Source organism: Urocitellus parryii, chromosome 3, assembly GCF_045843805.1.
Source record: "Urocitellus parryii isolate mUroPar1 chromosome 3, mUroPar1.hap1, whole genome shotgun sequence".
NCBI lineage: Eukaryota > Metazoa > Chordata > Mammalia > Rodentia > Sciuridae > Urocitellus > Urocitellus parryii.
This window is the reverse complement of record NC_135533.1, coordinates 61,576,517-61,720,695: the sequence shown is the minus strand read 5'-3', so window position 1 is coordinate 61,720,695 and position 144,179 is coordinate 61,576,517. Positions and strand designations below refer to the sequence as shown.

At 33.7% G+C, this 144,179-nt stretch overlaps 1 protein-coding gene across 1 annotated transcript; it reads left to right on the top strand.

Annotated features, from left to right (window-relative positions):
• The first annotated feature begins 25,061 nt into the window (after positions 1-25,061).
• Gnat3 (G protein subunit alpha transducin 3) lies at positions 25,062-63,013 on the top strand. The gene is made up of 8 exons (XM_026384972.2): positions 25,062-25,246; positions 35,045-35,087; positions 38,292-38,433; positions 45,171-45,328; positions 48,499-48,627; positions 59,251-59,380; positions 59,571-59,724; positions 62,823-63,013. The coding sequence occupies exons 1-8, from the start codon at positions 25,129-25,131 to the stop codon at positions 63,011-63,013; spliced, it is 1,065 nt and encodes a 354-aa protein (XP_026240757.1). The 5' UTR covers positions 25,062-25,128.
• Positions 63,014-144,179: the final 81,166 nt, after the last annotated feature.

Genomic DNA, 144,179 nt, shown 5'->3' with positions numbered 1-144,179 from the left:
ATTTCTGTGATTTAAATTGGACTTTATTTTCCTTTAATTCACTATTCTATATATATATCTGTAAGGTACATATTATTATTAATTGTGCTGAGGGCCATTGCCAAGTAGGAATGACGCATGGAAATTTCCTTACCAGCGTACCCCATGTTAAATGGACTTGCCTTGGAAATCTGCCGTGACCTTGCATGTGTGTTTGAGAAAAGTGTCCCTGCTCAAGGAGGAGGGTGGATCCAGGTTTAAGGTGTATCCTGCAGGTTTGAGGAAGTATCCCGCTCCTTGGGTTTAGGACGTTCCCGGTTTAAGACAAGTTTAAGGCGTTCCCTATTTAAGACAATGTGGTTTTAGGGAAGTTCCAGGTTTAAGTTTATTGCTGCTGGGAATAGGGCGTTCCTGCTGCCTGAGTTCCCGTTGAGTTCTCGTGGAATTCAGAAAGTATTTGGGACGTGAATTGTGCGGGCATTTTTTTAGATTTCCCCTGAACGTGTGTGGAGGCCGGTGTGAGTTCGGGAATAAAGAATTGCTGTTTGAATCTACAAAGTTGTGAGTGGCTCGTGATTCTGTGCCCAGCCAAGACTGCGGCAAATTGTATGTTTTAATTCTGCAGAATATTTACTTAGCATGTGTTTGAATGATGAGAGGCATATTAAGGTCACCCAATATTATTACGTCCTGTTTTATTTGATTCTAAATATTGAGAAGGGTTTCTTTGATAAAAATAGATACTTCATTGTTTAGGGGCATAAATATTTATGACTATTATCTTATTGATATATGATTTCCTTTAACAGTATGAAGCAGCCTTCTTTGTCTCTACTGATTAATCTTGGTTTTAAGTCCACTTTATCTGATATGGGAATAGCAACCCCTGTTTGTTTATGAGTCCCATGTGAATGTTTCATTTTCTTCAATCCTTTCCTCTTCAGTCTGTGGATGTCTTTGCCTATAAGGTGAGTCTCTTGTAGACAACCTACTGTTGGATCTTGTTTTTTAATCCATTATGCCAACCTATGTCTTTTGATTGAAGAGTTTAGACTGTTTATATTCAATGTTATTATTGAGAGATAATGTTTTAGTCAGCTTTTTTACTGCCGTGACTAAAAAGACTTGACCAGAAAAATTTTAGGGGAGGAAAAGTTTATTTGGGGGCTCACTGTTTTAGAGGTCTCAGTCCATGGAAACCAGCTCCATTCCTAATGGCTCAAGGTGAGGCAAAACATCATAGTGGAAGAGTGTGGTAGAGGGAAGCAGCTCACATAATGATCAGAGGCAGAGAGAAACTCTACTAGTCAGATACCAGATATATACCTCAACGACTCACCCCTAACACTCCACCTCCTTCAGCCACAACCTACCAGCCTACCACCCACACCCTACCACCCACCAGGGGATTCATTCACTGATAGGGTTACGACTCTTATAACCCAATAATTTCTTCTGCATTGTCTCACAAATGAGCTTTTGGGGGACACCTCACATCTAAACCATAACATATAATTTGTATTTCCTGACATTTTGATTTTTTTCTGTGGCTTAAATTGGATTTGATTCTCCTCTAATTGACTATTCTTTTAGTGTAATGCATCTCTATGCTGGTTTTCGTTTCTTCTTCATAAAATATTTTATTAAACTAAACAAAAAAGAATTTCCTCAACATAGTTCTTTTTTATATTTTTCTTGCCATTGGCATTCATGTGTTATAGGAGTTTTGCTTTTTGACCTACTTTCTTCCATTCCTTTATATCACTAGAGTTCTTTGGAAGCTGGCCAGAGAGACATTTTCATGAAATGTTTGTCTTTTCCTGTCCAAATTGAACACTCTCAAGTACAATTTTACAATCCCATTTTATAATATTATTTTTGATTAACATGTAATAATTGTACACATTTATGGGTATAGTGCAATCGCTCAATATACATGCACAGAATACACTGATAAAATTAGGGTACTCAATTAATATGGTCATTAAGCTCCTCTCTTCTCAGTGTTTCATAAATACAAAACAGGTTATTGTGAACCATGATCACCTCAATGTACTGTGGAACACTAAACTTACTCTTCTTTCTGATTTGGAATCCTTATCCAACATTCCTCAGGCTGCTTTCCCCTGCACACTTCCCAGTTGGAAGCAATCACTGTTCTGCATTCAGATAGACTTTTACCTTCTGCACATCAAAGAGAACATCCAGTATTTGTCTTGCTGTGCCTTACATGTTTATGTTCCAGTTCAGGATGTTCTCGTCCCCATACCCACTCATTTTTGTTGCAAATTACAGAACTTCATTATTTTTGATTGCTCAATAATATGCCATTGTGCATATATACTACATTTTATGTATGCAGTCATCCATAAACAAGCACGTTGGTTGACTCCATGTCTTGCATATTGTGAATAGTGATGCAGTAAACATAGGCAGACAGGTATCTCTTGGATATTCTGTCCTTTGGATATATAACAAGAACTGGTACAGCTGGATCATATGGCAATTCTATTTTTATTTTTTTGAGAAAACAATAAACTACACTTCATAATGACTGTACAAATTTCCATTCTCACCAACAGCGTATAAATGCCATTTTTCCACATCATTGTCAGTGTTTATTTTTTATCATTTTGATATTAGCCATTCTAACTGGGTAGTATTTTCATTGCATTTTTTATTTGTATTTCCTTGAAGAATAACTAGGTTGAGTTGTTGTTTTTTTTTTTTTTTTGTATTTATTGGCCATTTGTGTTTCTTCTTTTGGAAAGTGCATACTCAGATCATTTGCCCAATTATACTGGATGTTTTTGTTGTTGAAGTTCATATTTTTGTTGTTGTCATTTTTTAAGTCTTCTATGTATTCTAAAGATTAATCTTTTGTCAAATAAATAGTTTCCACCTATTTTCTCTCATTCTGTAGAATGGCTCTTGACTTTGTTGATTGTTTCCTTTCCTGGACAGAAATTTCATTTGCTCTAATCCTATTTGTCTTTTTATTATGCTTCTTAGTTCTTATACCAAAAAAAAAAAAAAATATATTGTCCATACCATGTCTTGAAGTGTTTCTCCTCTGTTTTCTTCTTGTAGTTTCATGTCTTGCATTTTCATCTTTGATCCATTTTGAATTGACTTGTATACAGAGTGAAAGAGAGAAATTGACTTCAAATTTTGTGTACATGAACATCTAGTTTTCGCAGCATCATTTATTGGAGAGGATGTTGTTTCTCCAATATGATTTTGGTGCCTTTGTCAAGAATTAGTTGATTGTACATTCGTAAGGAGACACAATTTTTACATAGAGCCTGTTGAAACATTCCAACTTCTACAATTCTAATAACCCTTACCATGTTTATGTTCCAATCTAAGAAGTTCTCTTCCCTATCCCCAGACCATCTTACCCTCTTCTATGGAAAAGGCTTTGGAGTCTTCAGCAAGAGCTAAGGGACCCAATCATTCTTCACTTTGAATGATCTGTGTGACAACTGCCTCAGACAAGTTCTGGTCAAAATTTCTCATTGTTTTCTCTGCCTTCTGCCTTTTAAACTTTTCTCCAAATGGTAGTAAAGGTAAGAAACTTATTTAGGATTCTTTAATGTTGGGGATCAAGCAGGGCCTCCTTTTGCTCCACTTAACCTTCCATACTGTTGTATTAGAACTTTTTTAACCCCATCAATTTCCAATTTGTCCATCATATTTCCTAATAGCCATAAAAACATTTCCACTTTGCTGGGGTGAGTGCCATGACTCTTCTTTTCCTTTTAACTCTTAGTTTCCTCACTGCAAATGTTTTATTTACTTACCTTGTTTCTTAATAGACTTTCAAAAATACCTATCTTTTTTGGATAAGCCCTATGACTTTTACCAATCTTTTTTTAAATTAACCTAATGTTTTTACTAACATTCATAAGACCCATGAGGGGAAGTTGAAAATTTAACAAGGCTTTTCTGTTAATTCTTCATCCATAAGGTTACGTGGGCTGCTCACGGAGAAGGAGCCTCCTTACCCCAGCATTTACCATAACCTGAGTCGGGGATATATTCATGGGTATATCCTGATCATCAAAAATTCAGGCCAACATGGCTCACACAGAAAGCATGTCAGGTTCCTCATTTGGTTCATTCTTTTGGCATTTATAGGGAAAACCAATTCATCTTTCCAGGGTTAATAGACCTTACAATGGCCTTTATCCAGTTTGCCAGGTGAATAACCTTCTATGTATATGTATTACAAATAACCCATGTGCTTGTTTTATGATGGGTTGTGGGTCTTCCAACAATCAAGAATTTTCTTTAACTCCACTGCATTTAAATAGAAGACGTTGCTACTAAATTAGTTACTCTAATAATCGATTTTAGTAAAAGTTCCTCAGGAAGCTGATTATACCGATCTATAAAAGGAGATAACTTCTTCACATTATACCCTCTAGTTTTGATGATTTCTTGGTTTTCTTCTTCTCCCACATTAACCTCCTTCTTTGCCGCAGTCTGGCTGGGCACAATTCAGGAGCCACTTGTCAAAAGAAACAAACTTTATTTTTAGAACACACGCCAAACCACACAGCTCTTCAGGAAAACCTTCAGAGCCCAACTGCCACCACTGGCTTCCCACAAGCTTCTCAACCTCCCCTACTCCTCCTGTTCTAGAGGCCGATTGGCTGGGTCACATGGGTGGAGCCAAAAAAAGTCCCCCAATGAGCAGCTCTGTGGTCTGAAAGGGTGGGGAAACAGCCCAATGAGCATCAATGCAGAGGCGCCAATCAGTTGGCAGCTAGAAGTTTGCTGGGGCCGCTGTGAGCCAATCATCAGCTGGCAGCTGGAAGTTTGCTGAGGCCCCTTCTGCTGTGGCTCTCAACACTTCTTGATGACCACAGATCATAGAGGTACTAAGGGGGCATAATTTTCCGCCTAAGAGGAGTAATGGCCTGAATTTGGACAGACCACTATCTGAGTTTGTCTAACCTCTAGGCCTGACATAATGCTCTATTTTACCTTTATTTTAGCTATTACAGATAGCAATAACAAAGGAACTATATGTTATGCTATTTTCTTATTGGTTTTCTTTTATTATGTATTCAGTGAACCAACTCTCCAGAAGTTGGATCCATCTTAAATTTCATTGGTAACTTTTACCTTTAATAATAGGTAATTTTGGAGCAGCTGCCACTCCATAACATGGGTGACCACATGGTCATGAAGAATCACAGTTCATCTGTCATCCTTTTATCCTTTCTCTTTTCAAAAACCATGTTTCTGTTTTCCAGGGATGTTCTAGTGAATGGCATTTCTAACACCTAATGTGTTAAGAAAAATCAATTTCAAAATCAAACTTAGGCATTTTCCCTTGCTACATACTCACATAGATCACTGCTAATACCAGAGGGAATGGGGTCTCCACACCCAACAAGCAAGCAATTCTGCAGTGGTGGACATTAGCTGATGTCTTCTAACTCAATTCAGTTCTGACAATTTCTCCCTAGAAAAAGCATCAGATCCCACAGGACAAGGGCTCAGTTCCTAAGATTGCTATGTTGGGTTTGGTTCCAGTTGAATGCCATAGTATAGTCTTCCTATAAGTCATCTTTCACTACAAACAGTGGCTTTGGGTACAGTGGGGTGAATAAAAAACCCTCTGTCTCTGAGAGCCATGTGGGGAGAAGGTACTCTAGTGGCCCAAATGAGTATAGTACAGATAACAGTAGACAGGGAACACCCACTCATGACTATTTTGACAGTGTGGAATGCAGTAGATGTTTTCTTAGCAATGACAGCAGGGGAGAGGGGTATTGTGTGTACCATTGGGCCAAGTGGGGAAAAGCCATGGGTGGCTTAACTAAGGAAAACTTGGTTTTAGATTGGCTGATTTATTTGAGAAAATTAAGAGTGTTTGGGTATATCTCAGTGGTAGAATATACTATACAAGGCCCTAGGTCCAATCCCCAGCACTGGAAACAAAAAAAATCATAAAAAAAGAGAAAATTATCTAGATCCAGAATATAAAACATTTTAACACATACTTTTATACAGTCTATAAATATCACGTAGCCATAAAATTTCAAGCTTTTGACTTTTTCCAGATTTAATACATTACCATGTTTTTCTCAAATATTTATGAAATATTATAGTTAATGCCATATCTAATTTTATAGTATGCTTTATTTGCCATTTTGCTCATTCTTCTTTAGTAAGAAATTCATTACATTTTTTACTTTTATTTTCTGGTTATGCCTCTAAGAAAATATTATTATTATTATTATTATTATTATTCAAAAAAGTTGTAAAATGTCTTCTGTTTCATATGAATTTTATAACTCAGTTTTCAATTGCTCGACTTTCTTAAGGATAACAGTTTCCTGACATTGCTTTCTGAAAGTCTTATAGGATAAGGTAGAGAATCACAAGAAAATTGATATGTTTCCCTCTGAAAAATAATACAACAACCTGAAGAATGTGCTTTCCTTGGGCCTAATATTTTCAATATGCAAAAGAAAGAGGGGAAAAAAGAGAAAGAAAACAATGTTGATTTCAAAGAATTATAAGGACACCCAAGATCTATATACCTAATAAAACTAAATTTAAGACATTAATATAGTATTAGTCCTTAAGCCAAAATAATCTTAAGAATTTTTTTAAAATTCTAACTACAGGGGCCGGGGATGTGGCTCAAGCGGTAGCGCGCTCGCCTGGCATGCGTGCGGCCCGGGTTCGATCCTCCAGCACCACATACAAACAAAGATGTTGTGTCCGCCAATAACTAATAAATAAATATTAAAAAAAATAAAATAAAATTCTAACTAAACTGAAGAATAAGCAAATAGCCAATCATACTTGTCCTCTTCAGGTAACTTGAAAGAATAAGGGGAGGGCAAGGTGACAGATTTTCTGTTACAAGAGCTATGTCTGTTCATCACTATTTTTTCATTGATGTGTACATTTAGTCAGTGATACAGAATGTGAATATGTATATTTTAAGGGTCTTTTGTGCTTCAGGGACTCTTAGAAAGTCTAAAATAAAAAATATAAATGCAACATGTTTCTGCTCTGAAGGATCTTCTAGCTGAGTTTCCTCATTTCTATGGTTTTCTCAGGAAGGAAGAGGATGTTGGAAAGCTGCTCCAAGACAGGAATGGAATTCTAGCAGAAATTAGAGCGTTAGGAAGATGTAGCAGATTTTGAATAGAGAGCCTACAGAATGGGAGCAAATTTTTATCACAAGCACATCAGATAGAGCACTAATCTCTAAGATATATACACAACTCAAAAATCTTAACACCAGAAAAGCAAATAACCCAATCAATAAATGGACCAAGGAACTGAATAGACACTTCTCAGAAAATGATATATACTCAATCAACAAATATATGAAAAAATGTTAATCATCTCTAGCAAGTAGAGCAATGAAAATCAAAACCACTGTAAGATTTCATCTCACTCCAGTCAGCATGGCAGCTATTAAGAATACAAGCAACAATAAGTGTTGGCGAGGATGTGGGGGAAAAGACACACTTATACATTGTTGGTGGGACTGTAAATTGGTGCAGCCAATATAGAAATCGGTATGGAGATTCTTTGGAAAACTAGGAATGGAACCACAATTTGACCCAGCTATCCCATTCCTCAGTTCATATCCCAAAGACTTAAAAACAGCGCACAGGGACACAGCCACATCAATGTTTACAGCAACACAATTCACAATAACTAAATTGTGGAACCAACCTAGATGCCCTTCAGTAGATGAATGGATAAAGAAAATGTGGTTTATATACATAATGAAATATTACTCAGCATTAAAAGAGATTAAAATCATAGCATTTGCAGGTAAATGGATGGAGTTGGGGAATATAATGCTAAGTGAAATAAGCCAATCCCCAATCCCCAAAACCCAAATGCCAAATGTTTTTTTCTGATATAAGGATGCTGATTTGTAATGGGGATCCTGAAGAGCAGCATGGGAGAAATAGAGAAACTTTAGATAGAGTAAGGGAGGAAGGGGAAAGGAGGGAGGATGTGGGTAGAAAAGATGTTGGAATGAGACACACATCATTACCATTAGTAGATGTATGAAAACATGAATGATCTGACTCTACTTTGTATATAACCAGAGACATGAAAAATTGTGCTCTGTTTGTGTAATATAAATTGAATTGCATTCTGCTGTCATATATAACAAATAAGAATACAAAAAAGTTAAAAACAAACTCATTTTTTTCTACTACAAAAATTTTGAAAGGTGGGAATTTTAGCAATACTACTACTACTAATATTATTAATGGTAATAATAGTATAACTTTGTACTTGGAAAGATTTTTCAAGGAATGTAGAAACTAAAGAGTGTACTTTTTCATTTTGTGTTTACCTTGAATCATTTTGCTAGTTATGAACATGAGTCAATGCGCAAAACCTGTAAAGCAATCAGCCTAGAGGCAAATTGCTGATGTAGTCAAAGACAAAAGTATTTTAGAGATTCTGATAAGTCCTCTGATGGCCAAGTGTCATCCTCTGCATTTATATTGTTTAATAAGAACAAATTCAAGAAGTTTATTTTATAGAACATCAAAAAGATTTAAATGAACAACTTAGGATTTCATTGTAAGCCTTTCAATCTACTTATATTAATTTAAAATACCATAGCCAAAAATTATAGCAAAAATCAAAACATTCATTCTCATTTGTCTGTAATACCTTATTTAATAATGAATAAATGAGCAATTAAATGTAAATTTGAATAAGGCTTTGGAATCCTTTGATTTCCTAAATAGAATTCTGAAATTTTAATTTAATATTTTCAGTTGATTCCTTTGCTTTTCTCTCAGACCCTGATACCATTCTTCCATAATAAAGGTTACATTCTTTTAAAGAAAAGCAATAGATCATGTTCATAAATATATGTTTGTATTTGTTTTAAAATGTTTAATGGCCTTGGGAGATAATGAATCTAGGCCAATTAAGACCAAATACAGTCATACTAAAGAAGCAACTGATCTAAGAAATAAATGCAGGTTAAATAGCATAGCAAAGTGATCCATAAAAGTAGAAAATCCAACTTGAATTCAGAGAAGTAATTGGTGATTATACTCTGAGGGATACTCTGATATTCTGTCAAAGTTAACCTTCATACCCAGGAACTTTTCATAATACTGCAATTAATCACTCCATCCAGCTGATATTTGGTACTCCAATTATTGATTTCTGTATATAGTTTTATTTATGGAACTGTTTAGAAGATTATCCATTCTTTAAAATTAACATATCATGAGTTATTCATCAAAAGAAACTTGGGAAATATTTTTTAAGGTAGCCCATTCACTGATCACTTTGTGTATTCCATGGAGGGATACTTGACCTACATTTTAAAATTATATGTAAACTATAATGACTTATTATGTATTTATTATTATTCATTACTTTATTTATTACTCATCACAATTCTGAATTCACTTATTTTGAGTTAGTGTTCATTGGAAAATATATTTTAAGTCTTCATTAAAACTACTCAGAAGAATAGATTTTCTAGGTTTTTCTTCCAAAAATCTTTTTAATAACTGAATAATGTTGTAAAGTATAACTACTACTTAATTTTTTATTTTGTTACTCAAATAGTATTTATTAAAGACCTTATATATATGATACTATGAAAATTAAAAATAAAAGAAAAAAAAGAAGGAAGAAGAAAAATAGAATCACTTCAGTCATTAAGTCCTCAGTGTACTTTGGGTGCCATATTATCTTACCCAAGTAGTGTGGCAATAATTAATAATGGAATTGGGGGTTTAGCTATGATTACATTTCAACTTGATTAGAGATATGAACTATTGGAAGATTTTGAAATAAGTTAATAAAACCTCAATTGAAAAAGAGAAAAACATACACGCACATCCTTCATCATAGATCAAAAGTTATAATTCCAAGTCATGGGAAGAAAAGTAGTTTTCCTTGACCCTCTCTGTTCAACACTGGAGAATAAATTACTATGGAATAAGAAAGGAAGTGATTGATTTCAGCCTCTCACCAGTGACTAAAGCCTTTCTCTTTCTTTCTACTGACTGTTTTGAAATAACCACAATTTTATAGTATTCTTTAAAACTATGAGAAATGAAATGTGAAAATAGGGAACAACATAGGGAAACATACAAACAAACATATGGGAGTGAGGAAAGTGGAGGGGATATAGGGTTGGAAAAGATAGTGAAATGAGATGGACATCATTACCCTAAGTATATATACATGATTGCAGTAATGGTGTAATGATACATTGTGTACTACTAAAGAAATGAAAAAATGGCTCTATTTGTGTACAATGAATTGAAATGCAGTCTGCTGATGTGTATAACTAATTAAAACAAATAAAACAAACAAAAAATATATAAATATATCAAAAGAGCTGCCTTTTTAAAAGTGTGGACAATATGGGAATTTGAGATACTCATTCTGGTTTGTGAAGAAATTTAAAACCATTCGAATTACATCATACATTTAAGTATACACAGACTCATTAACAGTATTAGTCCTGCTTTGAGAATACTGCCTACAGAAGGAGAAAGTCAGTGGCATAAGAAGAAAGTTATGCAATAGTAGGAATTGATATATACTGAACAAACTGCCACACTCTACAGTCTCAGTAGCAAAATGCACTAAAAATTAAAATTCTGAAAACAAGTCATCCTCTCTACTTGTGACAAATAAGCTAGAAAATGTTAGTACATCAGTTAGGAATACAATTCCATGAATACCTGGAATAATTTCTAATAACCAAAGATTAAGATAACATATTAAATGGAAAGAAACATAGACACTTGCAAACAAATTGCAAGCTCTCATTGAAGCTTTCTGTGAGAAAGTTTTCCATTTTCACTAGTTCATGTATGCAAAAAAGAAAACATGCTTTCTTTTTTCTAGATTATTAATTGGAGTCTTAAAAAGCTAGTAAGTTGTCTTTTAGAAAAGTATGTCACATAATTCAAAAGATAAATGCCTCTCTTACATAGGAAAATTTCATTCATAGCAATTTTTTACATATCTAAATACTCTCAAATGCCTCACTATTATTGTTCTCACATGTGTACATAAGTACATTTCTGGGCATGGAAACTGACATAAATGTTTCTCATCATGGAATGTGCTAGAATGCATAAAATCTCTCTTCTTTATTTTGCTTATTAAATATATATTTTTATATATCTCAGTACTCTATCTTCCAGTTTCTGTTCTCATTACAGGAATACTCTTATAACCACAAATAGTAAAAGTGTCTCAGTTCATTAGGATTGCCATAATAAAGTGCCCTAAACTGGATGGCTTATAAACAGCAAAATTTATTTCTACCAGTTCTGGAAGCTGGGAAGTACAAGGTCAACTGGTACATTCAATACCTGGTCTGCTTCCTCATAGGCAGGGCCTTCAGCCTGTGAACCTGCATGGTAGAGGGGCAAGGAATCTTTCTGAAGTCCCTCTCAAAAGGACACTAATCCCATCACAAGGCTCTTCTCTAATCATCTAGTTGTCTCTCAATACCTTACTTTCATGTACCCTCACATTGGGATTTAGGTTGTAACATATGAATTGGGTGAGAGAAGATGGTAATAGTGAGCAAGGAAAATGGAAAAACAACAACAACAAAAACTATTATTTCAAGTTACTGAAATTGTGACATTGTTTGTTAACACAATTTGACTTATTCTATTTAACTGAGGCACAGCCCTACATTTCTATTAGCATTAATTCAAGAAAAAAGAAAAACTCCAAAAATAATGTCCACAGCTTAGAACTTTGTCTAACTGCATTCAAAGCCACAATATTCTACCAAGTTAAACAAAGAAAACTCATTTACATGCAGAAATCACTCATTCTTTCAACAAATTGTGAATGCCTAACACAGGTCAGACCAAAATTATAAATAATTTTTAGTGATGTACCTAGTTTTTTTGGAGCCTGGATTTGAGAAATTTAAATTAAATAACTCATTTTCATGTATCAGTAAATACTATCAGCAAGGTAAGTCAAAATCATAGGGGGGGAAACATACGAAAATACTCAACCTATTCTAGCATAGTAAAGAGTTTTCTTTCATTTAGCTTTAAGGTAAGACATCAACATTAACACTTGACAGATTAGGGAGAGTTGTGCAAATTGGGGGGAGTGAGGCAATAACAAAATTCAGGAGAGGGAGCAGTTTGTGCAAAGTCTTGAAGTCGTGTGTGGCTAAAATGCTTAGGACTCAAGTGGGGCTGTCATGAGGTGTGGCAAAAGGAAAAGATGCTGGGAGTTGAGCAAGAGCTGGGTTGTGCAAGATCTGTACACTATAACAAGGTCAGCCACTGCTTGTTGAACTGATTAGCCAAGTCAAGCACGCCTCCCCACCACCCCGCAGCTGAGTGAAGATGCTTGTGTGTGTGCACAAAGGTGCATACATGAGTTCTTTCCCAGAGTAACATATGTTTGAACACTTACTTGGGATAACTGTTACCCCGGGCAAAATCGTGAGTATATTATTCTCAAAAACTACTCAAGGAATGTCATAGGTGAAGAAGGATGATAAGACTGATCATGATAAATCAGGTCAATTAAGTTTAGGAGCAAGTGGTCTATGGGAAGGCAACTCCTCAGCAAAATGGAAATGTACTGTTATCATTTGTGACCCCAGTTACTTACTCTGTCCAATTTCTCCCACTGAATGTGGTCCTTTCCCCGTTCTTCTCAGTCTTCTAAATTCTCATGGCCCTTTGCTTAAATTCCTAGTGAGATCTAGTTCTAGGAAGTGGTCTTCAGCTCACTGACTGCAAAGCAGAAAGAGCAGTAACACCTCAAATGACTTCGGCTTCTGGCAATGCAACATTCTAACATATCTCTCTGAAGTTATATTAAAGTGTATATATTTAGAGAAATAACCAGATATTAAAGAATACTTTATAGGAATCTATAATAATAAATTTTACCCGTATTGAAGAGGAACCACAAAAAAAAAAAAATGACACCAGTTCATATACTGTTACAATAAACCAGGGAAGAAATAAATGTCTGAACACAAGCAGTGTAAGTATGAATGGAAAAGAGTTCGAGTGTTGGAGGAAAACTACAGAATGAAAAACTAAAAGACTGCTTCCTTGGATGCGGAAATGAAGTGAGAGTGAATGTCTGGGACACCTTGGGCCATTGAGTCAAGCTGGCACTGTTTGGCACAGAGAAGGCTGTGTGAAGAACAGGCTTGCAGACAGAGATGATGATGATGGGCAGTTTGGGACATCATTGCCCTGGAGCATATTACTGGTGTGGTGGGAAAATGACTCTGAAACAGACGAGTGTGAAGGCAGCTTTTTAGGGAGTGCTCTCAGATCATCTGTGGGGAAAAATAAAGCAGCAGGATTAAGCAGAGAAGGGACTTGGGCTGCAGTCCGGGATGGCAGTGTAGTAATTGTGAGGTCTGAGCCAACCTCATAGGAAGCCCTGAGGTTGGGATAGGCCTTCAGATTTATCTTAGTTTGGAGAACGAATCACTGCACACAGAATATTTCCAAGAGAGGGTAAAATAAATATTTTCAAGCTGAGGGAAATTTCTGGGGCAAACTAAGAGCTCTCAGCTACCAGGCAACAGAATTCTAGAAACGAGTTGAGTAAGTTTTCCAATGTTAGGTGGCTTGGCCCAGCACACACAATAGAATATTTATGGGAAATTTTGGTAAATACATCCATTAAGACACTCAGGAATTATGTTGGGGACATAATCAGCATGGGATATTAAGGTGAGTACTATCAGAACAAATCTTTTTGGCACAGGACAAGGAATAATGCTATATTGGAAGAAATACCTTTTGCTAGTTGCTGAGCTAACATTCTCTCATAGGTTAGTTCATTCTCTTGTGACAATAGATATTGATATCTTTATTTTTAGGTAAGAGACTTAAACTCAGTGAGTTCTTCTTGACTTTTCCATTACCCCATGTTTCTTGCTAAGAAAGTTTTAATAGGGTTGAGCTTCAGAGGAATACAATAGTTCTGAATTGCAGTATTCTGTTGAGTGGGAGGATTTGGGTAAAAGGTGATATTTGGAAAATGGGAAGTGCTTGGAAACCTCTGAGCTGTTAAAGAAGAATGTACAGGGAAGGGGGAACACAAAGGAGGAGAAGGAAGAAGAGGAGAGGAAAAACTGTCAAGAGGGAGATAAGATAGTGCTAATAATGACTCAGTACACAAGATGATAACTGTCTCTTTAAGGGGATTAGTTGCAGATCAAATAAAATAAAACCAATGATTATGCAGTGATGTCCATGCCCATTCCAAGCACACACTACACAGGATAACAGAGGACATTCTCTACATTCTGCCAAGGGTTTATTACTACTGCTCATAACCCACATTGTTTGAGTCAACCCATAACCTGATACAAATCTAATACCCTGACTGCTGGTTCTGTGCTTGCCTTGAAAAAAAGTTTTGATTTACACAACATATATTTTCAATTTTAAAATGAATATACCCTGATATCCTGAACATGTGTGAGATGTATTGAGATATTTCACCTTCTAAGGTAAAGATTTTATTTTGAGGAACTCTGTAAAGTCCCTGGGGAAATTTTGCCTGGTACAGCAAAGAAATTAAGGCAATGTGATAAGATATGAGACTAGAGGGATATATTGGAGCCACATAGCAGAGAAATTAAAATGTCAAACCTCCAAAATCAATGGAGGTTTCAGAAGGGAAAGTTTAAATTTCATGTTCCTCTTTTCCATAAAGTATCTTTTATCTTTTTGTTGATATTGTTTCTGGTATTTGTACATTATTTTAAAATTACTTTCCCACATTCATTCCCTAATTCTCATTTCTGTTTCTAATATTATAATTATGATACTAGCACCTTGATTTGCTTCTCTGTTTCTGTTCTGCTTTCTTGCAGCATGGCACTGGAGATTTCTATTCTGAAAATATGTCTTTTATTTAGCTTACTCAAAAATATTTGTTAGCACCTTCAAATATATATAATAACTTCTAACCTTGAACTCAATGATCTCCACAATCCTATTTAAATCTACTTTTCCACATTGGTCTACTATTGCTCCCACAATTCTAAAACCAGTTATGTGTTTATGGGAGCTCACTGTACTGTCTCTCAATCTCCTTTGTGACTGTGGGAATTCCTGATTCCCGGTATCAGGATGTGCAATTTCCTTCATCTGTTAAAGTCATAAGTGCTGGTTATGTTGATCTTCCAGGCCCCTTGCTTAGAGTTTTACAGACATTATTTCTCACCTACAAAAGAAATGCCTAAGTGTCTCATTTTACAAAGAGGGAAAATAAGTCAATAGATATTATGAGATTTATATAAGATCATGAGAACAGTATGTCTGCCTTGTAGATAGCCTAAAATTCTATGACCTTCTAGTATTCTATACCATGTTTTGAATCCATATCTTTTTATCTTCTTGAAATTGGAATTTGTAATTCAAGCCTAGCTGAAATAACAACTTCTTTATATATCGGAAGCACCATTTAAAGGTAATAAATCTGTCCTTTGATCTCCTTGAATGGTGTGTGTATGTGAGTGTGTGTGTGTGTGTGTGTCTGTGTGTACATGTGACTCTTTTGATATTTACCATAACAGTACTCTCTAATCATGTATCTACATCTATGTATTGGCCTAAATAATCTTTAGGAGAATCATTCTATAGAAAGATTATAGCTCAAAAGTTCATTAGATGTATGAGTAGGGTTAAATAGCAAGATAAATCATTTGAAGATCTAGTGGAGAAAAGATGGCTCAACAGAAATATCAAATCATTCTTTTGCTAGCACCAGAAAGGAAAAGAAAGATGCAGTCACTGAAACAGATTAATTTCTCTTCCTGACATCTTCAAGAAGGTGGTATCTGTGAACATGGAGAAAAGCCTCAAAAGACATAAAACCTGACAACACCTTGATCTTGATTTCAGCCTTCAGAACTGGGAGAAAATAAATTTTTATTGTTTAAGGAACCCAGTGTATTATATTTTGTTATGATAGACCAAGGAAACTTACATATTTATATAACTACATTTATTTCTGTAGGTTAGATTCTTATTATTAATTAAGAGGGACAAATTAAATTTACCAAAACTGTCCTCGATTTAGATTTCTAGCAGAGATTTTAAGAGCTCTCATTGGTTCCTATTGTAAATAATAATTGAGCTTCTTAATGATACTTGTTTTGCAATGTTCTACCACTGAGCCACATCCCCAGCCCTCTTCTCATGTTTTTACCTAGAAATATTCATGAAAGGGTAACACATAAATGATGTATGGTATATCTTAGTCCATTTGTGCTGCTATAACACAAACTGCTTAGTTTGGGTAACTACTGAAGAGCAGAAATTTATTTTCTCACAGTTCTAGAGACTTGGAAATTCAAAGTCATGGTGCCAGAGGGTTTAGTTGACTGATGAGGGATGTGTCCTTGAAAAGGGAAGAATGCTGTGTCATCACATGGCAGAAGGTGAAAGGGCAAGTCAGCAAATACTGTAAGAAGTCTCTTTTATAAGGGCCTTAATCCTATTCACACCAGAGGAGCTCTGATGGACTAATTACTTCTTTAAACCCCACCTTTAAATACCATCACAGTGGCAATACCTGGTGTCATGATTCATAGAGTCACTTACAAGTAATGATGAAATTAGTATATTAATTCAGATTTCCCCCATTGTAAAGTCTGCATCTTATCAATAGTATAGGTAGTAAATTAGACATATGAATACTTTAAATAAATTGCAATAAGTTCTTAAAGAGAGTTATTGTAGGATATTGACTCACGCCATTATGGAGACTGAGAAAGCCCATCATTTGTTGTCTGCAAGATGAGCTGTAGACCCAGGAAAGACAGTGATATAGTTTAAAGTTCTGATAGAGAGCTGATGATATAAATTCCAATGTGAGTCTGGAAGTCCAAGAAACAGGATCACTAAGGGCAGGAAAAGACTGATGCCCAGCTCAAACAGTACTCATAGAGCACTCCTTCTCCTCCAACTGTGAACTCTGTGAGTTTCCATGGCAGAGCTGTTGCACAGGAAAGCTTTGCCCAAGCTCTGTTAAAATCCTTACAAACAACTGCTTTCAGAAAAGTGTCTGTGAGGCTAATGGGGGCAAGCTTTTTACCAGTTCACATTTCACTATAGAACTCAAAGAGTCGGAGGGTACTAAATTTGAACATGACCTTTGGCAGAATTATGAAGTTACTTTCTTTTTTAAGAAAGAGGAAAGAACATATTTCAGGAATAGTCCATTAACTTGATTGAAAACATAAGTATTTAGACATGTCTTACATGTCCCTCAAATGATATTTTGGTCCTGAAAATATTAAATGTAAACCTAATGGGATTCAATGATTAAATATCAAAATAATTTTTATTTGACTAATTGGCAGAATGTGACAGAGTGGATCTCTCCCTCTTCTTAAAATGGTTTCTATCTTTTCTGACTTTGAGGAAAATATATTATTTTTAACTTCCACATTAGAAATAACTTTTGTGAGTATATGGTACCAGTGATTGAACTCAGGGGCATTGTACCACAGAGCTACATCTCCAGCTACATATTTTTATTTTTTATTTTGAGTCAAGGTCTTGCTAAGTGGCCCAGGGTGGCATAAGATGTGTAATCTTCCTGCCTCAGCCTCTTGAGTAGCCAGGATTACAAGTATGCACCACTGCACCCAGCTGGAAATAACGTTTTAAGTTCTTTCAACGGATCTTAGACACAGATCCAAGATTGTGTTTGGACTTCTCTTTTCTATCTTCACATATTGACTATCTCATCTACTTTTGTAGCTTTAATGGTCATGTTGATGACTCCTAAATTATATTCAAGTTATGTATGACTCTAGTTTATATTCATGCATTAGAATCATGTGTATGAGTCTGCTTGAAATTTAATTTAGCTGTCTAATACTTAAGCATGTCATATTAAAAATTTAACATTTGGTTTTTCTCTTCCACATGACTCACTTCACAGCTTTTCCTTCCTCAATTACCTTGAACTCTTTGTCAGGTCATTCATAAATCTCTTCATAATGGCTGCCATTCTCACTGGAGTGAGATGGTATCTTAGAGTGGTTTTAATTTGCATTTCTCTGATTGCTAGAGATGGTGAGCATTTTTTCGTGTACTTGTTGATTGATTGCATGTCCTTCTCTGAGAAGTGTCTGTTCAGATCCTTGGCCCATTTGTTGATTGGGTTATTTGTTTTCTTATTTTTAAATTTTTTAAGTTCTTTGTATACTCTGGATATTAGGGCTCTATCTGAAGTGTGAGGAGTAAAAATTTGTTCCCAGGATGTAGGCTCCCTATTTACCTCTCTGATTGTTTCTCTTGCTGAGAAAAAAACTTTTTAGTTTGAATACGTCCCATTTGTTGATTCTTGATTTTAACTCTTGTGCTATAGGTGTCCTATTAAGGAATTTGGAGCCTGAACCCACGAGATGGAGATTAGAGCCAACTTTTTATTCTATCAGACGCAGAGTTTCTGGTTTGATGCCCAGCTCCTTGATCCATTTTGAGTTAACTTTTGTACATGGCTAGAGAAAGGGATTCAGTTTCATTTTGTTGCATATGGATTTCCAGTTTTCCCAGAACCATTTGTTGAAGATGCTGTCCTTTCTCCATTGCATGCTTTTAGCACCTTTGTCTAATATAAGGTAGTTGTAATTTTTTGGATTGGTCTCTGTGTCCTCTATTCTGTACCATTGGTCTACCCACCTGTTTTGGTACCAGTACCATGCTGTTTTTGTCACTATTGCTCTGTAGTATAGTTTAAAGTCTGGTATTGCTATACCCCCTGTTTCACTCTTCCAAACAAAAGTTGAATAAAGAAACTATAGAACTCAATAACACAATTAATAACCTAGACTTAACCGACATATATAGAATATATCAACCATTATCAAGCGGATATACTTTTTTCTCAGCAGCACATGGATCCTTCTCAAAGATAGACCATATATTATGCCATAGGGCAACTCTTAGTAAATATAAAGGTGTGGAGTTAATACCATGCATCTTATCTGATCATAATGGAATGAAACTGGAAATCAATGATAAAAGAAGGAAGGAAAAATCCTACATTACTCAGAGAATGAACAACATGTTACTGAATGATCAATGGATTACAGAAGACATAAAGGAGGAAATCAAAAAATTCTTAGAGATAAATGAAAACACAGACACAAGATATCGGTGTCTATGGGACACAATGAAAGCAGATCTAAGAGGGAAATTCATTGCTTGGAGTTCATTCCTCAAAAAAAGAAAAAAACAACAAATAAATGAGCTCATTCTTCATCTCAAAGCCCTAGAAAAAGAAGAGCAAAACTAAGACTTATTTAATTACTGCCTCTGCCAGATTTTCTTACCAAAAATTAACTAACTCCCTACATAGTGCATCCCTTCAAAGGGCCAATCAGCTGTTAGGAAATTGATTACGTAGACTATCTCCACCCTAGAAGAAACCCATTCACAATGATCATAGTCGACACACATCCTAAGTATGGATTTATCTTTTCATCACATCACACTTCTTCTTGCCAAGAGACCAGCAGGCAAGGAAAGTAATCACCAAGGGAGAAACAATTGACTCTGATCACTGGGAGCAGGTATGACTACTGTCATTCAATAAAACAGGGCAATGACACACTTGCAGGCAAGTGATCTGATGGGATATTCATTGACTCACCTGCTCAACTTTATTAATAAATAGCAAGGACAACCAATTACGGACTAAGAAAGGGATGAAGACCAGGTGCTAAGAACTCTCTGTGATATGAGTCATCATCATCCAACAGACAAGCAAAGGTAACACAAGTATAAATGTTAGGAATATGAGCAACTCATCTGTTTTCCATGGCTTTCCCAATTTTATCACTAAAAATCTCACATCCCAAGAAACTCCATAATGCTAAGAAAACTTGTTTGCTTGCCCAACACTGTCTCCGTTTTAAAAGTAAATTATTTAAATCCCAGAAACACCTTCAGCCCTGGAAAAACCTGGATTCACCCAGATTCTAACCTAGGGTAGGGGAAACTGGAATGGGTAGCAGAACAGGGAGATGATGAATAACAGCTACAGTTTTGAGTTAATCACCAGAAATGCAGACTATAGTTTGTTTCACTAAACTTCTTCTTATAATTTCCTAAGCAAAAAATAAAGGATCCAAATCATGGGACACATCCAGACATAGTGAGTACACTAAGAATATTTTCTATTCGAGTGGTATGAGAGGTGTACTTTAATGAAAGCTCAGGTTCATTGCCTAGATTCCTTCTTTGAGATGATGAAACCGTTCCCCTGAAAGGTCATAGCTTGATCCTTTTTCAGAAATTAACCTCAGTTCTAATATCCATCTTACTCAAAATAATGCCTCTCCCACTAATACACATGCAATATTTGGGGATTTTTTGGTTTGGTTTTATTTTTGGGGGTGGTGCTGGGGATTGAACCCAGGGCCTTGTGCATGTGAGGCAAACACCAACTACCAACTAAGCTACATATCCAACCCCCAACAATTGGTTCTTAAAAGGCATACAATAGCCCAGAATTCTTGACTCATTTTAGTATAAACCTGACAAAACCTCTCAGCTTCAGATCTCTCCACAGAATGAGTTCTCTGTAGCAACCACAGTGCAATCCTGCCTCTTTCTCTACCAGTATTCCCTTATTCACTGGCACAAGTTGATCCAAAGAGGAACACTTTCCAATTAAATTCTTGCATTTAATTTTTTCTTGCATTGTTTTTCATATCAAAATTGATTACCAGAGAATATAAGGAAAATAATTCTACATTTCTAGATGAAGCAAAAAAAAAAAAAAAGCTGTCAGATGCTATATTGACCACACATAGTTCACTAATTATTTCAATAAACAAGACTTTCTTCTATGCATTATCAGTTTAGAGCTTGTAAATGGAAGAGAACTAGCAGGCATGGCCACTAGAAAGTGTCCTGTGGAGTTATTGAGAAAGAACAAACCCACTGGCAGCAGATGCCTCTCAGAAATTTGAGAACCAGCACCCAACAGGTGGTAGTGGATGTGAAGCCCAGTGGAGAGCATGTTTACAAATTTCTTTCCTGAAGAATGGGTAGCATGGGGCAGGGGGAAAGACATCTGAGGAGGAGAAAGATATTCTTAGTGAGGGAAAATATCATGAATGAAAATGAAGATGGGATGCCTCATTAGGAAAGAGAGAAAAGCCGAGCTACAATAGAGAATGTGTTATGTGAATTACTGAGAAATATATTTGGAGAGTTGGATTGTGCTATCTAAATTGCTGAGTGTATGGCAGCAGGAATAAGGTAGAGAGAGGTGATAAATAGGAAGCCATTTTTTTTCCCAGGAAGGAAAGAATAATAATGAATCTTGGGGTTGAAGGGATTTAGCCTGGCACAATTGAATAGGCTAGACGGGGATAAATCAGAGCCTAGAATTAGGAAACTTAATGATGAGGATGTTGCAATAAACCAAACTGAAGTTACTAAGGAAATAGATGCACATGTGATTGAGACACATTTAAAAAAATCTTAGAATTTAGGAAACAATTTTGATACTCATTCAGTAATGTTTATGCCTAATCATATGCTACTCTGTAAAGGAGTATATGTAGAATAAGCAAAGGTAGGAATCAATTGCAATGAGTTAAAAAAATTATCTTTGTATTGTTCATTAAGACATGCAGCTTAATGTAGGCAACATAAACTTATACCATTGGGATGTACTAACTTGAAACAGCAAGTTTTGCCCAATTCCCTCAAGATGTAAAGATTGCTCTTAGGAACCCCCAAGAGGCATGGATTCTCTAGAGGAAATGCTGTGCTCAGGCTCCCAGAAGCATGCATTTGAGTACCATCAGCAAAGGAGGGATGGTTTGCCTCAAATATCATGGGAATATACAAGTGTAAAGGTCATTGCTAAGGCAGCCAGGACTCAAATCACTAAGGGACCCAATGCCTGAAATCAACACCTCTTTTAAAATATGTGAACAAAAGAAAGAATAGCACAGATGACAGCCTGCTTGGTAACTTCAAGCAGGAATTGAGCCACTGAAGCCACAGGCTGGACAGTCACATGTAACAACCCAAGGGATATCCAGCTTGTTGACTGTAGAAACCCAGGTTATTAATCTTGACAAAAAGACAGATGCCTTTGTGTCTGAAACATGGATTAAAATCAGGTTATTAAAAGCAGGTCACCTCAGGTAAATGCTGTACTCAAAATATAATTCAAAAGAGTGATCACTCAAATTTTCTCAACACCAATATCCACTTCAGAAGATTCCACAGATAACCTAACCAAAAATATCAAGAGAAAAATTATTCATACTACTGAGATTTGAGGTATTTCACTGGCTTTTAGAGCTTCAGGGTTTATTCTTTGTATTCAACCTGGAGTCATTTTTTTTTTCCCTCACAAGCTAATGCCAAAGGATGATATCCCCATTTGGGCAAATGCTTTGATGTAAAATAAATAAATAAATAAGTTATTGTCAATGATGATTACATTCTTGCTTTTTGTGTGTACATATGGGTTTGTGCATGCACATGTGTGTGTGTTATTTGTTTCTCCTAGTAGTCAATTAATAACAACTCTAACATGATTTTGTTTTGAAAGTTTTAATCTTCTATTTTCAAGAACAAAGATAATTTCTATATATAGCATCCAATTAGGTTTATTTTTTCTGTTAGCATTCTTTATCAATTTTCCCTCAGTGGGTAGGAGTGTTTACTAATTTTTAATAACTGAAGTGAAACACGGAGCTATTATTTTTAAGGCTGGGGGGGAAAGTATGTATATTGGACTAAAAGTTGAAATTGGATATATTGAGGCTCTTTAGGAATAAAATTGGGATTTTTTAATTGATACTTTTTAGTCTCTCTGAAACTTCTAGTGTGCTGAGATTAACCAACCATGACACTGATCCTGGAGAGAAAGCCTACTCACACTGTCACTGAGCACAGGAAAGGAAAAGGCTTCCATTTTCTATTAATTTGTCAGCATGAAATAATTTTCCAACACTTCTTATGGCAAGTCCTGTGACAAATACTGTAGAAAATATTCAAGCTGATAGGATACTATTTAATTCTAGTAAATATTTATTTTTATTTTCACCATTTATTTAGATACAGAAATCTATATCCCTACATGAAAGCAATACAAACTAAAAGCTGTATTAATAATTCCTACTCATTGCTGATGCTTGGGGAGAGGGCTAAAAGGACCCTACTTCTTCTTTGGCTTGCCCCAGCCTCCCTCCTCATAATACAATAGATCCAAAATTCTATCTCAGGACTGAGAGAGCCACTGATAGAAAAATAATAATAATCTCACAAAGTTGACAACATATCGGAAAAATGGAAGCTCTTTTATTCAATGAAGAAATTTTATGTTTTTTCTCCAAGAAGAGTTGGTCAGTTTTGGTTAGTAATCCAACTAGGAAGCCTTAATAAACATACACATACCTACTCAAAACCAAGGTACATGTTGTATATATTTACATTTGAATGCAATTTGTATAATGTATCCTGTCAGTTTACTGGCTGCTATAGAACATTCCAGAATCCTGAATATTTGTGTATTCAATTTCTATATAAAAGTAATGGGCAAAAAAAATGATCTCATTCATGTACTATTTTGCCTTTAGAGTGGGTCTGTCTCCAAGAATAAGCATAAATTAAAGTAGGTAGCACAAGTCTCATCCTTCAGGATAGGCCCTTTGCATTGTAAAAGCAATACCATGATTTGCAAAAATCTTTGCATTTGTACCTTTCCAAGTGTTTATAATATCAATTAAATGACTTTGGAGGCATAAAATCCAGAATGTTTTGACTATGTTTATGTATTATTGGCCCAATATTTTTAATATTTTACTTTAAAAAGTAAACAAAGTAAGAATATATATTTAATCTGGTAGCCTATTTGTTTGTGGTATGCATATTCAAAAACACACCTGTTCAAACTGTACACAGCGCTAAAAGGCTGATGAACTAACCACACTCTAGCATTTCTGGTTAAATGTATTCAGCAATCTGAAAATATTTCTTGAAATACATACCTGCTGCCTTACACAAACAAATATATTTTTAAGGAAAATATTGATTGACTACTACTAAATGTTTTATGCTTGATATAAATCAAAAACTGTGCAATATTTTCTCGGTCCTGGATCCTGCAGGTTTTCAAGAAGTACCTGATATCTGTTGGGTGGTAAAAAGATAGGAACAAATTTATGTGTATTAACTGTTTTTACTTTTCAGGAAGAACGAAAGCACTACTGTTTCAAAGAACATTGGTTTTTATTCCCTTGGTACCAAGTCAATAAAAAGCTCTTCCAGCACAGCAGCTGTTGCTTAATGGCCCTAAAGAGTTAATATACGGCCTAAATTGAACACAAGTCAGTGTCTACACTAAGTAGGCCCTCAATTAGTGTTGATGGATTGACTTTCCCAAAAGCACAATTCATAGAGATGGAGTCTATACAATTAAAATCAATAACTTTAAGAAAATTGTTTCTTGAATTCTATGCTTTTAGCAATAGAATATGCATAAACTTAGGAACTACATCTACTTGTTTTTCGAGTTTACTTACATATTTAGAGAGTTCTAATAACTATGCCAATCCAAGCATAGGCATTAGGATAAGATAAATTAGGATAAGATAATTACTCTCATTGTGACACAGGAGCAATTATGACAAATTTTGAGAAAACAAGTATCTGAAGATAAGATGCAAACATTGACAGTAATAATTTTTAATGTCAGTAATAAAGATAGTCTATCGATGAGAAACATTCCCTCTGAATTGCACATCACATAGCAGATCACACTGAATGTAGAGACTTTGATAACTATATTATTTTAAGCTACTCTGATGACCTGTTTTTGCAGGTGGGCCAGAAGTGATCATTGCATTTGAAAGCATAATGAATTTCCTCTTTGGCTTTCATCAAAGGTGCATGGTTTTACCCCTTGATCAGGTGACAGATCAGAAAGCATCTGCGTAGGCAAAGCAGGATCCTAGAGTGTGAGGGAATGGGCTGCTGTCAACTTGTGCGAGCACTGCTCCTAAATCATATGTCCAACCCAGAGCTGTATTCTCCACTTGAAAAAGTTTGAGCACACAAACTGACAAGCATCTAACAGCACAAGATGGGAAGCGGAATTAGTTCAGAGAGCAAGGAGTCGGCCAAAAGGTCCAAAGAGCTGGAGAAAAAGCTTCAGGAAGATGCTGAGCGGGAAGCAAGAACTGTAAAGTTGCTGCTGTTAGGTAATATTTTTTACCCATTGCTCTCAAAAACTGACTTGTCTTCAACCATGATATGTTTACATTTTTCCAACTTTAAGTGTATTACCCTATGAGGAATTTATTATGAAAATGTTTGGAAACACATTTGTATTCACTGTAAATATTTCATAATTTATTATGTTTAGTATTTAAGTACATATTTTTGTTAAAAAGGTAAATATTTATTACATGTTTCAATTTGTCAATTTGCTATGCTAAAAAAACTCTTATGCATTTATTATTTTATATCATCCTAGTTATTTCCCAATGTCAGCTTTTTAATACTGAAAACATTCTTCAATTAAAAGTTATAAATAGCTATATTATTTTGTTTGAAGAGAAATGTGTTGAGTGGTTTGAAACCAAAATTAATATATTTATTTAATTGTGCTATTAAAATCAACTAGTCAAGTAATTTAGAGAGTAATGACAAGGTACTTCAAATTATATCAAAATATTATTTAGATTACTGAATATTACCTGTGTTATTACCTGTCCACTTAAAAAAATACTGCATTTGATTCCTTTTAGAACATGTGTGTGTGTGAGTGTGTGTGTTCATTTAGTTCAAGAATTATGTTTGTTCTATGTTTTTTATTCATTTTAAATGGAGAACAATATTTCAAGACAATTTTAAGTTCAATAAACATTTATTTAAATGAAAGAATTAACTAATATGTATCCTACACATTTTTCATACACTGTGAAATATTTAACATACACTTATCTCTGAGACAAAACAACAGGAATTGGGGGCTGATTGCATATGAATGGTAAGTGAGAGGAGGAAATAGGATAGAGCCAGGAACAGTGATTATTTAATTCAGCAGTATGTGAAATTCAGGACAAGTTTGAGGCTGGGGAAGAAAGGAATGGAGTCACTATTTAGGATAAATCCATGATTATTTTTAGTACATCAAAAATGGAAATATCTATTAAGTCAATATATGGGTCTTGAAATTAGGAGGGATAACTCAAGAAGGAGTTATGTATTTTATATATTTAGCCTCTATTTTTTTTCCTAAATGTTTTTCCTTTTCCCAATATCCAGTCAACACAGACAACTTAGTAATTAATTGTGGCTTTTTAAATTTAAATATTAATTTATAATAAAAGTTGTATTCATGATTATTCCCCAAAATTATGAACACTTAGACAATAGCTATTTAGTAATCTAAAATAGTCCTGCACTGGAAAAACAAATCATAAATTCTTTATTTTAATGTCTGTATTTTCTGGCCTAAAGATCATATTATATAAGAAAAATAATATATTTTCAAAAAATAATGTTATCAAAATCCAAGAAAGCTTATATGGCACTTAAAAATGTATGTATGATTTACATACAAAAAGTTGTATGTATTTAATGTATATAACCTGATGAGTTTGGAGATAAGTATAATACCACAGCAATCTATACCATTCACATATTTATCATTTCTAAAAGTTTTTACCACCCTCTTCATTACTATTATTATTTTATGATAAGATAAAAATATCTAGAAAATAGCAAATGTTTAATTATACAACACAGTATTATTCATTATAAGTTGTAATGGGTACTATGAATATTATCACCAATTTTTTAAAATCATTAAATCAGAAGGTGGACTATTCAAATAAAAGATAACTTTAAAAGATAGAACACAAGAGATTTCACTATAAATAAAACATTTAAATAGTTTGGCTGATAAGGAATATTATAAATTGATGTTGCTTATGATTGCTATATTACAAAAACAGGCACTCAATATACAAATACCACACAATTACTTATGTGATGCACTGAAATACCACAGCGTTACTTATGTGTTATCTATGCTAAAATATTTACATTGAATCTAACCAGACACAATATATGTGAAAATAGTCCCATACCTTAGGAAAATGCTAACATCAGGAAAAAAGTGACAATATAACAAGAGAATATTTTCTAAATTAAGAGTTTAAATAACATAACAACAAAGGAAAAGTATAAGCTATGATTGGATCTTGAATGCAAGAAATACAAAAAGCACAAAACATTTTTGGTGACAATCAGTTAAATTTGAATATGTAGTGTTTCTTAAGTACCTTCTTGGATCAATATAAATTTTCTTACAGTAAGCATGAAAATAGTATTTTATTCTATAGAAAAAAAATGGCCTTATTCTTAGAAGAGACATTCTTATGCATCTTTTGGTTAAATTGTTTGCTTTCAAAAGATCAGCAAAAAAGGATATAAAAATGTATACAGAAGTGTGTATATGTATATATGCCTATTAATGAGAAAGCAAATAGGCAAACCATTCATAATTGGTAAAGTCAACATAAAATGCAGCTTTCAAAGTACTGTGTTTTCAAACTTCTATGGGTTTTAAAGTTATCACAACTAAAAGTTTGGAAAAAATAAAGATTGTTTTATTCTTTATTTCTGTCAAAGAAAATGCACAAATTTATCTGAAAATGTATTAATCTTGTTTTAGAAGTAAATTGTACAAAACAGTCCATGGACATATCATCTCAACACTATAAAACTTTTTAAAGAAATTATTCTTAGTTCATTATTTGATAACTTGATGACAAAAATCTGACAAAGACAAGGGCTGGTATTCATTCTCACAGATAGAGATACACAAGCCAAGTCAAAGTACTAGTTAACTGGTGTCAATGATGTATAGAATGTAAGGGGAAAAAAGGAACCAAGGAAGGGTGCAGGTTGAAATACTATCAAAACATGAGTTAATATTATTTACCATATTATCATATCAAAGGAGATAGTCACCATAATTATATCAGGAGATGTGAAAAAAAATAATAGCATTCTTCACTCATCCCTAATAACACTTTTCAAACAGGGAAGAGAAGGGAATTCCCTTAACCAGATAAACAGTATGTACAGAAGTCTTCTATGCTCATCATACTTAATGACGCATATTTAACGTTGTTGACTACATATCTTGAACAAGGACTTACAATGATTAATGGGTTTCCTGTACACAAAATAGTCTGTTATGAGAGCTTCCTGCCCTTGACCATTTCCTCTTCAACACTCTTATCTGGGATTTGGGTGAAGGTGGATAAGACATGCATTTCAAACTCAAGTAAGATTTAGTGGGAAGGATATAGTAATAGACTAAGTCAAAATTCTAAATGTTCTATATGAGCAAAGAATTGCATATTTTCATTTGTAAGAAAATAAATAATAACCCAATGTTGTTTATTTTTCCCCAAACTTTTATTTTAATTTTATTATTATTGTTTTTGCTACTGGGATTAAACCTGGGGTCCTTTATCACTGAGCTATGTCCCCAGCTTTTTTTAATTTCTTTTTTTTTAAACAGGTTCTCACTAATTTGCTTAGGGCCTCCCTAAATTGCTGAGGCTGAACTCAAAATCATGATTTTCCTGCTTTAGTCCCTTTATTCCAAAATTTTACCATTGTAAAACCTACAGAATTTTGAGAAAATTGAAGCCTAGAAACCTGTATCAAAAAGCTGATTAATATATATATTTCATATACACACAGTTTGTGGAATAAGCTATATAGAATGAATTGATGTGAAAAAAATAGAAACATTTTAATTAGAGCCTCTATGTAGGTGAAAAATGTGATAACAACAAAAGGCCCAGGGAAGGGAGCAAACAAATCATAGTCTCTATTATGAAGAATATTTTATTAAAAAACAAGCATCAGGTGAGGCAGACTTAGTTTGCACTCCTATCCTACTATATTAGGATGGCAATACTCTTTGTAAATATTGTATCTTCAGCACAATTTTCACTCTTGACATTCCAGAAGAATGTTGGTTCTTGCATGGAATGTAGTTCAGAGGGTAAGAGGTCTAACAGTAATGCTCCAATGAAAGAATTAAAAGAATGGAAGACACTGTACTTGGGAAATCTCTTTATAAAGATGGTAGCACATTCTTCAAATGTGAGAAAATATTGAGATCTCACTCTATGTTACACTATGTTCTAGGTCATTTATATCCATAATTTAATCCTCACAATCCCTAAACTTTTAAAAAAGAGGAAGCTGACTCTCACAGACATTATATTTAATGAAGACAACAAGTTATAGTCAGAAATGAGTGTAAGCCTGTATTTAATCCCCAAACCATAAGGATGCCTATGCCATGTTTCTTCTCTGAGTCCAGTCTATCTGAAGGGCTGTCACTTAAAAGAGACAGAAATTTTTGATGTTGCTAAATTAGAAGGAGGGATAATGAGTAGAGCAAAATCATTGTTTCAAAAAAGACTCCTCAAAACATTTTTAGTGTCAACAGATGACAGCCAACACTGCAATACAATTGTCTATAAAATCACACTTTTCACATTAACTTAAAATGGGAGCAAAAAGATTTATAAAGTAAGTATTGAAACACTTTTAACACTGATTTTATCAGTGCATACCTAAAAAGAATGTGACATGACAGCACATTAATGTGGGAGTCAGGATAGTTTCTCTGTTTTGAGGAGATGACGAACATTGAATGACTACTTTAATCTCTACTGGACAATTTCTCTCATGTGCATAATAAAACTATATACATAGCTGGATAATTTCTAAAGTCTCTACTCTATAATTATATGATTTTTAAGACCATCTACAAAAAAACTTACATATGGGCTGAAGTTGTGTTTTAGCAGTAGAGCGTTAGCCTAGCATTGATACTGTCCAGCTTTAATTTTTTTTTATATTTGCACATAAAATATGGAATAAAAATCCCTAATTTATTATATTTATAATAAAATTGAGTATTAAATTAAAATAATTGAGAAGAATAAATTTAAATATTTAGTTATTTGAAACATTATCTGTTTCAGAGGAACAAATGCATATCTTATTAAAATTCCCTTGGTACCCCTTGACCTAGAAAATAATGTTAGTGATGACCACAATTTGAAGGGAAGAGATTATTTCAGGACACTCTCAGCATATGTGAACATGCTGTTATGGTGTCTATATTTGACTCTGTAACATGATCTAATCCTGCAAGAATGGAATGGTGATTGTGAACTAAACCCGACAATCAATGTGAGAGTGGGACTGAGCACTTACTTCATTTCTAAAATAACTTCTCAATGAAGTTTTAAATAATCAAAGAGATTTTAGATAGAATTTTTTTTCTTTAGGATTTTTCATACTAATATTATAGTTGATTATATTGGACCTTCATATAGAATAATGAAGTCACTACATAGAGCAAGGAGGGTCCAGAAACCTTTTGAAAAGTATTCTAAGGGAAAAGTATTAATTTTTAATATGAAGCTTCATTAAAAGCCACAAGTCATTTTTTTCTACCTAACTTAGATACATTAAGAATTGCCAGCTAAATTACAAACAACTGGTATGTAAAAATATACCTTCTAGCCTCAGGAATAATTTTAGAAATCCAGGTCTTAGTGTCATTATTAAGATTACCAACTGACTATTCAGTTGCCCTTGGCATTCATTGGCTCAACATGTATGCATTCTAACAACCAAGGATCAAAAATACTCAATAAGAAATTGCAGTTGTACTAACCATGTTTAAATTTTTTCTTGTCATTATTACCTAAGCAATATAGTATAAAATTAGTAGGAGGGATAATGTTAGCCATTATAAGTAATCTAGGGAAGATTTTAAATGTGGATAGAATGTGCATAGATTATGAGCCAATATGTCATTTAATAAACCTGAGCTTCCAAAGACTTTAGTATCTGCAAGGGCTATTGGAGTCAAACTGCTATGGCACTCAGGAATGACAGGAACTAGTCTGTAACAATAGGCATAAAATGAAATTTATTTGTGATTAAATTTATCTGACCAACAGTAGTTTTTAATGCAATATTTGTTCATGATACACATGCTCATATAGTTTTGGAAAATTCCTTTTTTTTTCTTTTTGTGGTGCTGGGAATTGAACGCAGGACCTCATGTATGCTACATACACACTCTACTATTGAGCTACAACTCCAGTCTCAATTCTGGAAAATTCTTACAAACTTTCTCTCAAGGTAGCTATTTCATTTAAGATAAAACATCTAAATAGTTTTTACGTCATTGTGGGAATCATAGACAATATTGAATTATTTAAGGTAACTCAATTGACATTTAGCAACAAGATCTTCTTTACTCAATCTCTTAAAAACTCTATCAAGGGCAGTTTTATAATTTTATTGGATAATTTTCCATTCAATGTGATATATATCTTATAGCAAAATAGCAAATTTTCTAAAATCAGCAAACAAGAATATTGTGCAAATTTCATTGTTTGGGGCTCTTGCTACTCTCCCAAACAAAAACTCTTAGGGATGCATAATAATATAGACATTTTTCTTCCAAAAATGTGCAAGGTGATATATAATCTGATTTTATTTTATTTCTAGATATTTCATTCTTAGGCATTACTGATTCCACTAAAAGAAATGGTCATACCCAATCTGTCAATTTGTGTTTAGTTATGTTAGGTAAAGTCAATGAAGAAATATTAGCAAATTACTTTGGTTGATTTTTATATTCATCAACTTTGTTGTTAACTTTCACTACCCGTGGTATAGAGCTCACTGACACAAAAGCATAAAAAGAACTCTGGAGGTTTATCCAGCAGAAAGAATCTGTATATCATCACCAGACAATGGAACATTATTACTATAGTTTCACCATTGTTATTTCCTCAGTATCATATAAGGTAGGCCTTGATTTAGACAACTGCACAAAATAGCTATATTTAGATAGGCCAGGGACAAGATAAAAATGCTGTGAAACAGAATTAAATTTAGGTGTAGCTACATCTGTTCATCAAAGCTTAATAAAACATTTTAATCCTACCAAGTAAAAGTTACATATAGTACAAAGGACAGAATCTTACTTTTTAAAATTTTTCTTATATGTAGTGTTGAGAATTGAACCCAGTGCCTCACACATGTAAGGCAAGCATTCTGCCACTGAGCCACAACCCCAGCCTCAGAATCTTATTTTTGAAGTATGAGTTTAAATAATTTGCTTCATTGATAATCTATCGAGTTAGGTACCAAATGCTTTGGATATCTTCATGAACAAAACAAAGATCCTGACAGAAAACCGACAGGAAAAATGATTAAGCATGTAGAAGAGGATATAGGTTAGCAAAAAAGTAAAGATAGAGTAGGTAAAGAATGATAGAGTGGTTGAGGGTTGGTGTAAAAGTCTAAATTAGGGTGGATACCCATGTTAGTATAATTTGGATAAAACTGAGATTTGGGATTATCAATTGTCATGCTACCTTTGCTTACATATAAATCATGCTACTTTTGGTAAAAACAGGGCAGTTGACTACCATGCTGTTAAAAAGATAATATCTATGTCTATTTGTTATCCTGAATTTTCAGAAATCTGAAAATTGCCCTAGTTGCACAAGTTTGAAATCTGTACAAAGAAAGAAGGTACATTTAGACTTCAAAAATGTCCTAGGACCCAATTTCTGAAACTGGTTCTAATATATGAAGCCATTTGCTTCTCCTAGAGATACAGAAATTAGAATCAACAGTGTAAAACTCTACTTTAACATTTTAGATCATGCTTTTGGCTCTTGTGATTCAATATCATAGTTTTGTTGATAAATGAAACTCTGAGACACATTTAAGATATGATATTGTGTTAATTATAAAATTCTGGGTTTTCTTCAACAACACTTTATACATACATAATACATAAAAATTTCATGATCTAATTTATGTTGCTACACTTAACTCCTTTTTGGTGACTTCCTACTTTTATCTGTAAAATCAGAAAAGTTTAAACTCTGAGAAGTTGCCTGAATTTACTTCTTTCCACCCCTACCCCCAGCATGTCTAAGATTCATAGATAAGTAACTTAGTACATTTTCTGTTGCTAATAACACAATACCAAGACCTGGTAAGCTATAAAGAAAAAAAAATGGTTTATTTTTGCCAATGTTTCTAGTCCACCATAAAAGGCCCTGGTGATGGCCTTCTTGTTGGCAGAGTCCCAACACAGTGCAGGGCTTCACATGGTGAGAGACAGGGTGTGTGAGAAGCCTAGCCAAAGTGGCTTTTATAGCAGATTCTCTCTTGATACAACCCATTAACCCTAAACTTCATAAATGGATTAATTGATTCCTGAGGTTTGTCCAGCAGAGCCTTAATCAACCTTTAAGGATTCCATCTGACTTCATCTCCTAATATCCCATCATGGGGACTGAATTTCAACCCGAGTTTCTGAGAGAAGAAATCATTTGCTAACTGTGGCAATAATTAAATATTTTCATCAAATGCTCTCATTTTCATTGTCATTCTCAGTATCTTTACTTCTGTGTTCCTGCCCTCTTAAACATCCTTCATGTTAATATCCCTGAGCTCCACTGCATGTACACCAATGGATACCTGCCTATATCTGATACATACATGAGTGTTTCTCTTGGTCAGTGGCTTGTGCCTTTTTTTGTTTGTTTTTGAATCCAATTTGTCCTTTTTTGTTTGTTTTTACTTTTTGTTTCTGCATCAATTTATAAACTTATCCAAGAAAATCTGGCTACTTCAAGATTGTGAGAATTTATTCTTCCATGAATTTCTCTCAGACTTTTATAAATATGGGGTTTATATATGTTTATCAATGATTTCAAATTAATTTTTAGTACATAGGGATGTGAGTCAATGTTCTTTTTATATACAGCTATCCAGTTGCTCCAGCTTTACTTGCTAAGCACATGGAGGTATCCGCAATAGGATATTATATTGTTCTATGAATCATTGCAGAGTTTTTAGATCCTTGGATCCCCAGATAACATTGCTTTACGTGTATATTTACACTGTAAGTGTGTGAAGAATTCATGCTTATTATAAGAGTTCTCTAGTGCTCTTGGGAGGTAATTATTCTCAGTTTGTAAGTGAGAAAATTAAAGGATTGAAGTATTTACTGAAGATATAACACAAAACACAAAGAGATGGAAGCAAACCTCAAACCTTGTTCATCACATTCTACTTTAGTGTTTCTTAGTTTTCATTTCCCAAATAAATACTTGTTAATGACAAACAAGATTCAAGAGATATCCTCCAAAGACCCTGCGATGTAACCAGGAGCAACCAACTCCTTTCATCTGGGGTTCGTGTTTTATCTTATAGAAGTCATGAGTGATTTTTATTCCTCTATAGGATGCTTGATACAAAAACTAAAGTTTTATATTGTATATCATCAATTAAAGTACACATTCCAGATAAATGCAATATATTTCTCTAAAGAACTACTACTGGTTTCTTACTTGCAATCCCCCACACCATCCTCCTAGGCTGCACCTAGGAATGCATAAGGCATTTTGTGACATTCTCACATGAATCCTCACCCCATGGGCTCCTTAGGCTTGCTTTCTATTATTAGAAACTTTTCTTTGTTCAAATACAAGAGATTGTACCAATGTCCCAAGGTAAATAAGATACTGGAGAGAAGAGTCCATCCTTTAGTTATAATAGACTTTGAACAGATCTGGAAATAAAAAAGTTATTGCCTAGTTCTTGTTATTTCTTCTTGCCTTTTATTAAAATAAGATGTATGAGGAAACATTTTGGGAGAGCAAGAGTGACTTAGAGACTGAGGAAATTTTGGACTATTTCCTTGGGTTGCAAAGCCAGGAGGTATTAGCTTCTCAAATTGTTCAATCGCAATGATACAATTCCGTTCTGGCACTATACAACCCCTGCTTTAGGAGATATTATTAAGTGAGGCAACTGTTAAAATTTACACATGAGAAAGTGACAGGTTTTAATATTTATACCAATTTTGCATATTGCTTGATAACAGTCCCTTCTTTTTGTTGCAGGAGCAGGTGAATCTGGAAAAAGTACAATCGTTAAACAAATGAAGTAGGTATAGAACTATGTAAAATGTTTAATATTTCATGTCAGTCCATGTAGTTGACCATTCTTATAGTAAATGCTTTGAGAAATGTGGATTGGTAATCTCATCTACTTCATATCACTACTAGAGCAGGTAGTAGTGATAGAGTTATCCTAGTTCTTAGTCAAATATTCCCTCGCTTCTTCAAGAGAAAGCCTAACAGAGAAGTAATACTTGCTATTACCATTTTTCTTTTAAATTTTGCTTCTCAACAGGATAAATACTAAAAGCAGCCATGATTTAATTATTTTAATCTGGGAATGATCTAGAGGCCCTATTACTGTAGGCAAAAGCAAAAAAAACATTTTAAAATATGTCAGTTATCCATTTGAGGAAACAATATTTTTTAATCCTTGGCATTTTGCCTATGTGGAAATGAAATGCATACTTAAATTACTGCTATAATGGATTTCAATTTATTTTGCTTTTGTTTTCTATACTTTTTTGTCCTTTATAATTAAATAACTAGATCTATATTTCTTAATGAAAAATAAGGGGCAAAAAAGTGCTAAAAATAAAATGGCAAGGTGTAAAATGAATAAAGTAGTGATAGAAAAATTAAGGTAAATGAGTGAAACTTTAACTCTGACCCTGCTAAAAAATTTTAAGGGACAATTGTCACTGTATTAAAAAGGGGGAGGAAGGGGAAGGGGAATACTTTTTTAGAATATTTTTAAATGTTAAAAAGCCTTATTCTTTCAGATATATTAAATTAGGGAATGACCCCAGTCAGTGATGAAACTATTGGGTTACAATATAAATTACTGCTTGTTTCATTTCTTTTCTTCTATTTCAATAACAATTTGAAGCATGCAAAAGTAAAAATAAAATAATTTAAATATCCAAATTTTGAAAATGTGTGTATAAGGAGATTTATGTCATTAATTAATAAAATATGAGGTAGAATAAAGTACCATGAATTAAGAGAAAACACAGCCAAATAGGTTATAAAATTATGGATCTATTCATCCTTCAATTGTAATATTATGCAGCCATTACGTACGTATGTGAGAGTTTCACTTACCACAGTGCTTAATATATATTGAAAGCTTGGTAATTGAAATTATCTGTATGTTCATACAGATCCTTCTTCCTAGAATCATCTATAAATAACTACCATCTAGAAATGACAATTTGACCATTTGACCATGTAGGAATAACTACTTATACCTGAATAATCAGCTACTCATCACCGTCCCTGGAAAATCTTTCCTGCCACCATCCATATACCCACTCTTTATAGAGTTCATAATTCTCTTTCTTTTATAATGCTTCTCATCACATGCAGATGTTGCTATAAATGTCCACATTACACACACATACACACAAAAAAACCACCCTGTTTGTATTCCCTTCTTTTCTGTAACATAGTATTCTCCAACAGAACATTGCTGATGATATCTATGCTCTCCAAAATGATAGCTTCTAGCCACATGTGGCTTTAATAACTACTTGAAATCCAGCCAGTATGATTGAGCAATTAATTTTTTTATTTTCAATTTTAAATAATACAGCTATTGTATACAGTATTTTATAGTAGGGCTCTAGTGTATATATTTTGGGGGAGGAGAGACTAGTATGATTGACTCATTCTTTTTAGTAAATAATGCAGTATGTAGCAGAAAATATCCAATAAAGCTTACTCATTTGAACAGAGATAGAAGGAACCAACTTAGAGAGCTCTGTATTATGGAAATCAATGTATGCAACTCCTGAAAAAAAATGTTTCTTAAAGACCCACTTCAACTGGATATTTTTAATTTTGCTTTTATCATTTTTCTTAACATTTCTTTGCCTTCTGATAAAAAGAGTCATCAGAATTTGTTCCACCAGGAAAACATAAATGTTCCAACTTTGTTCATAACTACTATTTTAATTTAACATTTAAAATATTTTCCAGTTTTATTTTTAATCAGGATTTCTTTAATGAACTTGTTCTTGATCTATTCATAAAGACATATCACCTTTTTATTCTATAATTTCTGAGCATTTTGTTTATCGAAGTTATTTAATTGTTAAATGCAGCAAGATGATCATGTACCTACTTAGAAATGTGGCATTTATTGGTAATCAAATGGAAAGGAAGGAAAAAAGGAAGAAGGAAGGAAGGAAGCAAGGAAGGAAGGAAGGAAGGAAGGAAGGAAGGAAGGAAGGAAGGAAGGAAGGAAGGAAGGAAATAAGGAAAGAGGGAGTCAGCCAGCCAGCTGGCCAAGCTCAATAATCACTCTTTCTAGTTGCAGATTCCTGTAGTTGATGGTTTTAATTTCTTCAAAGCTAGCAGAGGCATTTGTACACATTTTATTTCCTATGCTAAAGTTTTTATGTCTTCGGATACAGTAAAAATATTTAGAAATAAGACAGCCAAAAATGAATATATAGCACTCCAAAATCAATAAGAAAAAAAAAAAACAGAAAGGAACAAGACAAACTATGCAATCGAAATGAAAAAAAAAAAAAAAAAAGTCCAGTAAGCACGAGCAAAACTACTTTAAGTTATTATTCCAAAACTATTAGTAAAACCTTGTCTTGTGACTCAATGAGTGGAAGGAAGATAAGAGTTCAGCCAAATAAAGTGTCTGGCTATTTCAACTCGAAGGCTCTGTGGCACGTACACAGAACAGAGTGACAGGAATTAAGAGAGGGCAATTACCTGCATTTTTAAAAAAGTAGGTAAAAATTTTTAAAAAGAAATGCCTTTGTTAAAGCTATAAATAGAAAGTAGGCACTCCTATTTTCCAGGGTGTCTTAAGTGATAGGAAAAGACATGAATGTCTTACTAAATGATTTTACTTCCTCTAATATTATGCTGTAAACACTACACCAGGTTTCAGTATCCTGATATATCTTTATCCTGGAAATACGGAAAATTTTCTCCAGTAAAAGAAATCCACAGTCTAAGTAAAATCATAATTTAGCCATTTTAGAAGTAGTTTTACCTAGAAAAATATTCTATATACTCTTTGTATTTAGCATGGGTAGCCCAGAAAGAAAATATTGTATTAAAGAATAATGATAATAAAAATTCAAAACCATAAAGTCACTGGGGCTTAGCCTATACATATTTTTAATGAATATATACAGTTATTTAATTCTAGGAATTTATTGTGTCTGTGCTTTAGTGTTACAACAATTTTGCAACTCACAAAAACCTTTTCTTGTTTAAATTATAGGATCATCCACAAGAATGGTTATAGTGAGCAAGAATGCATGGAGTTCAAAGCAGTAATTTACAGTAACACATTGCAATCCATCCTAGCCATTGTGAAAGCCATGACCACCCTTGGGATTGATTATGGAAATCCCAGAAGTGCTGTAAGTACAGAAATAATGACAATTAAGGTCGTTCAATGGAGTTTGAGCCATAAGATGTTAGGAATTAAAATGTTTGAGGTTCTAATCAATATCAAAAATTTAAGAACATGAAATCATAATTTTTGAAACATTAGATCTATTCAGATTTAAATTTCTTATTTTCCTATAAATAAAATTTCTCTTTTATACAGTGTGGTATAAAATTTATTCAACATTAACTGTTTTCCTAAGGATCAAATCTAATATAGAATATTGCACTATAATGAAGAAAAATATTTTTAAGGATTAAAAAAGAATTTATTTATATAAAAGGATTTATTGCATAAAATTCAATGTGCAATATCCCTACACTTTTTTTAGTTTAAAAGTGAGAGGTCTCGAGGAGAATTTTTTAAGGTTTTTAATATTAACACCACAATTATTATTAATGTTCAATGACAATTACAAAGCTTATGTAGCAAAAGGGAAACTCTTATTTTACAATGTAACATTTTAGAAAAGAATTCAAAATTGCAGAAATAAATAAAATACTTGCATTTAATATACTCCAGTAATCATAGTTTTGTTTTTAAGGTAACAATAAATAATTTAATTGTTAAATGCAGCAAGATGATCATGTACCTACTTAGAAATTATATTGTATAATTACCTCACATTACAATAAATATAAATTCACTTACTTTAAAAGTTTATATGAAAACATATAAGGCCATTCTAGTTGGCAAATTAAACATATACTATTACTGGAAGACCAATTGTTGATGCCCCTCATAAAAAGAGTAATTGACTATAATCCATAAGAATAGCTCATCCATGTCCATATGGTCCCTCCAGGAGCATCTGGTTACCTCCAGGGGATATCAACTGAACTGTTCCAATGTAATTCTTAGATATCTTGTTATAGGAAGAATAAAAATATAAGAACAGTATAGTAAGGATAAGGAAGAAAGCCACATGACCCTATAAGTCATTAGGATGAAAAGAAAAAGGTCTTTTCTGTATTGTTAATTTTAAATGGAAAGACAAATCCCCTTTCTTCTGTCATTTTTTCTCCATAAAAGGAGGAAATGCTAAGGATGCTCTACCCATGGATAGTTTGTAAGGCCTAGACCAGGGGTCTCCGGACTTCCATGTCTATCTTTCCCTATAGCTAACACCACTAAGTTACCTTCTTTTCAGTATCCACTTTCCTTCTCACCTGGGTAAAGAGAACTTGGAGGAGCTGAACTCCAAGATCCTATTATTCTTTATCATTCTGAAACTTAGTGACTATGTTCTATCTAAGGGTAGTTCACCTATCTCTCACCTTGAATTTTCCTAGGGTCCTAAGATTTTAAACTGGCCTTTAAGAGATAACCTAATATGGCTTCCTTGATTTAAAGATGAGAAAGATAAGCTCCAAAGATGATTAATTGGCTTGCCTCAAATAGCTCAAGTTTAGGGTTAAAAACCACTTCTGGTTTCTACTACAGTGCTTTCCCTTATAAAGAGATTGTTTTGTTGTTGTTGTTGTTGTTGTTCATATGCTTGTTATAATAAGGAATATTTTCCCCCAGCAATAATAGTTACTGAATTACCTGTACCCTCCAAATTCCTTTGACAGTGATTTAATGATGTTTGAATTTGCATGTCACAACCTTGCCTTTTGATACTTTTTTCTTTCGTTTTTTGGTACTAGGAATTGAACCCAGGGACACTTAGCCACTGAACCATATCCCCAGCCAATTTATTTTTTTATTTTGAGACAGGGTCTCACTAAGTTGCTCAGGGCCTTGCTAAATTGCTGAAGCTGGCTCGGAACTTGTCATCCACCTGCATCAGCCTCCTGAGCCACTGGGATTATAGGCATGCACCACCATGCCCAGCTCTGTTGCTACTTTTCTTAAATATGTGTGCTTCATATGGCCCAGTGTTCCCTAAATCAGATAAGCCAGATCTCACTAAATGTTTGGAATCTGTTGGTTAAGAGTCTTAATGATTTGACATACAAGTGGAATGAAAATAAGATTCTCTACATTGCTGCCATTATGCAGCAAATAAAGAGTACAATTCATTCAAACTGTACTTTGGTACAAACAATGCAAGTTAAGCAACCATAAGAAATTGTCATGACTTCCCAGAAATACTTATATCCTCAAATATCAAAACATCACTGATGTCAAGCATTACCTAGCTCATATTTTCATTTCAACTGATGTAAACACTTGCAGTTTCAATCACTACCGTTAGTGTTTAATTGTAGGATTAATACATTCTCTACCTGACTGAAACTGTTTACTCAACAGATTAATTGCTGAACACTATATGCATTACTTTCAGAGTTCTGATTAGCTTTTGATTTGTTTATTTATACAAGTGAATGTATTTTTCCATAACCATGTGCATTATTGCATGGATTGCCATTTGAAGAAACTCCTGATAAAAAATTTACATAAACTGTATTAGTAAACTGGTTCTCTAAGAAAGGAAAAGTTACTTTCCAGTTTTTAGTTTCTTCATACAGAAAATGTTAGTGATTTTCTCTTTAAATCAAAATGACTGTTAAAACAGGAAACAGAAACATAAATAATCTACTTATTCAAAATACAACATAATGTAAGTTCTTAGTAAATATTAGATCTTGTTATTTTTCAAAAATCATTTTGAAAATGTAATATAATGTAAAATTTTAAAATTTATGTATTGAAATCTATACATCAGACATTATTTGAAAAATATTATTTTTAATTAAATAATTATTTTGTGGCCCACATTCTGTTCAATATTGGAAATACACCGAGCACTCAAGCAATAATTGAGATGGTAATAATATTTGTCCTCAGGAGAGGAAAGCTTGATATCTAACAAGTAATTACAAAGCATCTGCTATTTCATGAGGGCAGCACAGATGAATTGGAGCTCTAGATCCTTATTTGCAGAATTATTAAAAATGGAAACATTAAGTAGTCATGGTTTTTAGAACTATTGCATTGGTACATTCTATGAAATGGTCACATATGTAAGGAATTGCAAATGTGAAGTTGAAGCTCAAAGGAGGAATTTTGGTGCTTAGAATGAGAAGGAAATTATATTGAGGAGAATAAAACCTAGATAATAGTGTTTAAATGAAAAAGTCCTCCAACATTTTCTAGTCACTTGAGAGGAATAGGAAACTTCAAATGAGAGGGTGAAATAATTAACAGAAATGGAAAATCAGCTACATGGAATCACAGAGAAGTGTTCCCAGTGGAGGTTATTCAAGTGGAAATGTCTTGAGAGGAGTTCAAGAAGGAAGCATATTATAAAGGATCGACTGGATTTAGCAATATGGTGTCACCGGGAATTATTGAGAAGGTGTAGAAGAATGGTAGACTTAGAATCCAATGAAGTGTGTTGAGGAAATGAGAACAGTAAAAAGACACCATTTTTAGAAACTGGAGCCGAGGAGGAGAAGAGGGATGAGATGTGTGGTTGGAGGAAGGGCAACTAAAGAGGTTTGTTTTTCATTGTTTTGGCTTAGCATTTGATAGATCAACTTTATTAGTATAGAATGTTTAAGGAGCATACAAATAAAGAACCAGGAAACTAGAAATAATAAAGACACTTAGTTAATTTCTACTTAATCCTTTCTGAATATTCTTATTGTATATTTTAGGCCATCTAAAACAGTCACTGGACTGACAAAATTATAACAATTTTCCTATGTGGTTTGGATATTGTTTGACTGTCTTTGATGTAGCACTTTACAAAGTGAACCTATAATACGAATCAATGAACATTGATTCCTCAGTATTCTACAATCATGGTTTTATGGTTAAAGAAATTTGGAATATACACATACTATAACTTAGACATTTACAACCCTTATTAGTACTCAAAGACTGGAAATCCACTAGTTGACCAAATCTGGTATTTTTAATATAGCATTTCTCAAAATTATTAGGCTATGTATGTATTCTTTCCTTTCTTTGATATGATTTTGGGGAATATGACTCCAGGGTTGAGAGTGAATTTCATGATGACTTAAAACCACCGGAGATGAGTAATATTGATAAAGAAGTCCTGCGTACAGTATAAAAATGCGTATTACATTTTGTACACAATGTAACTCCAGAATGTTTAAGGAGCAGACAGCTAAAGAACCAGAGTTACACCACCTGGAGAGTAAAAGCCATTTCAGAGTCACCATAATTCCTGAGTTTCTTTACATATGTGATAAGGAAATAGATTATCTTCTTCAGATGTCATTCCAACCCTCAAGGCACTATTGGAAAAATATGGCAGATTATTGGAGATCTCTTAACATTTCTTTAAACCTGAGCTCAGGGCTAATGAGCATATTTATCATTTGGACTCATTCATTCAACAACGTTTTAGGGACATGTACTATGTTAGGTTCTGTTCTCCATCTTAAGAATGTGGAAATAAACCAAATAATTTCTGCCTTCATGTGCTTCCAGTCAAATACAAAAGACAAAATGAAGAATAATGTGCTATATATAGTACTAAGCTCTGTGAAGAAAAATAAGAAAGGGTAAGGGGATAGAAAATGATAGAAGGAAGAGTGGTAGGATAAGTCTTCCTTGAGGAGCCTTGAACAAAAGCACTGAGGGACAGGCATCCAAATCCTCTGCAAAGGAGCTGGTGGAGTTCAAGGAACAGCAAGAGGCCCAGGGTTTCTTGAGGCTTGAAGAGAGTGAGGAGATAGAAGAGACAGGAGAGCAGGAAATAAGGTTGGAAAAGAAGATGTATATCAAAACATGTAGAGCCTTGTGAGCCATAGAAGAGGATATGGATTATTTTTTTAGATTGGTGGGAAATTACTGGAGTTTCTAAAATGCAGGAGTCAAATAATCTGAAATAATTCAAAATAAATATGAATTTTGGTTTTATATATTTTTAAAATGCAAATTTTGATTGGTAGATGCAAATCTTTAAAAATATAAATTTTGATTCCTTAAGTAGTGCTTCAATGTGTACACAAGCACATCAAGAACTGAGATGTACTTTGTTCAATTAAATGCTATTTATGGTTTAAAAAAACAGTGATACCTATACAAATAAAATGTATTTAAATTGAAAATGGAATATTTTGAAAGAAAGGGAAGAGTGTACTTGTTTGGTTTCTAAAGGAATGCTGACAAGGCATGTAATTTGTTCCCTTTAGGGATAAAACTGTGTGAGCAGCTGTTTCATTGCATCATTTGTCCTAAAAGGCACTTTAATAGTGGAAGGAGCCACAGAGGTTGCTGCCAGCAAAAGTGACCGGATCATATTTCACTGGATTTGCAGTTCTCTCATGTCTCACTAATAGGAAGGGTTTTTCAAATTTATCCTGAGTTGATGCAAGAAAATGGTGTCAAGTCCTGTTTGGGGCCACTTAACAATTGGCCCAATGATCATCTAATCAATTTGGTTATAATAATAAAACCTGATTATGAAGAAAGATGAAATAAGGCTTTTTAGTCTTAATAGTCATTAAGAGACATATCCTTGATTTTTACACAAAGAGAGCTTTTTTTATAAAAATGATTTGTTTTACCTAATAGGTTTTTTTTTTACCTATAATAAATTTAGAATAAAAATAAATTGAATCATATCAGCAGAGCAGCAGATTCTTAATTCATTCATAGCAACCTGACGTTATACAAAATGTGTTTGAGTTTGACTCCTCTTCTGATACTTATTGTGTTTGTTGGTTTGGCAAACTAAGTTTTGAGAGTTTTCAATCCTCACATGTAAATGGAGAAAACAGAGCATCTGTCTCATTGTTATTGTTTAGATTATGGAAAAGAGTTTATGTAATCTTTAATATTGTGATAATATTCAGCAGAAAGATTACAAGCCCAAGCCGGATGGAATGGGAGTTTGGAGGCTAACAGCCAGGATTTGAGCCCAGACTCCTCCTTCATTTGCCTGAGCTATTGTTATGACTCTGAAACTCAAATTCCTAATCTTTAAAATAAATATTTTTGTCACTAAAGAGTATTAATTATTAGTTTAAATAAATTGTAGGGTACTGTAAATTGAGCTCTTTTACTCAGTAAACTTCTATTTCCTTCTTCCCTTGAAACTTCTAAATATCATAGTAAGAAGGCTAACACAATACTTGCTTTTCTTTTATTTCTTAATCAGTTCTCACCTCTGCTCTATTGACTTGCTCCAAAGACATGTACTCAAAACACCTCTGGGAATTTTCAAAAACTTTTTTGTAGATCTAAGTGTTTATCATTGCTTACTTATAAGATTACAAAGAGGTTTCTGATGGCAACTAATATCATATATTAATTTTAAAATATATACAAATTTAAAATATTGAATTTATCTTCTGTTCTTACTATAATTCTTTCTTGGCATGTTTTTTTTTTCCTTGAAAAAAAAAAGTATGATTATAATCTAAGGAAGACAAAATGCCAGTTTAGTTGTATTATTCTTTTAGCTAGTATTCTCATACCTGATAACTAAATATATACCAAGAGTTATCATTTTTATATCATCTTCAGAAGTCAGTAATGTATACCAAAATACAGCAATTTCTCCATAGAACATTTTATAAATTTGCAGAGGAATACTTTACTGGACTTCCACCAACCATTATAAGGAACTTCAGTTCTGTAGATCTTAATACATTTTAAAAAGACATTCAGTAGAATCATTATCCAAAGGATTAAAATAAAAATCATAAAATTTCTATTAGAGAGCAAAATGCGATTGCAAATTTACACATTTTTATCCTTCCAACCAAATCATTTCTCTAGGAAGACCAGCAACAACTTTTTACAATGGCTAATACCCTGGAAGATGGCACCATGACATCTCAACTGGCTGAGATAATAAAACGACTCTGGGAAGATCCAGGAATTCAAGCTTGCTTTGAAAGGGCATCTGAATACCAGCTCAATGACTCAGCAGCTTAGTAAGTGAACTCACCTGGACAGAAATTTCAGTTGAAACACTTACAATTTTATTATTCTGTGTACTGTATATTTGTGTTTACAAGTGAAGAAAGTAAATGACTTTACATATTATCAAAGTAAAATACAAAGCAATTAAAGAGAAAGAAAAAATAACAAAATAGCATAAATTAGATGTAAAAATAACCAATTTTGAAGCTATTTGCCCAAATATATATATATATATATATATATATATATGTGTGTGTGTGTGTGTGTGTGTGTGTGTGTGTGTGTGTATGATATATCTTCTCTTAATTAAAAAGAATAAACAATTATACATCCTGCTCAAAATTAGCAGAGACTGGTGACATGCATACTGAGGTTCTGGGCTATTCAATCAATGTTACTGAAATCATCTCCTAGGATGATTTTATTGTTGACGCATGCTCTGGTTCATTGGATTAATGAGAAAAATAGAGAATTCTAGAAGAAAATAATGTAATGATTTCCAAAACATTTGTATACTGTGGGATTCTTTTGGAGTCTCAGAATGATGATATGATTTTCTCATCTACTATTATCCAGTAAGCAGAGCTCATGTATAATGGCATAATTTGGCATGAACATATTCTATATACAGAGTTACGAAAAATTGTGTATGAATGTATAATTATGAATGTAATGCACTCCACTATTGTCATGTATGTAAGAAATAAATAAAAAATAAATTAAATTAGTTGAAGTGAAAAAAAAAAGAAATTTAGGCAGTTTTAACACTATTTACAATTTCATTGTCAACATGAGTTCAAATTTCCCTTTTAGCAAATGGTTCTTAACCTATCTAACCATTATGTTTCCAAGAATGTGTGCACATGTATGTAAATATTATCTAATTTCCCATTTTATATTTCTTAAATGCATAAGAATATATAAACAGAACATGCTAACAGCACTTAATAAAGTGAACAAGAAACAAAAGTAATGCAAAGTGAAATAAATAAAAGATCATTTGAGGACAGAATAATGAACCTTGCATGACACTTCAGATTTTTATTCACTGATGAACAGAATGATTATGGAGAAAAAAGAACCATATAAATTCCAAGACTGGGTGTAGTCTTTAGTAATTGCCCATTCGTCATTACTATAGACCCTAAATTCCAGTGGGCACATTGCTTTTGGAGAAAAGTGCTGTTCTTATTTCTCTGGTGAAGGTCAGCATGGATGCCACTTTGTGATTACATCAACTGGTTAACTCCTTGCATAAGTGTTTCAGCATCTACCACTTTTAAATAGTAAAAGGGATCCCTGCAGTAAAGTAAAACATTGCTTACTTCTAATCATTGGTAAAGGCAGTTAAAATATGTTAGGAGCTAACTTATCTAATATTCCCATAAAATGTTGTTTGGTCAAGATTGGTATGGGTAAACTATAATTAATACATTTGAACCACATGTTTTAAGGACCTCTGTTTGGTTTAAGCTTTAAACTGTGGGCTAGAGCACGCAAATGCTGCATTTGTTTATTAAAGTTAGCATTTTAAATGCAAATTGTTCAGTCTGCTAAGGCCTCTGCTTTTCCTGAAATCATTTATACACACAAACAGAAGTGCATTAAAATGTGTCTTTACTAAAGTTTTTATTTAGCTATCACTAAAACAAATCCAATTTATACTTTGATAGGTATGCTTGTTTAGTTAAGTTTTTACTCAGGCATGAACCAAACAATCAACAGTATACCTACTGCATATGCAGACTAAGCCAATAGGAAAATCCCTTAAGAGATTTGCTTCTCCAAATAGAAAATAAATAAACAACTAGCAGAATCTGTCAGTGCTTTCTTGGATACACTTATATCTCAATTTATCATTTTTTTAAAGAAAAGAATCTTTATTAGAATTAAAAAATGGTGATTTATTTTCACACTATACAGTTTCTGAGATGTGATTTTCTTTTTGCACCTGACCAAGATCCCTTTGGTATACCTTCTTATTCTGTTTGTTTCTGCTTAAAAGTGAAAGATCCTCCAGAAATAAATTGCCTATATTACTTTAAGTATATATTTTAATTATAAAATAAAGTTATAAGTCATTGGTCTAGATGCTAAGAGCTCCTCAATTTAAACCCTGAACAAATTCAGTTTTTTAACAATAACTAACATTTGGCTGAATCCCATTTCTCAAACTCAGTCTCAATGGCAGTGCACTAATTTTAACCTTTCTTTGGGTGATATTATGCAAACTTGGTTCAATGTGATGGTCTCATTTGCCATAAAAACATTACCATCTATCACTATTTGTGTTTTAAATGTCCATAGTCTTTCTGTGAACATATCAGTAAGCAGCCTTAGTGTCAAAAGTCTAGAATACTGGCTTAAAAAACAATTAAGCAATAAAACACTTTTAACCCACAGATATAATCCAGTTTCAAGGGTGAAGAGGAAATAGCAGTTTTCTTCCTATAATCTAACAGACTCATAGAAAACAGAGCTTAATCAGATTTATTCCTACTCATCACCACCCCAAGATCCTGTGAGGAAAAAAAAAAAAATACAGCATTCAGTTTAAAAGCAGGAATCTTTAGCATGTCTTTTTGAAGTGTTCAGTGCCCAACAACACACTGACAGAGGGTAATGGGAGTGGGTATGATAGCATTGGGTTTTCTGATCCCAGTAGTGTTATCAGGGGTAGGTCAGTAAGTTCATGAGTTAGTTCCAGTATGTGCCAGAAAGCCAAAACCAGGTACTTCCTTCATTGAACTATCTGGATATCATCATGGCACTTAATGGAAATAGATGAGTCCTAAAGGGGGCAACCCACACAAAAATAACAAGCAGGCTTCCATTTATGATACTTAAACCTATTCCTCTCTTAAAATCTAAAGTGCCTAAAATCAAACTGCAGAATTTTGAGGAATGACTAGCAACTATCATTACAAGCATTACAAGCCAACCAATTCAATATACATATATACATGTATATATATTTGAATATATATATTTCAAACCCTGTAAAGAAAAATTTTCTTTTATACTCCTATTTGCATAGGAGCAAATTTATCATGCAAGCCTCTTAAAATACAGGCTAAGAGGTATTTATTAGGTTTCCTTTAGAAGAGGCCCCATGGGGGCAGTTGTGTGCCACACTCAAAGTTAAATGTATATAAATGCTGTCTCCCTTTGTTTTTATTAGCTACCTTAATGATTTAGATAGAATAACAGCTCCTGGGTATGTGCCAAATGAGCAAGATGTTCTGCATTCACGAGTGAAAACTACTGGCATCATTGAAACTCAATTCTCCTTTAAAGACCTGAACTTCAGGTATGATCAAATATCTTTTCTAAGTGTGGACAGGTGTGTGTATCAGGTTAGATCTTCATGAAGAAAATCTCTAACTCACAGTCAGGTGCATTGAATCCTTGGTGTACTCACTAGGCCTGATAACTTTCAGTAACAGGACCCTTTATTCCTGTGATCTTTCACCCCAGCCTCATCACATGCCTAGTGTCCCCAACCCAGTCTAAAGTGCTTCTGTCATAAGCAGGTGAAAGCTAGATTTTATTTTTTCCATATTTGAAATTGATATTTTACTTTGGGTTTATAAAAGGAAATACACTTAGATAACATTTAAGCAACAAGTGCAAGGAATCCTATATCCTTTGCCTTCTTATTTTCCAATTTGCTTGAAATATTTGTATTAAATCTGTTTCCTTGTCTTAAAAATGCAAATAATTAAGACTTATTTGAATATGATGCTGTTTACTACAATTACAAGGCATATTTTATAGCATGTTTTGGATATGAAAATGAATCACTATTTTTATTGCTGTGGATTATTGAGTTTTTCCTAGCAATTCTACTGCAAAATCACTGACTACACCAGAAATGAAAACCGCCAACATAGTATTAGAAGATATCCCTTGATACTTAACACTTTTATCTTGTGAGCAAAATAGAACATGGATTATGGGCGAGGTAGAACATTAAACATTAGCATCAAGTTCTAGCTGTATGTTTTAGTAATGAAAACAAATCAATACAATATAATTAATAAGGTGATTCATGAAAACATTTCTACAGAGTCAAAAGAACTAGAGAAAAACTGGCATGAATCATTTGTATCGACCCACTTGTGTCAAAAAGTAAGCAAATGGTAATTAGTATCATAATATTTGACTCAGTGAGATAAGTGTTGTTAATTTTAAGTATGCACAGTAGTTATAAAATCTAATTAGAACAGCTATTTTGTAGATAAGATATTTTCAATCAATATGAATGAAATCTTTTTGAAATTCACATGAAATGTCAGGCCCACAAACAGTTAATTTTCTGAAAGATGAGCCAAAGATCATGTAGGGCAGAGGGACCTCACAAATTGAAATCAACATCCTCTCTGGGCAAGTGTAAAAAAAAGTTTGCGTCAGTCCTGGCTCCACTATTGTGTCATCCCTCTTTGGCAAATACTTTCTTCAGACTGCTGACCTTTGGTCCAGTTTCTGGACTTTTCCTTGGAAAACCCGAGTCCAATTTATTCTCCCTTATGCTATCTTAACGCTGACTATTTTCAATGCACTCTGCTTTCTGTCTTATTCATCTTTCTCTTCTCCAAATTCCTAACTAAAACTAGTACATTAGACTGTGTGTGGGCCCTGAGTCAGTGAGTCCAAAGTTCTAATCCCAGGTTCTTTGATAAACAGCAACAGGAGTTAAGGAAAACTTGCCTATTGGGTTTGTTCTAAAGATTAGATCAAGTGAGTCTTAGCAGAGAGTTATATAACTGGATGTAGCTGATGTTACATAAGTTAATGGGATTTTCTAGGTTCCAGATTATCTGGATGGCAAACCAGTTTTTAGAATTAATGTTATCTATTGAGAGATTATCTAACAGTTAACAAACCTGGTCACTCCCTAACATACTGACCAATTTAGTACCTTCTCATAAATAGTCACTGATAAATTATCTTGTTTTCTTTTCTACCTTTCCAAGCTTTGTGTTTACTGTTGTTTTTACCTAAGGGCAGGGCCCCCCTGGATTTTGGCAAGGACTATCCCCTTATCCTGAGGATTACAAATCAAATGCCATGTCCTCTTGGATCCTTAATCATTCTATCTATTTACAATCCCTGCATCTGCCACCATTACATCTAGAAATGTGCTGGCAAACATTTAAGAGCAGGCTTTCTGAGGCAGTGGGTTGAGTTAATGAGGGAGGAAGGGTGGGAAGGGCCCAATTTGTACCCTCGAAAATTTCTCTGGAGTAAACATCCCCACCATAGCCAATTTTAACCTACCAATGTAATGTCACTGAATGTGACTAAATGTAGAGTTGGGGGGAAAAATGTAAATAAACAGCTGTCATGAGCCATGCCAGTATTATATATATACCTCCATTACAATATTGATATGTCATACTATTTTCCTTTTTTTAAAAAAAAACCAATATATGAAATTGTTTTGTTTTTTTTATTCATTTTCTCTTTCTGTTGATGTTTCTCCCTCATACACCCTGAACTCCAGGAGGTCAGGGGCATGTTTGCTGATAGCTCTATCTTCCATACTTATCACAGTGACTAGCACAAAGTAAGCATATAGTCAATTATTACTGAATGAATAAATGTACTGTATCAATCACTCTATGTATACAATCTCTACCCTTTCAGGGAACCAAAGTTGGGCAGTAGTGTCCTTGTGTAGGTAAAGAATTAAGAAATGTTAAAAGGAGGGCAAAGATTTACCCAAGGTTTTACATAGAAGTACAAAGGATCAAGTACAAAGTACAAAAATGCCCATCTTTCTGTCACTGGTGGGTTGTTGGATAAGTTGTGGTGGAAATCATTTTTTTTTTCTGCAGAGTCAATGCTTCTTCCAATGCTATTGGTCATTTACAATTATATTCTGGGAGAAGGAGGAAGGAGGATGCTTATTAGGGAGATATAAAGTAGTTTTTAATGATTATTTTTCTTATGGAATCATTTTAAATTATTTATAAACATTTTTTAGTCACAATACTTGATGTATATAAAACGTTTTTAAAAATCTTTTTTAGATATACTTGCAGTAGAGTGTATTTTGACATATTATATATACATGGAGCATAACTTATCTCACAGTTGAATCACTTTTTTTCACATGCTGAACAAAAGTCCAAATGTACACAGCCTTGTGTAGTGTAAAATTTTATATTTCAAGATGGGAAGTATAAGAATAATGTACCTTCCAACTTCATTTCAGCAATTGCCCAGGTGTTAAAATATATTACATTAGCATTGATTTGTATTCATATGGTGCAGATCATCCTTTTGACTATTTAAAACTAAAGACTTCATTTACATTTTAAATAAGAGAACTTTGAATTTTAAATAGGAATACCAAAATGAAAAATTATCTCTGCCAAAGTAGTGTACAATGTTCATGTATTATCTAATTTAATGGAAATTACCTTAGAATTCTCCTCAAACCAGAGTTCCAACTATCAAACTGTAATTATTCTTACAGATGTTTAAAGTACTATGTAAGTGGAAAATTCCATGCAAGTACAAGCCCTTCTACTGGTATAGAATAACTCCTTAGAAACAGATCTACTATGGTTTATCAAACAATTATAGAGAAGTCAATTTCTTCCTAAACATCCCATGATTTAAAAACTAGAATTGAAAGTACATTACATAGGAACCAAAGAAAAGAGGTCAGCAACTATGACAATGGAGCTTTAAATTTTGTAAATTTAACATAACTGCTTTCAAGAATATTTGAGTAGATCTGTGATACATGATAAATGGCAGTTTTCCTGAAATATGAAGCTAAGTCATTTTACTATTTATTTGTGTGGGGCGTGAGTCACTTCAGCTTATTGGTAAGCTTTGTTATTGTCTATTAGATCTCATAGAACATTAACTCGTGCATATTATGTTTGTTTCAGTTATGTTCCTGATTAATATTACCAAAAGAGTATGTGGTGTAATAAGATGTCTAATTTATTCAAGTGACAGAATTTGTTTTAATGACTTTATGGAATCAATTATATAATAATCAGAGAATTATCTAGTGGGCATTTGAAGTTGCAAATACATAGACACACATGCTCTGTACCCACATGGTGAAGTAGCATTGACAATTACGGAGACTCTAGTTCCTTTATAGTTGTAAGTGCTTTCAATTCTGTTTTTAATCAGGAGGCACTAAGGGGTTCAGAATGACCTCTGTGAACATCTTTGATTCCTATAATTATCTCCCCTTCTCTATTTTCAGAAATTGGATAAGGGAAATATTTAATTGAAGTATCTTGCTACAGTTGTGTAATAGTGGCACAGACTCACTGGTTGACCCTCATATGCAGTTGTCTTAGGAAGCTGTCCCAACTCTGATAGAGCCAAACATCTTAAATAAACCCCATTCAACAGAAGAGTTTAAAATAAATTCATACTCAGATTAGATCTTAATTTTATGTGGTCAAGTATATAGAAGAAGATATTAGAAATGTTGATATTTTTTCAAATAGTCATATGCTTATTGGAAGAACAAAGGCATCTAACATAAATTAGTAGTAGAAATATTATTGATTTTTTTAGCTATTCTAGATCATGCAATAATTATTCAGGAACTATAAAGGGAAGATTATTTCATAATAATTTATTCTAATATGAAAACTGAATAATCTTTTGTGGTCAGATATTTAGCCAACTGTTTAACATAAACCCTTAAAACTCAAGAGGTTTTCTGTTGTCTAAAACAGAACTATAAAAATCAACTGTTTAGTCAACTGTGTAATACAGTCTTACAGCACTAATGACTTACCCTATATTAATACCATGGATGATTTAACACATAATTAATATACAGTGGTCACTTAAAAGACAGGTCTGTTAATTTTTAGCTATCTCATAATCAGTCATTTAAAAATCTCCTTTAAACATTGAAAGAATCCTAACTTAAAAAATCAGACTTAATAAGTAACTATCCCCCCCAAAAAAAATGAATAAATAAAACAAAAAATGTGCACAAAATTGGCACTGTAAGTTCCATTCAATATTCTTAAAGGTTCTATTTTACAAAGGGAAGTAAGGATATTCAAGCATGTCCATTCTATTAATTAATTGTTCATTATATTTCATCAACCTAAACATTCAGGCAGCAAGTATCTATGTTTTTCTTTGATTTTAGTTTTGTTTTTCCACAGACTGATCATAATGGAGTTGTTTTGTCTTTGCTTTTCTATATATATAAATTGGAGAATATCTCTACAGTCAAATATATAAGTGAATATTCCACTTAGAAATCTCCAAATTATTTTAATAGATTGTAATACTTTACATCTCTAAAAAAAATAGGCCTAGATTAAAATTTAGAAGAAAAGCTAAGATGAAGCAGAAATTCTTGAAAAATAAATTCCTACAATGATATTGAAACAAAGTCTAACTCGTTTTTTAGAGCTTGCATGCTTTCCAGGAGGATCAATTCAAAAGCAAAACTCTGGTCCTTGGTCTGAATTGCTAATAAGCATTTCAGTTCAATAATAGCAGATGGCATTAGAGAGATGTTCAATGCTCCCTGGACCTACATCAATCTGTGCAGAAAAAAAAAAATTCTTTATCAAGTGAGTCATAAATGAGATTATAAACATTTGCTCTCAGACTTTCTGAAGCCATTTTATTAATAACAATAAAGAATGACTAATCTTTGTCCTCCCTTGCTTGAGAAAGAACGAAGCCTATTAAACCTAGAAGCTGCATAATTTGCTGAAAGAACACTGGGTTAAGGGTCATACTGCACAAGTTCCAGCCCTTACTATTTGTGAGTTTGAAAACAAACCATTTGTTTTTCAGATACTCAGTCTCATCACCTTTAATGTGGGTATAGTACTATATTCCCTTCTGACACAAAGGCAAGAAAAAGTAGATATGAATTTTCTTTTTAGGAAGATCACACAATTCCTATAAATATTTTATACCACAAAGTATTATTCTCACTGTTCTTATTTGTCATATTTGTGTACATTTACCTAGAGAGAAAAACAGCTACCTTTTATGCCTGGTGTTAATGTGTCACTAGTAAGCTGCAAAGAAGTCAAATCTTAAGAGAATGTCTGGAAACACACAGTGAGATTGCTGGGCCCACTTTCAATTTCATTTTTATCTCAGTTTTCTTACATGTTTCAATTTCGGGGAAAGTCATTCAAGGCTATTATGTTGTAGAAAATAAATATGTAGGAAGGATATGAAGTTTATTTTTCCAGGTTCTGTGCAATTTATGTGCTTCATAGAATCCATAAATTAGAATTGACTTAACTTGGTAATTCTTATTATTGTTTTTATTTATTAGAGACCACCTGACAAACACAAAACAAAATAAAACCATTAACATGAGAAAAATATTCTTTTTCTCTGAAGTAAAACATTTGGTCATCCCCATGCATGGAATTTAAGCAATTATTCAAACTAACTTTGAAAAGAGGATTTTCTCAAACTTCCGAGATTTGAATATGAGTGATTAAAAGAGTATCAATCAAAATAGAGGGAAATGGATAGTTGGGCATAAAATAAGCTGAGAAAAGGAGATTCAAAAATAAATGCTAACAGGGCAGATTCAAGTTCTATTTAGTGGATAAAACTTAATCAAGGTGTCCTAGAATTTAATTCTTATAACACAGACATTCCTACTGTGGAAACTAACCATTGGGCTCTCCTGGCACAGATATTCCACTCATCCAATCACCTTCATCCTTGTTCCATGATGAATTGGTTTTGCCTCTAGCAAACCCTGCAGAGGGATAGAAGTTGAAGATAAACCATGGAGGTTCTTAAAATCTAGTGGATGGGACTAAGAGTGGCGGTTTGAGTTTGAAAAACCCACCATAAATTTAAATCTAGTGATATAGATTGCTTTCACCTCACCAGAATCCACAAGCTAATACTAATCTTTGTTCAATCAAAGTATCACATTATCGCCAATAAATAAAAATGATACCTAATATAATCAAATAGAGAGTATGTAGAAAGCCTGGAATCCAGAAGATCTATACAATGCTCATTAAAATGATGGGAGGAAAAAAAAAAAACTTCTCAGAAGGAAGGAGTTTGACATTTTTGCCCAATGACTTTTTTGGCAACATAGAACTATTCTCTGGGTTGGTAAAAGAAGGGTAATGTTCAAAGTGAAGATGATGCCAGTCCACTAGTAAGGGTGTGGGAGCTGTGGGGATCTCTGGTCTAAATTTAAAAAAAAATAACTTACACAGGATGACAACCATATCTACATAACCTATCATGGTTCCTAGAAAACATTAGCCTCAGCAAATATTAATTGAATGAATAAATCCTGAGCAAGTTGTGAAACAGCTCATGTGAAAAATAAAAAAAAAATAATTGTGTTGACGTTGTAAGTTCATGATGAGGTTTAAATGAGTTAGTTGCTACACAATGATTACATGTCTGGCAAATAGTAAACTCTTACTAAGTGAGTTAAATTAAGACCAATGTATTACAATTTGTGACATGGGAATTTGAGGAGTAAAGAGGAGTCAAGATCTGAACTGTTTCCATTTCCCCCATACTTACCTCATAGGTAATTTCAATAAAGGCATAGATTAGTCTCTATTTTTGCAAAATTTCAACAACAACACAAAATCCCAAAATTGCTTTTATGATTTAATAAAATATTTGAATATATATTTAAATGTCTGAATATATACATATTATCCTTGCTTCCTTAGAGAATGTTGACTAATTATTAGAAATTAAACTATTGGGTAACCTTCACATAAATACAAACTTAAAGTCAAATTTCACTTCCCCTTCTTAATTTATTTACATGTTTGAAACTGTAGAGGGTTTGATATATGATATTTTTTATAGACACAGATTTTAAATTTCTAATCCACATAACTTTTAACCATTATAATCAATATTATGAGCTTCTACTTAATCTACTACTGATCATGTAATTGTGCTATAAAGTAAAAATTCTGGAGACCATGAGAACCTGAAATAAAAGGATTGATTGAAACAACAAATTTCTTAAGTCACAAGCAGCATAGCTGGGTAGCAGCTGAAAAAAATGTTCACTGGGTCTAAGAAGCCAACATATTTTATAATGAAAAATTGGGTAAAATAAGGCATGCATTGATTATACTGAACCTGCATTGACCAGAGATAACAGTGGAGACAATGTGAATTGGGCACAGTTTTAGGTTAGGAGGAGAGTTTGCAAAGAGAAACACCTGTCTCTTGGCTGGTTGGGGCTATAAGTAAATGAGAATGACACCTTGATGGTACTCCTGGAGTTCTGAATCAAAGGTTTCAGTATATGCATAGGGAGTTGCCATAGATTTTTGTTTTTATTTTTATTCTTTTTCTCTCTTTTTGATTGACACAAAGCCACTAGCTGAATTGCTTCTCTTATCCCCTCCTCTCCTGTATCCTCTAACCTGTAACTAAATTTAGAACATCTCAAGTTTTCCCCCTTTTATCAGTAAATATATACATGTGTGTGAGTATGTATTTTTGGTATTCTATATATCTATTCTCTACTTGGTTTCTATGGGAAATGTGATGTATAATGTATAGTTCTTTTGATTATCTCTAGTAAGTCAGCTGGTTGGTATTTATTATCACAAGTAGAGTTATTTTCTTTGAAGATGGTATATCTTAGATGCTTTCCAGTAATTATTAATTTGATTTTAACCTGGCACAACATCCCTGTAACTTATTTGTTTGCCCCTGGTCTCTTCTTCATCAAATTGATCTTCTGTATTCAGTTCAAAGTGATAACAACACACACACACAAGGCAAATTTCATATCTAAGACCTCCCACAGTCCCCTACTGATGATGATATAAAATCCAAATTCTCATGTAACATGAAGGTGCAGTTAAACTATTGGTAGCCAAATGTGTCCAGCATACTCCTCTTTCCTCAAATTCTTTGCTCTTGCTCTTTTCTTCTGCTGCCTTTGCATGGAACATTCTTCCCCAGACATCTGATGAGCCTAATCCTTCATCTCCTATTTGGTTTCTCCACATCTGTCACCTTCCATACTTAATGGTCACTCCATTTCTAGTAAGAGCCCTACCCTCTCTATCGTATGGGAATATTTTAAGTTCGTTTCCAAACACAAGAACAACCATCACCGTCTCCACAGGATTAGGAACTTCCTGTAGCTAAACCTTTGGTGCCTGACATATAATAAGTGCCCTATAAGTATTTTTTAATGAATGAGTAAATGATAATTATCTCAATGTTTTTACTTTGATCTTTTTCTAAATATATAAACTACTTTTGACCCCCAAACATGATAAATTCTCTCATGCTTTGATGACATGCATGTGTTTTGTGTAAAAATTTCTGCCTCCATTCCATTAACATGGATTCTATTAATTTATTTAGAAGGAATTTATTGCATGTCTGTATGTATCAGGCATGGTGCCAAGGCACTGAAAATAAAGCAGTTTTATATCATAGTGGTCCCTTCCATTGTGGGGCTGCTATTCTATTAGGGAAATGACAGATATCAAATGTGAAAAAATTATTTTACAAAGTTAATTATTGATTATGATGACTATTATAAAGGAAAGAGAGTAAGGCCATATATAGCAAATAGATAGGGGGGTGAAGAGAGATACAATTTGCATGGCCTTTCAGAAAGCCTACTTTATGGAGGAAACAGACTAAGGCCTGAAAGTTGTGAAAGAAAGGGTCACATAAGAAGAAAGAAATCCCTGTGACAGGAAGAAGAGACAAACCATGCAAAAGCTCAAAGACAGCAAAAACAGCCCCGTGATTAGACAGTATTAAGGACAAGAAAGTGAAAGGAAATAGGCTTGGAAAGGAGAGCAGGAACCAGAACAACTGAAGTCAATCATCACAAGTTCGTGATTTGTTCCAAGGGAAAGAAACCCATTGAAAGATTTTAAGTGGAAAACTGGTATGATAAGGAATTTGTTAAATTCCCTAAAATATCAAATTAGATACACTGAAACAAAATTCTGGGTGCTGTGGGAACCAGTTTGAGGGCCATAAGAGTGGAAACAGAGACCAGTTAGACACTTTGAAGGGGTCCTGGTGAGAAATGTTGTTGACTTGCACCAGAAGAGAGGAGTTGGAAAGAAATGGATGAATTAGGTAGTGTATTTTGGATATGTAGTATTTGGGGGAAAGGGAGTAATTTAAGGGTAATTACTGTTGCATTTCCCTGTCTATGATGCTGCCTTTTACCAAAATGTAGAAGTACAGGGAAGATAAAATTTTCAAACTCCTTCTGTAAGTTTAATGATCCCTCAAGCTGACTTAACTCTTCCTCAGTGCTGACATGTTCCCAAGTATTGAATATTTATTACATAATATTATAACAACTTGCTTACTTTTCCCTCTGTGAGATGGCAAATTCTTTGAATATAGTGACAACTTCTGTTCATATTTGTGTAAGCAGATGTAGCACAGTGTCTAGTCCATAGGATGCAAATAATTGCTTGTAGGAAGGACTAAGAAATCAGGCAAGAATCATGGCAACAACACTATAGAGGCGCCCTATCTTTCTGCACTTTCTGTTCTTTCTAGAGAAAAAAAAAAAAAAAAAAAAAAATATATATATATATATATATATATATATATATATATATAAAAGTTTGGCCAAGTCTTCTAAAACTAGTACTTTTTTTTCATTAAAACTAAACTGCCTTTAAATTTTCCACTTACTCAGTGTCGAAATTATTTTACTCTACTCTGTATAGAGATAGAAGACAACAACAAGAAAAAAAAGATGAACTTTTACTTTTTTTGCTGTCCTTGAGTTGCAAGTAGACCAAATAAGATACATATTATAATCCATAAAAATCAAAAGAATACATTTCAAGACTGTAGGAGCATCCATTTATAACTATGTTAACCTTTTGCAAATTTTGGAAGATCTTTGCAAGATTCAATATTCATTTGATTTTTTTTTTTAAAAAAGAATGTTTGATGTAGGTGGACAGAGATCAGAGAGAAAGAAATGGATTCACTGCTTTGAAGGAGTTACGTGCATTATATTTTGTGCTGCTCTCAGTGCCTATGACATGGTCCTAGTAGAAGATGAAGAAGTGGTAAGTCTGAAAGGAAAAAAAGACCAAGGTAAATAACAAAGCCTTTCCTTGTTCAATAGTGCTATGGCATTTCCCAACTCAATGAAGGCCTTCCAAGATAAATATCACTTCTAGATCCTTGTTTAGGATGCCCAATTGTCACATTTTGCAAATAATAATGCTACACATTCTTGTCTTTCATACCTAACAGAACAGAATGCATGAAAGTCTTCACTTGTTCAACAGTATCTGTAATCACAAGTACTTTGCAACCACCTCCATTGTCCTCTTTCTCAATAAAAAAGACCTCTTTCAAGAAAAGGTCAACAAGGTGCATCTTAGCATTTGCTTTCCAGAATATACTGGTAAGATTTTTTTCCTTTTGATCCATAGCTATAAGTTGTTATATAGATGTATATTTTCCTGTCCGAATCTTGACATTTAATATTTATGAGGATGAAACTGATCATTGTAATTTAGTCATGTCTATGATCCAAACTGAAAAGAATCTTACAAATAAAAAGTCATCTTCTCATGAAATTATGACATTTGCTGGTAAATGGATGGAACTAGAAAATATCATGCTAAGTGAAATAAGCCAATCCCCCAAAATGAAAAGCCTAATGTTTTCATTGATAAGTAGATGCTGATCCATAGTGGGGTGGAGGGATAGGGGAGAATGAAGAAACTTTGGTTTGTATAGAAAGGAGAGGGAGAGGAGGGATAGTAGAGATCTGAAAGAAGGTAGAATGAGACAGACATTATTATCCTATATACATGTATGTTTATACTACTGGAATGACTCTGCACCATGTACAGTCAGAGGAATGAGAAGTTGTGCTCTATTTGTGTACAATATATCAAAATGCATTCTACTGTAAAATAAATAAATAAATGGATGTTAAAAGAAACAGATTGTTGGTCAATGAAAAGACCATTTAAGGAGAAAAAAGTCATCTTTTCCATACTATTTAAAATATATACCCACTGAACAAACTGGAAAATTTTAGATGAGAGTCACATTTAGTACATCAATGACACTTCAAACTTTTATCTTCAACATAATGGGAATGCAAATTTTATTTCAGATGGGCATTTTAAACATACATACTAATGAAAACAAGTAATGCTATGTTAGATCATAGTGACTCTTCAATGTCTGAATTGTTCCAGGCAAATAGCATCAATGAATTTGAAAATAGAGGCATCTTTGCCTTTTCTGGTTTCTGTAGGTTCCAGAATTCTAGAATCAATCTTGTTAGTCAGTGACTATAAAGATCAAGTTCCATAAAAGTGTTTTTTCAAATTCAAATGCAACTTCCTGCTTTGTAAACAGATGAATGCCTTGTTGATGCCTTGACTGATGGATGATTGATATGGATACATTATTATCTAAAGTCCAAAGTTTAATCAGGGTTCACTCTTTGTGGTGTTCTATGGTCTATGTGTTTTGCCACATGCATACCATATATCTATCTCGGTTAGTACGCATTCTGTTACTATAGCAAATGTCTGAGTTCAATCAACTTAGGAAAAAAATTATTTATTTTATTTTATGGTTTTAAGATTTCAATTCTTGGTTGGTTAGCCTGTTGCTTTTGATGAAGCAGTAAATCATGGTGATAATGTGTGGCAGAAGAAGCCTGTTCACCTCATCATGGCTGAGAAGGAAGAAAGGTCCCACAATCCCCTTTGAGGGCACACCTTCACTGACTAGAATGTCCCCCAAAGACCTCAACTCTTAGAATTTCCGCCACCTCTCATTTATGCCAAGCTGGGTACAAAGGCTTTAACATAGGCCTCTGGGGGACATTGTTGATCCAAACCAGAACATGATTATCATATTACACACAACAGTTTTGGTGGCAAAAAATCTCCTGGGTCCCACCTATTTATGCCATCCTCCTGCCCTTCAACTGGTAGAAACCACTGATCTTTTTACTCTTTTATAGTTTCACTTTTTCCAGAATATCATAAACCTCAAGTCACATGGTATGTAGAATTTTTTGACTGGCTTATTTGCCTTAGCAATATGCAGGTGAGTTTTCTCCAAGTTTTATTTTATTGACAGAGAGTTCTTTTTTTAAATTCCCAAATAATATTGCAATCCATAAACAAACCACAATTTGCTTATCCTTTCACTTATTAATGAATAATTTGGTTGCTTTCAAGTTTTAGCAATTATGAAAAATTTGTGATAAACATCCATGTGAAGGATTTTATGCGGACATATTTTTAGGAAGCCCCATAGAAGCACAAAGAAATTGCCAACTGCCCTCCATAATGACTATACCATTTTGCATTCCCACCAGCAGTGAATGAAGTTTCCTGTGATTATACATGTTCATCAGCTTTGATTCTGCCAGTGTTTGGGATTTTAGCCATGTTTTATGGCTTTGTTTTCATATCCTATCTTCATACAAATCTTTATTTTTTCTTCAGGACTGGGGATCAAACCCAGGGCCTTACTCATGCTAGGTATGCACTCTACCACTGAGCTACTCCCCGACCCAGCCATGTTATTTGGTTTTAAAGATTGTCTCTCATAAATTTTTGCTCCAGGTAACAAAGACAGGGAGGACTAAACCTTATGTCCTTGGGAAATTATTATGATCCTTCCTATGTCAAGTCTTCTCAAAGCACATTTGGTTTATAAAACCAATTAATATGCCACTTTATGCTGACCTGTATTGTCTGCTAACCTATTTTATTTCTCATTTTCTCAAGTGACCTATGGTATGTCCTAATAGTAAGGTTTCTCATGCACAGTTTTCCTCATGTTATTGCTCAGTGAAAACATCAGTCCAGAGACTTCTTTATAACCTTCCATGTTCTCATCTTGGTTTGATTAGAAACAGCCTATGATCTGGCCTATATCATCTATTCAACTTGATTACTTCAATTCCTCCACAATAGTCATTTGCTTCTTCAACTCTTAATTCATTTCCTAACTCTACCCTCAAGGCTAGAGGTACAGGCACTCTCACTTGCACTGTTCAGTTTCATTCATACTTTTCTCTTCTCCCTTCTAAACTCTCTGTCAAGGTCCAACTCAAGTAGGACCTCCTTTTTCAGCCTCATCATCTAACATTTCCATTCACTTTTTTAGTTTGTATTAAAACACATGCACATCCACAGGAACACCAACTCACAGCATTTGATGTATATACAGGTTTGCTTTGCTCACTTGCTTTGTAAATATGTTGGTATTTCTACTGTATTGTGAGCTTTTTCGTACAGATTCTATTTTTATCCTCTGGATTTCCCCCTGTGGGAAGCACAGTTATAGCACCAAGTACAAGTTGCACAAATCTCTGGTGATTTACCCTTCCTATTTTAATTTTTCAATACATGGTATATCAAATAGCAGCATGCAAAGTAAAAACCTAATAGGTACTAGTATTATTTACATTTTATCCTTTGTGACATACAATTAATACTTACTTGCTTTTTGTTTAACTAGGGCCAAATACATTTGAAGATGCAGGGAACTACATCAAGAATCAGTTTCTAGACCTGAATTTAAAAAAAGAAGATAAGGAAATTTATTCCCACATGACCTGTGCTACTGATACCCAGAATGTCAAGTTTGTGTTTGATGCAGTGACAGATATAATAATCAAAGAGAATCTGAAAGACTGTGGGCTTTTCTAATCAATCCTTTTTTTCACTACTTTTGCTATGTACTCTTTTCAAGACATATGTGTATAAAAGGTGCTATGTGATTACTTTGAATAGATATTAGCTTATCTAGAAATATAGCTAGAATTATAAAGCTAACATTTTTCATGCATAAAAATTGAATGCATCATCACCTATACTTGGTAAGTTTCAATTTCTCTGTAACATGGAGAATAGAAATTCTGATCCACAGGTCTAAAAAATGACATATTTGGTGACTATAACAGTACATATTAGTCACACTGAATTTTCTTAGAAATAAACTTCTGAAAATGGCCTATTTTAAAATAGAGTAATAAAAAATGCAGAGTATTTCATAACATTTCCATTGGCCAGATTTTTAAAGGCATTCACTCTTTTTGATAATATAACTGGGCCAATAATACAGAGACTGTTCAAAAATGGTACAAAGTATTTTGTTCGTTAATTGTACCTCAGTTTAGCAGCTGCAGATGAAGCATTCACTATACATATTCTTGTTGATGGGCAATTATATATGAAGAATAATTAAGTACAATTATATCTGCTATCTTTTTCCTTAAAAATCACTATTGCCCAATTATGTTTAGACTTGAAAATTTCAATAATGTCTATTTACATAGTTCTGGTTAAGAGAGGGAAAAATATATAATTAAACATACAATGTAAGCTTTGTAGCCTAAAGGTCTTCAGTAGAGTACCCATTCCTCAAATCTTATTACAAAATGGCATGGAACATCTTTACAGTTGATGACCACATGAGGTTTGGGATAACAATACTAAACCACAAGAGAAAATGGAAAAAAAAAAGTTATCAGCCTAGTGTATTTTGAGTTTTGTGAATATGAGTAGCAAGAAGGAACAAACAGAAGATTTTTAAAAGAAATGCTGACTTTCTCTATTAGATCTAAACGGTACACTCTAAATAGTATATTGTATCCTAATGGTCAAACTCTACTTTCTCAAAGCTAAATTGGTGTCTTACAAACTAAATTACTTTATTTGTGAAGAAAAAAATGGTGAATTTCTTTTATTTTTAAAAGTGTCTACCACATCATTTATCCTACAATTGTAAAAAGTAATATTAAGTTAGACTATTAAGTCAAGCATAAGATTTATAATGTTTCTTTAAAGAGAAGTAATTAGATTTTTAAAAGGTGAGATTCAGGGAACATAAATTAAGCAATTTGCCGAACTACAGTTCAGGTGAATTTTAATAGCTCTGTCTTTTGATGTAGTTACTTCATTGTTGGGTAACACATTTCCATTCTACACACGTAAGAATGATTATAACAATAAATAATTTTGACTAGCAGGTCCGTGGCTTTAAAAAAAAAAAACATACACACAAAGGAAGTAACATACACAGAGTCAAAGGAAATAACACACACAAATAAAAAAATAAACTATTAAAAATAAAATTGAAATTCTTTTGCAGAATATAAATTATTATTAAGGAGCCTAAGCTATCAAGCACAAAAATCCTAGAACAGTCATTTTGATCAGACATTCAATAAAGTTTTCTGGCTAGGAACCAATATCTATACAAGAGCAAGTCATAACTTCCTTAGTAGATATTCCATACTGTGAAATTTTAAATTAATACTACAAATAATATAATCTCATCCATTGTTATTTTGGTCTCCTACCACTCTTTTAAAACCTATTTATCTTTAGTGTGAGAAAAATTTTCCAGAAATGAAAAAGTATATTATTTGGAACATTAATATTATTGCTATTTAGACTTTTAATTCTGATTATCATTATGTTTCTCTTTTAGATAGAAATAGTGGGGTGAAAAATGATTCAACTTTTGCTTTAAAAATATCAGAACTCATTTTGATCTGTGTAAAAAGTGACAGTCATCAATATTGTTTATGAATTATTATCATCTAAGGGCTTTTAAAATAACATTAAAGGACCAAATTAAAAATGAAAGTTAATTTAAAAGTTAAATTTCTTCCAATCCTATGGTTGAACTCAAAAAACTTTTCTTGAATGCTAACCAATATATTTTAATTAAGGAGAAATATTTTTTGGTGATGAAAAAAATTAAGGTTTATATTATATTATGATTGCATTCTTTAAAATTAAATCTATATCTTGTTTTACTTTTTGAGTTTTTATCATAAGAATTTGGAGTAGATGTACAATATTTGGGGCTCAGAGGTAGTAACATAATGAAAATATGAGAAGTGTTGCTTTCACCTACAGAAATGCCCACTGAGAGAAACAATGTTAAGGTTGGTTAAGATTTAAATACCCATTTCAATTGAAAATTCAGTCTTCTAACCATACAGTCTGTGCCTTGGGTGTGAAGCATCCCAAAGCAGCCTTGGGTCTTCGCTGCTTCATTCCATGTTCAAACAAATGAAAGACATACAAACAAACAAACAAACAAACAAAAAGAAATGCCCCTCAAACACATTCTAGCATTATTCTGATACTTTCCTCTTCAGCTCAAGATTTATTTTCCTGAGTTAAAATATTCCCCAGTCCTGCTTGCCTTAGACCTGTAATACAATCAACTCAATCATTTCCAAGACTTGTCCAGTGCAGACACACTGCACTATTTCAGGGATCTGATGTGGGCTTACACAACAGGGTCATTAAGAATTAGCTCTTCCAGAAGCATGAACTGGCTGACAGACAAGACTCTGTATCATGGGATTAATGACTAGAGTTATAAATGAAGATGATTAACTGGGCAATTATACCTTTTTGTCAAAATATCATGAAAATTGTCAATTCTACAAAGAAATTCTGTGGACAAGGGATTTTGAATTCTGTAGGATCACTAATATTTATTATAAATATCCAGTATCTTATGGATTAAAAAAATTAGAAATAAATTAGTCTTCATGTACATCATATATGTGAACAAATAAGTTGTTCAGATCATGGGCCTGCCCTAGAACAAAAATTCTTACCTCATGCATCATTCAGTTTAACCACAAAATGTACTTTAAAACACTTGTGCAGAAGTTCTCAAGTTTTATTCAACCAAAACCACATTTGTGAGGAAAAATAAATCTTTGTTTCTGATTAGTGGATCTTTACATTTTCCAAATCAGAGGTAGATACACAGGTTAAATGTTTGATGGCTGAACATAAAAAAAAAATATTTGTAATAATGATGGAAGAAATTATGGATTCTGTAACTTACATTAATTTTTAAAAATAGGAGACAACACTTCACTATGGATGTTCTAGTAAATTCTTATTGGAAAAATGTAACCAATTTAAGCCCTTTTTCCATTAATGCTTTTTCTGACATTCTTACAAACTAATCTATAGCCACATGGGGGCACACTTACATCATGTGTTTTCAACCCAGTTGTTGCAAACATGAGTTTGGATTACCAGTAACTTTAATGGAACAAAGAATAAAATCTTCTTAAGAATCATAATTCATTTTGTGCTTCTAGCTCAGTAGTATATGATAATCTGATAATCATAATATGCAATATTTTACTCAAATTCATGAATAACAAAGCTACTTCAAACAGCTCCAAATTTGTAGTGTTTACAGATACATAGTCTCTGTTCTTGGTCTATTTCTTGTCATTTTCAAACTGTTGCTTAAATGTAAAAAATCATTAATTTTGTGAAATGTGTCTTTCCATTAATCTGTATTGTGGTTCAAATCCTGATTAGCTCACAGTGTAAAGTAGAAGAAAAATAATTGAATGTCTGACAACTACTGTGTTTTGCAAGTTGCATTCGTTGCCTGCTTATTAATGTGTGTCCTTTCAGTAAATCAAAGTAAAATTCCATTCTACTAAAGCATGAACCATTCTATTATTCTGTTCATTATGACTTTTCCTCAACCACCACTCCACCAAATCAAGAGGAAAATGAGTGCTCTGTGACATTTGCTTTTACCACCACTAACACATTTTGCATTCATAATAGCACCATTTTTATTTCAAGCCACATTTGTCACACTAGTTAAGTAATAAATAGAGTTGCATTAAATAAAGGGGAAATAAAAAAGCCCAATTCACATCATAAAAACAATAATGGCCCTCTAATTATTATACCTCTCAGATAAGAAGTAATTTGTGAGACAAAATGCCAAACAATTATTTTATTTGGAAGACATTTATATTTCCTAAAATGGTCAAATCGAGACAAATCACGCACATATACAATTAAAAATATTTTTCTAATGTATACTACTGCAAATTTTCTCTTCTGAAAAAAATGGTCAATATTAAGTGCCATTATAACATCAAGGACAGTGGAGAATATTTTAATGCATGAAGATCCTTACCCTGGAGGAACAACATAGATGATCGTACTTAGAGTTAGTAGAAGAGTTTATCATAAAAAGTACTCCATCCAGAAATCCAGAGGAAAACATAATCTATGCTATACACACACACACACACACACACACACACACACACACACACACATATATATATATATTTGGGGGTGGTGGTTCTGGGGTTGAACCCAGGGCCTTCTGCATGCAAGGCAAGCATTCTACCAACTAAGCTATATCCACAGCCCCTACACATTTCTCTTATTCAATTAAAAATTTGAATATTTTATTCCATTTAAAAACATTGATATCAAAGTGCATATTTATATAAAGCATAGTGTATGTGAAATGATTTACCAGCAAATAAACAATTTTATTTCCCTTAGTGTCAAAGTCTGTCACCTCACAGTGAGTTCACAAATGCTTCGTCTCTCCTCAAGTAAAAAAACAATAACAACCAGACATCTTTATTCACATATGTGATGTACACTCCACTGATACCTACAGCAGTTAGTTTAATGATCTCCACTCTTTAAAAAGAAGGTAGAAAATTTTAGTATAAAAATGTATATATAAACCATTTACATTACATAAAAACAGACACAGAGGCTTACTCTTTTCCATAATTCTGTTCCTTCTAAATATGAAATGAAGTACTGAGAGAGGTTCAGGACTTCAGTCAAAACATGCCACCTGGGTATTTGAGAAAACAGCAGAAGCAAGAAGCTGTGACCTTCTCCCACCATGCTCTTCTGAGCCATTAAGGAATTCTCTGATGTCCCCTAAAGTAGGTCACAAGACCCTCCTTCCAGGGGGTCCTTCTAGACACCATGGGAAGGAATGAAGTCAGAGAAGCCAACAAGAGTCTAAACCAATAGGACTTGCTACATTTATCCCATTTTACTGGTTTAGACCTCCTTTTGTCCAAACTTTTATACAATTGTCCAGTCTTCATGAAACCTAAGCATAAAAACAGTTTTTCCTATTTAATTGGGTCTTCATTTCTGAAGTTTCCCAAGTCATATAAAACTTATATTAGGTAAATTTGGATGCTTTTATTTTGCTAACCTATCTTTTGTCATTGGAGTATCAACCATTAACCTAGCAACAACTAAGGAAAAGATATTTTTCCCCTATGACTGCTCCATGATCTTAAGCAACAGCTATACTATTTTGCTATGATTTTCTCTGGATTTTTGTTTTGTTCTGTTTTAATCTTAAAACAGTAGTGGAAGTGTCCTGGACAACAATATTCTGGACTTTAGACTCAGCATTCTTAGAAAGTTTGTTAAATTCTGAGACTCCAAAAACAAATTACTAATCAAATATTTCATTGTGAAATCTGTGACAATAAGTTCCTGAATTATATATTTTTTTTTTCTGCTGGGACATGTGACATGGTCACTTTAGAGAACCCTGAACTAGCCTTGAGGAATTGATTTTAAATCCCATTTCTATCACCAACCCTGGAGGAACATTGAACATTATTTTACTTTAAAGTGGTCATTTTAATCCCCAGTCACTACAGACAACTGTAAACTAATCTTCCTAATTAGCATATTATGTTAAAAACTGATACTAGAGAAGCTTAATTATTACGGAAAAAAAACAAAAGTAGGAAGATGAGTGTACGAAGGATTTTTAATGAACATTTGAAATGTGACTTAATGTTTAAAAGATGTTTTTTCCTTTCATTGTCATATTAAAATTGAGGGCTTTGGTGTGTTATTTTTTTCCTAGGAAGAAAAACCAGGCACTTAATATTTCCCTTAGTAAATGCTTTCACAAGGGCAACATTTTGTGTTAAACCAGGTGGATTATATATTGCCATCCAAAAGAAGGAAAATGCATTGATTGATGTATAAAAATTTTATTAAAGAATCACATGAAAACTTGATAAGGTTACCAAATATTATTGGATTGTACGTTTAAAAGAAATGAATATAAAATTTTCACTCAAAAACTAATTATACAATAGGGTAGGGAGACAGAAAGATGAGGATGGTAGAAACATGAGGTTAAGAGAATAATTCTATATATTGGGCCCACTGTGCTGATCATATACTTCATTTGCTCCCTCACCAGAGAGAAAGCAATCTGCCTACAGCCACATGTGCCTAAGTGGACAGGATGTGTCACATTCCTCTGCAAACTGAGACAGGTATGGAGGTCAGGTAGTCAGTGTAGGTAATGGATGAGGGGGGTTGAGAGAGGATAAGGATTGGTAATCAAAGAGAAAACAATGTGTTGTTTGCCACAGCCCCATCTGTCAGCCATGGCTGTTAATTAAGGAGATACTAGACAAGGGGCAATCTGGAATGCAGAAAAGACAAACAGATCAACATACAGAGAAAAAGCTGGGGCAAGGTGGGTTGTCAAACTATACTAGAGTTTGACTGACCCAGAGCTAGGTCAACACATTTAATGTGTAGGTTTCATCAAAATGTTATTTTAGGGAAATTTTCAGCAATGCAGGCAATCTGAAAGACGCAGCACTGGCAAGACATTAGGGTCATCTTGTTTTGCTCAGAATTCTCTATCCCTGGGAGTTCATGCCTGAACTCAAGGTCTCAACTGATAACTGTGAGCCTTTGCACAGAGTGTCCTCCGGCTGGTGTCACTATAGCAACTGGGCCCTTTTGACCCATACCTTTGCACAGGTAGTTCCCAGCACAAATGCAGCCACAAGGCAGTCAAAATGACCATGATTCAAATCATCTCTCTCCACCATTATTAACCTCTGTGATCATGCTCCTGGGCACTCTGAGTTGCTAACAATTAACCCCTGAAGTCCCTGCTCTCCAGCACATACATGAAGAAGAAAGAGAAAGTAATAATTAAAAGGGGCATTTGAGGGTATATAAAAGAGCAAGACATACCCTGCTCCTAAGGATACCCAGCTCTGGAGCCCCTTCTCTTTGGAAGGGAAGTCTGTGCCTATACTTTTCTTAAATAAAACTTTCTTTCTACACTTGCCTTGGTGCTTCTTGGGTGTTTAATCTTCAAGTGGGGTAGGAGGATTTCAAGTTTAAAATTAGTCTCAGCAACTTAGCAAGGACCTAAGCAGTGTAGTAAGACCCTGTCTCAACATAAAAAATAAAAAGAACTGAGGACAGGGATCAGTGGTTAAGTGCCCCTAGGTTCAATGTCTGGTACCAAAACAACAACAATATAAATAAATAATAATTATAATACTAAAGGCAACTTTTATAATGTATATTATGGTATTCACTTTTTCTGACAGTGTCTCACACATACAATGAAACTCAAAAGTGTTAAAATTCATAAAGAATGAGTCCATATTTTCTTAGTGACTCACTCTGAAATGGAAATATCCTAAACTCTAATATCCCTTTCTATCTAGTTCTACCCTCTCTGTATGGTTGGTTGCCTAAATGTAATAATTTAGAATTATTTTTTTAAAATTCCTGGAAGCCAAGATCATCCTTGTACTACAATAGTTTTCAGGAGTACTTCCAGCACTGAGGGCATATGACCTTGACCTTCACATATTTGCACTTGCAAGTTCATCTGCCAGATCTGCTCTCTCCAACCCTAACCTTTGTTGGCTTCTACTCATTCACTTCTTTTTTTCACCACAGTTTTTTATTAATGTATTATACTTACATTTTATAGATGTATTATAGAATTTGTTGTAACATATTGGTGCGTGCACACAATACATAGTATAATAATAAAATTTGGCCAATATCACTCCTCAGCATTTCCCTCTTCCCTCCCGACCTTTCAACCCTTGGTCCCTTTCCTCTACTGATATCTCTTTGATTTTCATGAGATCTAGCCACATCTTTCTTTTCCTTTTTTCTCTAGCTTCTGCACGTGAGAGAAAACACATGACCTTTAACTTCTGAGTTTGAGTTATTTTGCTTAACATAATGGTCTTCATTTCCATCCATTTTCCTGCAAATGACATTATTGTATATTTCTTTATAGCTGAATAAAATTCCATTGTGTATACATACTTTCTTTATTCATTCACCATCTGATGGAAACCTAGGCTGGTTCCATAGTTTGGCTATTGTGAATTGTGGCATAATAAACATGGGTTTGCATGTATCACTAGTATGATGACTTTAATTATTCAGGATAAATTCTGAGAAGTCAGTGGGGTCATGTTTCATGTCTAGTCTTTTAAGGAACCTCCATACTGATTCCCATAGTGGTTGTACTAATTTACAGTCCCCAAACAGTATAAAAGTGTTCATTTCTTCTTCAAATCTTCTCTAGCACTCATTATTATTTATATTCTTGAGAACTCCATTCTAAATGGAGTGAAATGAAATCTTAGTGTATTGCATTTCTCTAATTGCTAAAGATGTTGAGCATTTTTTTTCATATATTTATTGGTCATTTACTTTCTTTTTTTAAGAAATATGTTTAATTCATTTGCCCATATACTAATTGAGTTATTTATTTATTTATTTTTGGTATAATTTTTTTGAACTCTTTATAGTCTGGATATTAATTCTCTGTAAGAAAGTAGGTAGCAAAGATTTTTATCCCATTTTATAGGTTCTCTCTTCACAGTCCTAATTGTTTCCTTTGCTGTGCAGAAGCTTTTTAATTTGATGCTATCCCATTTATTAACTCTTGGCATCATTTTCTGAGTTTTAAGGGGTCCTATTGAGAAAATTATTGCCTGTGTCTAAAATCTGGAGTTTTGACACTATGTTTTCTTCTAGGAATTCCAAATTCCTAATTCTTTGATCCATTTTGAGTTGATTATTGTTTGTATTGAGAGATAAGTGTCTAGTTTCATTCTTATACATTTGAATAACTAGTTTTTCCAGCATCATTTGTTAAAAAGGATGTCTTTTTTCCAATGTATATTTTTGGCATCTTTGTCAAGAATCAGATGATTATAGGTGACACAGATTAGCTCGGTATCTTCTATTCTGTACCACTGTCTGAGTCTGTGGTTTTATGCCAGTACCATACATTTTCTTACTATAGCTCTTATAGTATAATTTGAAGTCAGGTATTGTGACTTAAAAAACTAGGAATGGTGGGGTCAGCAAGTATCTTTTTTTTAAAAAAATATTTATTTCTTAGTTTTCGGTGGACACAACATCTTTGTTTGTATGTGGTGCTAAGGATCGAACCCAGGCTGCACGCATGCCAGGCGAGCGCACTGCCTCTTGAGCCACATCCCCAGCCCCAGAAATTATCAACAGTAAAAACAATAATCATAAATTAGATCTGCCTTTGAAGCAAACAACAGGTGTCAACTATTTCATCCACATAAGTAATAATTGCATCAGCATTAAGGGAAGATACAGTAGTTATGTAAAACAATTATTTCTAAAAGATTGTAAAAATACAATTAATTTAGAGAAAAGATGATGCACTAGAAAGGTTGAAAAGGGTTTATGATTTTAAGAAGTGAACAGAGAAAATGCAGACGAGATGTAATAGGTAATCATTGTAAGGAAAGAGGAGAATAGGAGAAACAGTAATGAGAGAGAGGAAGAGAGAATAATAGAATTTGGCTGTTAGCAGAAGAAAACAGAGAAAAACAAAGAAGAAAAACAAACAAATGAAAATAATGCAAAACCAAACCAAAATATACTAACCAAAGAACCCCTAGCCTTCAAAAGACAAGAATAAATAACCATATTTGAATATGCTAAAACTGAGGAAAAAAGAAATAAATATGTATATGTATCTATGTCCCTGAAACAATCTGCACAAGAAGCTTACCCCTCACCCACACACATACACATACACATACACACAAATAATACAATATTTTCAAAATTAAATGTATATGTTTTTCCCCTCCACCAAGTCACTCCTTTCATGTTCTCTCAGTTGATCAATCCTGATTGAGTTTTACCCTTCTTTTCATACACCTCTTAACCATCTCAAATTAGTCAACACTTTCTATTGATTCCACATTTTAGATATTCTTTAATTATCTGCTTTTCTTCATCATCATGAGATTCCTGGAGCATCATATTTAATTGCCCAAGTTGCCTTCACTTTTGCCACTTTCAACCCATTTCACCCAACTGCCAGGATAATCTTTCTAAAATGTATAACATTTACACAAATCCAAATGTTTCCAAGGTTCTCCAAACCGATTTTCCATTATTATAATATTTAGATCTTTTCCGTGATTTGACGTGTTTTTACCTCTTTAACACAATGTTTTGCTATTATTCTTAAATGTAAATTTTCTGAGAAACATTATCTTTCTTGGAACACCTTTCTTTCTTTTCCCTGTTCATAAACTGATTAACTCAATATTGGGGCTTTTCCTTTTTTTTTTTTTTTTTTTTTCAGAAATGTTCTCCTCAAGTGCCCAGTGTTGGCAACCTATCTCTTCTGTGTGCTCCCTGACCACTTTGTATTTCCTTCCTCATAGACCTTGCCATAATAACAAAGGCAAGTAAATTCTTTTCATCCACTGTCATTAGTACATAGAACAGACAACATGCTTTTGGATAAGCATAGTAATGTGGATTCCCCAAAACTCTGTGTGTGTGTGTGTGTGTGTGTGTGTGTGTGTATGCATATGTATGTATGTTTTAAGTTTCCTAGTTTCTTATTAACATTCTTGGAAGGGAAATAAGGAATAATAGAAATGCCTCAAGAAAGTAACATGCCATGAGTAAGAAGGCATCATTTGTTTCTACACAGTTAAGACCTGAAAAAACTCATGAATTCATTTGGTAAAATTTCCAATTGGTAAATCTTACATAGTCTTATTTTATATTCCAAATGACGTGACATAAATATTTCAGCAATCCTTGCTTTCCCAGACCCATTAACTCCATTTCATTAGTGTCAATAAAGATAAATACATACTTCTAGTGAAGAAAACAACCCCATGCCATTCAATGGAATAATAGAATTCTAAAGGCATTTTGAAGAAAGCAATACTAATTTTTGCCTTCACCCCTGAGAGATGCTTCTGTAGACGGAGAATTGTCTGGCTGTCCCAGAAGGTTTGGTATGAGGTGGTTGAATCCAGAGCAGATATGCAAAACAAATGAATTTTAGGCTTTGGATGACCAGTCACAATACATCACAAAAGTTTGTAATAATCTATCAGTCCATCATACAAGAAACATGAACCTTGAAATGTGAATGGGATCATTTCTTTAACTGCTTTTAAAAAAGCAGAATTATCAGATATGAAGCAGTACCTTCAAAACAACACAACACAACAATAATGCAATCAAGCTTTGAAATTCTGAAACATTTTGTTTCCTAACTTTTCAATAATATTTTTACAATGATTGGAGGGTAACCTATTTAGAGTTATAACTTTAGTTTTAAAATCCATTCTTTTCCCCTGCTCTCTGAGCCTTTTAAGAGCAACTTTTGTCTCTTTAATAAGGGATAGATTCTGAACTCCATACTCAACTATTTTACAAGCCTAAAACATATTTTCTCCAAAATATCAATAGGTTCTAAAACACATTGGAGCCTCTACTAAAAGTGTTCACTCTCTGTAACTTTCTAAGAGATTACAAACCATTTACTTGATCAAGTCCTATCATAGGAACATGCTTACACTTCAATATTGCAGTGTGACTTGAATAATTAATATACAGGCTAATAACCCTTTATGATGTCTACAAATTCAGTAGATAATAATGCAGCTTTTATTTGTAGTTTTCTATAATATCTTTTGTTTCCTTTTAGATTTCTCATTTAAGATATCTTTTTTCTTCCCTGAGATGAATAAGAATATTTAGTTGCATATGATAAAGTTCAGTTGAAAATCAAAGAACTTTGAGAAAGTTTAGCAATGTCTCTAATACTAAAAATCTGAATGAATATTCATGCATTTATGGTTAGAGAATAATACAGTTTAATAACATTTTATTGTGCATCTATTTTTTAGATACAGAGGATTGAAGATGATCATTTCTAGTAATGATGAAATTATATACTTTTCTGACTTTGTGTATGTGCACACACATGTAATTTTAGGATATCATCTTAAGTTTTTCAGTTCTTTCTATTGTCACTCTGTTCACTTATAAACTGATCAAGACTTGCAACTTACAAAGGTTTTGTCTTCTTGCTGTAAAGTATCAACTCAAGTGGCTGAATATAATGAATGGCATTATCTCGCATCACCTAAATCACCTTTGAAAAATATAGATTATAGAAGTGTTTTGTGTTATTTATACTAGAGAACCCTACCTTAGAACCCTACCTTACTTAGTCCTTCTGAAGCTCAAAACTTCAAGTTAAACTAATTAAGGGGTTTACATAGTTTTTTTTTTGTATACAATTCCTAGGATATTGTTAATGAAAGATTAAATAAAAATTCTGAGACAGATTCAATGAATTTTCACTGCTCTTGTACTCTTTGTGCTCTCAGTTCTGTTTATCTTCCCAAAATATAAATAGCATCATTTTATTTTCTTAAGTAGATTTAAAAGGCAAATTTTTCCCCATGTATAATGACCAAGCCAGATTACAACCAGCTTGCAATCTATAAAACTCACACAGAGCCTAAATGGTGAATGTACACAATTTGACTTTCTAATAATCATATAACATTCCACACAATGCATTCTGATATTTACCTGCTGAAAAAAATATTTTGACTTTGAAATCTTTCTTTTTCTTTTCCTATTTTTTTTTAGCCTAAAGTCCTACTCCATAAAAAGCCTATCTTCAAACTCCATCTCCTCAGAGGCTCAGCAGATGTCTTTTTATATTACCTTTGTGATCAATGACAACAAAATGCCCAGCTGAGCCCATAGCATTTTACAAGTGCTCCAAACTCAGGGGGTTGGGATATTAAATATCCACATACTAATTGTGACATTAATCTCCAACTGTCAGCTGACTGAGGATGTTAGAACTATATAGAAACATGCTATAGTTTTAAATCACTTCATCAAGAACTACTACTCATGTAGACCCATGTTTTATTACTATTCCAACAAAGGATATCAAAAAACAAGAAAGTATGGATGTTTATATATTGTGACATGGGAAAGTTCTTGATTTGATATACAAGTTGTAGGAACACAATATGATAAAACTGCACCATCTAGAACTCAAAGGGTATTATTAATTTTTAACCATCTGGTTATATGAGGGGTTTCTTACTTGAAAGGTTGTTTTCAGACTAGAAGGGATTAGCTCTTTTCAAACCCTGGTATCTTGAATCATAAGGAAAAGTTCTACTATATTATATTCTGTTTTCTGAGGTATAATAGTTTCAATATAGTTTCTCCTTAATGTTCATCATCGTTATGAGGAAAAATAATAAAATGGTACCCCAGGTTTCAATTTAGACATGTGGTTTTAATTTTATCCTTTGTTAGGTTACCAAGATAAAACAAACAAAGCAAACAAAGAGTAGCACATTTTCTATTGGAGAGAACATAAATAGAGGAAAGTAATGCCATATAAGGGTCCTTCAGTTAGACATTTGGTCCTATATCTTGATCTCTCACTTAGTACTTCTGTAGTCTGAAGTGAGTTACTTAACTCCTTACTATCCACATCTATAAAATTAGAAAAATGATAACAGCAGCAGCTTAGAGTGAGTCAATGTCCATGGAGTATCTGTGAGAGTGCCTGGTGTGTGATAGAGATGAGCTGTTGTCAGTGGAGGGGGCAGGAAGTTCCATGCAAATGTAATGTTTTATGATAGAAATCAAGCAGGATTCATAAAATTAGAGAACAAGACTTGCTTCTGGAAGAGAAAGTGATAAAGAATATGAGGCAGAAGGAAAAGAAATTTGGAAGAAACATTTTCTCAAAGGTTAATGCTTTGATTAAGAGGAGTATGTTACAGGATAAATTTTTAAGTATCTGTTAAAAAATATTGGTTCGCACCATTTGACCCAGCTATCCCCCTTCTCGGTCTATTCCCTAAAGCCCTAACAAGAGCATGCTACAGGGACACTGCTACATCGATGTTCATAGCAGCTCAATTCACGATAGCAAGACTGTGGAACCAGCCTAGATGCCCTTCAATAGATGAATGGATAAAAAAAATGTGGCATTTATACACTATGGAGTATTACTCTGCATTAAAAAATGACAAAATTATAGAATTTGGAGGGAAATGGATGGCATTAGAGCAGATTATGCTAAGTGAAGCTAGTCAATCTTTAAAAAACAAATACCAAATGACTCCTTTGATATAAGGGGTGTAAACAAGGACAGGGTAGGGACGAAGAGCTTGAGAAGAATATTTACAGTAAACAGGGATGAGAGGTGGGAGGGAAAGGGAGTGAGAAGGGAAATTGCATGGAAATGGAAGGCGATCCTCAGGGTTATACAAAATGTCATATAAGAGGTAAGGAGGGGTAAGTCAAGAGAATACAAATGGAAGACATGATTTACAGTAGAAGGGGTAGAGAGAGAAAAGGGGAGGGGAGGGGAGGGGAGGGGAGGGGGGATAGTAGACAATAGGACAGACAGCAGAATACATCAGACACTAGAAAGGCAATATGTCAATCAATGGAAGGGTAACTGATGTGATACAGCAATTTGTATACGGGGTAAAAGCGGGAGTTCATAATCCACTTGAATCAAACCGTGTAATATGATGTATTAAGAACTATGTAATGTTATGAACGACCAATAAAAAAAAAATAAAAATAAAAAAAAAATATTGGTTCTCTTACTTATATCATCTGACTTTGGCAACCATTAGTTTACCTTCACTATAATTAATAATTATATTCATTATGTTAGGCCAAAGAATTTTTTATTCATATATTTATATATTCACCCATCCATCTATGTAATCATCCATCTACGGATTTATTCATTTATTCATTTTCAGTAAAAACTACTGTGAATGGGCACTTTGAAGGTCATTGTGGAATGATTAACATTCAATATAAGGTGTCTATCACCAAGCAGCTTTCAAGTTGTTATTGCATAATTTCCCACATTGAACTACTTCAGCAAAAATCAGGGTCAAAGGATACTAGCTATTGAAATCTGCATTCCTCCAAATTAGTTGAAGCCAAATCCTCACCAAAATGGTATTTAAAGTGGCATCTTTGGAAGACAATTGGATCATGAGAGTGGTGCCTTTGTCAGTGGGATTAATGTCTTTATAAAGGAGTCCCCAGTGGGCTTCCTAGCCCCTTCAACCTTGCGAGGACATACACAAAAGACAACTCTGTATGAACCAGGAACTGAGTCTTTACCAGACTACAAATCTGCCAGCACCTTGATCTTGAACTTCACAGTTTTCAAATCTACAAGAAATAAACTTCTGTTGTTTGTTAAGTCATCTATGCCCTTCTGTTTCAGTAACTTGACTGGACTCTGTGAGATCACTTTCATCAAACAACTTTTTTACATATAAGATTAAATAAAATGAAACATGTTCCTTAATGCTCTGTATCTTTGAGAAAGAAGGATTATAAGAATTCCTTTTTACTTTTTGGAGCCCTTACTTACTGAGCTAGTATTTTTAAAAAATATAGACTGGGAAATATTAGACAATATGAAATAGCAATAAAATTATAGCACAGATTTTGTGACAGGTTATGGGGAAGAGGGGGAAGGACCTCAAATATTTTTTCTACTTATTGACTGGCTTTCAGTTCTGCTCTACACAAAGTGATGTGGTCACAAACTAAATTTCAGTGAAATAAGGGCACAACTTGCATTACTTTTGATACACAACACATGGAAAACAGATTTCTCACAGTAAATAGCAGATTTGGTGATTGATAAAGTCCAGTTCTCGGGACAGGGATCTTTGTCCTGAGCTAGTGAAACCACGTCCTGAGTAATGGTTTAAGCCAGTAGCCAATACCAAATGGAGTTTAACTACCATAAGGAAATATTCTATGAAACAGTTTTACTTAAAAAATAAAGAAAAAATTTTAAAAATAGTGGGTAAGTAGAGGTCCTTTGGCATTCCCTAGGAATTTGACTTTCACCCTGACTATCCAAAGTGAGTTCAGCATGAAGTACAGACGAATATCTTTAAGTTACAGAACATAAAGATGGCTATACCTAAGTTATAGAATTGTAATGCTTAAACACAAATCCTACTCTAGCAGAAATATTACTGCTTCCAAAATCGGTACCATTAGAATGTTATTAATCTGATTTATCATGATTTTTAAAATGCTGAACAAAAGAAAAGATTCTCTCCCTTGCCCCTTTGTATTAAATCAAAGTGAGGTTATTCATCTGAGCAAAATTCTTCCCTGACACTCTAATTTTTCACTAAAATGGTGTTGTAATAATCTTAACATGACTTCCGAGGCCAAGCTATTTTCCAGACAATTTAACCCACACAGTTGAACCTAGAAAAATGTTAGCATTTGGGTCGAGATTTCTCAAAAGAATATGCAGTAAAATGTATGAGACAAAATAACAAAATAACATGGTGGATTAGGATAAGTCATGTATTATTAGATACAAGCCCCTTATACACATTCAACCTCTAAGAGCGTATTTTCTGCCTCAAGATATAAGTGACGACTTTCTTATCGTTTAAGAGTACGAACCTGTTTCTGCCTTAGAAGTACATGGATCAGATGAAATCCAAGTGCTCTTCTGAATCAGGAATAAAGAAGACAAGATTTGCAATTCAATTGGAAATAAACTCATTTTTTATTTTAGGATCTGTCAATAAGAATATATAGATAGAAGAAAGAAAGGAAGGTAAAAGAGAAAGATAGGAAATTAGATCCCATAAGACATGTGTGAATAATGTCAATGGGTTTTTTCTTATCATGATACCTATTATTAATCCAAATGCATTAATGTATTAAACTTTATTTTTCAAATTTTCATTCCTAGAACCAGAGATAATTGTTTAAAAGTGGAGATTCATGGGTTCCTACCCAGATTCTGCTCTACTAGGGAAAAAGAACTTATGATTTTTATGACCAGGCAGTAGGGAAGATATTGCTTTAAATATCTAAGCAAAATATTGATTTGTATTGTTTTATTTCCACTCATTATTTCATTTTAAATGTGAACAAACTGTATAATCAAATTTTAGCATTTGATGAAAATGTAATAAGACAAGAGTTGGTTTTCAAAATTTTGTCGTCTGTAGTAGTAAGGAAGGCAAGCCACATATCTCAGGAGGAAATAAATGATAAAGTTCATATTTACAACCTTTACCACATTGTCATTCACTTATTCATTTTCTCAATATGTATTATTTATCTATTACTGAATGAGAAGACGATACTGGTGAATAAACACAAGCACAAATTCTAACTTCATAGAACTTCCAGTCTCTGAAGGATAAAGCTATTATACAAATCAATGCCACAAAAAAAAAAATCAGATGTAATATGTTAATGAAAGCAATGACCCTGATTCCCTAAGTACAGAGCATATAAGACAGTGAGCTACTCAGAAAACTAAATTTGAACTGAGGGTGAAAAGCAATAATAAAATGAAGGGAGCAAGAGAACTATTCCTGGCCTTGTGAAATGCAGGTTCAAAGACTCTGAGGCCAAAAAAAAAAAAAAAAAAAAAAAAAATCCATGGATCATGTAAATGACCAAGGTGGCTACAGCTGCTCTTCAGCATCCTATAGTGAGGAAACATTAAGGATTTTTTCATTTTAGTTTGAAAGCAAGTGCTCAGTAATGGGATAGCATGACAAGATTTATCATTCAAAAAGACCACTCTGGCTCTAGTGTGTAGAAATGACTAAGGATAGAAAGAATGGACTTGTACAGATGAATGGGAAGCTGTTCAAAATATCCCAAAGGGAGATGATAATTGATTAAATTAGGCCACTCCATGTGGATAATAAAAAAGCAGGCAGAGGTATGGTGCGTTCTGGAGGCCCACGCTACATGTATTGGTGGTTCCTTCATCACCTTAAATATAGAAAGGGATACAGGACAGTTGCGGGGAAGAAGATTCAGGTATGGCTGTGACTTGCTGAGGTAAGGAATGGTAAAAGAGGAAGAAATCTAAGGAAGAGAGAGCACATGGCAGATATTTTGAACATGAGCCACTTGAGGAGTCTGGGAGATATCTCAGTGGACCTGAGTACACAGTTGGAAGTTCTTGGGTGGTGCTCAGGGAAGTCTGAGCTAGAGCAAGATATTTGTGAATCAAGATTCAATTATCAAGATTGTAATAGAAACAATGGATGCAAATGAGATTATCTAAGGTAATAGATGAAGAAGACAAAGGAGCTTAGGATACAGCCTTGAAAAACTATAACAATTACTTAACAAAGAGGAAGAGACTATAAAACATACTGAAAAGGAAATAAAAATAAAAGGAGTAGGATCCAGACTAGGGATTGTGCAGTGATGAGGAGAGAATATTTCAAAATCAGAAAATAGCAATTAACTCTATGAAGTATGGAGAAAGTTTAATTTGGGTGAGGTCTGGAAAATTGGAATTAATGATGCAGATGTCACTGATGAAGATTTGGCAAAGATATGTTTCTTATAGTGATGGCAAAGTGACACTCATGAGTGGCAGTGAGTACTAACAACATGTTGTTGGTAGGAAGTAGATAAGGTTGTGTTAATTGGAAATGAAAATGTTTCAAATATGTCCGAAATTCAAACCAGCAATCACCTCTACTTCTTATTTATCCTTTCAATGTATTTTTTTCCCTGTTAAATACACCAAGAACTTCTCTGTCCATGAAGGTGATAATCTCATTCTAACTTCTACCTCAAATATTGGAGATTGATAGGTGACTACAGAAAATTATAATGTTCTAGAGAAGAAATCCATGAGCAAAAACTTCTGCACGAAACAGTTCTGGGGTATGAAAATCTAAACTGCAATTGACAAATTGTGGGTGGCTTGGTGTGCACAAGGCTAAGAGTTAAAAATTCCAAGCATATGCAATTATAAAGGGATCCCCAGTTATGTGTGTTCTCACAGCAAATTTGGGAGAAAAAACTTGTGTTCCTGACAAGAGAGGAGGAAAAGGAACTGTTTTTTAAATATGCCAGAGAATTCTTCTTTTAACAAGTTTTGTTCCAAAAAAGAAACTATGTTTCTAAATCCTAACTTTTGGAGTTTTTTCCAGATCCTATTTAAGGAGGAGGAATACACCATTCCAGCACACTATAGTCTGTTTTACTCTTACCCCATGCAAACATATTACTAAATGCTTATTTACTTCAGTTTTGTTGTTGTTTGTTTGTTTGTTTTTAACTAATACATAATACCCAATTATCAAGTAAAAACTATAAGGCACACTAAAAGGCAAAACACACAGTTTGAAGAGACGGATCAAGCATCAAAATCAGATTCAAATATGGCAGAAGACATAAGAATTTTCAGATTGGGAACTTAAAGCAACTATGATTAATATGCTAAGGGCCCAAATTGAAAAAAAGCAGGAAGCATAGAAGAATATGGACAATGTAAGCAAAGAAATGCAAATTCTAACAAGAGAATAAGTGGTAGAGATTAAGATAAATGGTAGAGATTAAAAAAACAGAAATGAAAGGTGTCTCTGATGAAATTCATTAGTATACTAGATATGACTGAAGAAAAAAAATCTCTGAGAATACATCAATAGAAACTAACAAAATGAAAAACAAACCATTTGGGGGAAAAACAGAGTAGAATATTCAGTAATTGTGGGACAGCTACAAAGGGTGCCCATTATAGTTTAGAACTTTAATGGCCCCAAAAGGCTCATGTGTTAGGCAATGTAGGAATGTTTAGAGGTGAAATGATTAGATTATGAGAGCTGTATCCTCATGAGCTGTAACCTCCTCAGCAGAAGCCAGGAAAAGAATTATCAGTGGATTAAGCCATTTACTGAACTCAAATTTGAATCATCTACAGAGTGGTAACTGTAGGCAGGTGAGGCACTACTGGAGGAATTAGGTCACTGGGTGATACGGCCTTGATTATACTTGTCCATGGCCCTGTCTTCTCTCTCTCTGTGTCTCCTACTTCTCTTAAGCTGAACAACTTTTCTCAACTACACCCTTCTGACATGATTTTCTACAGTCCCCCTCTCAGGCCCAGAGCAATGGAGTTGGCCAACCATGGACTCAACCCCTGAATAAATAAACTTTTCCTTGGCTAAGTTGTTCTTTACAGATATTTTGATCACAGAAACAAAATGTTGACAAACACAGAGTAACAGTGTAACGTACACATAATGATATCAGATGAAGAAGAGAGAATGAAGAGTTATCTGAAGGAGTAATGATTGAAAATTTCCCCCAAATTGATGTTAGACACCAAACCAAAGATCCAGGAAGATCTGAAAACAATGAGTACAAATGCCAGAAATAAAATGTATCCAGGCATAATATATTTAAACTATAAAAAATAAAATATAAAGAAAAAATACTGAATAAAATTCAGAGGAAAAAAACGTATAGCAAAGAAGATTTTTTGTTGTTTTGTTTGTTACTCGGTATTGAACCCAGGGGTACTTTGCTACTGAACTACATCCCCAGAAATTTTATTTTATTTATTTTATTTGTTTTATTTTATTTTATTGATACTGTGTCTCACTAAGTTTCTGAGGATCTGAGGTGCCAGACTGCTTCAAACCTGCAATTCTTCTGTCTCAGGATCCCAAGTGACTGAGATTACAGGTATGTTCCACCACATTGGGCAAAGAATTGCTGATTGATAAGCTAGAATCAGTCATACAGCCCTTGGAAGTTGAATCGTATCAAAATCCACTTAAACTTGAAAGAAGAACCAAGCCTCAGATGAGAACACAACATTGGCCAACACCTTGATTTCAGTCTAGTGAGATGATGAACAGAAAACCTATTTAACCAGTACTGACTACTGATTCACTAAAATTGTAAGATAATAAATTTGTGTTGTTTCAAGTTTCTGTTCATTGTTATTTGTATCAATGAAAACCTAATATAGTCAGGAACTGGATATAGCTTATAAGTCAAAAGGTTTGAAAATTTCTAGTGTGCTTGAGATATTGTTTCTTTAACCCCTTACTTAGGACTCATTTCCTTGGAAATTTCACTTTGATACTTTGGGAGGGGGGAATTAATTCTATATAAAAATCTAGGTTCCCAATATTTTTGGAGGCCTGGTGTAACCTCTCACTCAACAGGGAGAATAACAACAAGTCTCAGCCCTTGAGAACTACTTAGTCTGGGAAATCCTTGGTTCCAAGCCTATCCAGCTAAACTCACTCAGGTTGAGAATTACAAATTGGGATTTTGCACTAAGGGCCATGTTATCAGAAAATGATTTCTCAAGAACTGTCTTGCATGTCAAGGTCCTCTTCCACTTACAGTTAGCATGATAGCTTTCTTGTCTTTATGATCACTTGAGCATCTTTCTAAATTTCTATTGTTCAAAAGCCAGTTGTTTCTTACATGGTAGAATTACAGTCATTGGAGGTTTTTTCAAATAACTTTAAGCTGTGCTCATATTTGTTCACTCTCTCCATTCCTCCACACATCCTCCCTTGCTGTTCTGTGCTCTCTTCTTTTGAAGACTCATTGTTCCCCCTTTTTTCCCTTCTTTCCCCTCTTTCTCTCTCTTTCCTCCACCTCCCCCTCCCCCTCCCCCTCTTCCTCCCTCTCCTTCTCCTTCTCCTTCTCCTTCTCCTTCTCCTTCTCCTTCTCCTTCTCCTTCTCCTTCTTCTTCTTCCTCCCTTCTCAGAATGGCTGAAAACTTGCAATATCCTCAGAACCACTTGAACTGGCTTTTATATGTCCTCATATTCCAAAACTCCGCAGCTACTACAATTCTCAAAACTATGACCTTGATCCCACTATACATAGTCAAAGTAGGTCTCAGATAATTCAAACTCTATAAATTCATTTCCTGAATTCAGTTTCCTTTGTATTTACGTTGAATACATACGTTCAACATATGTCAGCTATTTCTTTTTTATTTGAGATACAATTCTACATAATCTGCTTGTGTTTTTACATTTCTAGGCATTCCTAGCCAATGCTTTCCAGAACTACCCTTCTAGGAATGCCTTCATATGCAGAAGCCAGGAAAAGAAAGACAGAAAATTTCTCCGTGGGAAATTTATATATTTTATTTCCTTCCAAAGATAGAGTCATCTTCCTTCCCAAAAGCATTTCATAATGATAAATATAGAGGCATTTCTTACCCCTTCTGGGAGCAGATTTTTATTCTTATGTGTTCCATTGTGCCTTATTCCCTTACAATGACTTTTTGGCCTTGGCTGAAATTATGTATATTTTTATTTTATTTTATTTCCTCTGAGCTTCAGTTTCCTACTTGAAGAAATCTAATAATATTAGAAACCTTATTTTTTGGATTATGTGAGAGATCAATTGAGTCAATAGGGCTATTAATAACAACTAATAAATAGTAAGCTCATAATACATATTAAAAAGCATTTTGTTTCAGTCTAATTTGATTTGATTATGGACAGTTAAGAACTTAATCACATTTTCCAGTTTCAAATTATGAAATTGTCATATGTTTTTATAGAAATAACTACATCAAATTAAAATGCCTCCCATATTAAAAATAATGCAAAATATAATTGTATTCATCTTTGTAGCTAAGTTTATGGAACTGTTTGTGTATCTCTCTTTATTTCTAGTCTGATATCACACTTACTAAGATGCCTACTAGTTTGTGACAAGTACATGCTGATTGATCATACCTTTCCCAATACTCTGCCTTCTCCAAGTTTGGAGAAAGATTCTGGTCTTCTAGTTACCTCAGGTTTTCATTTGCCATATGTTGGTCTAACTGATCCAAGCAGAATATCACCCTTACTTAATATTATGGAATCTTCTTTTGTAAGAGAGAGAATGAGAACAATTATAAAACATCTGGAGGAAACAAAAATATAGAACCAGGGAATATGAGATGCATGCAAATGTAGAAGGTCAGTTGAAGGAGCAAGTGCCTTCATCTAGGTCACATATAGAGATGCAGGATTCACTGGAGATGTGCCATATTATCAGCTTGAGAAATAATTATGTGGATTTGTTTACTGGAACAGTGCAAGATGAAATTACAATGAGGAAAAGTGAAAGAGTAAATAAAGAAAGGTTTTTAGTGGCTCTAATTGAAAACCTGAGAGGAGTCAGGAATTGCTATTTATGAGAAGAAATAAAGGTCACAGTCTTAAGGAGTCACCTAGAAAAACATACCATTAATAAATCTACAATTAAGAAATTTTTATAGTAACTGGAAGAAAAATTATTTTGTTCAGAAGGAATAGCAAAAAAGAGAGCCCCCTGACCGAGTATATGGTCAGAGGATATCTGAAATTAGGAAAGCTTTATGAGAGGATGAAAAATTATAAAAAGAAATTAGGCTATGGAGAAACAAAAGTCTTAAAAGAAATCATACTTTTTATACCTTAAATAGCTCATATTTTGCATTAATTCAATGTGTTTCTTCAAAGTGGAATGACTCTGAAGTAATATTGCCCCAAAGAAAATATACTCTGGCTGTCAGGTTTGCTTGGTCCCTATGTAGACCCTGGAAATTCAAGTACACCTATCTGCTCCAGAGGGTTTCCTTTTAGACGTCATTCATCATGAGTCTCTCCTTTTGTAGCCTCAAAATTATAGACATTTCAGTGTTGTCAATATCCAGTATTACTCTAAGAGCTGAGAGTTGTATAGTTTGATTAAAGACATGCCAAGAAAGTTCAAGGTTTCTAGATGTCCTAGGACCATGTTTAAGACTTCCTGAAAGAAGGACAACAGAGGATACAGGAAGAGAGACTACTAACATAGTTTTATTTGTATTCTCTCTGTTTCTGATATAATGGAGCCTATCTCAACTGTACATCTGGCAGGGGGCGGGGGATGGATCTTAACATTATTATAATAAATTTATATCTCACTTCCTCCTTCATTTCTGCCTCCTTCTCCCTGAGAACCCCAAAGCAGGCTAGTGGCTTTAAAAATGTAAACTCTTTAAGATTCAGCCATAGTGTTACACCGGTCAATAGTTCATTATTTTTATCACTGTGTAACATTGCACTGTATTAATATGTCATTGTTTGTTTATCCTTGCACATACTGATGGACATTTGAATTGTTTCAAGGTTGGGGCTATTACAAATTCAGTTGTCATGAGCATCCGTGCACAAGTATAGATTTAGACATATGCTTTCATTTGTCTTGTGTTAATACCTTGACTGGGTCATATGATAGATATATGTTTAACTATTTAAGAAAAGGTCAAACTGTTTCCAAAGTGGTGTAACATTTTATATTCCCACATCAGTTGCTTGACCTCCTTGTCAACAGATATGGTCATTGATCTTTTCAATTTTGCTTATTCAAATACATGTATATTCATCATTATTTTAGTGTTTATTCCCTGATGGCTATAAATGTTAAACAACTTTTCTTCTGTTTATCAACATTAATATCATTTCTATATTCTTTATGAGTCTATAATATCTAGATATTATAAACAAAAGTCTAAGAATTGAAAGCAAATCAGTTGTTGGCTTAGGACAGAAATAGAAAAAAAAGGATGTATTTTAGGAGGCACAAGAAAACTTTACTGAGTTGTGGAAATATCTGTTATCCTCTTAAAGGTGATGTTTATACAGGTGTATAAAAGTAAAACCAATCAAATTATGTATTTTACATATATGTAACCTATTGTATTTCAAGTAAGCTGTAAAAAATCCAAACACTTTACTGTAAGTTGCAAACATCATTAAATGTAGTTCACTGACTTGTTAGCACTCCCTCTGTAGAACCTCATATTGTGATAGGATGCAGCCTGTGTGAAAGATTAGGAATAAATTACTAGTCAGAGAAGTCAACCCAGCAAATTAAAAGGAGTGCACCAGAAGTATAGAAGGAAACGAACTAACTGAGGAGGCGGAGAGTGTTCACAGGCACACAGGAATAAAAGGAGGATGTAATTCCTTCAGGACACAGCTTTTAAACATTTTTCTGAATGACAGAGACTGTCTATATGTAAACATCTCCCAACCCACCCTCTACTTTAGATTTAGGGATTATTATCTAAAGAAAGTATATGGATAGAAGAGTAAAAGGGGAACGTTTGGGAGGGAGTCTACTTTGTTGCTAGTTCCCTAAGCCAACTTGTTCTCAAGTCGTTTTTAGGATTCTTCTCTCAGTATATTAGAATCACGAAAGGGAGGTGGTGTGGTATTTTGGACAGATGATAAGATCTGGAGTGAGTTAGGCTCATATTAGAATCCTAATTTCACCAGTTCTGTGACATAAGATAAAGTACATAATTTATTAAAGCCTCCATTTTTCATCAGTAAAATAGATCTGTTACCTGGAGGCATAGTCCTATGATGGAGTGCTGGTCTGGCATGCCCTAGGCCCTGGGTTTGATCCTCAGGATTGCAAAAAAACAAAGTAAAATAATAACAAATGACATAATTACACAAAACTTGTGTTAGTTTCTCAATAAATCTTACCTTATTTCCTACAGGCAATTCTCCACATTCTAACTCTGGAATTAATGTATTCAATCTTTAAATGTTGTGTTTGGTAATGAAAAAAGTTCAAGATCATCTTGAATCATGTTTTCCCCCTTAACATTTAAAATTTAATCACTAGGTGGTTTGAGTTTCTCTTTTATGTCTCTCTCTCTTTTTTTTTGATATTTTTTAGTTGTTGATGGGCCTTTATTTTATTTATGTGTATGTGGTGCTGAGAATCAAATCTACTGCCTCATACACTGAGCTACAACCCCAGCCCTGATTTTCTCTTCTATTCCTGAAGTTCTAGTCTGTGCCCTCAGAAACAACCATGATTTTTCATCTTTACTTTAATAATAATATCATCAAACCAAAAAAAAATGAATTTAAATGAAGTATTGAATGTAATAGCAGTGATGTGAACCTAATTGGTTAAATAGCAAACACACGGGATATGTCATATTCAAAGTAAAAATCTGGTATAACCTAGTGGCCTTCTAATACAAAAAAAGAGATCCATCTTGTAGAAATTCCATGTTATCTTTGTTCTCTTTCATGTAGAAATGGCAAATGTAATTGTCTTGTTCATACTCCAAAGTTTTAGATGCTGGAACATCTTTAATGCTTCAATTCCATGTATTGATGATGCAAGCTCCCTCTTATTTCTCTAAAATAAGAAAATTTAGAGAAGTGTGTTTGTTTGATATTAAGTTAAATCATATTTGACCTGGAGATTACTCTAAAATCAATTTCATTTCTAAGACTGTCCCTTATTATTCAAGCAGAACTGACAACATAGCTCTTCTAACTAATGAACGTAAAATAAGGAGAAGAACTGCAGTCTATGTATTTTGCTAAATCCTTTCTGGATTATGCTTATCAGAGGCTCAGTTTGTTTCACTACATTAATGCAGTAGAGTCTTCTTAAACTTTTCTTTATCTTGCATTGTTTGCAAGTGGAGTAAATAGTTGCATATGGTGGTGTGTGCTGCTCCCTACTGGAGGGCAAAGTCATGAATTTCTGGGCACTGCATTGCCTCAAGGAATCCTGTAGTTTTTTATAATTGTTTTCTCAGTTCTGTAGAATACAGAAATTCAGAACTTAGTAATACTTAAGCTTTCATATTTCATGTCTCCCTTAGACTATGTTTCTACAGAAAAGCAGGTTCCAAAATGGGCTGGTAGTGTAGATAAGTAGTGCAGTGCTTCCCTAGCATGTGCAAGGTCCTGGGCTTGATCCCCAGCAGCAAAGAGGAAAATAAAATAGGTCATGAATCTAGTTCACAAACATATGCCACACTCATTCCAAATGTCAGGAAAGGATATCCTCTTCAAAAATATGAAAGAGATTAAGGCCATATAACAGAAGGACAACTATAATGATTAAAAGCAATTGGATAGGTCATACCTCCCTGTTCTGTGATCTTGGGTAATTTGCCCAAATGCTAGGCCTCTGTTTTATCAGTCTCTAATATGAAGCAATGTTATTTGTTCCATAAGATTGCTATGAGAATTGCATTCAATGCAGTAATTATTTATCATGAGTCCTGGAATATAATGATGCTTAGCAAATGCCATAATAATAATCATGTATAGAGCTACTTTACATTTTCTGCAACCAAAATACAATTTTCTCCAATTTAACACCTCTTCTTAACTTGTATCTATAAGAAAATCATTTTATTCTTTGAAACATTCTACCTTACAGTGGTGTTCATCATCTGGTGCTTTATCATAATTCTTTCCCCCCTAAAATTCCTTCTCTTTGTACTGACTTTTCTTCTCTCAACATAAATGTTTTTCTTTTTTGAGCAACAGCTTTATCAGAGGATTTCTTTTAAAAGAGCAATTTCGCTAATACTAATGTGCATTGGCCACCTCCTTGTCTCTTACTATTGTGACATAGTACTTCTTTTCTCACACTATCAAAATTATTCTCTCCAAGGTCACCAATTCTGGATCTCCTTCTTGCCACATTTAATATCTATGTCTCTATTCTTGTTCTCCATGAACTATTTGCAGCCTTGACATGAGTTTCTTCTTCAGTTTTGGAACACGGTTCTGTTTTCATCCTCTCTTAAATTACACCTTTATATCGACCACTTCAATATGGACATACCCTTGAGCCAGCATTGTGCCTCTTTCTTTTTTCTTCTGTACTATTTGTAGTCTTATCTTTATTTTCATCTTATGACTCATTGCCTCTTCATAAATGAGCGTCAAATCCACCATTCCCAGCCACATTTTCATATATGGTCTTTAGCCTAGGTTCATCTCCATTTAAAGAGCTCAATGACATCTTTTCCTCAAATTGCTTCCTGCAGTTAACTTTCACACATTTGACACTTTATTCAGTCTCACACTCCTGGACTGATCTTGATTTACTTCACCTTCTTTCCATCATCCAGTCTGTCAAAAGTCTGAAATCTCCTTCAAAACTGTTTTCATTTCAAAACCAACTCATTTTTCTCTTCTATTCCCATAGCTGCAGTATAGTGAAGTTCTTATCACATGATGCCCAAGAAATTATCAACTCCTATCTGAACTCTCAGACACCAGCTCCTCTCCATGCTGTAAGTATTTATCTCTTATTTTTAAAACATCATAATGATGGCTTTTCAGTTTTTTATAGTCAAAATAAAATAGTTTTGAAGGTAAATTAATTATTCTGACTTATTAATAGAATGAGGAAACTTAGAACTAGACAATTTACCTGATTTATGAAGGGATACAAAGCTAGTCAGAAGCAAACTAGAACATAGGTCTCATATGAATCAGCTGAGTTTTCTGTGCAATTGTGCAATTTACTGTTAGTAAGGTAGATACAAATCCCTTATACTAGTACATGAGACCTTCTGCAGTCAGGGTCTATCAAACTGTCTGAAAGTGAGATCCAGTACTGTTGACCTGTTCTGTTCATTGGCTCTTAAATCCTGTATTTAAGATAGGTTCTATATTTAACATAGCTTCTCTGTGACTTTGCTCATGCTATGGGCAGGGGGCACAGCTGGGAATAATCTCTATTTTGTTTTCCTTTTCCTTTCCTATCTTTGCTGTAATAGCCTTGCACAAATCCTATGTCCTTTATTAATGGTTCCCATTAATTCTAACACTGGTAATTATTATTTTCTCTGAACTATTTATAGCAATAATTCTGTTGTTTTTCTTAAATTTGGAACATGTGATTTATGTATTTGTATTTATTAAGAGAACTGAGTCTGTTCCCGTAGTCACCCATTCCTGTCCTCTTTTATTGTACAGCCACCTTGTGGTTTGACAGTAGTGCTTTTATTTCCATGAGCAGGCACTAACTATCCAGGTCTCTGATCTGAAATGGTAGAACTCAGAATGAGTTGTTTTTTAATTTATTTATTTGTTTATTTTTATTTTCTTATAGTTGTAGATAGACAGCTTGCCTTTATTATATTTGCTTATTTTTTTTAATGTGGTGCTAAGGATCGAACCCAGTGCCTCACATGTGCTAGGCAAATGCTTTGCCACTGAGCCACAATACCAGCCCCTCTCCTTCTGCATGTACAAATGACAATTCCTTGATATGAACCTCATCTCACTACCAATCAAAGAACAGAGCCAAGAGAATCAAGGAAATTGGAGCCAGTTGCTTAAGTCATCCTTGTCCTCCCTAACTCAGAGTATGACACTGCAATATATATATTTTGTTTGTTTAACCAAAAGCAATTTGGATGCTTTGCTACTTTGGAGTGAAGCAATCTAAACAAAGCAATAATTCTGTTCTCTGTCCCACCAAGACCTTTATGTCATATTTTTCTGTCCCTGGCACCAAATACAAGTGTTTTATCCATGACAGTAATTGAACAAAATTTATTGTAATTTACATAGGTTCACATTCTATGCCTTATTATTCCTGTCATATTTCCATATCCCTTGGTATTTCTAAAGCTTTTGAATAGTTCCACATAGCACTCACTAGAATTCCATTAGACTCTGATCAAAAGTATATGTGTGTGTTTGTGTGTGTGTATATAAACTATTTCAGTAGACAAGCTTCCAGTAATCTATATAAAATGAGTATTATGACATCTAATATATTAAAATTCTGGAATTATTTGAGAAACTGTACCAGTTAATAAATTTAAAATGAATTTAAAAGCTGTTGTAAGCTTGGTATTAAAGAAGTTTCTGGCTGCCTTTTAAAGCCACTTTTCTCAGTATATTCCTCTTTAATTTCTACCCCAGACTTCCTGCCATGGGTAATCTATATGAAGTATATATATCTTCATTTCATAGATGGTATATCATAGTCATTTTGTATACTGAAATATATTGGCTTTATACTGTATGATATCTTTATACTGTATGATATCTTCCAAAATATTCAAGAAGGAAAATACTTAGTAAATGCTATGTCTTAATAGGAGAATGAGAATATAATACACCCATTATGTTTCTCCTCCATTCTTTAAAAGAATACTTGCATTATTAAATACTTGCATTATTACTTTTGTGTATTAACATTTAAAGTAATATTGCAAATGAAACTTTCAGAACAAATTGAATATTAGATCAAAATATTAGCAAATTTCATAAATATTGATATCCAACATATATCCCATCCCTCTTCTCCTTCATATTAGAAACTTGATGTTTAGGTGAAAAAACTCCTCCAACTTAAATCATGTGTTATATTAAATACAATTATCCAGAGAAACAAAATAATAACACACACACATGCACACAAACACACATACACAGAGTTTATTTTAAGGAATTGGTTCATATGATTGTGGGGGCTGGCAAGTCTAAAATGCACAAAGTGGGCTACCAGTCTGAAAACTCTGAGAGTTGGTGCAGTCTTGTATCCAAAAACTGGAAACTCCTATAGAATTTCCATGGTATGCCCCCAAGGCAGAAGTGTTTTCTATTCAGGTGACCATGGTCTTTTCTTGTCAGGCCTTCAACTGATGGGGTAAGGACCATGCACATCGTAAAGGGCAATCTGGTTTACTGAAAAGTCTACTGATTTACATATTTATCACATCTAAAAATATCTCATGGAAATACCTAGACTGGTATTTGATTAAATAACTGGACACCATAGTCTAGCCAAGTTGACATGTAAAACTATCAAGTTTGGGATAGAATGGAATGTACAACTAATTCCAAGTGTTAACTTGTGACTTTACCCTATCCAATAAGGTCACCATCATCTTCTAGCTGTTTGAAGGAATTGGTTCAGGGGTGAATGTGGAGCCCAACTGAAGACACAGCCAAGCACAGGGATTTTATTAAGTAGAAAGTTTACTTATCAAATTGATCAGGATCACTGAAGCACAGCTTATAACTGATGATGGTCATTTTGCCAGCCTGAAAATGAATCCTTCATAGAGAGTAGAACTGAAATGGAAGGAAAATGAAATCTGATGGCATTAGTGTGCCTTGGAGTGCACCACTGTACCTGAGGCAAGACCTATCAATGGACCTTTCCCTAATACAGTCATTTTTTTTGCCTACATCAATTTGGTTTGGGTTTCTGTAACTTCAAATCAGGCTTAGACTCTACTATAAGATTAAATGTGTAACATAAGCCTGATAGAAAGAAAACCAATTAATTCAGAGATACACACATCTGCTTATTCATAGTTTATTCTCAAGTGTAAACATTTCAAATAATTATATTTTTACTGTGTTTTCAATTATATGTTACCATAGGAATAAATATGGCTAAATATATTCAATTATTCCAATATGGAAATTTTAGTATACTTCATCATTCTGTTTGTATTTTCATACAATTATCATTAAGTAGAAATTATTTTTTTCTTTTACCTTGTCATTGTCAAGAAATTTTTACCTTTGAATTGTAAACCTTGAGTGACAAGATTGATTAAAAAAATTAAACAATAGGAGCATAGCTATGTGATATCAGGGAATAAAAATTATCTAGGGATTGATAAAAGATTTTAAATTTTAAGTTACTCAAAATTCTAAAAATACAAGTGAAAGATAAATAACACAATTTTAAAATGTAAAAAGGATTTGGATAGATATTTCTCAAAGCTACACAAGTGACCGATAAGCTTATTTTAAAATGTTCAACATCATTAGTCATTACAAAAATGAAAATCGAAACCACAATGAGATAGCATATGACTAGAATGGCTACCATGTAAATCACAGACAGTAAGTAGGAAGTGGTAGTGAGGAAGTGGGGAGAGCAGGACTTCCAAACCCTGCTAACAGGAAAACAGAATAGTTTAGACACTGGGAAAGAGTTTAGCAGTTCCTTGTGATTTAAATATGGAGTCAGCAAATGGCCCAGCAATTCCAGTCCAATATATACCTCAGAAAAAAAGAGAGCACACATCTACCTAAAATTTGCACATCAATATTTATAGCAGCAGGGGCTGGGGATGTGGCTCAAGCGGTAGCCCGCTCGCCTGGCATGCGTGCGGCCCGGGTTAGATCCTCAGCACCACATACCAACAAAGATGTTGTGTCCGCCGAGAACTAAAAAATAAATATTAAAAATTCTCTCTCTCTCTCTCTCTCTCTCTCTCTCTCTCTCTCTCTCTCTCTCTCTCTCTCCTCTCTCACTCTCTCTTAAAAAAAAAAAACAAAAAAAAAATATTTATAGCAGCATTATTTGTGCAACCCCCAAAGTGGAAATAATATAAATGTCCATTAACCGATGAGTAGTTACATAAAATAATGGTATATCTGTACAACGGAGTACTATTTAGCAATTAAAAGGCCACACGTTGTATGATTCCATACATATGAAATATTCAGAATAGGCAAATCCACAGTGATAGACTCTAGATTAATACATGATCAGGGCTGTAGGTGAGCATGGATGGCAAAGCTGCTTGACTTCTAAGAATTATAGAATTTCTTTTAGGAGGGAAGAAAATAGATAAAATTAGGTTGTCATGATGGTTATTGCAAGCATGACAATACTAAAATATGCTAAGTTGTATGTGTAAAATGGTGAATTACATGGTATGTGAATTACATATCAATAAAGCTATTGAAATAAAAGTAATAACTATATGTCCAAGTAAACTTCTAAACAATTGTTTTCACAGCTTTTTATTTACATGTGTAACTTCTCTGAATTAACACCATTTTCAGTTCCAAATGTTCAATTTTGTGACTTTCATATATTTCATTTTTTTTTTACAATATCTACTTCTTATCTAGTTAATCTGGCATGCTCTGACCTAGAGAACCTAGATAGAGAATTCTACCTTCATTTATTTTTTTTCTAGAAAACCACAGATAAAAATTTCACTGGCCAGGCGCAGTGGTGTATACCTGTAATCTCAGCAGCTCAGGAGGCTAAGGCAAGAGAATCATTAGTTCAAAGCCAGCCTCAGCAACAAGCCAGTGTCAGCAATGGCGAGGTGCTAAGCAACTCAGAGACTCTCTCTAAATAAAAAATATAAAATAGAGCTGGGGATGTGGCTCAATGATTGAGTGCCCCTAAGTTCAATCCCTGATACAAAAAAAAAAATTATTTTTTATTGAATACTGGGTTCATTTATACTTAATACTAAACTTCTTTTTTAAATCTTCATTGACAACTCAAAGCCTGTAACCTTGAATCTTCTAGATTGGAAGTTTTCTATCCTCCTAATTTGCAGATGAAAAATATGTAGATTTGGGTGTCTGGGATCATATACATGCAACAGGGTATTCATATATCTTCTAATAAGGTGACCTACTTTTGAGGAAAAGATGACCCCAGGGATAAACTTATTTGTAGCTGTGGGTACAAGCTATTCCACAGAAAACTTGGCCTCTAAGAAAGCAATGCCAGTTATTTTTTATTTCATACCGTATATGACCTTCCTTTGTTTCACCAAGATTTTTACTCCCACAATAAAGTGAAGGTAAGTGACAGAAAAATGGAACAACTTTTTTCAAAGTGAATGATCTGTCAACTATACAGTGAAACTGCTCAGCATCAAACTTGGCCTGTTTTTAATATATTACTGCAGACATTGCTAAAGTTAATTCAGCATCAATCAAGAAAGCATATAGGTTTGTATTGTTTGGGTTTTTTAATGGCATAGATTATTTTTCTCAGGAAAATTCAGAGTGTTGTTCTCTGTTGATAAGTCTTACTGAACTATTGAAAGTGGCAAGGAACCACAGATCTTGATTAACATAGTTTGATCAGAACTAAAGGTGCTAATTCAATTTTCTGAAATACACAAAGACTAAAATGAAGAGAAATTGTAAACATAAGGTTCGCCGAGAGAAAACCTGAATGATACTTTCAAAAAGGAAATGTTAAGAACTCCATCATTGAAAATATCTGCCATTCCAGAATAATAGGAAAGTACTTTTTGTTCCGACACATGGTTAGCAATGTTAACACTTTCAATTTTCACCCCTTTCATGTAGCTGAAGAGAATTTTTTAAAGCATCTCTGTGTTTTGCTAGCTAGTCTTAAAATTTCCCATATCTAAAGTGTTCTTATTGAACACTTGTTCTTATTCAGAAATGTTTCAACCCAGATTTAATGACTAACTTATTTGCAATATATCACACATGTGAAAAGCACTTTTGTGGTTTCTGACAGCTTTCATATGTTTTTATCTCAGTTTCCCCTACAAAATTCCCAGACTTTAGGTAGAGTAAATATTGTTAGATATAATTTACAAATAAAGATATTGGAGGTTAGGAAGCTTAATTATTTGGTTTATAAGTAAATGATCACTAATAATATCAGTCCTTTCACTCTAAACTTACAGTACTCTTTTTAAAATTTTAATTTTGACTTACATTTCCTAAAAAGTATATTTTTTCCTCTTTTAAAATGAGAATGATAATGTAGGAACATTAGAAAATAAAATATAAAATTTATGGAGTAAGAAGGGAGGTAACATGAATTCTCACATTCTGGTGCTAACCATCATTAAGGGCTCGAATCCATTCTTTCATTTTCTTCTAATATGCATTTTTCCAACATAGGTTTGCATAATCATCTTAGCTTGGGCCTGCATAACAACATATCATGGACTGGGCAACTTAAGCAACAGAGATTTATTTCTCACAGATCTGGAGCCTAAAACGTCCAAGATCAAAGTGCCAAAGGTGAGTTTTGTTTTGAGTTTCTTCTCTTGGATTGAAGATGACCACTATGTGCTTATGTAACTTCTTTGTGTGTGCACAGTGACAGGGAAGGAAAGCAAGCTGTCTGGAGTCTTTTCTTCTAAAGCATTCATCCATTCTGTGGCTCCCATCCTCATGGGGTCATCTGAATCTAATTAATTCCCAAATGCCAAATGTTCTGAATCCTATCACTTTCAGGGGTAGGGCTTCTCTATATGAATTTTGGGGAATACAACTATTCAGTCCATAACAATAAAATCTACCTCACTGCATAATATTTATAAACCATGTTTGTAAAGCATTCCCTGTTACTACAAAAGCACTTTATTATCAATTAAATAATCATATATTATTCCACTTCATGGATTCACTAAAACATGATTTATTGAAATACTGACAAAATGAATATTCTTATACGCATAATTGTTCACTTGATTTGGCAGTCTCTATAAGTCTAGATAAACCAGATCAGCAGAAATGAATATTTAACAATTTAAATAGTATTGCTATTACTATTTGTTTCTTGAGAGAAATTCTGTGAAAAAAAAATCTTGGGCTTACATAAGTTAACAGTACAAAGGATTTTCACATCAATTTTCCTATTATATTTTTCCAAACAGTATGTAAACAAGTCAGAGAAAGCATATTTAAATCTATTTTACATATTAGGAAATCAAGTCACAGATATTAAAAAGTACTAGTCTAAAGTCAAATTCAAATAAAAATCAGAGTTAGAATTCAGGACCGTCTGTAGAAATTAATGGGAAATATTCTCTCTCTCTCTCTCTCTCTCTCTCTCTCTCTCTCTCTCTCTGTGTGTGTGTGTGTGTGTGTGTGTATGTTTATGTAAACAGAAAGGGTCCAGGCTTGACTATAAAACATGTATATTGTTCTCTTTTATCCTAGAACTCTTGCTTCTACTCTTCTCTTCATGCTACTTCTACACCTGTCTGCCTAGTTTCACCTTTTGTCTGCAAGGCATATTGCGCCTGATGCACTTTAAATTCAGATGTGGTAACTTCCCAAATTTGTATCTATTTTCTTGGTTGACATTCTAGACAGTTATTTTACTCTAAGCAAAAGAAGATTAAGTAGAAGAATAAGAGACACTAACAAGAAATATAGCTCAACTCTGCTGCATAATATTGTTTATTATTGAATATGAGATGTTTCAGATTATGGAAAAAACTAGGGATAAATTTATATATGAAATATCTTCACAATATAACCTTCATTCAATGGAAGATTTATAAGTGTATATCTTTTTAACTATACTGACATTGTCTGTTTTGGGAAAAAAAAAAACAAACAAAACAGTGGCCTAGTGATGTCTGTCTCTCCAGGGGACAGGTCTTGGAGGAGATAGTTAAGATGTAAAATAAGGATTTTATTCATCAGCCTTTGATCTTCAGTGAAGTTACCCAATTACCAGCATTCAGACATCTCCTCATCCTGTGCCTTCCACTACCACCCAGAGCTGCTTCACACATGACTCAACCTACTCCTCCCTCTGGTTTTTAAGATCTTGTAGAAACCAGTGTAGATATTAATAACTCACAGGGACTCACCACCCTACCTCATCCAGGCAGTTGCTGCATCCTTCTCCACTGCTGAACTCGAAACAAAAGCATGACTAAGATGGAACTCAGAAATCACTGATATGGCCTATTTTTCCTTATCCAGAAAATTATATCAAACCAGTATCAAGACCAAGTAGACTTCAATAGGCCATATTTTAATAACAACACATATGTATTTGACTCACAGAGTTCATTATTCTAGTCTTTAAAGATTTTTTTTCTGGTTTCTAAAATAATCACATCCATACACAATGTCCAAATGCCTGGAGCCATCCGTGAACTGTGTGTGAACCAAATTGATATGAAAGCCATTAGGCAGGAAAGCCTGGTATTGGGAACTCCCTGCAGCAACCCTGCTGGTTTGAAAATGCTTGGTTCATATGGCTTCCTACCTGGCTGCATCACAAGTTCAGCACAGCATCCATCAGAGATGGGGTGACACACTGGAGCCACAGAGCCTCTCAGAAGTGGGTGTGGCTTGCCAAAATGCCAATCAACCTGATTGCTGCAAGACCCTGCCACATCTAGAAGAAAGACTCCTGCTGAACCTTACCCCTGCCGTTGATGTAGTCCGCCTTAAATAAATAACCAGAGCCATTTTTCAGTCATTTATTTCCAGTTTCTATCAGGACTGGAAGACCTCTTGGGTGCTCCGCTTAACTAATTTCTGGCTCTGGCTCTATTTCTTGCTAATTATTTCAGACTTTCTATTTCTCTCTTCTGCACCCCGCAATACCCAAACTGAGATAAGTATCTTGACATGGGCAATCCTACAAATATCCTTCAGCTTATACTCGGGTGGAAAAAATGTTTTTCCTTCCCCATTACAGAAGTTATAAGGCTTTTTTTCTATGTCTCCGAAACATTAGTGCCTAAAATATAAACAGATAAGTGTATTCATATGGCGTAATTTTTATTTCATGAAATTAGTAATTTCTGCAATGAAGAATTTTTTTAATGCTATACTAAGCTCATGTCATAGACTTTATTGATTTAGCCCAGAGTATTGCCAAAGTCTAACACATCTTGGGAGAATCTAAGGTAATATCTTGGTATGATTTCAGTTCTTTTAATTGTCTTGACTTTTTCTTTTTATCACTTTTTATTAAATAGCTTTCTCTTTATTTTTTGGTTGTTTTTTTTTTTTTGGTCTTGTTTATTTTCATAGTTTTATATTGTAATTCACATTCAATATCTGTAATCCTTTATTCTTATTCTTATTGTAGAATCCTACCTCTTTACATATTTGTAACATTTCATGAGATATACTTTATGCACACTTTTACATCTTACAAGCTTTTTCCCAATTAGCATTTTACCTCTTTTATTTCCTAATTAATTTTCTCTAATTTTATTCTACATTTTTAAATTTCTAACTCCTTTATTTTCTAAATTATATATTGCTTCTTCTAAAATACTCATTTATTTTGATCCATTTTATTATTTCTCTCAGTTTAATCCTTTTAACTATCTGCTTCCCATTTATTAATTTAACTTTGTTTCATATTTATTTTTTCTTTCACTTTATAAATTGTTTTATCATGATATTTATGGTCATCTGTTAGAGGCTTGGATAAACTTGACACCAAAAATCGGAGACTTGATGGGCTTTCTCTGACTTAGCTGTCCCTAAAGATAATTATTTGACTCATGTCCTTTCAACAGATGCTTAACCAACAAAATCCTTAACTAACTCCTAACAAAAACAGGTTATCTCCCATGGAGAAAAATCATTCTCTTGAAGCATATATATTATTATGTTATTAGATACCATGCATTCATATCTTTACATGATGAGCTTGCACTTATTAGTGTTTAATGTCTGTTCTGTGACATAATTAGCATTGGACTTTAGGAAACAGCTTGTTTGGGCCAAGAAGCTGCTGTCTGTGTAATGAGGAGCCAGGTGGTACTGATTCTCCCAACAGACACTCATGACAGGAAGCATGGGAGAATGCATGCATTTTCGCCCTCCAAATGTATTGATGAGCAGTTTGCCTCTCCTCCAGTTTCTGTAGATCTATGGGAGAATTCTCCTGGTGAATGCCCCACAAACTCCATTCCCTGTCCTTTATTTTAATGGTGTAGGAGAAGCTGGAGAGACAGGACATCATTTTGAAAATGGTTTCTATGGGTCATTAGTGCACCTATTTGTTAGCACTCATAAATTTTGAGAAGTTTTTTATGGGCCTGAACTCACTAAGAGATAGAATCTAAAAGGGGGGAAATATACTTGATTTGCTCTGGAAGTTTCTTAGAGTGCTAAGAGACAGATGGCTCCCTCTCTCTTTACTCTTTGTCTCCAGGTAAGCATAAGAATAAGGCATGTTAGGAAATAAAATTCTGAGTACTCTCAGTAAATAAAGAAGGGTACAAAACGTAAGGAATGTGTTTAGCTCTTTTTAAGTAATAGCATAAGTTTTTGTTGGAAAACTCCTCAAATTCAATCAAATTGATTCTGAGCATAAACTCATGGATGCAAATTTGGAAAGTGATTATAAATGAGGAAGCACTTTCTAGGTAAATTCTTTTACTATGTCTAAAAGACAAAACATGTTCATGAGAAAAATACTATGGAAACACCCTTTCTAAAAGGAAAACAAGAGAGGGAAAACTGGCAGAGGCTCTCCAGCATTACCAAGGGAAGCTTTTTCTCATGGACACTACCCTGTATAATATGCAGCAGATATGTCTCTATGGCAATAATATAGCATTGGTTACCATGGTTTAATGGGGTATTAAGAATATCTGATAAAATCCCTGTGTCCTCATCATTTTCTTGTCTGTGTTCAATTTCATCATCTTTCAAATGGGGGCGGGGGAAATAGCTGTATCTACCTCATACTGTGATGTTTAAAAAACTAATACATAGTAAGTGTTCAATGCACATGAGGTTTTTATCATATAATTATTGAACTTAAGGTTATGTAACTGCTGTTACAAATGTTACACAGTTCTTACACACATATATAATAAGCACAGCATTTCAAAACCTTTGTTAAATAAGGCAGTGACATTATGAAAGATATTTTTATTCTGTAATTATTTTTTTTAAAAGAGTTGACATTTCTCTGTGGCTACTATCCAATTAATTACAACTCCTAATTAATCAGTCCATTCTGAAATATATGATGCAGCCTGTTCAAATGTGCCTGAAGACCTAATTATAAACTGCTCTATTAGCTCAGGCTGCCATAACAAAATAACATGGATGAAGTACCTCAGACAATGATTTATTTTATCACAGTTCTGGAGGCTAGAAATTCCAAATCAAGGTCCAGCAGTGTTCGGTGAGGGCACAGTTCCTGCCTTGAGATCGCCAATTTTTGCTACATCCACACATGGCAGAAAGACTGGTTAAAAGGTCTCTCTACCTCATAAGACCACAGTCTTATCATATTAAGGCCCTACCCACGTGACCTCATATAAACTTAATTGTCTCCTAAAGACCCTATGTCCAAATACAGACCCACTGGGGGCTAGATTTTAACATATGAATTTTGTGGTGATACAGTTCTGTCCATAGCAACTGCCACATCCAATTAGAATTATCATTGTATTTTGAAAACCAGGCCGAATGCTTTCAGAGTACTCAAGTGAGCAGAGCATGAGGCATAACACATGCAATGTGCTCTTGTACATAATGAGAATAGAAAGATCCATATTATTAATATGAGAAAATGTCTATTTACATAGACCAAGATATTTGTTTTTAAACTATGAGAAGAAACAGATTGGAGGATGGAGCTTGTCTGTTATGTTAGAATGTTTACCAGTAGGATCTACTTAAAACCTTAACATTTGTAGAAAAAGTTTATGCATGCTATAATAATAATTGTAATAAAGCCAAATTTGTTTACAAATCCTATCTACAAAAGTCAATTAAATGAATCTCATCACAGGGTAATGCTAATTCCTTATTGAGGAAGCTTATCTTTGTTTTAGTTGGGTCTTTATGTTTATAATGAGACATTAATTGAAATTAGGTTTCTCCTTGGTGATTGAACTTACAAAAGGCATGCTAAACTTCACACTTCCTTTTCTGGTCAATACTAGTCATCATAGATAACTGCTTGTGTGGTGATCCTCGTTTACAAAGAAAGAGGACACTGTGAAAACTTAACTCACCTCTAATTTATTCATTTCAGATGCCTGAAACAATCTATCAACTAGTGAAATCCAATATATAATCAATATCACACTGTGCATGAACATACATAAAACATGAACAAAATTCATGAATTCTGTAGACAAATAAATAGTACAAATCTCTTTATAATAAATCTAGGCTTTTCTAGTATTCATCCCTGAATGAAAGATTTTGTGTTTATATATAATAGGAAGGAATTCAATGACAACATAAAATTTAAATAGAATCAAATAAATATTCATGTTATCTGTCAATTCTGTAACTGCAAGTAGGAATGATGGGTATGGGACAGCTAACCACATTACCAAAATGAAGCACTAACCACATAGGAAACATCTGTTCCTCAGAGACTGGTAAATGTGCTGGGCTTTGTTTCTTCATCCCACCTTCTCCAGAGGGTTGTAAAAATTAATTCAAAGTCAAACTAATTCTGTTTCTCAGTTATACATATTCTGACACTTAAACATAACTTGGAAAGAATGATCATATTCCTTCTGGGACTACTATTCATATTGTCATTGAAGAGTTTATTTTTACTTTATGAATTCTGACTTCAACCATACTGTATTTATTGTACTTAACCCTTCTTTTTCTTAGCATTTGGAAAACACGTTGTAAATCAAAACTTTTTTTTTAAATTTTACTTAAATAATGACCCATGTCATGATGTTTTTTGGAATTCTACAGATAATTCCACAGCTTATTTCTGTTACAAGCTTCAAAAATGACTGAACATGAGAATAAGATAACAAAATAATTTTGCATTGCATGTTATTTTTGGCTACATAGAATCAGTCATTTTTAAAAACTTTAAAAATTCTATTTTTTTGGGAACACAATACTTAGCTATTTTGTAACAACTAAATAAGAAAAAAATGACATACTACTTGGATCTTGATTTTGAAGCAGTTTGGATGACTTAAAAGTACTTTGCTAAGCTACAGATGTCTAGAACAATTGAGTCTTTATATACTAAAAAAAGCTATATGCCATCAGTTTTTCTTGAAGCAGAACATCCCTGAGTCAGTCCTGTGGCAGATTTTGAACTAATAATGGGCACATAAGATTATCTGACTCAGAAGCTCATCAGGGATTGAGACAAGCACTTCCTAATTCTAGTCTCCTGGGCCATCATTCATATATATTATTCAAGTAGCTAATGAGACAAGAAGAGCTTGAACCATAATTGACTTATATTCTCTGGGGAAGTCAGCTCTGAGAGCAGATCTAAATAAATTCCCCAAGTGTACTGCAGATAGAAAGTATTGTAATTAATTTACCAGTCAGGCTCAAAACATTATGAGTGAAAGAATTGCTCAATGCCTCCTTTACCAATTCCCAGATTCCAAGCTCCCTGGGGGAAGCATATTCTGAAATACAGATGTAATCTGAAACATAAAGTGCACTATATTTTTCAATTATCTATATCTCATATTTATATATTTATACACTCACACATTCACACACATATATCATATATTTTTGTCTGCTTTTCCAAAGAACATGGTACAAATAACACAAGTCACCTATATATAATTCTACATATCATAGAAGTTCAGTTGTATCAAATGTGATATTATTTCTACAAAGATAAACAATCATATTATTCCAACTGGATTTTATATGCCATGTCCTAAAAACTGATAATTTACTTTCAAATTCTCAAAAGTTCATCACGAAATTTTAGTTCAATAAGGGGAAAGCTATTTTTTCACATGCCACAAAAATAACAGTAAAAGATTATTTCAAATATATGAAAGCACAATAAGAAGAGAGAAAAGGATAGAAGGATGGATAAGAACACTTCAACACATTTTGAAAAATTCAAAGCTTACAGACAAATGGTATTTGACTTTTTAGAGCAAGAAAAGCTACAATCTTGAGACCCTGCAGAAACCTATGTGGAGGGGGTGCTTAATTTCTTCACAGTTTGGGAGTTTAAGGTCTTGGAAAGGTACTTTAAATACAGAGCATATATTTATTTTTAATAAATATGGAGATTTATTAAAAATCAACGTGAATGGTAATTAGCTCAGTTCTACTCTCCAAATGACTGTGTTTCTCCACTATCTCCCAAAAAGCCTATGTTTGTTGCTTGGCATACCTAAGTCAGGGAGTTTCCAGACCAGTGTAGGAGAGTCACAGGTGCAAGAGGCTAAGAGAGGAAAGTTAAATGCATGGTGAAACTCTTGGGACCCAACCCTGCATCATTTCTAGTAATAACTACAGCCAAGTAAACACGGTCTGCATTGCTTCCACAGGTAGGAGGTCATAGGTTCTTCCACAGGAAGATGGAATGGCCCAGAAAATAAGATTTTCAAATGTTGGGATTAGATAGTGACAAAATAAAAACAGATCTACTATGAAGCTTGGAAGTCAGAAACACTTAATTTTGCAAGGGAAGTGGCAGATTTACACGATGAACAGGTAGCTATAGACCAACAGACATATAAGAAATCCCTCCAATAGGGAAAAAATGGGCCTCATAAAATAAGCAGAAAAAGAACAATGAGAGGAACCAGAGAAAATATAATTTAAAAACCCTCTAAAATTAATTTCCTCAAAGGAGATACATATGATGTTGGATACACAGAAAAATCAAATAGGATATAATAAGCACATAGAAGAGAAAAATAAAACCCATAAAGTTATAAAAGACTTTTTTTAAATTAAAAAGTACTCACAATATTTAGGTAACACATTCCCCCTAAAAACATGCACACACATCCATACACTACAATGGCCCTACCGAACACACAGTGAACACAACAATAAGAAGCATTATGAGAGCTGCATCATATTTGATGATCTAGATTTGGAAGGTCACATAACATCATTTCCAATAAACTCTACTGATTAGAAAAAAGTCATTAGACCTGGCCCAGATTCAGGCAGATGAGACATATACCCCACTTCTTGAAAGAAAGTGTCAGAGACTAACAGACATGTTTCAAAACTATAAAACTGCTGAAGCTTGAATGTCAGAATAAAAGTCTAGCCAAAAGATTTTTTTTAAAATCCTACTGCAATGTATTCATGGTATAATCTCAAAGCATCAACAATGAATAGATTTTTCTAAAGGTTTCCAGAAAGGGAAAATAAATATAAGAAGAGATAAAAAGTGATGTAGGCTTTCTGAAAATTTACACTAATGTAATATTTTACATAAATATCTTCAAATTGCTGCAGAACTAATTTTTAAAACTAAGTAGATTAAATGGGGAAAAGTATTCTCAACAAATGGTGCTTGTATATACCTATAGTGAAAGGCAACTAGAATGAAGTTTTATTCATGTATCAAACAATAACCAAAAATTAACTCAAAATGGATCCAATGTTTAATGCAAGAGCTAAAGTTAATAAATTCCTAGAATAAAAAATAGAAGTAAATCTTTGTGAGATTGGATCAGATTATATTTTCTCAAATATGGTAATTAAACAATACACAACTGAAGAAAAAACAAATCAATCAAAATTTAAACATGTGCATCAAATGAAGTAGCAAGAAAGTGAAAAGATAATCATTGAAATGGGAGAAATACTTTTGCTTCATGTATTTGATAAGGGTCTAACATCCAGAATATATGAACAGCTCTTACAAACCAACAAAAAGACAAATAATTCAATCTTTAAATGGGCAAATATGAATGTAATTGAATAGACATTTCACCAAAGAAGACATATAAGTAGCCATCAGACATGTGAAAAATAAATTTCAACACTATTAGTCATTATGGAAACACAAATCAAAACCACAATGAGATATCACTTTACATTCATTATTATGACTATAGAGAAACGTGAACTTTCATGCACTACTACTGAAATGATGCAGCCACTATGGGAAAAAGTTTGGTAATTATTTGCAAAGTTAAATACAAATTTCCATATGACTCAGTGATGATACTTATAGATACATATGACAAGAGAATTGGAAACATGTGCTCAAACAAAAATGTGTACATGAATGTTCATAGCAATATTATTTATAATAGCCAAAAAGCAGAAGCAGCCCCAATTTTTAAATAAAATGTGGTATAGTTATATAATGGAATATTATTCATCTATAAAAAGTAATAAAGTACTGATACATGCTACAATAGCAATGAATCTTGAAAATATTAAGTGTAAGAAACTAGATACAAAAGATTTATATCATATGATTCTTTTATATGAAATTTCCAGAAAGGCAAGTCCATAGAGAAAGGAGGAGGAGGTGACCACTTCATTGGTCCAGCATCCGGGGATCCACAGCAGAGCATCTTTTTCAGTCAGTTTTTACACTTATGTAACTAAAAGACTCAAAGAGAAAAATTGTTGAGGAGGAAAAGCTTATTTGGAGGCTCATGGTTTTGGAGGTCTCAGCCCATGGATGGCCACCTCCATTCCTGATGGCTCAAGGTAAAGCAGAACATCATGGCAGAACTGTGGCAGAGGAAAGCAGCTCACATGATGACCAGAGAGCAGAGAGAGATTCCATTCACCGGATACTAAATATATACCCATAGGCACACCCCCAGGGACCCACCTCTTTCAGCCATACCCCATCTGCATTCAGTTAACACTCAGTTAATCCCATAAGGGGATTAATCCGATGATTGGGTTAAGACTTTCCTAACACAATCATTTATCCTCTAAACCTCCTTGCATTTTCTTACATATGAGACACCTCACATCCAAACCATTACAGAAAAAACATTCTAAAAAATTGATAATGGCAAAAATTGAACCCAATCCTGTGATAGATATATTAATATGCTAAAAATCCCTGAATTGTACACTTTAAATTGGTGCATGTTGTAGTGTATAAACTATACCTCATTTAAAGGTTTTCATGTTTAAATATCTATATTACCTTGTTAATTGACACAGAGGAGTAATACAAGATAATGCTATTCTTCATATTCTTCATTATACCCTCTTAAATATTATAAATTTTAAAACTACATGCAATTTTCATTCTATACTTGATTATATAGTTTATATTAATTGTTTTAATAATATAATTTTAAAGTTATGTGGTTATTCGATTTTTTCACATACACTTTTAACGGTCCATATTACTTATCTTGCAATGTGCTTTCTTTTACTTAATAAGCACAATTAGAGAATAATCTCTAGTCCGTTAATTACAGCATTTCAAGAAGGGTAAAATTTAATTATAAATTACTTACTAAACAGAGATTTTATTTTTTTTCAGTACCAATCATATGCCCCAAGTTCGTGCAGAATACCAAACTACTAGCTACTGACACCCAGGATGCCTAAATGCATAATGTATTCTCCAATCAGCAATGATCAGCTTTTTCCTTTCTTTTATTTCCTTTCCTTCGGGCCATAATGAAATCATGACCTTAATCCAAATATTTCTCATAATTGATGATCATCTAAAATGCAAAACAACCCCCACCCTGATCACTATGCCTTGTTCCACTGATACAATGGAATTATCAAGGAAAACATCTGTAGCATATAAGTATATCCAAGAAGTCAGGTGTGGTGGTGCATACTTGCAATCACAATAACTCAGGAGGCTGAAGTGAGAAGACAGTGAGATTGAGACCAGCCTGGCAACATAGCAAGAGAACCCTCTCAAAATAATAATAATAACAAAAAAAAGGTGTCTAAGAAATCATTGCCATATCAAGAAAGCATAGTTGGATAATCACAGAAATCCAATTATTAGACGCCAAAGTTACTGCTTTCAGAGAATAGGAAGTTTCATGATTCACATTGCAGGCAACAGGCATGTCCCTATGAGATCACTTTAGCTAATTTTTGGACAGTCCACTTGTGTTTAGGTTTTAACCAGCTACATGTATTATATTGCTAACTAAAAATCAATTATTTATATTTTGTTTCACTCCACTTACTCTCTTGGGTTTCTCTGCTTTTGTTTTTTGTTTTTCAGGGCAAATGAAATTTGGTTTAAGGTTAGGATAACTTAGATCTGATTTCTCATTTGTGTTCCCCTTATACATTCTTTCACAAAGTGTCTTACAGAATACATTTGTTCAGCTATGAAGTTAACATTTTGGCCTTAATGCCCATTTTGGGACCAAGCACACATATTTGAGAACTTTCAAATATCATCAAAAAATGATAGGAAAGGATTAAAAAATGGTATACCCACATGGCAATGCAAGCCAAAGGAAAGGGAGATTCTGCAGATGCAAATGGGACAAAGTAAAAGCAGAAGGCAGGGAGAAAGGTGTCAGCTGACAGAGGAGAGGAGGGAAACTTCATCTTGAGCACCACCAGAAGGAACTGCAACTTGAGCTGCCATTGTTAGAGCTTAAAAGTATACTTGGAGATCTGTTTAAAAATGTTAGTAAGATGTAAAGATGAGGTAGCAGAGAAGTCTTCTGTTAACTTGAGACCAGGCCAAAAGGATTTTATACAAATCACAACGATTGCAGGTATGAGATTCTTGAAGGCATAGGAAAAGAGAAAATGGGGACACTCCCAAGGAAGCAAGTATGTCCTCTTGGAGCCAAGAGGTATGGTACAATCCCCCTGCCTTCCTGCTTTTTATTGGAGGTACCAGTGAAGTCTTCACAGAGTCCTCCCCAAGTCCACTTCTTCACTTTTAACTGACAACAGTATTGCCTCAGACTTTCAAGTACCCAATGCCCATGATCTCAACCCATGGAGGGGAGATGAGTTACTATTATAATGACATTTTAAAGAAAGAATCATGGCAATGGTGAGTCACCCTGAAATAAATTGATTGGTTCTAATTGGAATGTGTTCTTAGAGATTTTAGGGTTGGGGTTTTCTGCTTCTCATTATCCTATCTTCCCAAATCCTGGAATCTAGGAATTTGGTCTGTGTAAATGTCACAACCCCCACCCCACCCTGCCAGGGTAATTTGTATTCATATTGACTGGAGTCCTTTGGGTCTGAATCTCTCCTGTAGATAAAAGGTTGTTTGCTGAGGAATGTAGTATTCCCTATTGACTTAGACCAAGCAGGGATATTGGTACACTGATTTAAATAAAATATATATATATATATTTAGTTATAGGTGGACACAATATCTTTACTGTATTTTCATGTGGTGCTGAAGATTGAACTCAGTGCCTCACACATACTAGGCAAGCACTGTACCTCTGAGCCACAACCCCAGCCTGGTAAACTGCTCTTAAAAAGAAAGCACATGGGGTTAGCACAGAGAGCCCAGTTTAGAGTAGTATTCTGTTTCCTTGTGTTCCTACTGCTCATATCTGTCTGTTCCCTATCATATGGAAGTAATAGGCAGAAAAATCTTTCAGAAAATATAATCAAGTGCAAAAAAGAAAATAGAGCAAATATAACAGGAGGCAGAGAATTAATCTAATAAGTCTAGCACCGAATTAATGAATTGGTTAGAAATTAGAAATTTTATAATTTCAAGAACCAACTCTTGTCATATTGCTCTGCTTTCTTTTTTGATGGTAAGTCCTTCAATGTCACACATTTGAAAAATCTTTTTTGCACCGTATCTCCTTTTTTTTTTTTTTTTGTATTGGCTAAAAGTTACTTTATGGACTAAGATATGGTCTATTTTAGAGATGAATCCATGTGCTACTGAGATGAAAGTATATTCAGTCTTTTATGGATTAAATATACTATATATGCCTGTTAAATCCAAATTATTAATTGTATTCATTAGCTCTATAGCTTCTTTATTAAGTTTTTGTTTGTAGGATCTATCCTGTGATGAGAGAGGCATGCGAAAGTCACCAAGTATCATTGTGTGGTGGTCTATTTGATTCATGAAATTGAGAAGGGTTTGTTTTGATGTATAAGGAGCTTCACTCTTCGGGCATAAATATGTTATGTCTTTTTGACATAAGCAGTATGAAATGACCTTCTTGGTCCCTTCTGAGTAACTTTGTATTGAAGTCCACTTTATTTGATATGAGGATAGAAACCCCTACATGTTTATGAGATCAATGTGAATTATATGTTTTTTTTTTTTCCTATCCTTTCACCTTCAGTCTTGGATGTGTTTTCTTTTGAAGTGAGACTCCTATAGGCATTAAATTGCTGGGTCTTATTTATTAATCCAATCTGCCAGTCTATGTCTTTTGATTGATCAGTTTAGACCATTTACGTTCAATGTTATTATTGAGATATGATTTTTATTCCCTGTCATTTTGATTTATTTCTGATTTTAATTTGAAATAGTTTCTCCTTTGATTGACTACTATTCTAGAGTAGTTCCTCTATTTGCTGGTTTTCACTTTTATTTTTCATTTCTTCTTGAAATATCTTATTAGGTATATTTTGTGATGCAGGTTTTCTAGTTATGAAGTCTTTTAATTTTCATTTACCATGGGTATTTTTTATTTCATCATCAGTTCTGAATCTTAATTTTCATTGGTATAGTATTGCTGGCTGGCATTCATTTTCTTTCAGAGCTTGGTATATATTATTGCAAGACTTCCTAGCTTTAAGGTTCTGGATTGAGAAATCAGCTGAGATCTAGATTGGTTTCCCTATAAATGTGACCAGTCACTTTTCTCTAGCAGCCTTTAAACTATATCCTTATTCTCTATGTTATATATTTTCATAATACTGTGACTTGGTGTGGGCCTGTTGTAATTCTGTATATTTGGGGTCTTATAAGCCTCCTATATTTGGCTTTATATTTCATTCTTAAGGTTCAAAAATTTTCTGATATGATTTCATTGATAAGATTGTGCATTTCCTTGGTTTATATCTCAAAGCCTTCATCTATCCTGATGAATCTTAAGTTTAGTCTTTTCATATTATGCCATATCTCCTGCAAGTTCTGTTTAAAATCTCTTAACATCTTTTCCCCATGGTCAACTTTATTTTCTAGGTTATATATTTTGTCTTTATTGCTGAAATTCTTGTCTTCCAGGTAATCTAGTCTGTTGGTGATGATTTCCATTGAATTTTTAATTTGGTTCACTGATTCCTTCATTTCAAGGATTTTTTTTTACCAATTCTACTTCAGGACCTCTATTTCCTTAGTGAAATGATCTTTCACTTCTTGTATTTTTTTCTCTGATTTCATTTCTTCATCTTTTACCATATAGATCAATTTAGCCATGAACTTTCTGAATTCCATCTCTGACATTTCCCCCACTGTTGTGTCAATCAAGTCTACTCTTAAAGTATTCTGTGTTACTTGGGACAGCTTGCTCCCTTGCTTTTTCATATTGTTTGTGTGTCTGCACATTAATCTGGATGGATCTGATGCTGTAGAGTTTATACCTTATGAGTTTATAATGTACCTCACAGATTGGGGGGGGAGTCCAATGATAGCAACAATGTCTGCAAACAATATATAGTAGTAGATTAGATACTTAGCTACTATTTTAATACCCAATGTTAATTGGTATGATATGAAGTGATAGTAGAATCATCAATTTCCATCAGTAAAAATGCAGTAAATAATGAAGCAATATGTCTGGCTTAAAATCAAACATAGGTATTATCTATAACTTCTGCCATATTAATTATTGCCATGATGTTGGGTGGTAGGTGATATATTTTTTCTTTATTGCCTGAAATTCTGTCTTCCAAGTTGTCTTGAGGTAGACATTATATACCTCAATTAGTATTAAGAAATATTAAGGGTACAGTTGAGTGTGTGGAAAGAAGAAGAGATAGGGTGTAGCAAAGTGTTTGCAATTTCAGTGGGTGAATAGGATGATGCGGTGGTAATTTATGGTATGTTGTTTATTTGAAAAGGGGAAGAAAAATAGAAGAATATGAAGAATGAGAGAGAATGGAATTTGAGTATCAGGAACAGAGAAAATAGAGAGGAAGAAAAGGAAGATAGAGTGATAAAGATGATACAAAGATACAAACTGGGAGCATTTTGCTGGGGGAACACAGGTTAGAGAGGCTTAAAAGAGCCAGGTTCTCCCCAGCTTCTGAGTCCAGCAGGTCAGAAGGTTGAAAGGGAAGGTGTGAGGGAATTTTGTTCTTAGCTCACCCAGCTAGCCAATTTGGCACCCTCTGGATTCCTGGGGCCCACCTAGGGTGGCACTTGCTGGGTCCCAGTACCCACCTGGTCCCCACATCTCTCCCCAATGTGGCATCCACCAATCCCCAGGTTCCCCTGGCCCCGCCTGGGTCTGGTACCAGTCCAGCACCCACCAGTGCCCTCCAGCCCCTGAGTCCCCAATCCCCCAATCCTCCGACTCCCACCTGACCCATAGCTCTGCCAACTAGGCCTTGCAGCTTAGCTGCCAGGTCATGGCCCTCAACTCCAGGCCACTGCTTCCCCACCAGACCTGCCCTTCCAAGCTCACAGCTCTGCCACTAGCCCTTCGGATCCCGTGCCCAGCTTTGACTCACCATTAAATTGCCCCACATGCTACTTTGTTGCCAGACCAACATGGTCCACCTGCTCCTGGCCCATAGGGTCTAGAGCTAGGCCCTGACCCACCTTCCATGCCCCCACCTTCACCCCAGGGTGAAAATAAAAGTTTTCACCTGCCTGAAACCCAGTTTCTGACTTTCTACAGTTTTGCTAAGCTCAGAGAGGCCCACACAGAAGGATTTCCGATTTACATAGATTCTGTTGTGCTATCCCAAGATGGCTGCTGCTTGGGCTCTCCAAAAAAACTGATAAACTATGGTCCAAGAGGTTTTTTAAGATCTGATTAATGAGTCAAACAGTCTGAGTCAGCTAGGGCAGAGTGACCATTCAGTCTTGGGATTTTTCACTCTCAGCCCTGGGAGACATATTACCCCTGCTTGAGTTCTGGATTGCTGAGCTAAGAGAAATGCTGCCTTACTGTAATACACCATCTTGCCCCTCTCTCTAACTAGCTTTTCAGGGAGAGAAATAAATCTGTTTTTTTCTATTTGCAATCTGTGATGACTGCATAATACATTTCAGAAGAAATGTGAGATAACCAATAAGGACATTAGTCAACAACTTTTCCCAATGAACAACAGATGCATAATATTAAAATTTGGGGGTAATTTATTTATATCACCAAATTAAGCATAAAGGGATGACTGAAGTTGAAAAGTATAATTTGCAGCTGGGTTTAAGCCACAATTAAGTTTAAAATAAGTCACCATCTCATAAAATTGACTAATATCTCATCTTTGCTTCTCTAAAAAGAGAATCTGTGGAAAAACAAAATAAATCAAATATTTTGTTTCTTTAATAAAGAATAACTTCTTTAATCAAGAGTAAATCTTTTTTTAAAAATGATGTCTAAGATTAATATTGTATTTCCTAATAAAATTGTGTTTGTTTCATTAAGATTTATAACTCTACAGCCAAGATTCATGTAATGCTTTTCCTTCTGTTTCATATTATACACAAAAAGAAAGAGAGAGTCTAGCAAACATTTTGAACTATTGGTTGTCACTTTGAGCTGGTTATTTTCCATTCTCTTTGACTTGTGTTTATAGCAAACAAATACTTACAGTTGAAGCACATGGATGTTCAGTTTTAGATTTCGGATCATCTCAGATTTCAGATTTTTGAATTATAGATGATCATTAGGAAAGTTTATGAAAATATTCCAAAAGCCTAAGTATTCTGAAATCTAAAAACATTTTGGTGTGCAGCATTTCAATTAAGCAACAATCAACTTGTAACTGTGATCAAATAATTCAATTTAGTGCTGAAGCAAATTTTGATGGAAAAAAAATTGTACAAAACATAAACTGGAACCATTACACTAAGCCCTTTAGTTTGGAATCCCTACACTTATGGTTTTATTTAAATTGTCCTAAGAGTCTCATTTTTCAGTTCAATTACAACACCTGGCTGTGTTTGTCTTTCCCTCAAAATGACACTGATAATGCATCTCAAGGAAAACCTAATCTTCTTCTTGCTCACTACAAATAGTCAGCTGCCAAGCACTGCTGGGGAGAATCAGGAGATTCACATCTCATTATTGTTACTGACACATATTTTTCTTTTGTATCAGCCCATAATCTGTTCAGAACTCTGCTGTCTTATTCTAATAAGCACAAAATCTCTTTTTTCAAAGTGTCTACTCAAAATCTTGCCCACTACTGCAAACCTTTGAGTTCTGACTTCAATCACTCTAAATTAATAGGTGATTTTACAGGTGATTTTACCATACTTACTTTACAGTCAGCCATCCTCCATTTTTACCTTCAGATTTAAACAAGAGAGGTATGGCTTCTGCTCCCCAGGTAGGTCTTCTGCTTGTAATCCTGAATATCTTCCTCCACCTCTCTAGTACTTATTCCATCAAGTCTCTTCTCTTCCTTCTGTAACTTCATAAGCCCCATTTTAAGATTATAGCTATTTTCTGCACATTATTCATAAATATACTCTAGATCCCATCAAATTATTTTTCTCCAGAGCAACTTCTTTCAAAACTAGGAACTCACTGATATTTTACATAGTGTGAAATGCACAGCAATCTCTCCTTCTTTTCCAAAGATGTCCATCCTAATTTCCTAATTGTCTAAATAGTGATCAACCTCCAGCTTAATCCCATTTGGTTCACGTTTGATATTTAATATTTTAAATCAGTCTTTTCTTGAAATAATTTTCACTCTGACTACCAAAATCCTGTTTTTTCCCTGGTGCTCATATAACTTCTGGCTTTTTCCAAGTACACTGCATGTCTCACTTTTCTGTTCTTCTCTATGCTTTCCCAAAATAATCTCATCAAATTCTGTTCTTACAGCACCTGGGAACCAATGAGTCTTAAGTCTTTACCCATCTAGGCTCGCCTTCTAGGACAAATGGAGTAACTTCTAATTAGAAGCTTATACTTGGTAAGAGTTTAATTTCCATAAGAGTTCAATTCTACATTACACAACTGTCCACTACAGCATAACCATACTTAACTCACTGACAACTAGAAAAGAGTTACTCTATGTACTAGTCAGGGAGAAAAAATTAAAGTACACCATCACTCAATACTTCTAAAGTTCAGTTGCCAAACAATATTATGGAGACCTGCCTAGAAGATATACAGTATTTCTTAGGATTTTTAAAAATTTGTCTTGAGATTAAGTTAGAGCATCAGGAATTCTGACAAATTCCTAAATTGCTTTTAGTGAATCACTCAGAGATACATCTGTATTGAAAGTGAGTTCCAGGATATTTACCACAGTATTTAATTTAAACATAGTGAGAATGAAAATATAATTTTAAAAATTGGAACAGATGATAAAGTCATTATTGAATTCTCAATTATTAAGAAAAAAAATATCAGTTTTTTTCCAAAAACTATGTATACCTACTGTACACAATAACTGCCATGTTTACTCTTATTGCTTTTTAAAATTTCTCTTATAATATATTCTCCACCTGATGTTTCTAGTTAATAACCTTAAACTCAAATTTAAATTAAGAATTGTGTGTGTGTGTGTTTGTGTGTGTGTGTGTGTGTGTATTGTAAAAAGGTAGTTTGGTAATTTGGTTTCTAAATTATATTATTTTAAGATGAAACTACCATTCCTTAATTAGGTCTAGTTTTGTTACAAATGTTACTGCTTATTCAGATATTAAACCCTGTGTGTTAGAAAATAGTGCACCTTCTGAAGGATACTATCAAGAACAATGCACATATCTTCTTTGCAAAAATATACACTGAGTGTATAACTTATTTATATAATTTATACCAAATAACTATAAGAAAGAAATGATCAATCCTGAGGTATCACAATGAATGAGTGAGTAAGATTCTTTTCATCTGCCTTTATGTATTACATTAATAAAAGTAACTTTTTCTCATTTAGTCCTAATGTAATTGATGTGGGTGGAAAAGGAGAAATTTTCAATTATTCTAGTTGATGAATTCTTTGTTATACTGTGTTTGGCCAACAAATAATGGGTTTATTATAGTGGTACTGTTATTACATGCTAATCACAAAAATTTGAGCCAATTTTTGAAAAAAAAGAAATATTAATAGTGACTATGACAGCATATTAATAGATAATACCACTAACATTTCAGTAACTTGCCCCAGGGGCAGTACTGGGCTGTAGCTAAGAATACCTCCCTAGAGGCAAGCTGTCTGTGAGGTCCCAGCCCAATGCAATGCTCTTCTCACACCTTCTTTTGTGATTTACAGGTTGAAAAATAGATACGTAAACTTATTTTCACAAATTTCAAAACTGTTTAACTCAGTTATTATACTTCATATTTAACCTGGAGTATTTTCCAACAATTATTATTAAAAACCAGCATTTAGTAGTTGCATAGCATTTCCAAATTATGGACTTACCTTGATGAATTTAGTAATTTCACTATTGTTGACTACTTAAGGGGGTTTGGTATTTTACTGTTACAAATAATTATTCTATTAATAAAACAGATGTTTCTAGTCCTGTATGAAGAAGATATATAATTTATTTGGTAGTTACTATATTCACCTACAAAACTCAAATTTATCATATTCCTCATATTTACCTAGAATTTGAAAAAAATACATATCACGATTTTTTAAACACTAAAACATTCACATGTTCTGATGTAAAAAAAATAACAAAGTTAATTTTATAACATAGCAACATAACTTAAAAAGAGAATATAAGATTCATAAATTCTCAAATGCATCCTTAGTAGTCAAACACTTCCTTGCATATGTATATACCATTTATAACATACTGACATTTTAAAACATTGGATCCAAACCAGATAGGTAAAATATTTAGAGATTCTGTTTTACATTACCTTCATTCTTTTATGCCACTGCTTCTCTAATGAGAGAATTTTTACAAAAAAACCCTAAGTGAGTCATTAGACATACAATTTCATATTAATCAATTTCTATTCTTTTGGAGTCTATTATTTAAATATTAGTTTGTTATATATAGTTTTTATATACATCACCCTATCTATTCGGAATGCCAATTCTTACATCTCTACATACCTTACCTGTCTAGTGAGACTATGTCAACTCTACTCACCATTCAATGATCAGCTCCTTTTTCTTTCCTATTGTGTGTAGCCTTCTTCATTATTTGCCTCAAGAATTTGCCATTCTTTGTGAATGTACTTTATTTACCCTTGACATGTCTATCATATCATTTTTATTTTACTGCATAGTAGACTATCTCCTAGATGTTCTCTTACAATACATGAGCTTCCTAAAGGCAGGGTCTCTGTTAAATATCCACATATATCTTCCAGGTTTTCAGCCTTTATCAGTTTTGTACTTCCCACTTGATTCATCTTTGCATATTTAGCACAGAGAATTCCTGGGTGAGCACTAACAATGAATGAATGAATCAATCAACAGATATTCTGAAGGTATTTAATAAAGGACCATATTTATAATTTCTTGTGCCCTCCTAATTTGAAAATCTAAGGATTTTACTACGAAGAAATATCATTTGAGATGTAGTTGTTTTCTTTGTATCTGAAGCATTTCATAGACCTAGTTCTCAAAAATATATTCAGAAAGGAACATAAAATGGTGATTGGCAATCTTGCAAGAATGGTATTTTTAAAAATTCATCCTTGGCATAGAGAAAATTGTGATCACCACCTGTCACCATCCTAAACATCGTTTTTATGGTTGTGAACAAAATATATTTGGTGGGGGATAATTTTGGAAAGATAAAAATCATCACCCTTATTTCTTAAATAGGAATGGAAAATTTCCTGTGCTATCACCAACATATCAAGGTTATCCACAGAAATGTTTTTAGATAGCATGTGTTAGGGATATTTTTATTTGTAAGATATTCACCCTGATAATTGCATACAGTACAAATTCAAAAAATACTTAAAAAAACAGATTCAAAATCAGGGAAAGTCTAGAAAATATTAAAGGAAAACAAACCTGGATATTTATATCCCTAGTGAATGCTTAATTACATTTTAGTGAAGACATGTAATCTCTTGAAAAAAGAAATGAACACAGGGTTAGGAAAATCCATTAAAAGGGGGAAGGCAAACACAAAGCAGGTCTCTCTCTTGCTTTTCCTACCCATATCCATTGCTTGGCCTCCAACCCACATAACTCACTTCCATTTTTTTTCAAGATACCTTTGTTAACTGGTAATGTTGGACCCCTTGAGAGTGCTTCCACTGTAGTAGAGACATTTTGAAGAGGAGGTGTCATCAAGACCTAAAAATGATATATTTTTAAATGCAAAATTTCAACTTGAGTTGGGCAGCTATAAATAGATGGTGGTAGCTATTTGCAGAGGGCCTCATTGTTACTTTTAAAGCACATTTTGCAACTCCTAACACATACGCTACAACATAAGAGAAAATTTTGTGGAAATTTTTCTCTCTTAATCAACATTTTCTTTTTCTACTAAGTATCATTGCCTCCTCCTTTTTGAACTGGCTGGAAAGAGTGATAGAGAAAAGCACATAGATTTGGATAAATGACAAAGAGTAATGTTATTTACATATTTTAGTGTTGTAGTTTTAAAAATATTTAATAAGCAAGATACTTACATATTATCAAAATATTCTAGTGCAGGTAGGACATGTGCAATCATTATCCCCATTTTAGAGATGAGTCTACTGGAACCCTAATCATTAGGGAATGTCAACTAGCAGAAAAAAATAGGTTTGGAATCCAGATAATCTGCTTCAAATTTCCACATCCTTTTCCCACCCAAATAGAAAAGCCCAAAATGTTTTTCAAAGGAAACAGCAAAGAAAACATCAGGCAAATTTGAAAATGCACTTGTCTAGGCTGACCACTCTAGCTGCATAAGCAGCAGCAAAGATTTAAACAGAAGTAAGCTCCTTAGGACCATTCTAGGAGGATGCCCCTATAGAATTGAAGGGTCCTTCCTTAGCCACAGGTCAGGAGGGCATCCTGATAACCAGTAAGAGCAAAGTGTTGTAAGAGTAGTTATGAACCCAGAGTTAGGGTCATAAAGGAGTAAAGTATTCAGTTTCACCCTAATCCAGGGGAAGGGGACATTTTATTTGACTATGCAGCCTGGGTTCTCTTAAGCTTATTTCCAATGTAATGACTTAAATTTCTATACTCTCTTGTCCCTCACTCCCCTGATATATGCACTCTGCTACATAATAAACTTTGCATAATTAGAAAGATGAACAGAAAAGTGAATGTTGCAGAAGTGAGGGAACAATAAATGCTCAAAAATAAGTTTGGATGAAGAATTCAGAGAGGAAATATATATTCCATTTTACTATGTGCAATAACATACTGTTCAGAAATGTATACCACATTTTGGGAGGAGGGTAATGTATAATAATGTGTGTATGTAGAATTAATATAGCTCCAAACACTGCAAGAACATCAAAATCTTTGACCACCAGATGGCAGAAATAAAGCTACAGTACTTTAAAATCTAAAGATTCAGCTTATATACAGAAAAAAAAACAAGCTGCAGTCTCCATCCTGACTTTATTTTTAGTTGAACAGACATAAAAATACATTGCAGCAAAATTCTGCTGTGTGTTAAATAGGAAAAAATATTATTTTCATTAACAACAATTTTCCATTTGAATGGGCTGCCAACTCATTATTTTTCCATCAGTTAGATTATGTAGCCCTTTAAAAGAATCACTTTTTAAAACAATCTACCACAAGATCTGGACCATAAAGAATCTCCCATCCAATCAGCATCTCCTTTTGTAAGGCATTCTAATTAAATCCCACATTTATTCAATCATGCACAATCTTTGGTTTACTCTGCCAATTTTTTACCCTTATTGTTTTTCAAAAACTGATCAGTTGTCTATACATCTCTGAAATGCTCTGAAGGATTGAATTTGCTCATGTCATTTCTGCCATATGTGCCTGTATAATTTCTTGTCATCTCCAATACTGACAATGTAGGTTTAAGTGTGGTTTGTTATACTATTTTTTATGTACGAGGTAGTAATGAAATTGTAGCCATAAAAAAATAATGATAACAATAAAAAAGAAACATCCATATGATATATATGACACACATATAGGGTGCACACAAACACACATGTATCAACATTGACTCTAGGAACCCGAAATTATATTTATTTCTGTCATATAACAATTTTGATATTTCAATTCTCTTTCTTCTTAATTTCTATAATGACAGGAAAGAAAAAACTACTCAATCAAATTAAATGATTTCTATAAGATCTAATATTTGATCAGCCTTACATTAGCTGGAATTTTAAATATCTTCAAAATAACATTTCATAAATGTAAAATAATTTTAAATTCAATAATAATTTATCATGTAAATAGTATTAACAATAATGTTGAACAAGCTTATGTGATGTCAGAAAGTGTTCTGAGCTATATAAAAGAGATTTAAAAAATTAAAATTTAGAGCTGGGCACAGTGGAACATGCCTGTAATCCCAGCAATTTGGGAAGCTGAAGTACAAGGATCACAAGTCCAAAGCCAGCCTCAGAGACTCTGCAAGCCCCTGAGCAATTTAGCAAAAAAGAGAAAAAAAAAAAAGAGAGAAAAGAAAGAAAGAAAGAAAAGAAAGGGAGGGGGTGGCTAAGGATATGCCTCAGTGGTTAAGCATCCCTTGATTCATTCCCTGATGAAAAAAAAAAAAAATGCTTAACAACCTACAAGATAAGTGCAATGAATATCCTCATTCATATTAGGAAGCTGATCAAACTTTTGTTATATAGCTTTTCCATAATCACACAATATTATGAAGTTGAACTCTGATTTGTACCCAGATAGTCAGATGCCCCAGTTGTTGCTCTTAGCCATTGCTTATGCATCTGCACTGTTCTCAAAATTATGTATTTAGGGTTTATTTTTTACTTCTATCCAACAAATAATTATTGAATGCCTATTTGGTACTAAGGATTAAATAATCACCAAAAATTGTTAATTGAACCTCACTCTAGAAGGTGCACTATCTGGTAGACAATACAGGCATATAGGTAATGAGAACAATAATGAATGTCATGATGGTATTAGGCATCAGAACAACCATAGAAAATAAAATAAAATAAAAATAGAATGTTTCCTGAAAAGCATTTTTTATGGTTTAACTGAGATGTTCCTTAAAAACTCATATGTGAGACAATGAAAGAAAGTTTAGAGGTGAAGTGATTGAATTATGAGAATCTTCACCTAATCAGTGTGTTAAAGCCCTGCTAGGGATTAACTAGTGGTGACTGTAGGCATGTAGGATGTGGCTGTTGGAGGTAGATCACTGGGGGCATGCCCTTGGGATTTATATTTTGTCCATGAGATAAGGGCTGGCTCTTTCTCTCTCTCTCTCTCTCTCTCTCTCTCTCTCTCTCTCTCTCTCTCTCTCTCTCTCTCTCTCCCCTTCTCCTCTCCTTCTTTTTCCTGGTACCATGACCCCAGCACTTTCATCCATCACATTCTTCCACCATGATGTTCTGCCTCACCTTGAACTCTGAGGAATGGAGCCAGTCATCTATGGACTAAGACCTCTGAAACTGTAAACTCCAAATAAATTTTCCTCCTTTAACTGTTCTTGTCAGGTCTTTTAGTCACAGCTGCAAAAAAAAGCTAACTAAAATTTTACTTTTGACTAGGTGTCTTCAAACAGGTGACAGGAAAAAGGTAGTATTCTAGGTCAAAGGAGAAAGAGCAAGTACATATACAGAGGCATAATAGTCATGCATTGTTTAAGTCAGCTTTTTACTGCTGTGACTGAAACACCTGACCAGAACAATTTTAGAGGAGGAAACGTTTACTTGGAGGATCACAGTTTCAGAAGTCTCAGTCCATAGACAGACAGTTCCATTCCTCAGGGTTCAGGGTGAGGCAGAATATCATGGTGGAAGAGTGTGGCATAGGAAAGAAACCCACATGATCATAAGGAAACAGAGACTCCATTTGCCAGATACAAAATGTATACCTCCAAAGCACGTCCTCAGTGACCCACCTCCTCCAGCCATACTACCTGCTTTTAGTTACCACTCAGTTAACCCCATCAGGGGATTAATTCACAGATTGGGTTAAGGCCCTCATAACCTAATCATTTCACCTCCAAGTGTTCTTGCACTGTCTTTCCCATGAGATTTGGGGGACACTTAAATCCAAACCACAATATGCATATTTGCAAATAGGCAGGTAATTTGCTATTTTAAGAAATAGGCTTAAAATAGCAAAGTATGTACATATAAATTTATCAAAACACAGGAATTAAAAGTAACTATGCTTTTCACTGAGTAAAATGTAGCTGAGCCCTAATTTTCCATCTAGACAGATTCTTCAGCTGCTGCCCTTAACCATTTCTCCAACCACCAGTATTGTCCTGTTTTCTTTTTTTAAATTATGTATTCATTGTTTACTTTGTACCTCTATCAAATGTCATCTCAATTTTTTAAATGGGTTATGACATTTTAAAAAAAATCAAAGAAACAGAAAGAAGTGATATGTCAATTGACCTTGCATGACACACTGGAATTATGCTTTTTACCATACATATATAGGAGAACTTCCAAGGAATTTTAAGATAGTCATGTGACCCATGTGTTCTAGGAAATTATTCTGGTGGTATTATGAGGATAAATTGGAGTGGCATCAGGCAGGAGATAAGGAGACTACATGGGTGATTGTTACAATTGTAAAGGAAAGGATGGGGGACTAGAATTGCCAAAAATAAAAATAAAAATAGGAAGAAATGGATTGAATTTATTTATATATGAAGTTTCCTTGTCTACTGAAGGGACATGATCTACAGCAAAGAACTTAGAATTATTATGTCAGACAAAAGTATGCTTGTCTACTGGGGCTAGTGGGAAGGTAGCGAGGGTGGTAATCAAGAGGTTAGAATTTGTTAATATGGCCTCTCATTTGACTTTCTGTATATAGTCAGGTGATAAGTCACATGGCACCTCTAGAGAAAGAGGGTTGTAACCATACAAGGAGACAGCCTGAAGTACTGGTGAGGTTCCATAACAATAGCTATGGAGAATAAAAATGTGAAGTGAGCAGAGTTAGGTAATATGACTCCCACTTATGACAGGCAGTTGACAAAGTGGTGATAGGCACATAGAAAACCTATGAGACAGGTAGACAGACCTAATAGCTAAGTACAGGGGAAAGAAAAATTATACAAGAGAAATACATAAGGAAAGAATATAAGTGAAGTGTGCTACATGACAGCTATGAATATAATCACTGGTCATAATAATATGAACAGTAAATCTAAATCTAAAGATCAAATAACATGTCAAATAACTGCACAAATCTGTAGGAGTAAAAGGATTAAGTAGGCATGGGTAGATGGCATAAAATAATGTAAAAAAGGTTAAGTCCTCCCTCTGTCTCTACAGGAAGTGAAAAGCTAATATCTAAGACTGAAGGAAAAAAAAGGAAAATTTTCATAAGTGTGTTAGTTATTAGTCTGGGGTCAAATTCCTAAACAGAGACAACTAAGAACTAAAATTTTTATCTTTGGGGTGTAGGATGGAAATGAGTGTATTAAGAACTACTGTTTTCTTTTTTAAAATACTTAAATGGGTCAATATTTATTTAAGCGTATTATGTTAGTTTTACCAAGATAATAGTTATAAGAAACTGTAGATTTATGTTGCAAATTAATTAATTTAATTAACATATTAATAGAATAAAAGAGAAACTATATACAAATATTTCAACAGACTCATAAAAGCATTATGATATAGTCCCATGTATTATTAAATTTATTATCAAATTGGGGATAAAATTATCTTCTATAATCTGCTCAATTTTAAAAATTCTAGCACACTTAATATTAAAAGACAAAATATGAATCTCATTGATAACCAATATGAAACTCAATATCTGTTATCATCTTTTTTATTTTATATTTTACCAGAAATTATACACATTGCAATCAGTTAAAATAAATAACAGGAAATGTAAAGATTTAACTGTCATTATGTGAAGACCACTGAAATGTCTACATAGAAAACTTGTTTTCTTTTTAAATAAGTTTGGTAAAAGTATTTAAAAATTCAAAATATGTCTCTGAATCATTTTGATAAAAATAATTACATTTAAAATAATTTTTGAGAGAAAACAAAAGAAACATGGTTTGGAAGCCTTCTTAGAGAATTAGGAGATATTACCTTTGTTCTGAGAACCCATGGTATATGGGAGGTAGAAAAGAAGTACTTTCCATGGCTGGGTCTTTGAGGGGCAGGAATAATAATAAGAGGATGAGTTTTAGGTAATGTGAGCAGGTGTAAGGTGCTTAAGGATGTAGGGGAGCTTGTTCAAAACAATTCTACAATTCAAGAGTGAAATGAAAAAAAGTCTGGAGAGAAGGTATAGATAACTATGGGGATTAAACACAATTTTTTAAAAAATAACAGAGGATACAACTTAACAGACAAGTAGAAATTTTAGGTGGACAAATAACTGATAGAGAAAATTATTTTCTTAATACAGTTCAGAAACTACATTTGATAATTGACATCTGAGATATTTGTAAATCCCAAAACTTTAACAAGAAGTTTTTATAAAAGAAAGTCCTGGGTTTCTTTCCACTTTAGATGATAGTGTTAAATAAAATAGGTCAGCAAGCTGGTAAGTGACTTAGGATAGATCCTGAGCCCTTCCATCTTAATAGGCAATGACAAGGTAACAATTTAGGTAACTGAGTTCATTCCTTGAAGTCAGAATAATGCTATTTCCAAATATATTTCTGGGATCAAATTTTCCTATCTCCAAAAGCTTTTTAGCATGTTAAGGCAGACAACAGCAGAGGGTCAGCAGCAAATGAGAGTCACTTTCCCTCCAGGCAGTCACAGATTTGCTCAGCAAAGTTAAGCAGCACAATGACTGAAAGTGCTCCTTGTAACACTGTGGTTTTATCTTAAAAAAAAAAAAAAAAAAAAAAAAACTGACCTTTACATAATTCTCTCAAGAAAGGAGTACATCACCTTGGGTGAATTCTAATCCACAGAGTCTAAAATACATATTTAAATGTTCCTTAGTGACTGGGAGATAGAAATAACAAAACTACCAAATTTAATGATGTCACACCTGGAATAATTGTTGGAATGTAGACTTTTTCTTTTCCTTTCTATCAATTTAATTAGGTATTTAAGAATCTTTGGACTTGGAGAATCAAGTTGCCACCCTGATGTCTGTCATTCCTTCCCATTGTGGTCCCACTACTGAGTTATTAGCTGCTGGAAATTCTTTACTACATGGTAAACTAAAATTGACTTGTTTATTTTTTTAACCAATTCTAGTCTGAAAACTATGGAAATATTTTCAATGAAATTGATATTTTTTTCTCCTGTTTGACAGCTTATTAAATGTGGCATGTTGGCCTAAGTTTGACCCACACCTTCTTTTTCTTGGACAACACTTCCTGAGTTTTTCAAACTAAGTTTAACTATTTTGTGTCTCCTCTTACATTAAGATCAAAATATTCCTCAAAAAAGTAGTAGCTAGGGGTTGGTGTTGTGGATCAAGGACAGAGTGCTTGCCTAGCATGTGTAAGGCACTGGGCTTGATTCTCTGCACCACACATAAATAAATAAAATAAAATAAATATAAAGTGCTTTGTCTGGCATATATACTGCTTGAAGAGAGAGGAAAAGCAAACAAGAGTCAGCATGTAATTCCAGCTAAAGATAGTTTTCACTACTTGGTGTAATTAACCAACAAAGGTTTTTAATTGTCTACAATGAATATAATTCACCTGATGATAGTCACGAATTAAATATTTTATGATTATTGTTTTATAGCAAGCAAACAAGAAAAAGCAGACAGTCCCATGACAGTACAATAGGTCAGGAGTAGGTTAAGAAAACAGTTTCCTGACTTCCCTTGCTTGGATTAGTAAATTAAACATTGTGAGCAGATTAGCACATTGCTGAAGGAAACCTAAAGGGCTGATTATCTGTTTTCTGAAACACATTTCTTATTAAGGTAAAAATCTAAGTTAATTTCCAATTTGCTGTCAAGTAATACTGACTGAATGTAATCAATACATTTATGGGGAATTTAAGAGACCAGTAGGGATCTACGCTGAAATAAATAGACATTGATATCATTTGGAGGAAGGCTTTTCACAGCAGGTTTAGAATTTTAAGGCATCTCATTGACCATGATTTAGTAAGGTAGCAATATTCCTAGAGCAGTAATTTTAAAGAAAAGCTTTTTTTTCAGTATGTAGATCATATTCCAGATGTATGTTTAAGGGAATAAAAGTGGAATTAAGGCATGTTTGTATCTCAGTAGAGATTTAGGAATTGAAAAGAAGAATTAAAATAAAAAAGTATTGTGCATCCTTGCTCTTTGGACTTCTGTTCTGGATAGAATGAGAGATGGCTCCTTGTCTGTGAGCTGGCTCTGAGTGCTCAGCATGTGTCTTCTTATTCTTTAAGTCTTCAGTGTCTGGTATAGCCCCAAAGTTCATATGTACCAGCTGATTTTTTTTCATATATGAGAGACAAATCAAAACTGACCTCAAATTTTTCAGCCTGGAAACTAAGAGAATAGTAAGAGAAATATTTATACTTAATATCAGGAAGGATTGATTTGGAGGGGAAGAAAAGATGGGCCTGGAACTTTTTTTTTTTTCTTTTTAGTTCTGGGGATTGAATTCAGGTGCTCTCAACCACTGAGCCATATCCCTAGATTTTTTTTTTTTTTTTTTTTTTGTATTTCATTTAGAAACAGGATCTCACTGAGTTGCTTAGAGCCTCACCAAATTGCTGAGACTGGATTTGAACTCAAAATCCTCCTCCAGCCTCAGCCTCCTGAGCTGCTGGGATTATAGACATTTGCCACCATGCCCCAGCTGGCCTTGGACTTTTTATTTAAATATATTATACCTATTTTATAATTTTCAGGCATTGAAATACATGAGTAAATTTTGGAAAGAATTCTCAAAAAAAACACAGTGACAAAATTTGAAAAAAGAGGACAGTAGAAATATTTAGAGGAGAAGAGATAAAGAAGAGGATGTGGAACAGTTTGTATTGAAGAAGCAGGAGAATGTAAACTTGGGAATGAAACAGAAAACAAACAGCAAGGGAGAAAGGCAGGAGAACCAGGTAAATCACAGGAAGTGGAGCAGGACTATTTCACAAGAACAGATGCATCTTTCCTCATTGTGTTATAAAATTGACATGTGCTGTTTTAGGCAACTTCCACAAAGCTTAATGCTAATAAAGCTGAATTTGAGGAAGGAAAGAATTTTTAATTCCTGCACAAAATGTAATCTACCACATTTGATTAAAACAATCTGTTTTCCAAATTGCTTCTGCAAGATTCTTGGGGACACAATCCATTAGGGTTCACTTTAAAGTAGATACATAGATAAACCAGGAAAAATATAAGAATGCCCATGAATTCTGTAACCCTTGTTTTATCATGAGGAAAGCATCACACAAATCCTGACTAGGGGACATTCTACAAAATACTTGGCCAGTAAGTAATCCTTTAAACAGCCAAGTAAAGGTCATCAAAATCAAGGAAAGTCTGAGAAACTGTCAGAACCACAAGAAGCCTAAAGACACATGATGAATAAATGTATCATGGATGGAATCCTGGAAGAGAAAAAGGATATTAAATAAAATCTAATGAAATCTGAATAAGGCATGGACTTCAGTTAATATTATTCTATCAGTATTATTTCATTGATAACAAGAAATATGATAAAATTTTGCACATAGGGGCACTTTGTGGAGTGTGTTCAGGTATATAGAAACTGCATTAAATCTCTTTAATTTTTCTATAGATCTACAACTCTTCTAAAAAATAAAATTTATGAACAAAAATTTTCATTTTTAAAGATGTCAGTTACCCTAAAAATGTAAAATTCAAAAACCAGGAAAAATATAAGAATACCCATTTTACATATCTATAAAAATTTATAAAATTTTTATAGATATATAATCCTATAAAACATTTAAAAAACAAAAATATACAAAAATACACTATGGGCAATGAATGAGCCCAGTGTCTCAATTGTTTAGGGATAACAATCCTTTCTAAGTTGACAGTAGTTTGAAACCACTGTCATTCAACATCTCAGAGGATTATTTTTGTGAAATTCCAAATGCTAAACAATGTATTTACAATTACAAAGACCTCAAAATAGGTAAGAAGCTCTTGAAAAAAATAAAAAGGTGAGAATGTTTGCCTTACTAAATATAAAGAGGTATTAGAAAGTTATAGTAATTAAGAAGAATCTGATATTGGGGCAGGTATAATCCAATTGAATGATACAGACAGTCTTCCACTTGCCACACACTCCCCACAAAATATCCACACATACGAAACTTGATTTATGTCAAAACTGGCTTTATACATAAGTAGAGAATGAAAACTTTATACATAAGGTTTTTAACAAATGGTACTGAGACCACTATTTATTGTTATAAAAACATAAACTAGATTCTTTCCTCACAACACATACAAAATCAGGTTTGTATGATTTGCAAGTGTCATATAAGCTATAAAAACCTTTAAAAGATAATATACAAGCTTAGTGTTATGTGGGCAGAGAAAAGTGCCTTAAATAAGATGCACAAAGTTAGGTACACAAAGGAAATGACTACTAAAATTTTATGGAATCAAACAATACCATTGATAAAGTAAAACTAAGTTGTAAAGTGGGAAATGTTAGTATCCAAAATATATTAGGAACTCTTGCAAGTTTATTATAAATGTACACAACCTAATATAAAAAGCTGTGAAAACATGAAATGGCCCAAGACTGAAAAAATCATAAATGGCAACCATAAACACCAAATAAATACAAAATTATACTCAACTTCAATAACAATAAGAAAACTGAAAATTAAAATCACCATGCAAATAAGTTTTAATACCTACAAAATTGGCAAATATGAAAGTTTGACAATTCAAGTGTTACGTAATGTGATACAAATGAAACTTTTATAAAGTCATGCCATGAATGCCAATTGCATTAAGAATTTTGGAAAATGAATTGATGTTCTCCAACAAAGCTGAAACTATAGCTGAACAATTCAGTGTTCAATATTTACCACAGAGAGCTCCAACACATGTGCATTTGGGCAGAAATGCTTAGACTAAGATTTAACAGTTATGAAGACCATATAAATGTACCATAGCACAAGAATAAGCAAATTAGAACACATTCATCTATTGCTGACACTTCACAACAGTAAAAATGAATGCACTACATTCTCAAACAATTATAAAAATGAATATCAGGAACATAGTTTATAACAAAATTAAAAAGCAAATCAGATAATCGCATGCAATGTAATACCTATTTTTAGACTGCACAAAAATTGAATAATATATTGTTTTGATACAGAGAAACATATAGTAAAAGTCAAAAGGCAAAGCAAATGAATGTTAAACATAAATTTATTATTTAATTTCCTCTGAGCAGAGAGAAAATGGTATGCAATTCAGAATTATATATGAGATTTCAAGAAGGATAATAATTTTCTAAAACCAAATGTTGAACAAAATGTGCATTTGAGTCATCATTCTGCATACCATACATATATTTTATATTTGAAAATTTTACTTCATAGTTAGAAATATAATTTTAAAACATAATAAATAACATACTTCATATACAAAGATATGAAAAACTGTCCTCTATATGTGTAATAAGAATTGTAATGCATTCCGCTGTCATGTATTTTTAAACAAATAAAATCAATTAAAAAAATAAAACACAATAAATGATATTATGGGATACCTGAACAGTTTGGGTTCATTCATTCTGCTTCATATCTATAAAACATCTCAGAACAAACTTCAATAGATTGGATTATTTCCCTAATTATTTGTTCCTCTGACAACATAAGAACAGAAAAAAATTCCTGAAACCTCAATTATTTAAGGTTTGAATCATTTCTTTCTTGTCTGAACCCTAAGGATAGTCAAGTCAAGAGAACTTGAGTGGGTATGAGAGGAACAATGTACAAGGATGAGTTTGATCAGGCATCTATTCCACTGTTTGCTGTTATTTATTTACTGTTTACACAGCTTTATCAACTAGAATCCTCAGGGAATCTGTGTTCTGATTAACATTTCTTTTTACTAGGTAAGATTAAAACTCTATTAAGTAGAATATCCTCTCTATGTTTTTTTTTTTTTTTTTTTTTTTTGGCAGGGAGTGGGTAACCAGAAATTGGACTCAGGGGTACTTAATCACTGAGCCACATACACAGCCCTTTTTTTGTATTTTATGTAGAGACAGGGTCTCACTGAATTGCTTAGCACCTTGCCTTTGCTGAGGCTAGCTTTGAACTCGTGATCCTCCTGTCTCAGCCTCCCGAGCCACTGGGATTACAGGCATGCACCACTGTGCCCAGTTTTTCTCTTTGTTTTTAATAGAAATCTAAAGATAACAGAAGAGTTGACACTAGAAATTTAAGATCATCAATAAGGGTCAGGACAGATATGGCCCAAACTCTTATTTACAAAGTACAAGACTTCAGACTAAATAATGGTTGAGATGTTCTATTTCTACTTTTCATTTTGCAATGGTCCCAGGGAATCTGAATCTGCTATTAAGGAACAAAGTTGGCACTGTCAAAGGCTTCTATTCCTTTGATGCATACTATGATTATCAATTCTAATAGTAAGTTTGCAAAGCACACTATGAGGACTTAATGATCAGAGATATTCCTCTGCCTCTTTCATTTAAGAGCAGAAAAGTGCACTGAAGGGTACATTTTAGAAGGCAGGTTACAATGCCACAAATAAAAGGATTGCTTGCTTTATCAAAGTTTAATGGTACTTGCTAGGACCAGTAAATAATAGAATAGCAATGATTTCCCATAGAGAGAGCTACAATTTCAATTCAGCATGAGAGGAAATAATTACTATTGTAAACAAATCATTCTTTAAGAACCCATATGCTTTTCCACCAAAACCACTTAGAGTTAAACAATGAAACATATGAATGGTTCAGAATGCTTATCATCATCGTGATATCTATGGTAAAACTAGGGGATAACAGTATGTAGAAATTAATAAAGATCAGCATAAATACTAGCTGCTATATTAATGCATGGTTCTCCAGAGGTCAAAAAAATAAAAGGCATTATATGGGTCCTTTGTCAAAATTTATGATTCATATAATGGCTGCTCTAGTTGAACCTACTGACTTGGCTAGAATTTAATATCACTGTAGCTTTGCAGTAGCATATGAAGTCATTACTCATGTCTTAGGAATGTTGTATTATGGAATAAGTGAATATATTTTTAGAACATAATGCTGCATTTCAATGACAGTTGAAAATCCAGCTGATAAAACCACAAAGCTGAAAGCTGAAGGAAAATATCATGCTGAGTCTCCTAGAGAAAGTAAAGCACTAGGATAATATGCATGTTATTATTAACAATGACACACTTGCTCTTATCACAAATAATGTGTTTATTAGCATGGCTTCAATTTATGTCAGTAAATTTCAAGCAAAATTATAACTTAGAATTTGGCCCGGTAGCAGCTAAGATAGAAGCAAACTAGTTTGCTCTTAAAAAAAAAAAACACCCATAATACTGAAATCACAGAAAATCATACACTGTTAACTCTTTCTGATAATTCCTTTTGGATAATCCACTTCTTTGAGAGAATATAGGACTTCCTCTATTTTGTTTGTGTTAATTACACTGGATTAAAAATTCAGAGATTTAAAACCTGGTCTCTGATCTGTAACATTATTTGGGGAAATAATTTTCCATTGCCTTAGTCTTCTGAATGCTGGAGAGAATAAATTTATTCTAAGTTTCCAAAACTGTCCACCAGAATCAGCAATATCAATTTCTTAAAAACATTGATTCTCAGGTTTTAATCAAATTTAAGTAATTCCAGGAGCTCTACATTCTTTAAAAAAAAAAAAAAAAATTCCCCAGGTGATGCTGATTCATAAACGAGATTAAAATTAATAAGGCATGTGAGTTCCAAGGTCCTTTTTAGCTCTGTAATTCAATAAAATATGCTTGTTGGTGGAGGTTAAAATCCAGAGCATACTCATTTGAGACTTGTAAAAGATTTTGATTACCATTAAATTAACCTTGACATTAAAACTATACTAAAGATAAAGTCTAAGGATATAAGGATGCTCAGTTCTATGAAATGCTTTAGAATTATTTCCATATACATAAAAATTACAATAGGTACAAACATAGGGCCAATTAACAGAGATGTTTATGATGTGAAAGGCTTAATCCAAGTGAGATCTGAAAAAAAAATCGGCATTTTTTATATGCTTCTTAGAGAATCTGTCTCAGTTTATAAGGGCACATTTTATTTTTTAAGACAAGATATAAATTGATGCATATTTTATAAATGGTAAGATTCTTTATGATTTTTCATTAATGTGGCACTTCTTGGTCCCCATGTTTTTTTCCCTTCCCCCAGCCCATAATTAATTAGCTACAAGACAGATCTTCAGATTTTTAACCTGAGTGACGACGCTATGTGGAGTTATTTGGCATAAATAAACCGAAAGAATATTGGACACTGTTTTTGATAGAAACTTTAGAGTAACTAATTACTCAACATTTCTCACTGATGATATTGATGATAATTAGGCTTTTGAGCCTATTGTTTACTAAAAATTAAACTTAGTTGTCTTATTGAGCAACTTTCTTATTCACAATGGCCAGGAAGTATTGAGTCCTTCTAAGAGTAGTTTGTATCATCCACATCCATTTAATATGAAAGTTAAAGCATAACTTTCACATCATCAAGATAATTATCGAATCTGCCAGGATATTCCCTGCCAACCTGAGTTCTTATTGGATTTTTAGATGTGGATCATGTATCCATAACCGTGAGCCCACATTCAAGTTCTGCCAGAGCCTGGCATCAGTCTCTGTAAAGATAATCAAAAGCCAATAAAAATGTGATGGAAAAACCAGCACCACATTTGTTCTTGGCTCATTTCTTCATAAGGCAGTAGAGCAGTGGAAGGGCTGTGCCAGAAACCTATTTCTCTCTTCATGTAAAATGTTGGCCTAAGAGACCCATAAAGCTTGTTAAAAACCAAGAGGGCAGCAAGATTTGGAATCATAAAACCAATATGTCTTTGCTTTTATAATTTTCCTTGCTGATTTTCACATTGTCCTCCCTAAAATTTTAATGATATTTGGTATATTTAATTATAATTCATATTTAATCACTTTCTCAATATTGTATAAGAGAATGGGTATTGAGTGGGTTCAAAATTTATCTGAGAAGCAGTATCTGCAAGACCTAGCATGGAGTTGGCAGTAGTGACTGTGAGAGGCTTTCAAGATGGAATAACACTGAAGGAAAAGTATTATATATGGATACTTTCCCGACATTCTCACTGAAGTACTAAAACCTTGAAAATTCTGTTTTGCTTTGTTTAACAAGACAAAATGTTTAGTTAGGCGATAGTTATTTTTAAAAGTGAGAAAAACTATCAGAGAGCTTTAGCAGAAAATTATGTTTAAAATAAAGAGAAAAGGAGTCAGAGAATGATATAGTTTGATTTGATTTTAGGAAAATCACCCTGGAGGTAGTGTGAAGAATGATTTTGAGGAGAAGAACTGAAGGTCAGAGGCTTTTCAAATAAGTGTAATCTTGTACTAAGTCAATGATGGTGGGAATGGAGAGGATACATGGGATCAGAGGGATTTTAAGTGGGTATCCATTAATACTAATCAAATACCATTTTATTTTTAATATTTAAAAAAAAAGGAGTTTTCTAGGCTTCTGTCTTGGGAACATGAATAGACAGTGGTGCAAGTGACCAAGGGAGGAAATATGTATATGGAAGAAGACAAAGGAATTTTGATGAGATGATCAGTTGGTTAAAGCAAAATGTGAATTGCCTATGACAAGTAATTGTGGAAATAATTATTTAATGAACAGTCATATATGTGTATATACACACAAACACACACACACAAACACATAATGGTTATATATACATGGGTTGAATACAGATTGGTGAATGTAGTGGTCAACATATTTACCAAAAAAGGAAAGTCATAAAGCATGTGCTAGAATTGCCAATAGTAATTGTTACCCATATTTGGAGACCTTGGTAAAAGATTATCAATTTAATGAGGTGAGGTAAGGAATTATTTCAGAGTCAAATAGTTAATTATAAGTGAGGAATTAAGGGAGAACAAATGAAAGCAATCCTTTCCGAAAACTCGTTTGAAAAGGAAGTGACAAAAAAGTAGAATCCAAGGTTTGAAGTGGAAATCTTATATATAATTTATAGGCCAAACGGAAAATAGTAAAGAAAGTACGCTTAAGACACAGGATTAAAAAAAATGAAAAACTGAGGCAATACCTAAGATAAGTTAGACAGAAGGATATTCAAAGTCTGAAGAATACATTGGGTTTAAACAAGAAGATAGAGATCCTTTTAGTGTGATAGACCTAAAAAAGACGAGAAAGGAAAGAAATGACAGGAAATATATAAAGATGGAAAAGGAGCAGAAAGTGTTAAATTTTACAAAAGTTGTGATAACATTTAAATAAATTTTAATTTCAGTTATTAAAATAATAGATATTCACAGTACATTTTTAAAATAAACTCATCTTTAAGATTAATATAGCATTATTATGAATTGTACAATTGACTATTCTTATCTTTTCTTGCAGGTTGGGCTCGAATATGCTATAATTTTTGATGCACTGGAAAGGTCACAGATATGGTTAATTTTGCTCTGAGTTTCAGCATAGTTATTTCTTTCTTCCTTTTATTATGAACCATTTACTCTAACTCTCCAGTGTTTTGCATATGTTCATCATCTGTATTAATAACATTTTTTTACATATCCCAAACATTTCCTCAAAATATCTTATTTCTTTCACTAGACATATGCTACATGAAAGCCAGAACCATATTACATTCATCTTTAGAATTGCATGATACAAATACAGGGCTTTAAACATTGTGGCCAGCTCTGTCCAATACAATTTTCTGTAATGATGGAGTGTCTCTCTGTACTATCCAGTACGTTAGCTGGTCACTACTATGTTTAGTGAGTATCTGAAATAGGAAACTAAAGATTTGAGTTCTTAATCTTAATTAAAATTAAAATAGAGTTAGAGCCTACTGTACTAAGCAGTACAGATGTAAACCATTAATATAGAAATTTACAGAATTACTTTTTAGTTGACTCTTTCGTTTATTTATTTATTTATTCTTGTTTTATATATGTATTTTTTACAAGGCTAATAGTAAATTAGAAGGAGCAAATTTTAGGATAGATGGTAAAAGAAGTAGGAAAAAATGTTAAATCATACAAAGGAACTAAAAAAGAAAGCCTCCATTTCAATTATTACATGGTCATACAATCCAAATCTCCCAACTTTACTATTCACAATAAAGATCATGAGTCATCTAAGGAATGGATGACTGCTAGGAACCTTGTTCAAGATCAAGGTCAATTTTTATAAAAATTCCAGGAAATATACACCAATATCTATATGAGAGACTCAAACAAAACAAAAAAATCAAAGCCAAACAAACAAAACCATCCTGAGACTCAAATTTGAACAACTTTCACCAAAGCTTCTAATGATAAAACTATAGTCCTAATTCTAGTCAATGCCAAAACCATGATATTTGCTTTCGATATGGTGGCAATGTTATATTCATCACTCTGTACTCCAAGAAAACACACACACACACACACACACACACACATAATTTAGAAAATTTTTCTATCAAATATTTAAACTTTAGACAAATACAATGTGTTCTCACTCATATGCAGGCACTAAAATTGGTCTTATAGAAGAATGGGATGTAATAATGATTACTAGAGAATGAAAGGGCAGAGGGAAGGACAGATATAAAGCAGGACAGTAAGGGTCCTATGATATATTTTTAAATGATAAAATAATACAAAATTCCCAACACATTAAAAATGATTAATGATTAAAGGGATAGAAATGCTTATTACTCTGATTTTATTATTACACATTGAATATATACATTTAATTATCATAAGGACCCTATAAATATTTGCAAATTATGTTTCCATTATAAAAAAGAAGAAGAATCAAATTTAGAACATTTGTACAAGAAGTCACTGAAGTATCATTTGTGATAGAAAAAATATTACAAACATCTTAAATGCCTCACAAAAAAGATAATGTGATAAAAATTACAATTAAAAAGCTTAAGCAAATCCTTGTAGAACTTAAAAGGATAAATCTTCAGCTAATTAAAAAATATTTGTTCTCCAAGTGACTCAGACTCATGACGTTGGATAGATAAAATGATACCATATTCATTTTCATAAGTCAGTACAGATATAGTAAAACATTCAAATGCTAAATCTCTTTCTTACAAAGTATATATTATTTTTAGCATATAATTTTCTCAATTAAATTTGATACATTTAATTTCTAAGAGAAAAATAAAATTAGTGAATTGCAGAGCTAAGAAATTCTTTTCCATTACCTCCCAAGAATGAAATTATAAATCTTTTACCTTTTTGATTGTTAAAAATGTATGGTATATTCCTGTTGTGTTTCGCAACACACTCCTCTATGATTTCTTCAATTAATGTGCCAAATGATACGTTAGAATTATGGAGTTCTATTTTATATTTTCCAAGTGTTCTTAATCTTTAGTGAAGAAACACATTGAACTCCATTGACAACTACATTGTCAATGTATCCTAAGTCTCAAAGAAACATGCTGGTTTTAGATGTGGTGCCTATGGCCACAAGGGTACATTTACTGTTTCCCAATGTCTACAAATAGACTATGGTTTCTTAAAAGGACTATGACATGAAACTTTGTTGTTGTTATTAACTATCCAACTTCTTAAAGTTTACATTTATTTGAAACAGTATCTGTTTTTATGATTTTAGTGCTTTGCAAAACTCTTTCTATAATATTTTTATACTAGAACTCTAATTTGCCTTTGATAGTCTTTCTCTTATTCTATTTACTTTCGTTTCATATTTTCCATGTGAACTATAACTGTGGATTCTGTTCCAGAAGAAATACTCATATTTCCTCAAAATGTAGCTAGTTTTAAAAAAAAAAGGCATATAAAAGTATAAATACAAGGGGGAATCTCAGATCTCTTTCATCTGTGACTTTTCAAGTTATCCTTGGCTTTCGTAAACTGTAGGTTGTTGTACTTGTTATTGTCTCAGCTAAACATAGACCCTAATTTAGATAATCATAGGATAAAACCCATAGTGAAATACTGTTTCAAATGAAATACTGATACCCCTTCATATAGACAAGGGTGGCAGAGACACTGCATTTAACACTCAGCCAGCTGTCTGGGAATAGAACTCTGTTGTTTCAGTAGTCAGTATAAACATAACCAGAGAGAAGCAAATCAGAAGGAAAATAACAAAACTTTTTGCTTTTTGTGTTTAGTCAAGCACAAATACCATACTGGGGGCGGGGGGACTCCACTTACTAAATTAATCATGTAATCAAGACTATGTGACCAGTTTCTTATCTAAGAAAATCTTTGTATTAGACTTAACATTCTTTATCCCAGCCCAACAGGTTTGATTCACTTCACATTTGCTGAATATTTTCTTTAGGTAAAAGGTATGTGTAAATTATTTAAAATCAAGTGTGCTATATACCACTGCAGGCCTCATTCTTGCACCAATGATAAAGGAAGAAAGAAAATGGCAGAAGATTCTAAAACACCATGCTCTCCAAACACTCATTTTTCAGATAGGAAAACCACCTGGTGACTTCCCACAACACCTGACGATTCCACACGGCCAAACAACATGATAATCAGGAGTAAACAAGTCATATAAAATAGAGCTTACAAAGTATTACTGCAATTATATTAGGCCACATTTTCATAGTAAGTGCTAACTAAAGGACTGGAAAATTAAGGCATTGGGTGTAATTCCAGACAAGTCACTGATCAATCAGGCAAAAACTAATCTTTATCTTTCCACAAAATAGCTTTTCTGCCTCACTAGTTATTGAGCTTCTAGGTGATTTATACTCAGTCATTAACAATTACCACATACTCATAACTGAACCTGGAAAATACATAAATGTGAATTCCAAGAAACTCAGTTGACAGCATTAAGTATGGCATTGTGGATTATAGTTGCTTGAAAATAAAAACACACAATGAACAGTACACATCCCCTGCCCAGAACCCCTTACCTGCTGGCACACCTATCTGTCAGCTGCTTTGAGAGTTGACTGTTATGTTCTCATGGTCCCTTCCTTGAGAAACCACCCTCTAACAAAGACCGACTGGCACAGGGATACCAGTGGGTTTCTTTCCATCAGTCAACTTCTATCAACTAACTTTGTGGTGCAGGTTGTGCCCCTGAGCATCATCATGCAATCAGAGTGAAGCATGTCTCCAGCTGAGACCACATCTCTGTTCAGCCCTTTTTCCTTGTTTCCTCCTGTTGTTCGCAGTTTTGCTCACCAGAGATCACTTTGCAAATTAATCACATCCATTAAATTCTTGCATTCTGATTTTAAGGAACTTTCACGTAAGACACATAGGTACCATTAAAACTTTAAACTGGCTCTAAAACCAATTACAAATTAGAGAGATGGTATGAAGGGATAATGAAGATGGAAATTTTATCATCAAAGATTTTGAACAGAGCTAAGATATTGACTATATAATCTACAATTTCAGTTTCACCATTTATTTCCATGTTTTGAGAGTCAGTTTCCTTATCTCTAAAATACAAATAAAATTCTACATTCCCCTTTACAGTGGCAGTGTTTTATTTAGATAATGGAAGAGTTGATTTAAAAAGAAAAAGAAAAGAAAATGTTATTCTCCCGGCCTTCTCTTAAATGGCTTTCTACCAGAAAACAGAGTTCTAAAAAGGTTTATGAACTTCTTAGAGTATTTTTTTCCTTTTCCTTTCTTTCTTTCTTCTCTCTTCCTCGGCATTAAAATCAAGAAAGAATTTATTTTAAGGTGAATGATTCTCAAAAATATAACTGTCAGAGTTTTCAATCAATGATCTTCTCAAAACAATTTTTGGGTGGAACATCCATGATTATTCAGTTAATGTCTACATTGAACATCCCAAAGACAGGAACCGTATCTGTTAGAATCACTCTTCCATCCTTAGTGTTATTTCTAGTGATTGGCACAGAGTTAAAATATAATGAGTATCTGTTGATTCAATGAGATTCTTTGAGAATTCTGCTCAAGACATCAGAACCTCACAGGAGTGGCAGTGTGGGCCCTGACACTTGACAGAAGCTGACATCTTGCCACCTTTTAGTCGCTAGGTGAATTTGAAGTTTACTGTCTTGAAATCTTATCTTTAATATTTAATATCTATGAAAAAGTTTTCAAGTCAAAGACCGTCTGAGAACCTAATGAAACAATGCACTCAGCATAGTGAGCACTAGGTAAATATTCTCTAGATAATAGAAATAGTAGTATTATAATCTATAATTTAGAATCCATAATATAAATGTTTGATCATCAGAAGACAGTTGTCAGAGACATATGGAGGAAATTTTTACAAGACTTCTCAAAGCACAATCTAGCAAATTAGTGGACAGTAAAAGGATAGCCACAAGTCCAGGATGAATACTGTTATCTGACTATTAAAGAGATGTAACAAGATTCAATTACAAGAAAAAAATAATTCTTAAGCAAAGGATTTGATTAAAGGTCAATTATAAATTTAAGCAAAATGAAAATAAATGTTTCAGTGTTGTCATTGTTCTCCACACACCATTTTAGCTGTGCTGGTAAGATAGGCTCAGTTCAATGCCCTTCATTCAGATGAGAAATAGTAATTATTACAAAGTGCTATTTTTGTTTATTTGTTTATTTTGGGGATTTTTGTTTGTTTTGTTTTGTTTTGAGTTTTTTGTTTTGTTTTGTTTTGGGGGGGTACCAGGGATTAAACCCAGGAGCCCTTGACCATTGAGCCACATTCCTAGCCCTATTTTGCATTTTATTAGAGACAGGGTCTCACTGAGTTGCTTAGTGCCTGGCTAAATTGCAGAGGCTGGGTTTCAACTTGAGATCCTCCTGCCTCCCAGGCCCCTGGTGCTGGGACTACAGACATGCAACAAATTGTTTTTTTTTTTTTTTTTTTAATGGCAATTCCTTAAATAAATCTAAAGAGGATTTACAGGTGAGTTGAATTTAGTACTTAGGTATTGCTCTGGTTGGCCATGAGTTTTCCCCAAGAGTTCCTGTTGATATGCAAATGGTCAAAGGTGAAATGATCAGATAATGATAACTGTGACCTAATCAGTCCATCCTCATTTGAATAGACTGACTGGGTGGTAACTGTAGGCAGGTGGGGTGCCTGGAGGAAGTGGATCACTGGGGATGTACCTGGGATGGGTTCATACTTCCTGTGGCTCCTCCCCCACCACCCTCTCCCTCCTTTCTAAGCAGTTTCCCTCTGTTTGTCCCTTTGCTCATGCTGTGCCATCACACCCTTGGGTCCAGAGCAATCAAGTCAGCTGCCTACCTGTGAGCCCCAAATAAACTGTTCCTCCTCTAAGTTGTTCCTGTCAGATATTTTGGTTGCCACCATGCAAAAGCTGACTAAAACAGATACAAAAGCTAGCCATTCATGCCTTAAAGTATAATGTGGATAGTGGAAGCTGAAACAAGACAATGGCAAAAATAACAGATAAAAACTGTAGTGAACTATTGTAAATAAAACAGATAATTAGGAGGAAAAAAATCAAACAGACAAAAAAAGGGCATCTGGTAAGCCATTCCAGACCATTTAAAATAGAAGCTGTTATTGCCACTGCAAAATAATAAGTTATAATTTTAGGCATTCTCCATGAAATTTCCTTCCTATTTTTAAATGAATATTATAACTCTGTCCCTTTGGGTTTCCTAGTTTTGTCTTACATTGACTTATTCAATCCAAAAACTATAGCCATACTCCTCATCTGCTTAACAGATCCTCATTTAGACATGTTTTAATATCATAATTTACTAAAGTTGAAATTTTAAGAAATGAATAAATTTTCTATATCTGTCAAACCATTATTAAATATCTCTTTATTGTTATTCAATACTCTTCATAAAAGAATAATTTCCTTTTAGATATTATTATCCAGAAAATATCTTTCTCGTGATGAACTAATATGTTCCATGTAAGCAAAGGACATACTATATAACTCATCACACCCCTAAAAAGTATTATGATAAAAGGGGAAAACAGTATTGTCTTTGTAGTAGATGGACTCATATTTCTGTTCTAGAAAAATGTTTCCTCAGAATCTGTTTCCTCAGAATTCAACTGGGTGAACTCCACTAGGTTTGAAGATCTGTGAATACTACTCCATGGCTCCTGGTTCCAACGTCTGGTCCCAAGGTTCTGAAAAGGACAGAGAGGATGAATTTTAAGTGAAATAATATTATTGAAGTCCCAAAATTGTACAGGCAGAAAAAAAGACTGACGTAATTACTCAGCTGCAACCACGTGGTAACTTTCAAGAAAAAGAAGGGTTGGCTGCAAGGGCTAGACAGAGGACAACAGGTACGCCACCAAAAATAGACAAGAGTGACAAAAATGCAAATGAAAGATGTTCAATATCATTAGTCACTAGAGAAATGGAAATTGAAACTACCAGGAACTATAAATAACCACTAAAATGGCAATAATTGAAATGGCATACAGTTGCAATTATTGATAAGGATATTGAGACATCTGAACACTTCCATATTGTCAATATGAACATAAAATGGTATTTGGTAAACGATTTGGAAAGTTCTGATAAATTTAAACATAGTTGGCACACACACACTCAGTTCAATTCCTACACATTATATAAGAGAATTGAAAATCTCTGTCCCCAGAAAGATTTGTACTCAAATATTGGTAGAAGATACATTCCTAATATCCAAAAACTGAACATAATCGAATGTTCAAACTGGAATACAGAAAGTAAGGCATATCCATTTTAAAATATTACTCAGCAATATTAAAACCAAATGCTAATACACACAGAGCCACATAGATGAGTCTTAAAGTATCACATTAAGTGAAATAAGCTGTATATGAAGGAACACTCTCCAAACCCATTTTACACATTCTAGAAAAAGGCAAACGTATTATAATAGGAAAGCAGAGTTTTCAACAGGCCAGGGCGTGGGGCAAGGAAATGGAGGGCAAAAAGGATTCAAAGATGACTTTTTGGAGTGAGAGAAATATTTCTTAACCATGATTGTGTACATTTTTCATAACTCATGAAGTTATAATTCTTAAATAGATGAGTTTTGTTGTATGTAACTAACATTGTAATAAATTCAAACATCAAATTAATGCCCAAATGTTTAGTGCAATTATCTGCATAGACGCTCATTAATTTTTATTCATATTTTCCTTCTCAGAACAAAAGAATAAATAAACTGTTACTTGAACATTCAGGATTTCCCCCCAAAGTCCTGACTGACCCTGGTGGTATCTTCCTTACCTGCATATTACCTGCTGGGTCTTTCCTCCTTCAAAAGTAAGGGGTTAGAACCACTGAAGCTACAATGGGAGAAAGGAGTCCAGTCACAGAAATGAAAAATTGAGGCTTTTGTATATAATGATATAGTCTGAATGGAAATACATATTTTGATTTTAAAAAAAATAATGATTTTCATGATTACTTACTTGCCTTCCTGTGCAGGCATTTACCCTTGAAATGTATCCTGCAAAGTCATTCTTTTCTGAGTCATGTGGCCCAAATGATGTATTTTAAGACATTTATAAGAGTCATATTAAATTTTAAAATGCTCTTTTGAGTCATAGTGACACAAGAAACCAATATTACCAGCAGTCACTGAAAATTAACAGATTGTTATCACTTGGTCTGGTATTATTCTATTTCTCTTCCTCTCTTTTTGCTAAAAAATGATGTTAAAATAAAATATTTCTTTAG

Excerpts from the sequence above, each read along its gene's own strand:
- Gnat3 (XM_026384972.2), top strand. The coding sequence starts at position 25,129 with ATGGGAAGCGGAATTAGTTCAGAGAGCAAGGAGTCGGCCAAAAGGTCC. Across the intron at positions 45,329-48,498 it reads CTCAATGACTCAGCAGCTTA|CTACCTTAATGATTTAGATA; the intron begins GTAAGTGAACTC and ends TGTTTTTATTAG. Across the intron at positions 59,381-59,570 it reads TAGTAGAAGATGAAGAAGTG|AACAGAATGCATGAAAGTCT; the intron begins GTAAGTCTGAAA and ends CATACCTAACAG.